This window comes from Manis javanica, chromosome 1 (genome assembly GCF_040802235.1).
Source record: "Manis javanica isolate MJ-LG chromosome 1, MJ_LKY, whole genome shotgun sequence".
NCBI lineage: Eukaryota > Metazoa > Chordata > Mammalia > Pholidota > Manidae > Manis > Manis javanica.
The window spans coordinates 520,500-664,678 of NC_133156.1; the positions used below are offsets into that span (position 1 = coordinate 520,500).

Here is a 144,179-nt window from a genome sequence, read left to right on the forward strand (position 1 = left end):
GTCCTTGTCTTTGATCTTTGCCATTTTAATTATTATGTGTCTTGTTGTTGCCCTCCTTGGATCCCTTGTCATGGGAGTTCTGTGTTCTTCTGTAGTCTGAGAGGCCACTTCCTCCCCTAGTTTGGGGACGTTTTCAGCAATTATTTCTTCAAAGACACTTTCTATTCCTTTTTCTCTCTCTTCTTCTTCTGGTACCCCTATAATGCGGATATTGTTCTGTTTCAATTGGTCACACAGTTCTCTTAAAATTCTTTCATTCCTGGAGATCCTTTTATCTCTCTCTACATCAGCTTCTCTGCATTTATGTTCTCTGTTTTCTAGTCCATGAATAGCCTCTTGCATCTCGTCCATTCCTTTTTGAAGTCCTTCCAGAGCTTGTTTTATTTCTGTATTCTCCCTCCTTAATTCTTGCATATTTATCTGCAAGTCCATCAACATGGTTATGACTTTTGTTTTGAATTCTTTTTCAGGAAGACTGCTTAAATCTATCTCCCCAGGTTCCTTCTCAGGGGAAGATGTACAAGATGTCAAAGCTGTCTGGGTTATTCTTGTCTGGATCAAATTTTTTTACCTTTTCATGTTGATAGGTGCAGTGGAGTGCTATTGACTATCAGCTGGGAGGTCAAGACTTTCCACTTGGCTCCTGGCCTTTCTTTACTGGGACAACTGCGACCCCCTAGTGGCTTGTGTTGGGCAATTGCGTGTAGACTGGGTCTCTGTGTCTTGCCCGGCCGGTATGGAGGAAGCTCCCTTGCTGTGGGTGTGGCCATCCTCAGGCTGCTGCTCTGTTATTGTGGGGCCCTGGTACGGTAATGGACGGGGGCCTGCTTGGCTGTTTACCTCCCTGAGGGGTCTCAGAGCTGTTGCCCAGGGGGTTAGTGCCCCCAGAGTTCCCTGGAATTTCCAGCTGCTGGACTGTGACCTGGGATGCTTCCATCCAGCTGTGCAGTCCCTGTCCCTTTAAGACTTTCAAAAAGCACTCGTTTTTCTTTACCACAGGGGCACCTCCTTCAGGAACCACTCAAAGATACTGTCCTGTTTCCCTAGTATCCAGAACCCCACACATGCACTGTGTCTGCACTCTGGTGCGTATGGCTAGGGCTGGGTGTTTAGCAGTCCTGGGTTCCCTCTCCCTCCCCGCTCTGACTCCTCTCTTCCTGCCGGGAGCTGGAGTGCGGGGCGCTCAGGTCCCTCCAGGCTGTGGCTTGTATCTTGCCCCTTTCACCAGGTGCTGGGTTCTCGCAGGTGTGGATGTAGTCTGGCTTTTGTCCTGTGTCTTCTGGTCTCTCTTTTAGTATTAGTTGCATTTGTTGTATTTTCAAAAATATACATGTTTTTGGGAGGAGATTCCCACTATCCTACTCATGCTGCCAACTTGGCTCCACCTAAAGCTCTATTTTCAAATGGAATTTGGGGAGAACCCAGTATATAAAACAGATAAAAAGTTGCTTTGGTGGAAAGAGAAAGGCAGGGACCTAGGACCCCACTCTTCTGCCTCCCCTCTAAGCCAGCTTGGTGACCCCTAAGATGTCTTCAACCTGCATCCTGAGGCATAGTCTGAAATATCACTGATCTTAACCAATGCCCTTATTTTGTAGCTCAATAAACTAACACCTGTAAAGGCTGAGTCTATTGCCCAGTGGCAAAAAAACTCATAGCATTCCAAGTCTGGACAGAACTTAAGTGGTTGTCCCGAAAACTATTTTCCTGACACTTCTTATTTATAGCCCAGGTCAGAATATAATACATGAAAAAAGTCAATGATAAGACCTCATTGGTCCATAAGACAAAGGCTGAGGGGTTGAGAGGTGACAGGATGGAGACAGGTAAGAAAATCATGACAAGGGTGATCACACACATTTGTTGACTATTCCTGCATTCCTCGGTGGGCAGTAAGCCATCAGCCTGCCCCAGGCCCTGTGCTGTGGACAGTGTGGGGATGCAAGTCCCTGCCCTCCAGGAGCCCACAGTCTCCTGGGGCAGATGATAAGGACAACTGCCATGTCAGAGACAAAGCCAGGGGAGTCCCCAGAGAAAAAGAGACAAAGAGCTTTGCAGTTCACATTCCAAGTATCAGTACACATTAAGAGAGCTGAATGCAAACCTCCTGGTCTCCTGGAGCACTACTAATTCCTTCTTAGTGCAGCTGACCCTTGAACAACATGGGTTTGAATTGTGTGGGTCCACTTACATGCAGATGTTTCTCAATAAACATATTGAAACATTTTTTGGAGATTAGCCACAATTTGAAAAAATATCTTCTTTCCTCTAGCTTACCTGTAAGAATCCAGTATATAATATGCATAACATATGCAATAGGTGTTAATCAGCTGTTTAGATTAACAGTAAGGTTTCCTATCAACAGACGGCTATTAATAGTTAAGTTTTGAGGAAGCCAAAGCTGTATGTGGATTTTTGATGGCACAGGGGCTGGTGCCCCTGATCCCCCTGCTCTTCAAGGGTCAGCTGCACAACAGTGCAGGCCATCACAGGTGCTTCACTGCAGGACAGGCGATAGATGATTCGGATGGACTGCACTGTTGATTAGGAGGTGAAGTACAATGTACCATGCACAGGGGTTGGAAAACAAGCCCAGAGTCTTGTTACTCGCTATGACTGTGGTCTCTGCCCCTCACTAGGTATATTGGGAGAAGCTACTCCATTCATTTAGGCCTGTTTTCCAATGTGTAAAGGAAATGATAATAGCAGTTACTTCACAAGAATGCTGTGAAGATTAAATGAGATAATAAAAATAAAGTACTTAGCAGAGTGACTACTACCTAGCACAGGCTTGATACATGTTAGGTACTATGTTTGTTGTCGACATTATTATTTCAGCCAGAATCTGCCTCTGGTGGTTTCTGCCCATGCATTTGTTCTGACCTGACCTTCCAGAGCCTCGGAAAACAAATTTTCCACCTCTTCTCCATGACAGCCCTTCCAGGATTTGAATACATCCTTCACTTACCCTCATCATCTTCCATTCTTTTTTATATTGATCACCCCCACTTTTTTCAAGCATTTCTAATATAACAAGACTTTTCAAGCTGTACATCCCTTTAACTATCCTCTCTATGGAGATGTCACCTAAGAATTTATCTGACAATTTGGGGAATCTTGGCATGTTCAACTTATGCCATTCAGAGTATGAAATGCAAGTTCTTTGATTTGTTCTGATCTTACCTCTGCTAGATATCAAGGGGATGAAATGGAGGGAGTGCTCTTTCCAGGACACCAGGGCTTGTTTAATAAACCTTCTTCATAGACCCCTTCCTTTAACAATGTTGAATGGTCCCTCTTCTTTCTGATGGTTGTGGTGTCCACACAAGCAGGATGATGAGAGCTGCTTGAAAGAATCTCAGAGAAAAAGGAAATCTGACTTTGAAGATAAAGCTTTTCATCCTTTGAAAGACATGTTCCTATATGTCTGCCTCCTGTTCTCTCAGGTGTCTTGCCTGATCCAGTGCCTAGTTTTGAGGCAGTTCTAACAATACTTTAATGCCTTTTGACACAATGATAATTATTAAATAAATAAGACCACAATAATGAATCACATCCATTAAGCACTTACAATGTGCCAGACACAGTTCTAAATGCTTAATTATATATTTTTAAATCTTACACCTATTCTGTGCTGTAGGTGCTATTATATCTGAATATTGAAGACCAGAGAACTGAGCCTCAGAGAGGTTAAATAAACCATTAAACACACAATTAGTTATTTGTTTCCAGGCACTCATGATAATCATCATAATGATCGCCTAGAGCCTCTTCATGACCCTTAAGGCATTTTCCAAATCTTCCCAGCAACATAAAGGCATATACAACGTACTCAGAATGTTAAACATCTCTTTAGGATTTAATAATTATTTGAAATTATTTGAAATGGTGTTTCATTCTAATCCTTTGAAAATCATAATTGACATATGGTAGATGGAACTATATGAACTAGTTTACTTAATTGAGCACTTTTACTCCAAGTAATTTTATTCAAATGGCTAGTCAACATTGCACTTCCTCCTACAATAAGTACATAGGGAAGACAGGTTCTAATCCCAGCTAATTCTCTAGCCAATCATACAGTCATAGGCCACTCCTCTCCTCTCTGGACTTCAGTTTCCCTGTCTATACAATGAGGGGTTTGATCTGATCTCCAACATCTTTGCTTCAGGTGTCAGTAAACTATGGCCCATGGGTGAAATTCAACTGCCACTTGATTTTGTTTGGCTCATGAGTTAAGAACTGATTTTACACTCTTAAATTATTGGAAAAAATGAAAGGAATATTTCATGACTTGTAAAAATTATGATATTCAAATTTCTGTGTCCATAATAAATTTCAGTGTGACAAAGCCGAGCTCAATCATTTACTATTATCTATGGCTGCTTTCACACTATGACAAGAGTTGAATAGATACAACAGAAACAATAGTCACAGCTGGCCCTTCACAGAAAAAAATTGCCACCTCTAGTACAGATGTGGAGTAGGTGGGCACTAATAGACTTTAGATAAATCAGACGCTTGGAAAACATCTAACCAGCTTTAGGAGGTTGATGTCAGGGAGTGAAACCTTGTATACTCTCATGCAAATGTTCTATTAAGACAGAAAGCTATACCAGAATGCCCCCCATTTGGCAGGGTAAGACATTTATTTGGGGCTACTAACAGTGTCAGCCACAATGTCTAAATTTTTTTCCCTCTTTGGGGAAATCTGGGAACACCACCCTAAATTTGATGTGGCAATCTAACACATTGATGAAGAAAACAGGTTTTATGTTTGGATCATGGTTTGAATCCTTGCTTGGTGTGTGATCTCAGGAGAGTGTCCAAAGGTCCCTGAATCATAACTCCTCAAGATAAAGTGGGATAGATACTCACCCACTCATTTATGCAAATAAACATTCAGTGCCTACTATGCACATTCATCTCTCAGTGTTCATGGAATTAAGTAGGATGATGTATATAAAGCATTTAACAGAAAGTCTGACTTAGGATAAGTACTTAGCAAATGTTCAGTATAAGGCTAGTGATGACTGTTGACTATTTCATTTTTCATTTGTAAATGATAGCGATAATTCTCAAAAGTTCATTTACATGAAGTTATATAATACATATTAAGTGGCACTTTTGCCAGTTTTATTATTTGTGTTATTATGAGCAACGCTTCTGAAGCTATGTTTCACCAGAACACTTAAGAGCACCAATGTTCTGTAATTCCAGGCCAAGAGACAACAAGTTAAGTAAGGCTCCCTTAACAAATGATGAAAATGAGTCCATAAATGCAACTTCTCTTCCATGTTTCACCACTTTCACTCCCTCCCTACTTCCCATGAACTAACAGATGATTCCTAACCATTAAAGTACACCAGAATTTTATAAGGATCTCTTTTTATTTTTTAATGGCACAAAAAGGAAAATATATGTACATAGTGAAAAAGAAAAAAATATTACAGAAGGGTATAAAATAAAAAGCAAATACCTGCTCTCTCCAATCTCATACCTTTTAAATAACTGTTTTAAATCTTCTCTGTGGTTGGTGAATCTACTGGCTTCCTCCATACATGTACATAATATATCTATGTCTCTTTTTTTTGGTTCATCAACTTTAATCCCATTTGAGACTCTCCATTAGAAAGATGATGAATCATTTCATACTACTCCTCATATCGAATCCTCAATGTTTGTCAGTTATGCTATTATTTGGAATTATTCTAATTAGCACCTTTATAATTTTAATACATTAAACCTTGACTTTTTTATTTACTAGCATTAGAGCTTTGTGAAAAATACAGATGTTCAGTTTCCTTTCCCAGGCTACTAAATGACAATTCTTAGGGATGGCTATTTTTTATAATTCATTTGATTTTTATACTTGATTTATATGTGAATCCCACATTTCTCCCCTTTTTTTAAAATAAAATGCTGAAGTGGTAGGTAGATGCAAGATAAAGGTAGAAAACATAATTTAGTGCTGTAAGAGGGCAAATGTAGATCATCAGGTGTGTGCCTATAGACTAAGTATTAATCCAGCTAGACAAGGGCAACAAAACATCCACGGATGCAGGAGATTTCTCTCAAAACAGGGGGGGTGAGGTTCTAAGCCTCACCTCTGTTGATCCCCAATTTCTCACCTGGTGGCCCCCCTGCGACTGTGCCTGTCTTAGGTTGTTCCTCCCTTGAGGAGTCTTACCTGTCCATGGCTATTTTGCAAGAGTTCCCTAAGCTATTCTGATGTGTTCTTCTGGTTAAGGTCTTCTATCCCCAAGTGCCTGTGGTGCACCAGTCAGCTCATTTGTGGTAGAGCATTTTTCACAGCCACTCATTCATCAGTCACAGGTTAGACAGTGTGAAATGCCACAGAGGCACTGAAGAAGCAGATAGGAACATAGTGACCTAACAGCTCAAAGAGCTCACTCATCACAAAGCCCCATTTTAGATGAGAAACAGAGTTACTCTGTGAAGAGCAGCATCTGGTCCAGCTCTGTGGGGATAGTGGAAGGAGTATGAGTTTGGGATACTTGAGTTGTTACACTGAATAACTTGAAAAGAAGCATTTTGTGGATTAATTTCATTTTTATTCAATAAAATTGAACATTTAAAAATATTTAAAAACTACTAAAGAAGAGAGTAATGAACACAGTACTTGGGGGCATATTATAAATAGGCAAAATGGCTCAAAGAGAGTGTGAAAATAAAACAATAGTTTAATCTTTAATAGAATGTAACTGGTTATGAGACAATATTACATAATTCATAGCACAGATAAAGCAGGTAAAAATGTACTAATTATCAAATATTACCACCATCAAATATTTTTAATAAAAAGCATAGAAAATTAGACAACTGTTTAATTAAATCTTATTCAGTGAGCATACTCAGGAAAACAGTGAGTTGAATTTTCCAGTTAACCAGCAGACAAATTGTTAATGCTGTATTTTCCCTGCTTAGTCAAGAGCATTCTTCTGTATCGCCAGAGTACATTTTCTCGCATTACAGAGAAACCAAGTCTAGTAAGTATAACATCCTCATTTCTTTGTGATTAAGGACATTGTAGAGACTCAGGATGACCATTCCAGCATGAAATCTTACACAGGAGGGAAGAGGTCAGCTATTAGATATGAACTGATCCCAAGCCCCTAATTTGCGGCTTGTTTTTTCACAGACATGAGCTTGTTTTATCATCCTTTGCCCATTCCTTCTCGGTGGAGCAGGAGTTTGGTTAGAAGGTCCCATCAGTTTGATTAGATGTAATGGAGGTTTGGCTCCAATACCCTTGTAGGCAGACATTCTGGTGATGAAGTTGAGTGGCATTTATGTTTAAATAAACTCTGCCTTTTCCTTTGGGCCCCATTGTTTGATATGGGGACAGTCAGTACGAAATGCCCAGGAGCCTGTTACAGATCTTTCAAGCAATAAAATTTGACTGCAGGAGATAATTTTCATTTCAGTCTCTCAATATTTCATGAACGAGATGTTCTTTTTAAAGTCTCTAAAAATTACAAGAAATCTCCCAACTGTGCATTAGCTTTTAACCAGTGGTGGATTGGTTGTGCACTTAGGTGGTATAACAGCTTCGAATGCTTACTGGGAATGAGAAGCTAAATCTGAGTTAATCTGTACTAACAGCTTGCTAGAACTGTTGTACAAATCAGTAGACCTCTGTGAAATTCTGTAAACTGTGGCTGTGGGAAAATTTAATCTCAAAAGATACTTCCAATTTGAGCTTCTCTTTTCAACCAATGAAAATCATCCACTGGCATTTGTTGCCTACTGATCTCATATATCCTCTGCCTTATTAGCATTCTTGCTTGAGGAAAGTCTCTGGCTGTTATTCATTCACTCAACAAATATGTGTTGGCCATCTACTCTGTGCCAGATGTAACTCTAGGTACTAGGTTCTAGGGCACATCAGTGAGCAGAACAGAAAAGGCCTCTGCTCTGGCGGAGCTGACATACCAAAGGGAGGAGAGAATGAATGAACAAGATCATCTTAAATGGTAATGAATGCTCTGGAGAAGCTCAAACAGGGCACTGAGAAGGAGCTGACTGGCCTAGGGACTTAGGGGGACTTCGTTGGGTTCCCCTAGAAGCAGGTCTTAGACAAAGATTCAAGTAAAAGTGGTCTCTTTGGGTACCATTCCAAAAAACAATAGCAGAGACTCAGGAAAGTTAGATAGGGAAGGGATGGCACAATCAAGACACTTACCCAGGCAGGCTGCGGGAACTGATCCCTTAGGGGACCTCTAGACATTGGTGTAGGACACGCCTCAGGGTTATCCCACCCAGGGGAGAGGATTCTGAAGGATTTATCAACTTACTCCCCATCTGTGATTTTCTGAGTGCTGCTCTGGGTATATTAACTCCCCAACACATCTGGCTTGCTCAGCACGTGGTGAAGTAATAGGTATTTGCAGTTAGTATAGAAATAGAAGTATACAAAGGGGAATAGAAATGAGCAGGGTACCAACAGCATCTATCACAGGGTGAGCATTGGATCTTTACATAAGGGTCAAGAAAGACCTCTCTGAAGAAACCACCTTTTAGCTGAGATCCAAAAGACGGCAAAGGGCCAGCCAGGAAAAGCACACTTCCATACAGCATAGCTGGGACAAAGGCTCTGAGTGGGGCTGAGCTTGTTTAGAAAATGCAAACAAAAAGTCATAGAGCTTTAGAGGCACTGGGTTGGGCATGGGGGTATTTCTAAGTCTGAAGTTGTTTGTGATTACATCCCTTAACAAGAGAACTAGATCAAGTCAATGAGAAATTAAGAGGCTTGGACAATGCCATAGGGATGCACTTTAGATGCTATGCTACAGATTTACTTCTTATTTGTTTACTGTCTGTCTTTTCCACTAAAATGTAAGCTTCATAAGAGAAGGAACTTGTTTTATTCACTATTACAGTAGCACACTAGAGATTCTCACAAGCATTTGTTGAACGATGAGCACGCAAGCGAGAGAAGACCTTCAGAAGCCTTAGTTCTGGCCTTCTTGGCCGCTGCTTCATTGACTGACTTTGTAAAGTCCATTTTCCTAATCTTTCTCAGCTTCTTTATCTGGCAAACAGACATATAATTTTTACATTATAAAGGCATAAACTGAAATGAGGCCATAGATATGAAAGTACTGCCCACTAAGGAATATATCATACAAATGCAAGGTTTCCTTTCTAAGTTGAAGCCTTCCTGAATTTGACTGAACTTTACCAGAAGAGGAGGAAAGTTTCATTTTCAATAAAGAAACTTTGTGGGTATTGCAGTTGATCGAGCCTCACTGGGTAGAGAAGACCTGGTCTGTAGTCTAGGAAAGGGCACAGGCCTTGGATGATCAGAATCCAGCCTCTTCCACAAACTTGCTGGTGACTTTGGGGTCCCCAGGAGCTTGCCCCTGATGGACTTCAGATTCTTCCTATCTCAAAAAGGTAGAGAGTGGAGTTGGTAAAGGAGACAGTTCCCTCCTCAGGTTTCCATTTTGCTCCATATCTGGGCAGCAATAATCCTGGCCAACATTTCTTGATCACTCAGTCTGTACCAAGCACCTGACATATACAGAATTGCTTTTTCTCCCCAACTTCCTAAGCTCCATTATTCAGACAAGACTACATCAGGTAACTGAGTCCAAGGTAGCAAAATTAATGGCTGTGAGTAGCAGAGCCAGCACTTCATTGCAGGCAGAGCTGGTGTCTGAGCAATCACTCTTATTCTCTGTGCTGACTTTGTGCACAAAGTGATCACCAAGTTAAGATGGAAGGGAGATACAACCTTCTCTCCAGTAAGATAGAAAGTCCTATGACTCTGTAACATGATTAAACTGATTTATCCAGGCAGCCTGTTCTAACTTCTTTCCCCTCCTCTCTGCACAGGGTTTCATGGACACTGACTTAAACAAATTCAAGGAGAGTGGAGCAAACGTGACAGGTTTCCAGTTGGTGAATTACACAGACACCATCCCAGCCAAGATCATGCAGCAGTGGAAGAACAGTGATGCCCGAGACCACACCAGGGTGGACTGGAAGAGACCAAAGGTAAGGGGATGGGAAGCAGGCAGCAAAGGACCAGCCTGGCTTCTTTGCCTGCCCCAGGTTTCTGAGAAGGGTTATCCTTTAGAAAGGGACAGGTTCCGAGAGGAACAAACTAAGGAAAATGTATCCATAAAGATTGAGAGTATCCTACAAAGGTCAAGTAATTCAAAGTGATGATACTTTTAACAAGATCAATGTTCTGCTTTCCTCTCACATAAACAAAATTCAGAAGTCAGCAATCAAAGGCTTATAATGGCTCCACAATCATCAAACACTCAGGCTTCTTCTGTCTTCTTGTTCTGCTATCTTCAGCATATAGCTGCTACATTATAGCCCAAAATGGCTCCTGAAGCTTCAACTATTGCCTTAAGATTCTACATACCAGGAAGGTAAAAGGAAAAATAAAAAACACAACTGAAACCTCTACTGTAGGCAGGCACACCATGATACACAACTGCAGGGGGATGCTACTCACACTCATTTATTTGTGGTTTGATCTTGAATTATGCACAGAGATTGTCCTTATTCTGGTCCGTCATGTACCCAGGTAAGAATCTGGGAAATCTAAGCAATGTCTAGCACATCTATGCCTCAGAGGGTCAGCTCCCAATTATGAGGCAGGTTATCTGCCTCTCACTTCCCAGGAATACAGCTCTAAACTCTGCAGCCGAAATCTATTTTGTTTGCTGTTTGACAATGTTTTTTGAATAAGGATAGCAGGTAATTTCTCTTCCCCATGTCAAATCCAACAGTTTGGCAATGGCTGTGTGGAACAATGAGTTGAGAAGGATTCTGAGGCCAAATTTGTTTATCTGGGGCAAATTGAATCCTTGGCAAGTTTCTCTGGGCAGTTGGTCAGTTTCTTTTTGTGAATGGCAAACCATGAAACTGAGATGCTTCTCATCCTGATTTTGCTGAACTGATTTAGCCATCCAAAAATGAAGACTTATTTCACCATGAGCTTAAGCAAACAAAATCACAAATGTAACTGAAAGCAATGATCGAATCACAAAGCAGTTAATTAATATGTGAATACCCTACCCAACTTCCAAAAGACTGGAGATTTAAAAAATAACATGTAACATACATTGTTTTACTAAGTGAGGAAATACAACTTAAAAACTAGAAAAATTATTATACATTCATTGTATAACTCTCTATTGTGAACTTAGAATATGAAGAAAACAAGCTAGACATTAGGCATAACATGAGTTCCAAAGCCAGGAAATATTTTCCTGTTTTATTATTCTGGTTATGTTTCATCAACATCTCAGCTACCTTCTAGGCAAGAGGGGAAAGGTTAAGAGTTATCATGAATAAGCACAAGAGGAAAGTCTACAGACTATAAACCTGCCACTTGGGCAAGCCATACATGGAAATAAGAGCTTACCCTTCATGGGTTGTTTTCTTTTACTGTCACAAGGGATGGGAGGATAAACAACTCCTCTTGGCTCCTGAGTGGTGACTGTAACATAAGAGAAAAATGCACTGTTTTTCCATGGACTGTATCAAAGCTGTGGATGTACTGTATTTAATATATGCATTCTATTTCTAATTAAACCAACATTTTTAAGTTACAAGATTGCACACAAAATCTAGAATTCTGGCTTCTCTTTGAAAGTCACAACTGGCAGCATTCAACTCACAGTTCAGAAGGGCAGTACTAGCCAACAAGGTGGAACAGCAGCCCCACGTAGGGGGCAAGCACTGCCCAGTTCACCGCTGCACCCCTACACCCACTCCCAGTCCCTGGCCCCCTGCCAGAATTCTGATCACCTGGAGCACATTCCCAGACACAGCTCCTACCTGCCTGTCACCTCTCTCTGACACCTGTCTCCATCCCTCCCACAAGTACACCTCTGCGCTTACCTACGATAGGGCGAAGGTAATGGCTGAGGCTTTCCAGTGCCTGCGGAGGCAGAGAATTGATATATTCCGCTGGGGGAATGCTGGGGACTGCCTGGTTAACCCAGCTGTACCCTGGGGCCAGAGGATCGACATCCAGAGAGCTCTGTAGCAGGTGAGGCCAGCAATGGCTGCCTGTCCTAGGGTAGCCTTGTAGGGGATTTCGACGTCAGTTTTGGTGTGATACAGCTATTGAAAAGAAAAGGTAGATCATGCTTCAGGTTTGGACAATCACTGCATTGTGTTTGTGGCTCTGTGTATATAAGTGTTCATGTAGGAATTAAGGCAACAAAAGAAAAACAAAAATACCCAAATTGTATGGTCTAGTAATTTCTAATAGCATGAAAGCTCCATTTCCTGCTTAGAGACTATGCTAAAAAAGGGAAGCTTTTCTGTATTTGGAAAGGGGACTTGAGATGCACAGGGATGAAACTGAACCATTTCAGCAGCCTCCTGGAGACTCCCCGCTTTCCCTGATTTTCTGGATTTCTTCATCACCTTTGCTCCTTGCACGTTTCATGTGGGAACCCTGAAAATTCCTAAGTACTTCTGATCCTATTTTCTTGCTTCTCAGCATTGCAATCAATTTTGTTTGCACTTAAGAACAGTCAAGGGCAGGGACAGAAAATGGCCATGCTCACTCCAATCAATTGTCTATGCAAAATATTCTTTGCCTGAATCCAGATTCAACAGAAAAGAATATAAATATTCAATTAGCGATATGTCTGCTGTGGAAGCAGGATGAGGCAGTGGTACACGTGGGCCATGTATTTAGCATCCCTGGGTTAGAAGATTCTGGGGGCTTGCCTTCTGCTTTATCACTCTCAAAACTCCTAGAAATCTCCTGAAGTCCCCAGAAGTCTCTAGAAGGGCCTTGAGCCCAGGCTATGAGTAGCAAACTGGCTGATGGGTAGCACCCTATGATGCCTCTGGTGCCTCCTGATGGGGAGCCTGTATTTCCAAAGGGGCTGGGGAAAGAGGGCAGTGCTCACCATCAAGCAATGTCCACGTATCAGGAGCACTGGCAAGGCAATACCCTGGTATTTCAGTGCAGATGCCCCGCAGGACCTGCCCTCCCCGTGCAATGGAACTGCCAAGATAAGACCAGCTTTACTTTTAAGACTACATCCTAGGGGAGGACAGGAGCATTTCTGAATGAGGGAGAAATGCAGAGTGAAATGTACAACTATTTCCCACATGTCTCACAACCACATGTGCAAAGCTCTAGCAATTTTCACAACCTGAAGAGACGAGAAGGAACATCACCAGCTGTCCTCAGCTAGATGAACTGCCTTTACACGGAGACTACGTAGTTGTGTCCTTTGAAATGAAGCTAAGTGGCAGCCCTGTGACCACAGGAGGAACATGCGATGGGGTCCTCCAGCAGCCCTTCCTGCCTTTCTCGTCTCTATGTAAGGCAGCCCCAATCACTAGGCAGCAAGAGCAGACACCAGACAGTTTGGCAATGATTGCCAGAGAGGTAACCCCCACCCGCCTTCCGGCTCATTGTAAATGCTCTTCCACACTCTGCAGTTGAGACAGATTTTGTTTGTAATGTGAGACTGGTTTCAAAAGGTCCCAGAGACTTGCCCTCAGCTTCACAACCCTCCCAACTCCCTGTTTTCTCCCATCTAAATGATGTCTGGGGAGCAATATTCTGATGCCAACGTGACAGTGATGAAGCCTGGAAGGCAAAGTGGACGGCAGGAAGGGCTCTGAACCAGGAGGCAGGAGAGCTGGCATTCCAAGTCAGGCTGGGCTCCTTGCTGTCTGGGTGACGTGGAAATACCCGTATCTCCCGCTCACTCCCCTTCATTACCGGTGACAATGAGGAGACTGGAGAGACAGCAACTGGTTTCAACTGCCTTTAAGACTAATTCTAGGCATCTATTTTTTTTCAATAGACTAACTCCCATCTTTCCGGTGGTAATGTATGCTCTTCATTTTCTTCTGCCTTCAGTGGGGTTTGCAAAGAAGCATTGCCTTAGTCAAAAGAATAGGACCTTTGTATTGTTTTGGAGTGAAGACATGTGTACATGCCTCTCAGGCAGCCAGGCAGCTTCGCACTGAGAGCCTACTGCACGCCCTGGCCTGGGGCCACGCACTGGGGACAATGAGAGCACAAGAGACCTGCCCTCAGTAAGCTCTCTTCAGTCTTTTTTGGCAGGGGTTGCGGGGCCAAATAGCCAGTGAATATAAACAGAAAACATCTGATCCTAAGATCCGTTGTTCAAACTGATTCCTTTTCAAATCTTTAAGGACCTAGAACCACAAGAATTTATTACTTAAAGATTACTAACTTCCATTTTCCTTTACTTTATCAATGAAGCAGCTGACCCAGAGTGGGCGGTCCTTCATCAAGGGTCACACAGCAGTTTAGCAGCACACTCTGAACCAGATTCCATGGCTCCTCTTGTCTCAGACATGTCCTATGGTCCAAGAGGTCTTTGCTTGCACACTGAGCTCTGGGGCCTTCCACACACAACCATGGCCACTGTCCAGCCATTTCACCATTCAGACCTATCTCAAAAGAGCCGCACCCCTCTTGGGCAACTGTGTGATCACAAGAGGCCAGGTGAATCCCAAAGACATTCAGTCCTTGGACCTGGCATGGGGCACTCAGCTCTCTGCTGCCCTAATAACACTGGCCTTTGGGTCACAGATGGGGAGAGGACCTGTGGTTCAGCTTGTGTTAGACCTGGCGTGTCTGTGAGTTAGGCGTAGAGGAATAAGCCTATTACTCTAAAAATAAAGGTGATACCAGCTATGATAGATTACTGACTTACTATGTACAATGTTCTGAATATGCTTTATATGTCTGATCTCATAGAATTCTCAATATAACACTCGGAGGTAGCTAGCTTTATTAACTGCTTTATAAATAGGGAAACTGAGCTTCAGATGTATTAAAATTTTTCTCAAAATTATAGTTAGTAGTGAAACTGGGACTCCAACCCACATCTACTTGCTGCCTCACTATGTACACATAACTGCTCTGCTCTGAAGCCTGGAAGGGCCAACCCAGCAGAAGAAAAACAGAGCCAGGGTCCAGCCAGCAAGAGCACATGGCCTTGGCTAATACCCACACACCCCACGCCCCGCCCCTCACTGCAGTGTAATTTCCCCAGCAGCAGAGTGAAGGTAATCATGCCGCCTGCCTGACCTCCAGGGGACTGTTCAGAATACTAATGAGCCCGGGAAGCCTTCAGTGCTCCAGGAAGCTACTGACTGGCAGGGAAGATCCAGCTCCCCAAGTCAGGCTCTTAGCATTTGGGGGTCAGAGGCCCTTTGAGAATATGATTTTAAAAAAAAAAGCTTTGAACTCATTTTCCCAGAAAAATGTATACATGTACTTACATGTATTTTTGTATAACCAGGAGTTGAGGGGACCATAGACACTTCTGGAAGCCCATCCTGGGTCCTGAGGTGAAGGACGCCTGCCCTAAATGATGACCAGCCCTTTTAGTCTTTGCGTCTGCAGTTTGTTGACCAGTGATCTAGCATACCCAAGTGCAGGTGTACCTAGAAGTTTGCTAGGGGAGGTCTGAGGTGAGGCGAGCAGTTGGGGTGTAGGACACAATCTCTGTCTTTTGGCACTCCAGACCTAGTTTTGAAGGGAAGATAAACTCTGAGATATAATACCTATAAAGGTGTGGCTTGAGGATTCAATGACATAGCCAGACACTCGGCACTATGTATGGTCAGAGCAGTGTGCTGTGACATCAACAAGGCTTTCTCTAGGAGAGTAACTGGGCCTTTAAACAGAGTGATCATATAACTTATCACCCAAATTGGGACATTTAAGAATGAAAGGTAGCACTATTATTAATTATCCCAAAAGAAGAGATGTAGACTGGAACTGTCCCACACAAACTGTGATGGATGGTTGCAAGCCTTAAAGGAACGGTGAAGTGAAATTGAACAAAGAGTAAATCGGTTCGTGGAGGGTCGTGGTGGGGTGTAAATGATGCCCAGGAGTCTAGAGGATATAAGCAAGAGCTGAAGGCAGCACTCCTGTTAGGAGTTCAGAAGAGAAGAGCTCAGTCCTCACCATGGCTCTGCTAAGCACTACCTGGGGACTCATGGACTAATCGGTCAAGTTTTCTAGCATCAATTCATTAACTCCCAAGTGGACATAATCCTCTTAGCAAAGTCTCCACTGGTTGTCACAACCCCCATTCTCCCCCCAAAAAATTGTTTAAGGGATAATGCATAAGTTTCTTTGAACCTCAGGGCAACTGCATGAGATAACCACAACCAAGATTATTCGTCCCACTGTTCTGGTGGTAAAGTGGTTGGCATAACCAGAATGTGGTCCACAGGGACCTAGTCCACAGGCTCTGACTTCCCAACATCCAGTGAGCACTGAGGAGGAGAGGCTCAGAGAACAGATCACAGCCACACAGAGGTTACAGAAGCCCTGGGTCCAGAGCAGCAACACTGCCTCCCCAGGGATGGGGGCGGAGGAGTCCTAAGGATGAGAGAAACACTAACCAGCACACTCATGGCATCAGAGAGGAAAAGAAAAGTTATGCTTCAGCATCTCATGGGCGGCAGACTCTGAGGTGGCACCCAATAGCATTTACAGGAAACCCACGGTTAATTCTCCATCTTTCACAGAGGGGCTGGCAGGCACCAGGTTGGCAGCGGGAGTTCCAGAAGGCAGGAACTAAGGGGAAGCTCCAGGCCTCCACCAGTGTGACCTCAGTCACCCTGGGATGGGAGAGTGGGCAGATGAGCTTCAGAGGCTCAGCCCTGGGAGATAGGAGAGCATTTTCCAGATTTGCCCAAAGTGTATATTTTTGAGAAGCTTCATCCTCTGACTATGAGTCCAAACTGTCCACATAAATGGTTTGGAGCTGAGCCATTCTCTTGACCTTCCTTTGCTCTGATGTCATGGAAGGCTGGTTCTGGGAGGCTCCTTTCCTATGCTTTCACTCATTTCAGTGTGTGTAAGCCTTGGCTTCTCCAACTAGACAATAAGAGCCTTCAGCTGCCCCAGGCCTCCCATGACTCTGTGAATCCTGAATCAGGAGCCATAAGCTCTGAGTCTCATAATGCTATTCATCAAATGGGCAAGGTAACATCTGCTCTTGCTACTCACTTTTTTTAAATGAACACCAGATAAGCAGCTTCTGGTGATGACACTGTGACATCTCAAGAGATCCTCTCATCACTAGAACTTTGCTGATGATTAATTTTATGGAAGCTGAAAAGGCATGTAAAGGTGACAGGGACAAAACCCTCATTTCTGCTGATGGAATCTCCTGCTCTGAGACAATATACCAGACCCAAAGCTTCAATGTTAAGGCTTATTTTTCATCCCTCTTACCCACTCTACACAACGCTGTGGTTGTAATCATTGCCATCATCATCATCATTTAAATAATATATACTTTACATCCAATGTTTACATCCCAGTGTGCTAAGCATTTCACTTCTTTAAGGAGGAAAACAAGAAACAGGCTCCATGACTTGCTCACATCACATAATTAGGAATTAGCAGAGCATGGCCCAGGTAATGTCCCCCTGTGTGTGGGGGGGGGTAGCACAGCAGGCGCGTAGAACACACTGCTTCGCACATTTCTGTGTTGCCCACATAGAGCCAAGCACAAGAGCATTGTCTGCTGTTTGAGAGGCCATTCGGTACCCTAAGTAAAGATACCAGAATATATCAGAAGCTCTGAATTTAAGCCTTCCTGATACTTAAATGGTGTTGTCCTGAGCAAATAACTTTATCTCCCAGAGGTTTGGTTTATCCCATGTAACTGAAGATAATAATGTCTAAACGACATACCCTAGGGGTTTCCTGTGAGTAGAGAAGAAGTAACAAGAATGAAATAAACACTTGGATGATGGTGGTGGTATTCAAAACACTATTGATAATAATTAATCTGGCCTTTCTTGAATCTTACCATGGGGCAAGCATTTATCGTAAAATATCTCATTTAATCCTTAAAACAACCTTAAGACATAATTAATTCTAATTGGTTCTATTAAGCAAATGATAAAACTGAGTCATAGAGACCTTACATAATTTTCCAGACTAATATGCCATAGTAATCATCGGTATGACACTAATGCCCATTTGGCTCATCAGTGACACTTCCTTCTGGGCTGCTCAGCCCACCATCCAGTCATCTGCACATGTGTCTACTCCAGCCCATTTTTCCAGATGAGCCACTTGAAGCAGTATTCAGCCTCTCTGTCTTCTTGAACCTGAATGAATGGGAGAACCAAAGATGGGCAAGAGACAACAGAGGTGCGAGGAAAGTGCAGCAGCCAGCAGGCTGGCGCGCGGCCTCCTCCTCCTCCCACTTGTAGGAGGAGCACACTCTGTTTTCTCTCTGTAAAGCAGAGCCGGCCTAGACTTCTTCAGAGTGAGGATTTCTGCAGATTTATCTGAGAGTGAAGGGCTTTGTTGAATAATTTGTGCCACGTTCTGGGACTGTCATTTTCTTCCCACTGAGAGTTCAAACCAGAAAGTGAAGAGAGGGTCAGCTTGTAGCAGTCTCTCTCTCCATCTCTGTCTCTTCCTCTGTCTCTCCATCTCTCCCCCTCTCCTCTCTCCCTGTATGTCTCTCCCTCAGTCTCTCCATCTCTGTGTGTCTCTCTCTGTCTCTCCATCTGTCTCTCCCCCACTCTGTGTCTCTCTCCCTCCATCTCTCTCTGTCTCTCCATTTCTGTCTGTCCCCCACTCTGTGTCTGTCTCTCTCCATCTATCTCTCTCTGTCTCTCCACCTCTCCCCAACCCCCTTCTGTGTCTCTCCCAATCTCCCTGTCTCTCTGTCTCCCTCTCTCTGTCTTTCTGTCTCTCAAATACACATATACTCATTGCAGCTATTCTGATACCTTTTGAAGACAGAGTTGTTGATCACTGTCAGAAAAAGATAGAATTCTGCAAGGCTTCTTGTTAAGCAATTTGACAGGGGTGAAGAAGTAAACAGCACCAGGTTACAGGGCCTGGTTCATATTGGTTACAGGCAGAGACTCACCTCACTGGCCTCAGACCACACTGAGCTGAGGACACACAGTAGGCTACCAATAGAGAATGAGGTTTCTTATACTTGAGCAGATATAAAGCCAGACTCATCCTTAATCTGAAGGTAGATGTGCGTGAGATGTATTACTCACACAAAGAGAAGTAGGCTTGGCACTAAAGGCCTTGGATCCCCCATGTTGACCATCTGACCTTGCCTTTGAACTTGAAGACCTGAGGCCATGAAAGTTTGATTTGACTCATTTGTGGAAGCCAATACAGCATGGTTGGGGTTCCAGTACAAATTGTTTTAACCAATCGTGAGCTGTTTAAAACCCTACATGTTCTGGTTTTAATGTAAGGGGTTCTCCTCAGATGCTTTAAAGTCTGCACAGCACTTTGACGTTTGCTGTGTCTGATATGGCAGATGGGGCAGGAATTTTGGAAACTGGAGGCTTAAGCAATGAATTTTACACAGTCACTTGGTTGCTCAGGGAGAGGATGGGGTCAAATTCATGTCTCCAGAGTACAGGTCTTTACATTCCCAGGTATTTTATACTCTGGCCTCACCAAGGAAGTAAGAAACCATATTCAAGCACAGCGCAAGGCATCATAAGGCCAACCCCTAGTCCTGGGTCAGGTCCTGGTTCGGGCCCTGTGTCGGGCCCTGGCTAACAGGAGCTGGCACAGCAGCCCTTGTCCTTTCCAGGCCTCCTTCCAAGGAGTGGTGCTACTCATGGTGGTGCTCATGATGGGGGATCACTGATTAGGGATGATACTGAGATTTACTAGGATCTACTTTGCTGCATTGTTTCTGTTTACCTAAGGCAATGGGTAGGAGAGATTTTCAGGATGAATTTCAGTTTAGTGGGAAAGAGAACTGTGCTCAAGGGATGACTGCTTTGGGCAACAATGTAGAGAGTTTGGTATTCACTCCATTCCAAGACCTCATCCCATGTAACATTCTTAGGTGCTGGATTATAACTTCAGTAGGAAAAGAAAACAAACAAACAACTATGAAGTACAATGTCTGAGTTCATTATTCAACACTTGGCTTTGCCTTCCAGGTACGGTTTGAAGGCTTGACAGGAAACGTGCAGTTTAATGAGAAAGGCCGTCCGACCAACTACACCCTCCATGTGATTGAAATGAAGCATGATGGCATCCGAAAGGTAAAGGACACCTTTTCTTCCATTCCATGGGGAGGAGAGGGCTGAGAGGAGGCTCAGGCCAGCATTAAAGGTATTGTGAGCCCACCTTTCCTGGACTGTATCTCTTTGAAGAGACACAGGCACTGAGAATTTTAGACTTACCTCTGCCACTAACCAGCTGGGACGTTGAGCAAATCAGTTCTTTTCTCTGAATATCAATTCACTCGCTCATCTGCAAAATGCAAATCTCTACCTTTGTTCCAGGTGCTTGTGAAGATCCATGGGATGGGAAAATACTTAGAAAATATCACGTAATAGATGTGTATAAAATGTTACTGTTCACAGAGTCCTGAGGGATCTGAAGAACTTCAGAATAGTGACTGTTGATGAAGTCAACCATCTTCTAACCCACACTTGTTTATATCCACTCCCTTTTCCATACAGAAGTAGGAATGAAAAGTATACTAATATACAATATATACACATATTAAAATGTTTAGAATAACATTCAAATCTTTGGGAAAACATTCAGAATTCTAAAAGACCCTATGTTCTCTGGCCTGTCAATTTCTCTGACCTTGACCCTTGACACTCATTTCTTTCCTCTGCCCACTACAGTCCTTCCCTGGCCTCTCTTGTTATACCTCATAGCAGCCTCTATTTTTCTATCCATGGCCTTCATCACAGCCTTCTCTCAAAGAGAAGACCAAATGATCTAATGTGTGTACTTCTAATTACTGGCCTGATATGCTCAAAGTTGAGTCTTAATCTCTCAAAGTTAATGCTCTCTATGCCTGTGCTGTCAAATAGAGTTGGCATGCATAGCTATTTAAATTTAATGTTTTAATTAGTTAAAATTTAAAAGTCAGTCCCTCAGCTGCACTAGTCAAGTGTTAAGTGCTCAATAGCCACATGTGGCTACTGGCTACCATACTAGACAGCACAGATGTAGACCATTTCACCACAGAAAGTTCTATGGACAGCTCTGCTTACGCTCTATCTTCAACTCCCTTAATCCCATATCCTTATCTGGAGCTCTGCCCTCTACTTCAAAGTCGACCTCAACTCACCCCAATTCACTAAGGCTCTATTCATTTTCTATTACTGCTGTAACAAATGACCTCAACCAGTGGCTTAAAACGCCACCACCTTCTCATCTGTAACTTTGTTCTGTGTGGCAGAAGTGACTCTGGTCTCACTGGGCTAAAATCAGGGTACTGTGGATTCTGGAGGCTCCAGGGGAGAATCTGTTTCTTTGCCTTTTCCAACTCCTTCTAGAGACCACCAGATCCTTTGGCTCACACTACCCTTCCTTATTTTCAAACCCAGCAATGGCCCAGAACCCATTTCCCACGCCCTACTGGGCACACTTCAGGAGTCAGTTACGGTAGGACGACAACCTGTCGTCACTCTCAGTGGGCACCATCTCTGGCTAGGAATACAGCCGCTGGAAGCACAGCCACTTCTCAGCAAACCCTTGGCATTGTGATTGCAGCAGGTCATCCTCCCTGGGGACAAAATCTACTGCAAGTGGTGCTCATCCAGGAAGAGTCCGAGTCCTAGTTAATTTCTTTTATCCCCAGTTCTCCCAACTCCTGCACTAGAGAAGACATCTGCTAAGTTACTTGCCCTTAGGATCCTCAGTTCCTGCGCCTATGAAGTGGGGACATAGCACATATACAGCAGCTGCTGATCCTTGGTCAGTGAATGTTGCCTCTGGCATTGGCTAGTCACAGGTATGGTAAATGTCAAGGAGGTGGCATGTGACTGAGATGGCTTGTTTCTTCCTTTCAAAGCATTTTGTTCTTTAAGGTAGCTTTGAGGTAAATCAGCCTTAGGGGCACAGCTCCCCTTTGCTAGTAAGCTCAGGCATGGTGGCCCAGTAGGCTGCCTAAGTTCGCACAGTGAGCCATGGCTGATGGGGGCCTAATTTTGGGTCCTGACTCCCCAGTCACACTCATGTTCCTGCAGCTGCTGCTATAGCTGTGGGCATCAGAGTGACACAGTCATTTTCAGTGAGTGAGGGGATGGGGTGCTTGGAGAATTTTGCTGCCCTAGAGGGGACACCAGTCACACGGCTCAATCCCCAAGCTGTCCCCCTTTCCAGTGCTGAGAAGTGAGGCATCACCCCCGCCCTGTGGGTGGAATTGAATGTAGTTCTTCTGTGGGAGGCCTTGGCCAGGCAGGCCGGTTACTGCCACATAGAAAATTGCTGACCAGAGACCCGGGCTCTCCCTCAGATCCTCTGAACAATGGTCTTTTATGCTCAGGGTAAAAAACCCTGCTATTTCCTGGAGGAACAAATTGACATTTCTATATTATATATGGCAGTATCAAAATTTACTCAAAATTAAAATTGGATGTTGATCTCATTCTTTTCCCTCTAGGGGAAGGGGTGGTAATAAAGCCAGATTCTTTTCTTCACCTGAGCAGTAGGCTGGATATACTGGGGACATTGTGGTGACATAAGTAAGAACAGAAGTTAGGCTGCTACCCCAGCCCTCCCATTGCCCAGCTGGGGGTCCTCAGCTTCTCTCTTAGTCTCTCTGGTCTTTGAAATGAGGAGGTGCTGGGCTACAGAACCCCTCAGTCCTCACTGAGTGCCACTGCCCATGATGGTGCACCTGCCAGCCTCCCTCGCGTCATCCCTCTCCTGGCTGGGCTGCAGCTTCCTCAAGTGGAGGTGGGTTAGGGGCCTTCACCAGATGACTGACTGGCCTTTGGTGTGACTGTCTCCAGGTACTCATCATGGAACCAGGATCCCAGCCCTGTGAGCTGACCATAGGCCTTACCCACTGACTATCGGGAGCCTCCACAACTCCTCAAGACTTGCACTTGTCCCCAGGAACAGAGGCACGGTAGCAAGATCAGTGATCAAACTTCAGCAAACAGAATTAACCTTGTTAAAAATACGGATTCCTGGGTCTCAGCAGCTGGACTGCCTGTTTTTAGAGAACAGAGATGAGGCTGAGGAGTCTGCAGAGCTGAAAAACCTCTTCCCTCGGTGGTGGAGTTCATGGTGCTCTAAGTGGTTTGGTGAGAAACACTGGCAGAGTTGTTATGAGCTTGGACTTTGGAGGCAGACAGGCCATGATTTACATTTCTACTTTATGCTTTACCAGGCACAAGACCTTGAACAAGTGATTTAGCTTCTCTGGGCATTAGTCACATCCTCTCCGAAAGAGGGACAATGCCTCTTACCTCACAGGGTTGCTGCCAGCATTAAATGAAACAATGCCTCCTGCCCCCACTGATGGTAGCAGGGAATTCAGAAAAGTAGTGCCTAGCATGCAGTGGATATTCTGCAGGTGTTTTGTTTCTTTCTTAAAATGCCCTTCTTTAGACCTCAGGGATTTTTATGTCAGCCTCGAGTTTGAGTAAGCCAGGCTGTGCAAGCCAAGAGAATGGATAAATCAGCAAACAGAAAGGACAGAGTAACCTTAAAATCCACAAGCAAATCATCATTCTTTATTTTTCAGATTCCAAGGCTATTTTTTAAGTTACCTTCCAATGACTAAATCCTTTCTCAGAATGTGGGCACTGTACAACACAGAGAAGACAAGTAGAGATTCTACAGCATATTACTGCACTGATGGTCTGTGACTCTTGTGGGGTAGGTGGTGAGGACTTGATGATGGGGGTAGTCTAGTAACCATAATGTTGCTCATGGAACTGTTTCGTACTGACACCAAAATAAAAAGAAACACACAGTACCTTGGATCTGATTTCCCTTTACCCTGATGCTGTCAAGTTTATCATTGCCCACCTCACAGAAATCACACCCCAACTGCGGAACAGCTTCTGAAGTAGGAAACTGCTCCTCTCACCATACGCATTCTGTCTCTAGGAAAGAGACACCTCTGTGATGTCATGGAATCTCCACTCAACAGTGCTGCTCTTTCAAATCCAATCCCAGAGGGCGGGCACTACCCAGCCATGGGGAACAGTGTCATCTTAGCAAACATTAGTGGTTTTGGCCTTTATATATATATATATATATATATATATATATATATATATATATATATATATATATATATATATATATGAAATGATTTCACTCATCTGTGGAGTATAAGAACAAAGAAAAAACTGAAGGTGCAAAACAGCAGCAGATTCACAGAAACCAAGAATAGACTAACAGTTACCAAAGGGAAAGGGACTGGGGTGGATGGCATGGAATGGAGGGATAAATGATTGGGGGAAAAAGGGGATATAATGATTACCAAGTATAATGTGTGTGTCGGGCATGGGGAAGGCTATACAACACAGCGAAGCAAATAGTGTCTCCACAGCATCTTAATACAATAACAGACACTGACTGCAATGGTGTATATGGGGGGAATTTGGTGATGGGGGAGTCTAGTAAACTTAATTTTCTGCATGTAATATTGATTAATTATAACAATGTAAATAAATAATTTAATGAATAACTAAAAAGAATGCAGTAGCCCACTTTAAAAAAGACATGCGAAGCCCTATGTTTATCACAGAACTATTCACAACAGCCAAACTAAGAGCCAATCTGTAGATGAATGGAAAAAGAAGATGTAGTATATATATATATATACAATGGAATTTTATTCAGCCTTAAGAAGAAAACAAATCCTACCATTTGCAAATAACATGGATGGAGCTAGACGGTATTATGCTCAGTGAAATAAGCTGGGTGGAGAAAGACATAGTACCTCATGATTTCACACATATGTGGAGTTTAAGAGCAAAGAAAAACTGAAAGAACAAAACAGCAGCAGAATCACAAAACACAAGAATGGACTAACAGTTACCAAAGGGAAAGGGACTGGGGAGGATGGGTGGGAGTGGAGGGAAAGGCGGCATTATGAGTAACACGGATAATGCGTGGGTTGGCATGGGGATGCCTGTACAACAGAGAGAAGTAGTGATTTGACAGCATCTTACTATGCTGATGGACACTGAGAGCAAAGGGCAATTTGGGGAAACTTGGTGATGATGTGAGTCTAGTAAACTTAACTTTCCGCATGTAATTATCAGTTAATGATAGCAACACAAATAACCAGATACCTTAATAGATAAATTAAAAGAATGCAGTAGCCCACTTTTAGAAAGAAATGTGCAGACCAATGTTAATCACACCACTATTCACAACAGCCAAGCAAAGAGCATATCTGTGGATGAATGGACAAAGAACATGTAGTATATATAGACAATGGAATATTATTCAGCTGTAAGAAGAAAACAAACCCTACCATTTACAACAACAAGATGGAGGTAGAGGGTATTATGTTCTGTGAAATAAGCCACCTACAGAAAGACAAGTATCATATGATTACACCCATCTGTGGAATATAAGAACAAAGAAAAAACAGAAGGAGCAAAACAGCAACAGACTCACAGAACCGAAGAATGGACTAACAGTTACCAGAGGGGAAAGGACTGGGGAGTATGGTTTGGACTGGAGGCACAACAGGGGGGAAAAAGAGGGGGCATTATTGTTAGCATGCATAATGTGGGGGGTGGCACGGTGATGGCTGTACAACACAGAGAAGAAAACCAGTGATTCCATAGAATCATAATATGCTGATGGACAGTGACTGCAATGGGGTCGATGGGGGTAACTTCATGATGGGGGAGTCTAGTAAACTTAATGTTCTGCATGGAATTGTAGATTAACGATAACTAAATTTAAAAAAGAACAAAGAAAAAATTGAAGGAACACAAGAGAAGCAGACTTAGAGGACCCAAGCATGGACTAACAGTTACCAAACGGTAAGGGACTGGGGTGGATGGGTGGGAATGAAGGCATAAGGGGTGGTGTAGATGAAGTGGGAATTATGATTACTGTGTATAATATGGGAGGTGGGCATAGGTAGGGCTGTGCAACCAGGGAAGACAAGTGGTGCTTCTATAGCATCTTACTAAGCTGGTGGACAGTGACTGCAATGGGGTACCTGGGGGGGAACTTGGTGATGGGAGGAGTCTAGTAAACATAATGTTACTCATGTAACTGTGGAATAATGATACCAAAACAAATAAGTAAATAAACAAACGCAGCAGCCCAGTTTGAAAAAGACATGCACCCCTCTGTTTATCACAGCAGTATTCACAATTGTGAAGGTAATTGTCCATCAGTAGATGAACAGATTAAGGAGATGTGGTACATATACACAATGGACTCAAAAGAAACCCACAGTACATTGGATGTGGTTTCCATTTTCCCTTATGCTGTCAAGGTATTCATTGCCCACCTCACCAAATTAACACACCTGGCTAGGGTACCAGGCTCTGAAATGGGAACCTCCTCCTCTCATCTAGGAAAGAGGCACCACTGTGACATCATGGAATCTTCAGGCAACAGTGCTGCTCTTTCAAAGTCCACCTCCAGCGAGCGGGCAGTTCCCAGCCATTGGAAGCTTCATAATTTTGTAAACAGTAGTGGTTCTGGCCTACACATATATATGAAATGATTTCACTCTTATGTGGAGTATAAGAGCAAAGAAAAGCTGAAGGAGCAAAACAGCAGAAGACTCAGAACACAAGAATGGACTGACAGTTACCAAAGGGAGGGTGACTGCTGTGGATGGGTGGTAATGGATGGATATGGGATGTGGGGAATAAAGGTAGCATTATGATTAGCAATAAAAATGTTGGTGGGCACGCAGAGGGCTGTACAACAGAGAGGAGAGAAGTAGTGATTCCAAAGTATCTCACTATGATGATGGACAGTGACTGTAATGAGGTATCTGGGGGGAACTTGGTGATGCGGGGAGTCTAGTAAACACAATGTTACTCATGTAATTGTTGGCTAATGAAACCAAATATAAACAAATAATTAATATATGAATATATGAAAACTAACGCTGGAGCCCAGTTTAAAAAAGACATATGCAAACCTACATTTATCACAGCACTCTTCACAAAAGCGGAGCTAATTGTCCATCAGTAGATGAATGGATAAAGAAGATGTGGTCCATATACACAATGGAATATTACTCAGCCTTTAGAAGAAAACAAATCCCACCATCTGCAACATGGATGGAGCTAGATGTTATTATGCACAGTGAAATAAGCCAGATGATGAAAGACAAGTATCAAATGATTTCACGAATCTGTGGAGGACAAGAACAAACCAAAAACTGAAGGAGCAAAACAGCAGCAGACTCACCGAACCCAAGAATGGACGAACAGATACCCTAAGGAAAGGGAACGTGGCAGATGGGTGGGAATGGACAAATAATGGATGTGTGGAAGAAAGAGGGCATTATGATTAGCACACGGGGAGCTCTGTACAACACAGAGATGATAAGCAGTGATTCCACAGCATTCTACCACACTCATGGACAGTAACTGCAAGTGGGGTATGTCGGGGGAACTTGGTGATGTAGGGAGTCTAGTAAACATGATGTTCCACATGTATCTGAAGATTAATGATACCCAAATAAAAAAAAAGAACCAAGAAAAAACCGAAGGAGCAAAACCGCTACAGACCCACAGAACTGAATGAAGAATGGACTAACAGTTACCAAGGTGAAAGGGACTGGGGAGAATTGTTGGGAATGGAGGGATAAAGGGGGGGGAAAGAGGGGCATTATGTTTACTAAGTATATTGTAGGGGGGCACAGAGAGGGCTGTAGAACACATAGAAGACGAGTAGTGATGCAACAGTGTCTCTCTATGCTGAAGGACAATGACTACAATGGGCTATGTGGGGTGAACTTTGCTATGGGTGTAGTCTAGTAAACATAATATTCGTCATGTCACTGTAGCTTAATGGTAACAACATGAACAACATAAATGAATTAATCTAGAAATAAATGAAAAGAATGCAGCAGCCCTGTTTCAAGAAGGCATGTGCAACCCTATGTATATCACAGCACTACTCACAATAGTGAAGGTAAGTGTCCATCAGTAGTTGAATGGATAAAGAAGGTGTGCCACAAATACACAGTGGATGGAATACAATTCAGCCATTAGAAGAAAACAAATCCTACCATTTGCAACAACATGTATTGAGCTATAGGGAATTATGCTCAGTGAAATAATCCAGGTGAAGAAAGACAAGTATCAAAATGTTTCACTCATCTGTAGAGTATAATAGAAAGAAAAACAAAAGGAGAAAAACAGAAGCAGACTCACAGATCCCAGGAATGAACTAACAGTTACCAAAGGGAAAGGGACTGGAGAGGATGGGTGGGAGTGGAGGGAAAGGGGGCATTATGAGTAACACGGATAATGCGTGGGTTAGCATGGCAATGCCTGTACAACATAGAGAAGAGAAGTAGTGATTTGACAGCATCTTACTATGCTGATTCACACTGTGTGCAACGGGATACTTGGGGAAACTTGGTGATGAGGTGAGTCTAGTAAACTTAATTTTCCACACGTAATTGTCAATTAATGATAACAACACAAATAAACAGATACCTTAATAAATAAATAAAAAGAATGCAGGAGCCCACTTTAAAAAAGACAAGTGCAGACCTATGTTAATCACAGCACTATTGACAACAGCCAAGCTAAGATCCTATCTGTAGAAGAATGGACAAAGAAGATGTAGTATGTACATACAGTGTAATATTATTCAGCTGTAAGGAGAAAACAAATCCTACCATTTAGAGCATGAAGATGTAGGTAGAGGGTATTATGCTCAGTGAAATAAGCCAGGTAGAGAAAGACATGTATCATGATTACACTCATCTGCAGAATATAAGAACAAAGAAAATACAGAATAAGCAAAACAGCAGCAGACCCACAGAACCGAAGAATGAACTAACAGTTACCAAAGGGGAAGGGACTGCAAAGTATGGTTTGGACTGAAAGCACAACATGGGCGAAAAAGAGGGGGCATTATTGTTAGCATGCATAATGTGGGGGGTGGCACGGGGAAGGCTGTACAACACAGAGAAGAAAAGCAGTGAGTCCATAGCATCTTACTATGCTGATGGACAGTGACTGCAATGTGGTTTGTGGGGGTAACTTCGTGATGGGGGTGTCTAGTAAACTTAAAGTTCTGTATGCAATTGTAGATTACTGATACCTAAATTAAAAAAGAACAAAGAAAAAACTGAAGGACCTAAACAGAAGCAGACTCAGAGGACCCAAGAATGAACTAACAGTTACCAAAAGGTAAGGGACTGGGGCAGATGGGTGGGAATGAAGGCATAAGGGGTGGCATAGATGAAGTGGGCATGATGATGAGTGTGAATAATATGGGGGGGTGGGCCCGGGGAGGGCTGTTCAGCCAGAGAAGACAACTGTTGATTCTATGGTGTCTTACTAAGGTGGGGGGACAGTGACTGCATTGGGTTATCTGGGGGGTACTTGGTGATGGGAGGAGTCTAGTAAACATAATGTTACTCATATAATTGTAGATTACTGACACCAAAATAAATAAATAAATAAATGAATGAATGTTCTAGCCCAGTTTGAAAAAGACTTATGCATCCCGCTGTTTATCACAGCAGTATTCACAATTGCAACGGTGATTGTCCGTCAGTAGATGAACTGATACAGGAGATGTGGTACATATACACAATGGAATCAAAAGAAACCCACAGTACCGTGGATGTGGTTTCCATTTTCCATTTTGCTGTCAAGGTATTCATCGCCCACCTCAACAAAATCACACACCTGCCTAGGGCACCAAGCTCTGAAATGGGAACCTGCTCCTCTCATCATACACATTCTGTCTCTAGGAAAGAGGCACCACTGTGACATCATGGAATCTTCAGGCAACAGTGCTGCTCTTTCAATGTCCACCTCCAGCGAGTGGGCAGCTCCCAGCCATTGGAAGCTTCATAATTTTGTAAACAGTAGTGGTTCTGGCCTACACATATATACGAAATGAATTTACTCTTCTGTGGAGTATAAGAACAAAGAAAATCTGAAGGAGCAAAACAGCAGAAGACTCAGAACACAAGAATGGACTTACAGTTATGAAAGGGAGAGTGACTGCTGTGGATGGGTGGTAATGGATGGATATTGGGTGTGGGGAATGAAGGGGGCATTATGATTAGTAATAAAAATATTGGTGGGCACGGGGAGTACAGTACAGCAGAGAGCACATAAGTAGTGATTCTACAGTATCTCACTATGATGATGGACAGTGACTGTAATGCGGTATCTGGGGGAACTTGGTGATGGGGGAAGTCTAGTAAACACAATGTTACTCACGTAATTGTAGGCTACTGAAACCAGATGTAAATAAATAATAAATATATGAATATATGAATATATAAATAACTAATGCTGGAGCCCAGTTTAAAAAAGACATATGCAAACCAACATTTATCACAGCACTCTTCACAAAAGCTGAGCTAATTGTCCATCAGTAGATGGATGGATAAAGAAGATGTGGTCCATACACACAATGGAATATTACACAGCCTTAAGAAGAAAACAAATCCTACCATTTGCAACAACATGGATGGAGCTAGATGTTATTATGCACAGTGAAATAAGCCAGATGGTGAAAGACAAGTATGTAATGATTTTACGACTCTGTGGGGGACAAGAAAAAAAGCAAAACATGAAGGAGCAAAACAGAAGCAGACTCACTAAACCCAAAAATGGACTAACAGTTACCAAAGGGAAAGGGACTGGACTGGATATTTGGGAAAGTAGGGCTAAGGGGAGAGGGAAAAAAAGCTCGCATGATGATTAGGATGTACAATGTGGGATGGTTTAACAGGGAGCACTGTACAACACAGAGAAGACAAGTAGTGATGCTACAGTATCTTTCTATGCTCATGGACAGTGAGTGCAATGGGGTATCTTGGGGAATCCTCGTGAAGGGGGAGTCTAGTGAACATAATGTTACTCATGTAATTGTATATTAATGAGAAAGATACATAGAAAGATAGAAAGATAGATAAAGAGGTAAATAGATAATAAGTGAATGAATGAATAAATAAATGCATACATGCATTCATACATAAAGAAGGAGGGAGGGAGAAAGGAAGGAAGAAATATCCAAATCATCAAGTCCCCCCACATACCCCAATAAAGTCACTGCCCATCAGCATAGCAAATGCTATAGTATCACTACTTCACGTCTCTATACTATACTGATTTCCGTGTGGGACCTCTCCCCTACATTATTATGTGAGCTAATCGTACTGCCCCCTTTCCACCCTTCTCCTTCACTTCCCAGAAAGCCTTACCAGTCCATTACACTTTGGTAAATTGGTGATAGGGGGAGTCTAGTAAATATAATATTACTGATTTAATTGTATATTAATGACAGAAAGATAGATAGATGGATAGAAAGATATACAGACAGTCAGATAGAAAGACAGAAAAATGAATGAATGAATACATGAATAAATAAATAAATAAAACAGGAAAGGAAGGAAGGAAGGTGGGAATGGAGGGAGGGAGGGAGGGAAGAAATCAGCAGCCAAGTTTAAAAATGACATGTGCACCCCTATGTTTATCACAGTACGATTCACAGTAACCAATAGACAATTACATGAGCTACATTATGGTTACTACATGCCCAAGATCAAGTCCCCCCACAGATCCCATTATAATCACTGTTCATCAGCATAGAAAGATGCTATAGAATAACTACTTGAACTCTCTGTACTATACTGACGTCCCAGTGGGAACTCCCCACACATTACGTGAGCTAATCGAAATGCCCCCTGTCCACCCTTCTCCCTCCCTTACCAACCAGCCTTCCTAGTCCCTTACCTTGTCGTAAATTGGTGATGGGTGGATTCTAGTAAACATAATGCTACTCATGTAGTTGCAGATTAATAAAAAATAAATAAAAAATAAATAAGTAAGGACATAAATGTATACATACATAAAAAACAAATAGAATGCAGCAGCCCAGTTTATAAAAGACATGTGCACCCCTATGTTTATCACAGCACTATTCAAATAGGTAAGCTAAGTGTCCATCAGAAGATGAACAGTGAAATACTATTCAGCCATAGGAAACAAACATATCCTACCATTGACAACAACATGGCTGGAGCTAGAGGGAATTATGCTCAGTGAAATAACCCAGGCACAGAAAGACAAGTATCAAATGATGTCACTAACCTCTGGAGGAGAACCAAGGGAAACTGAATGAGCAAAACAGCACCAGATTCACAGAACCCAAGAATGGACTAACAGTTGCCAAAGGCAAAGGGACTGGACTGGATACTTGGGAAAGGAGGGATAAGGAGAGAGGGAAATAAAGTGCACAGTAAGATTAACATGTACAATGTGAGGGGGGTCACAGGGAGGGCTGTACAACACAGAGAAGACAAGTAATGATGCTACAGTATCTTACTATGTTCATGGACAGTGAGTACAAAAGGGGTATCTTGGGGCATCTTCGTGAAGGGGGAGTCTAGTGAACATACTGTTACCCATGTAATTGTATATTAATGACAGAAAGGTAGATAGATAGAAAGATACATAGATAGAAATACAGACAGACATATAGATAGATAGAAAATAAATGAATGAATGAATCTATGAATAAATAAATATATACAGACATACAGAAAAATGGAAAGAAATGAAGAGAAAGCAGCAGCCCAGTTTAAAAATGACATGTGCACCCCTATGTTTATCACAGTATTATTCAAAATAAGCAATCTACAATTATATGAGCTACATCACGGTCACTACACACCCCGGAGCAACTCGCCTCCACACACACCATTACAGTCACTGTCCATCAGCATAGAAAGTTGCTACAGAATCACTACATGAACTCTCTGTACTATACTGACTTGCTCATGGGACCTACCCACACATTATGTGAGTTAATCATACTGCACCCTTTCCACCCTTCTTCCTTCCTTCCCAACCAGCCTTCCTAGTCCCTTACCCTTGGGTAAATTGGTTATGGGGGTAGTCTAGTAAACATAATTTTACTCATATAGCTGTAGTCTTATGATAAATAAATAAAGAACAAGTAAATACATGAATGAATACATAAACACATATACATAAAATATCAATAATAGAATGCAGCAGCCCAGTATATAAAAGACAAGTGCACCCCTATGTTTATCACACCTCTATTCAAAATAGCCAAGCTAAATGTATATCAGAAGATGAACAGTGCAATAGCATTCTTCCAGATGAAGAAAACAAATCCAACCATTTGCAAAAACAAGGAAGTAGCTAGAGGGTATTATACTCAGTGAAATAAGCCAGGCAGAGAAATACAAGTACAAATGATTTCACTAACCTCTGGGGAAGGAGAACCAAGACAAACTAATGAGCAAAACAGCACCAGATTCACAGAACCCAAGAATGGACTAACAGTTACCAAAGGGAAAGGGACTGGGGTGGATAGTTGGGAACAGAGGGATTAGGAGAGAGGGAAAGAAGGTGAACATTATGATTAGCATGGATAATGTGGGAAGGGGGTCACAGGGAGGGCTGTACAACAAAGAGAAACAGGTAGTGATTGTACAGTGTCTTACTATACTCACGGACAGTGACTGGAATGGGGTATTGGGGGCATCTTCATGATGGGGAGTCTAGTACACATAATGATACTCATGTAATTGCATATTAATGACAGAAAAATAGATAGGCAGATAAATGGATAGACAGATAAATGAATGAATGCACGAATAAATAAATAAATAAATACAGAAGGAAATAAAGAAAGAGAGAGAGAGAGAGAGAAAGAAAGAAAGAAAGAAAGAAAGAAAGAAAGAAAGAAAAGAAATCAGCAGCCCAGTTTAAAAAAGACACATGCACCCCTCTGTTTATCACAGCACTATTCACAATAGCCAATCTACAATTACATGGGCTACATTATGGTGACTACACGCCCCACATCAAGTCCACCTCACATACCCCGATACAGTCACTCTCCATCAGCATAGCAAGATTCTATAGAATCACTACTTGAACTCACTGTACTATACTGTCTTCCCTGTGGGACATCCCCACACATTATGTGAGCTATTTGTAATGCCACCTTCCACCCTTCTCCCTCCGTTCTCAACCAGTCTTCTTAGTCCCTTAGCCTTTGGTAAATTGGTGATGGGGGGAGTCTAGTACACATAATGTTATTCATGTAGTTGTAGACTAATGATAAATAAAGAATAAATAAGTACATAAATGAATACATGCACACATACATAAATACATAAAAAATAAATAACAGAATGCAGCAGCCCCGTATATAAAACACATATGCACCCCTATGTTTATCACAGCACTATTCAAAATAGCCAAGCTAAGTGTCCATCAGAAGATGAACAGAGCAATATTACTCTGCTAGATGAAGAAAACAAATCTTAACATATGTAACAACATGGATGGAGCTACAGGGTATTATGCTCAGTGAAATAAGCCAGGTGGAGAAAGACAAGTATCAAGTGATTTCACTAACCTCTGGAGAAGTAGAACCAAGACAAACTAAATGAGCAAAACAGCACCAGATTCACAGGACCAAGTTCTCATCCCAAGAAGGAAAGCATCCTAACTATATATAGTGATGGATGTTAACTAAACTTACTGCTGTAATCATTTCACAATGTATAACACATATATCAAATCATTATGTAGTACACCTAAAACTAACACAATGCAATCTGTCAATATATCTCAATTATAAAGCTATTCATTTTAGAATCATCTAACAGCACATAAAAACTTACAATTGTAGGCGCGCCGCTCCAGCGGTGGGCAAGAGCAGGACCGAGGGTGCCCCTGGGTGGAGCAAGGCGGCGGCGAGGGGCTGGCGCGCCGGGCGCGGGGAGCTGTCAGCGGCCGCTCTCGCAAGGCCTCCCCGCTGGCTGTACCCTTTCCACCGTATGAAGGCCTTCAGGGAACTTCGGCGGCAGCAGCTGCGGTGGTGGGGGGGACTTGATCTGGGGCGTGTAGTCACCATAATGTAGGTCATATAATTGTAGATTGGTTACTGTGAATAGTACTGTGATAAACAGTGGTGCACATGTCTTTTATAAAATGGGCTACTGCTTTCTTTCTTTCCTTCTTTCTGTATTTATTCATGCTTTCATTAATTCATTTATCTATGTATGTATTTATTCATGTATTCATTAATTCATCTGTCTGTCTATGTATGTATCTATCTGTGTATCTACTTATCTGTCTATATTTCTCTCATTAATATACAATCAGATGGTGGCGGCGGCGGCAGCAGCGAGTGTTTCGCCGCTTCCTTGGGAGGAAGGAGCGTTCGTCTGGGCGAGGACGGGCAGGAGGCCTACCCTCGAGCGCCTCCCGAGCCTGTGCCCGCGCCCGCGCCTGCCTCGCTAATCCTGACAGCCCCAGCCGCCCGCACCCGCTGGTTCCCGGCCCGGAGGTTCCCCAAGGAGGCCCCGGAGGCGGACCCAGGCGGCGGCGGTTCGGCAGCCAAGCGGCCTCAGGGTACCGAGGCTGGGAGTGAGAGAGTGCGCACGCGCCGGCCGAGGGCCGGCTGGGCCGCCACGCAGGCGACTTGGGAAAATGACACGGTGTCACTGCGGCGCACTGCCTGATGGGGGAGGACAGGGAAGTCCTGCGGACGGACCAGGAGATCTCAGCAGCTTGGAGGAACCGGTGGAACGCCCGCCGCAGGCTGACGCTGCTGCACAGATCGCCTCTCCGATCTGTTTTTTTGGGGGTGGGGTCTCATCGTTATCTAGTAAGGAATACGCGGGTTTTTTTTCAATATCATTAATCAACAATTACATGAGCAACATTATGGTTAGTACAATCCCCAGATCATCAATACCCACCCACATACCCCATTACAGTGACTGTCGATCAGCGTATACTATAGAATCACTACTTCACTTCTCTGTACTTCACTGACTTCCCCGTGGAACTCCTCCCACGTTATGTGAGCTAATCGTAATGCCCCCTTTCCACCCTTCTCCATCCATTCCCAGCCAGCCTTCCTAGTCCGTTACTCTTTGGTAAATTGGTGATGGGTGGAGTCTAGTCAACATAATGTTACTCATCTGATTGTATATTAATGAGAGAAATATAGACAGATAAGTAGATACACAGATAGATACATACAGACAGATGAATTAATGAATACATGAATACATACATAGATAAATGAATTAATGAAAGCATGAATAAATACAGAAAGAAAGAAAGAAAGAAAGAAAGAAAGAAAGAAAGAAAGAAAGAAAGAAAGAAAGAAAGAAAGAAAGAAGTAGCCCATTTTATAAAAGACATGGGCACCACTGTTTATCACAGCACTATTCACAGTAACCAATCTACAATTATATGACCTACATTATGGTGACTACACGCCCCAGATCAAGTGCCCCCCACATAGTCCATTGCAGTCACTGTCCATCAGCGTAGCAAGATGCTATAGAATCACTACTTGAACTCTCTGTACTATACTGACTTGACCGTGGGACCTCCCCGCACATTATGTGAGCTAATCGTAATGCCACCTTTCCACCCTTCTCCCTCCCTTCCCAACCAGCCTTCCTAGTCCCTTACCCATTGGTAAATTGGTGATGGGGGGAGTCTAGTACACATAATATTATTCATGTAGTTGTAGACTAATGATAAATAAATAAAGAATAAGTATCACATAAATGAATATATGCACACATACATACATTAAAAATAAATAACAGAATGCAGCAGCCCCGTATATAAAACACATGTGCACCCCTGTTTATCACAGCACTATTCAAAATAGCCAAGCGAAGTGTACATCAGAAGATGAATAGAGCAATATTATTCTGCCAGATGAAGAAAAAAAATCCTAACATTTGCAACAACATGGATGGAGCTAGAGGGTATTATGCTCAGTGAAATAAGCCAGGCGGAGACAGACAAGTATCAAATGATTTCACTAACCTCTGGAGAAGTAGAATCAAGACAAACTAAATGAGCAAAACAGCACCAGATTCACAGGACCAAGTTCTCATCCCAAGGAAAGCATCCTACTACATATAGTGATGGATGTTAACTAAACTTACTGCTGTAATCATTTCACAATGTATAACAAGTACATCAAATCATTATGTAGTACACCTAAAACTAACACAATGCAATCTGTCAATATATCTCAATTATAAAGCTATTCATTTTAGAATCATCTAACAGCTCATAAAAACTTACAATTGCAGGCTCGCTGCTCCAGCGGTGGGCACGGGCGGGGCCGAGGGTGCCACTAGATGGAGCAAGGCGGCAGCGAGGGGCGGGCGCGCAGGGCGCGGGGAGTTGTCAGCGGCCACTCTCGCAGGGCCGCCCAGCTGGCTGTACCCTTTCCACTGTATGAAGGCCTTCAGGGAACTTCGGTGGCGGCGCGCGGTTCGCGGCTTCCTGGGGAGGGAGGAGCGTTCGTCTGGGCGAGGACTGGCAGGAGGCCTACCCTCGAGCGCCTCCCGTGCCCGCGCCCGGGCCCGCCTCGCTCACCCCGGCAGCTCCAGCGGCCCGCACCCGCTGGTCCCCGGCCCAGAGGTTCCCCGAGGTCGCCCGGGAGGCAGGTCCTGGCGGCAGCGGCTCGGCAGCCAAGCGGCCTCAGGGTACCAAGGGGGAGAGTGAGCGCGCTCGAGGGCTCGCAGGCAGGGCTGGCAGGGACGCTGCGCAGGCGCCTTGGGAAAATGACCCCGGGGTCACCCCGGCGCGCTGCCTGATGGGGGAGGCTGAGGAAGACCTGCGGGCTATAAGCCTTATGGGAGGGGTGGTGCGTGCGTGCCGCACAGGCGGAAGCGAGCGCCAATTTCCGCTCGGCTGATTGGAGCATTTCAGTTGCAACAGGCGTCTGCCAAAAGCTGCAGGAGCGTTAGCCGTGTCGTCGCAGGGTCGCTGTTGGGAGACCCTGGAGGCGCTGCGCAGTTCAGAGAAAGGTCGCCTCCGCTACGACCGCGACTGGATGCTGCGGGGCGAGGATATTTTAGAAGAAGTTACATCTCCTCCCAAGCTATTTTCTTACTGTGGATGGGTGTTAGATAATGTCTTAGCCCATCAGCAAGAGAACCCACTTCCCTTAAAAACTTCAACAGCCTATAGATTACTTCAGACCTAGACCAGCCTCCATTTGTTTCCTCATCTCCTGTCACAAGCCCTGGCTTCTCACCAGCCTCCTCAACAGCAAATGGAACCAAGAGCAAACGTGAGTCCCAGCACGCAGAATCTATTCTATGGTACTTCAGTTCCCCCTGGGGGTCCCAGTGGAAGGCTGCATCTGGATGTATGGGCTGGTTTACAGAATGAAAGGAGTGGAGAGGCTGAGGCACTAGCAGGAGGAGGAGAAGAAGGCGCCAGACCTCTCTGAGAGGGCTTCTGAAGAACTGAAGCGGTTTGATGAGCGAATGGAGCTGAAGCGTCAAGAAGTCCAGTACCTACGGGAATGGATGGACATTAAAAGCTGAGCATCGCCACAGAGCAAAGATTCTCAACCTGAAGCTTCAGGAAGCAGAGCAACTGCGCCTGAAGCAAGTGGAACAGGAGCGGCTGCGGATGAAAGGCCAGATCCACCTGCGGAGACGGTATGCCCTGTAGGAGGAGGTGCTGCACCTCAGCCAGCAGCTGGACGCCTCAGAGCAGCACAGAGACCTGAAGGCTGACCTTTCTCCCTTACACACCCGAGGCAGCCAGCTGTGTGGCCTCATCTCGGGGATCATCTGGGCCACTTGTGACATGAGGGGACTTCAGAGGGACTCTCAGTCTTTGAAATGGAGAACCTTAAAAACAAAACTTTTCTGATTCAAAACGAGTGCCTGCTTATTATAGAGAATGGCAAACATCACTTGTCATCTCCTAATCTAGTTAGCCACTGTGACATTTTCTGTTTCTTCCCTGTGAGATTCCCCACCCCAAACTGGACTCATCTACGTAGAGTTTCATATTGTAACTTAAAAAGTACATGTTTCTTCTGATTGCAAAATACTTTAATTCATTCGGTAATATTTATAGTACTGCTTATAGTACAAATGGAAACTTTACAGAAATGTGAATTGCTTTTCATTGAGCACATAAGTACTGTAATCATTAAAAGTATTTTGATGTTTTTAAGGTACTGTTAAGAAATGCAGGTATTGCCTTCACACATAGTAGATATGAAATAAATATGATTAACAGATGAAATTTGATACTTCCAACATACACCCATACTAAAATTTATTGAAAAAAATAATGCCTGTTGAATATTTAAGTTTCTTTATTCTCACTACCATGCATAACACAGCAGCTTATATGTCTTATCCATATTTCTGATTATGAGATAAATTCCTAGAAGTGAATTAGTCAACGAATTTTAAGTTTCTTGATTCACATCCAAAACTTATACCAATTCACACTTGTATAAATTGTATGTTCTCACCCTTAGTTCATATGTCTACCAGAATTCATGATTTAAAAAACCAATTTATATGACCTATAAATTATTAAGAACTTTAAGCATTTATCATATCTGAGGAAGAAATTTATTTTTATAGCCTGTTGTTCCCTTTGAATTCTCTCCATGGCTTTTGCTTACCTTTCTTTTTGTAAAATTTCAGACCTATACAGAAGTAGAACAGCCCATTGGGCCTCATGCACCCATTCCCCAGCTTCAGCAAGACTCAACACGGGGCAGTCTTGTTTCATCTATACTTACACCTGCGCCCCTCATGTTGGTTTATCTGGAAAATACTTCGGTATGTACCTCTGGAAGAGGTTTGTACCTCTAAAAGTATGACCCTCGTATGTACCTCTAAAAGATGAAACTCTCTGTTAACATAACCAGATACTAATCTTATACCTAAAAACCTAAAAAGTTTCCTTAATATGACCAGATATCCAGTCATTGTTCAAATTTCTGTAATTGTTTCAAAATTTTTTAACAATTGGTTAGAAAATTAACATCCACACAGGGTTCAGCGTTTTGGTTTCCTTTATGTATGTCTTCCTCTTCCCATATAAAAGATAGCTTACTAGAGGTACTATTCTAGACTTTGATTTTTTTTTTCGATTTAGAGTTTTTTTTAAGCAGTTTGTCCATGTGCTTTCAGGCTGCCACCCTCTGCCCCTATTTTTTTTTATTTAAGTGTCATTGATATACAATCTTTTTTTTCTTATTTTTTATTTTATTGTTTTGGTATCATTAATCTGCAATTACATGAAGACCATTATGTTTACTAGGCTCCGCCCTTCACCAAGTTACCCCCCCACAAACCCCATTACAGTCACTGTACATAAGCGTAGCAAGATGCTGTAGAAACACCACTTACTTGTCTTCTCTGTGTTGCACAGCCCTCCCTGTGCCCGCCCACCCACGTTATATATGCTAATCTTAATGCCCTCTTATTTTTCTCCGCCCTTATCCCTCCCTGCCTCCCCATCCTCCCTAGTCCCTTTCCCTCTGGTAGGTGTTCGTCCTTTGTTGGGTTCTGTGATTCTGCTGCTGTCCTGTTCCTTCAGTTTTTCTTTGTTCTTATACTCCACATATGAGTGAAGTCATTTGGTACTTGTCTTTCTCTGCCTGGCTTATTTCACTGAGCATAATAACCTCTAGCTCCATCCATGTTGTTGTAAATGGTAGGATTTTTTCCTTTTGTTATGGCTGAATAATATGGCACTGTTCATCTTCTCATGGGCACTTAGCTTGGCTATTGTGAATAGTTCTGTGAAATACGGGCGCGCATGTCTTTTTTAAACTGCGCTGCTGCATTCATTCATTTCTTTATTTATTTAACATTACTCTCCAGGTACATGGGTAACATTATGTTTACTAGACTCCCCCCTTCACCAATTTACGAAAGGGTAATGGACTAGGAAGGCTGGCTGGGAATGGCAGCTGGGAATGGCAGGAGAAGGGTAGAAAGGGTTCATTACAACTAGCTCACATTATGTGGGAGGGGTTCCACGGGGAAGTCAGTGTAGTACAGAGAAGTCAGGTAGTGATTCTACATTATCTTACTAAGCTGATGGCCAGTGATTGTAATGGGGTATGTGGTAGCGGGGAGACTTGATGATCTGAGGAGTCTACCAACCATAATGTTGCTCATATAATTGTTGATTAATGATACTGAAAAAAATCCCACGTTTTCCTGACTAGATAACGATGAGACCCAGGAAAATAAAAGATTGGAGAGGCTAGGGTTGCAGCAGCGTGAGCTCCCGGCGGGTGTCTCGCCCATCCTGCGCTCTACCGGTCGGTCCGCAGGTCTTCCCCGGCCTCCCCCATCCGGAAGCGTGCCGCGATGACAACGGGGTCATTTTCCCAACGCGCCTGCGTGGCGTCCCTGTGGGCCCTCGGCCTGCGCTCGCCCTCGCGCGCACTCGCTCACTCCCGCCTTCAGTACCCTGAGGCCGCTTGGCTGCTGAGGCGCTGCCGCCGGGTCCCTCCTCCGGGACGACCTCCAGGAACCTCCGGGCTGGGAACCAGCGGGTGTGGGCTGCTGGGGCTGCCGGAATGAGCGAGGCGGGCGCAGGCGAGAGCTCGGAAGGCGCACGAGGGTAGGCTTCCTGCCCGTCCTCGCCCAGACGAACGCTACTCCCTCCCCAGGAAGCTGCGAATCGCCCGCCGCCGCCGCCGAAGTTCCCTGAAGGCCTTCGCATGGTGGAAAGCGTACCCCCAACGGGGCGGCCCTGCGAGAGCGGATGCTGACATCTACCCGTGCCCGGTGCTCCCTTCCCTCGGCGCCGCCTTGCTCCGCCCCGGGGCGCCCTTGGCCCCGCCCATGCCCACCGCCTGTGCGGCGCTCCTGTAACTGTAAGTTTTTAAGTGCTGCTAGATGATTCTAAAAGGAATAGTTTCATAATTGAGATATATTGACAGATTGCATTGTGTTTTAGGTGTTCTACATAATGATCTGATATATGTGTTATACATTGTGAAATGATTACAGCAGTAAGTTTAGTTAACATCCATCACTACATATAGTTAGGATGCTTTCCTTCCTGGGATGAGAACTTTTAATATCTACACTCGCAGCATTTAAATATACAAATGCAACATCGTTAACTATATTCACCATGCTGTATATTACATCCCAAGACTTGCGCATCTGGTACCTGGAAGTTTGTAACTTCTGACCTTCACCCATCGTGCCTACCCACCTAACCCCTCCTCACGCCCGCCTTCTCTGGTATTCACCAATGTGTTCTGTATATGTATGAATTATCCCTTTTTTGTTCTGTTTTGTTTTAGATTCCAAGTGTAAGTGATATCATACAGTATTTGACTTAGTTCACTTAGGGTGCATCCATGTTGTTACTAATGGAATAATTTCCATTTATTGGTAACTTAATAATATATCACATTGTGCATATATATACAATATTTTCTTTGTCCATTCATCCATCAGTGGACACTTAGATTGTTTCCATGTCCTGGCTATTGGAAGCAATGCTGCAGTGAGCAGAGAAGATATTTTAAGGTTGTGATTTCACCTCCTTTGGATAAATACTCAGAAGTGGAATTGCTGAATCATGTGGTAGTTCCATTTTTTATTTTTTATTAAAGCTCCATACTGATTTAGATAGCAGCAGGACCAATTTACATTCTAACAGTGCAGTGAAAGGGAACCCTTCTCTCCACATTCTAGCCAACACGTGGTATTACTTGCCTTTCTGATAATAGACATTCTAACAGGTATGAGGTGATACCTCATTGTGGTTTTGATTGGCATTTCCTTGAGGATTAGTGATATGTAGCATCATGTGCTCCTTGGCAATATGTATGTGTCCTTTGGAAAAATATCCATTTACATCCCTGCCCATTTAGTAATTGGGTTATTTGGTGGGTTTTCTCCCCTACTGAATTGCATTAATTCTTCCTATATTTTAGATATTAATCCCTTATCAGATATGTGGTTTGAAAATATTTTCTCTCAATCTATAGATTGTCTTTTTATTTTGTTGATTGCTTCCTTTGCTGTACAGAACCCTTTTAATTTGATAGAGTCCTACTATTTCTTTTTACTTTTGTTGCCTTCTTTCACTCTTGGTGTCAAGTTCAAAAAACCATCAACAAGTCCATTGTCAGTGAGCTTCCCCTCTTGTTTTCTTCAAGGAAGTTCATGACTTTAGGCCTTAATGTTTCTGTCTTTGATCCATTTTGAGTTGCTTTTTGTGTATGGTGTAAGATAATCATCCAGTTTTGTTATTTTGCTGTGCAGTTTTCCCAACCATTTGTTCAAAAGACTGTCCTTTCCCACTGTATATTCGTGGCTCCTTTGTTGTAAGTTAATTAACCCTGTATGACAGGGTTTATCTCTGAGCTCGCTATTCTGTTCCATGGATCTCGGTGTCTGTACTGTACTGCTTGGATTATTTTAGCTTTATTGATAGAGTTTGAAATCAGGGAGCTTGATGCCCCCAGCTTTGCTGGTCTTTCTCAAGATTGCTTTGGCTATTCAGACTTTCGTGGTTCCATACACATTTTAGGTTTGTGCTAGTTCCATGAAAAATGCCACAGGGGTTTTGGTAAGGGGTTACACTGAATCTGTGGATTGCTTTGTGTAGTATGTGGTGATAATCGTTTCAGTCTAAGAACACAGACTCTTTCCATTTCTTTACCTATTCTTCAGCTTCTTTCATCAGTGTCTTACAGTTCTCAGCATATAGATTTTTTCACCTCGTTGGTTAGATTTATTCATAGGTATTTTATTATTTTCAATGCAGTTATAAATGGGAGTAGTTTCTTAATATCTCTTTCTGATAGTCCACTGTTAGTGTGTAGAAACACAGCTGAGTTTTGTATATTGATTTTACATTCTCAATATTGACTACATTCAGTTAGTTGTAACAGCTTTTTGAGTCTTCAGTGTTTTATGTGTATGTCATATACATATAATGATGGTTTTGCTTCTTTTGTTCTGATTTGGTTGCCTTTTGTTTCTTTTTCTTGCCTAATTGCTCTGGGTAGGACTTCCACTACTTTGGTGAATAAAAATGCAGGAGTGGCCCCCTATTCTTGTTCCTGATCTTAGAGGAAAAGCTTTCAGTTTTTCACATTGTTGATGATGTTAGCTGTTGTCTTACCACATATGACTTCTATAATGTTGAGGTATAATCCCTCCATATGTACATTGTTGAGAGTTTTTGTCGTGAATACATGTTGAAGGATTTCTCAAATACTTTTTCTATATCTCTTGAGATGATCATTTGATTTTTTTTTTGTTTTTTTCATGGTTTTCAAAATCTTTTATTAAGGTTCTATTGATATACACTCTTATGAAGGTTTCACATGAAAAACAATGTGGTTACTACAGTTACCCATATTATCAAGTCTCCACCCATACCCCAATGCAGTCACTGTCCATCAGTGCAGCAAGGTGTCACAGATCACTATTTACCTTCTCTGTGCTACAGTGTTATCCCCATGATACCCCACCACATTTATACTAAGCATAATACCCCTCCATCCCCTTCTCCTTCCCTCCCTCCCCACCAGCTCACCCACACCCCTCTCCTCTGGTAACCACTAGTGTCTTCCCCGTGTCTCTGACTCTGCTGCTATTTTGTTCCTTCAGTTTTGCTTTGTGGTTATACTCCAGAAATGAGGGAAATCATTTGGCCCTTCTCTTTCTGCACCTAGCTTATTTCAATGAGTATAATAACCTCCAGCACCATACATGTTGTTGCAAATGGTAGGATTTGTTTTCTTCTTATGGCTGAATAATATTCCATTGTGTATATGTACCACATCTTCTTTACCCATTCACCTACTAATGGACCCTTGGCTTGGCTAATGTGAATAGTGCTGTGATAAACATAATGGTGCATGTGTGTTTTTCAAACTGGACTGCTACATTCTTTTTATTTTATTTTATTTTATTTTACTTTTATTTATTTAGTTTTATTTTGGTATCATTATTCCACAATTACATGGAGAACATTATGTTTAGTAGGCTTCCCCCTTCACAAAGTCCCCCCCACAAACCCCATGACAGTAACTGTCCGTGAGCATAGTAAGTTGCTATAGAATCTCTACTTGTCTTCTCTGTGTTGCACATCCCTCCCCGTGCCCCCTCCACATTATACATGCTAATCATAATGCCCCCTTTATTTTTCCCCTTCCTTATCCATCCGTTCCCACCCATCCTCTGCAGTCCTTTTCCCTTTTGTAACTGTTAGTCCACTCCTGGTTTCTGTGATTCTGCTGCTGCTCTGTTTCTTCAGTTTTCTTTGTTCTTATTCTCCACATATGAGTGAAATCATTTGATCCTTGTCTTTCTCTGCCCAGCTTATTTCACTGAGCATAACACCCTCTAGCTCCTTCCATGTTGTTTGCAAATGATAGGATTGGTTTTCTTATGGCTGAATAATATTCCATTGTGTATATGTACCACATCTTCTTTATTAATCGGTCTACTGATGGGACAATTTGCTTGGCTATTGTGAATAGTGCTGTGATAAACATAGGGGTGCACCTGTCTCCATAAAACTGTGCCACTGCATTCTATCTTTATCTATCTATCTATCTATCTATCTATCTATCTATCTATCTATCTATCTATTGTCTATCATCTATTTTTCTATCTAATCATCTATTTATCACCCATATCTTTCTATCAATGATCTATTTATTTATAATTAATCTACAATTAAATGAGTAACATTATGTTTACTTGAGTCACCCCATCACCATGGTCCCCCCAGATACCCGATTCCCATCACTGTCCTTCAGCGTAGTAAGATACTGTAGAATCACTACTTGTCTTCTCTGTGTTGTACAGGGATTTCCGTGCCACCCTCCCATATTATATATGCGAATTCTAATGTGCCCATTGGTCCACCCACCCTGATCCCTCCATTCCCACCCATCCACGACAGTCTCTTTCCCATTGGTAACTTTTAGTCCATTCTTGTGTTTTGTGAGACTGTGGCTGTTTTCTCCTTCAGGTTTTTCTTTGTTCTGATACTCCAATTAGTGACATCATTATATATATGGTGAAGAATATTCCGTGTTCAAACAAAAAAAAGGATTTGTTTTCTTCATCTGGCTGAATAATATTCCACTGCTCACCTTCTGATGGACACTTAGTTGGCTATTGTGAATAGTGCTGTGATAGACATAGGGGTGCACATGTCTTTTATAAACTGGGCAGCTGCCTTCTATTATTTATCTATCTATCTATTTATCTATTAATTTATTTATCATCGATATACAATTACATGGATAACATTATGTTTACTAGACTCCCCCTATCACCAATTTACCAAAGGGTAAGGGACTATGAAGGCTGGCTGGGAAAGGAAGGAGAAGGGTAGAAATGGAGCATTAAGATTAGCTCACGTAATGTTGAGGGGAGGTCCCACGGGCAAGTCAGTATAGTACAGAGAAGTCACGTAGTGATACTATAGCATCTTACTCTGCTGATGGACAGTGACTGTAATGGGGTATGTGGGGGGGGACTTGATCTGGGCCGTATAGTAAACATAACATAGCTCACATAATTGTAGATTGCTTATTGTGAATAGTGCAGTGATAAAGATAGTGTTGTACGTGTCTTTTTTAAACTTGGCTGCTGCTTTCTTTGTTTCTTGCGTTTCTTTCTTTCTTCTTTATTTCATGTATGTATTTTATTTATTAATGTATTCATTCATTTATCTGCCTTTCTGTCTATCTATAATTCTGTCTTTGTATGTATGTATTTATTTATTCATGCACTCATTCATTTATCTGTCTATCTTTCTATCTTTCTGTCATTAATATACAATTACATGAGTAACATTACAGTTACTAGACTCCCACCATCATGAAGATGCCCCCAGATACCCCATTGCACTCTCTGTCCATGAGCATAAGATACTGTAGAATCACTAATTGTCTTCTCTGTGTTGTACAGCCCTCCCTGTGATACCCCTCCCACATTATACATGCTAATATTAATGCACGCTTTCTTTCCATCTCCCCTTATCCCTCCATTTCACACTATCCACCCCAGTCCCTTTCCCTTTGGTAACTGTTAGTCCATTCTTAAATTCTGTGAATCTGGTGCTGTATTGCTCATTCAGTTTCTCTTGGTTCTCCTTCCCCAGAGGTTAGTGAAATTATTTGATACTTGTGTTTCTCCGCCTGGCTTATTTCACTGTGCATAATACCCCCTAGCTCCATCCATGTTGTTGCAAATGATAGGATTTCTTTTCTTCATATGGCCTAATAATATTCCACTGCTCATCTTCTGATGGACACTTAGCTTGGCTATTGTGAATGGTGCTGTGATAGACATAGGGGTGCACATGTCTTCTTTAAACTGGGCTGCTGCATTCTATCATTTATTTATTTGTTTATCATTTATCTGCAATTACATGGGTAACATTATGTTTACTAGACACCCCCATCACCAATTTTTGAAAGGTAAGCGTCTAGGAAGGCTGGTTTGGAAGGGAAGGAGAAGGGTGGAAAGGGGGCATTAAGATTAGCTCACATAATGTGGGAGGGGTTCCACAGGAATTCAGTGTAGTACAGAGAAGTCAAGTAGTGATTCTATAGTATGGTACTATGCTGATGGACAGTGACTCTAATGGGGTATGTGGTAGGGGGGAACTTGATGATCTGGGGAGTCTACTAACCATAATATTGCTCATATAATTGTTGATTACTGATAATGAAAAAAAAAACCCTGCGTATTTCTGACTAGATAACTGTGAGACCCAGGAAAAACAAAAAGATCGGAGAGGCGAGGGTTGCAGCAGGGTGAGCTCCCTACGGTCCGTCAGCAGGGCTTCCCCAGCCTCTCCCATCAGGCAGCGCGCCGCGGTGACCCGGGTGTCTTTTTCCCAAGGCGCCTGCGCAGCGGCCCCGGCGGCCCCCGGTACCCTGAGGCTGCTTGGTTGCGGAGCTGCCGACGCCGTGCCCCGCCTCCGGGGCGACCTTGAGGAACCTCCAGGCTGGGGACCAGCGGGTGCGGGCGCGAGCTCTGGAAGCGCTCGAGGGTAGGCCTCCGGCCTGGCCTCGCTCAGATGAACATTCCTCCCTCCCCAGGAAGCGGCGACCCACATCGACCCCCGCTGGCCGCCGCCGCCGCCGCCGCAGAAGTTCCCTGAAGGCCTTCACCTGGCGGAAGGGTGCAGCCAGCGGGGCAGCCCTGCTAACGCGGCCGCTGACAGCTCCCCGCGCCCGGCGCGCGCACCCCTCGCCACCGCTTGCCTCCGCCCCGGGGCTCCCTCGGCCCCGCCCGTGCCCAAAGCCCAAGATGCGGGCCTGCAATTGTACGTTTTTTTTTTCTTGCATAAGGTTTTTACTCTGCATGTTTGTGAGATTCATTCATCTTGAATTGCTGATTCAGCCCTTTCTATTGATGAGTAGTAATTCATTGTATGAATAAACCACAGATTTTTTTAAAAGTCTGTTTTTAGTTTTCCTACTATGAATAAAGTCCATTTTCATTTGCGTAAAAGCCTGTAAGTGGAATTTCTGGGCCATAAGGTCAGAATGTTTTTAAGTTTATCCAAATTGCCGGATATTTTTCCCAAAATGGTATACCATTTCACATGCCCACCAGTTTGATTAACAGTTGATGTCTGGCAGTGTCAGTTTTTTTAATTTTAATCATTCTAACGTAATTGTGATGTCACAATGTTATTTTAATTTGCTTTTATTTCATGACTAATGTTGCTGAATGTTTTTCCATGGACTCATTGGCCATTTGTATCTCTTCTTTTATGAAAAACGTCTCTTCACTTTTCTGCATTTCTTAATTCAATTTACAATTTTTTTATATTTTGGTATCATTAATCTACAATTACATGAAGGACATTATGTTTACTAGGCTCCCCGCTTCACCAAGATACCCACACACACCCCTTCACAGTCACTGTCCATCAGCATAGTAAGATGCTGTAAAATCACTCTTTGTCTTCTCTGTGATGTACAGCCCTCTCTGTGACCCCCCTCCCACATTGTACATGCTAATCATAATGCACGCTTTCTTTCCCTCTCCCCTTATCCCTCCAGTCCCAACTATCCACACCAGTCCCTTTCCCTTTCATAAGTGTTAGTCCATCCTTGCCTTCTATGAATCTGGTGCTGTTTTGCTAGTTCGGTTTCTCTTGGTTCTCCTTCTGAGAGGTTAGTGAAATCATTTGATACTTGTCTTTCTCCACCTGGCTTATTTCACTGTGCATATTACCCTCTAGCTCCATCCATGTTGTTGTAAATGGTAGGATTTTTTTCTTTGGTTTTGGCTGAATAATATTGCACTGTTCATCTTCTGATGGACACTTAGCTAGGCTATTGTAAATAGTGCTGTGTTAAACAAAGGGGTTCACATGTCTTTTTTAAACTGGACTGTTGTATTTTATAATTTATTTTTTATGTATTTATGTATTCATTTATGTACTTACTTATTTATTCTTTAGTCATCTATCGTTAGTCTACAACTACATGAGCAACATTATGTTTACTAGACTGCCCCCATCACCAACTTACCAAAGGTAAGGGACTAGGAAGGCTGGTTGGGAAGGGAGGAAGAAGGGTGTACAGGGGGCATTACGATTAGCTCACATAATGTGTGGGGAGGTCCCACAGGGAAGACAGTATGGTACAGAGAGTTCAAGTAGTGAATCTATAGCATCTTGCTACGCTGATGGACAGTGACTGTATCGGGGTATGTGGGGTGGACATGATCTGGGGTGTGTAGTAACTATAATGTAGCCCATATAATTATAGATTGCTTATTATGAATAGTGCTGTGGAAAACATAGGGGTGCACATGTCTTTTATCAACTGGGCTGGTGCTTTATTTCTTACCTTCTTTCTTCCTTACTTTCTTTTATTATGTATGTATGTATGTATGTATGTATGTATTTATTTATGAATGTATTTATTTAATCATTTTTTAGTAATTTATTATTTCTCTGTGTATGTATGTATTTATTTACTTATTCATTCATTCATTCATTGTCTATCTAGCTATCTATATCTATCTGTGTGTCTATCATTCTGTCTATGTAACTTTCTGTCTTCCTTTATATGTATGTATTTATTTACTTATTTATTCGTGCATTCATTCATTCATTTATCTGTCTTTCCCTCTATCTGCCTGTCTGTCTATCTTTCTGTCATTAATATAGAATTACATGAGTAACATTATGTTTACTAGACTCCCCCATTACGAAGATGCCCGCACACACCCCATTGCAGTCACTGTCCATGAGAATAGTAAGACAGTGTACAATCACTGCTTGTTTCTCTGTGTTGTACATCCCTCCCTGTGATCCCCTTCCCACATTATACATGCTCATCGTAAAGCACACTTTCTTTCCCTTGTCCCTTACCCCTCCATTCCCAACTATCCACCCCAGTCCCTTTCCCTTTGGTAACTGTCCATTCTTGGTTTCTGTGAATATGGTGCTGTTTTTCTAATTTAGTTCCTCTTGGCTCTCCTTCTACATCAATTAGTGAAATCATTTGGTACTTGTCTTTCTCCGCCTGGCTTATTTCACTGAGCATAATACCCTCTAGCTCCATCCATGTTGGTGTGCATGGTAGGATATGTTTTCTTCATCTGGCAGAATAATATTGCACTGTTCATCTTGTGATGGACACTTAGCTTGGCTGTTGTCAATAGTGCTGTGATAGACATAGGGGTGCACATGTCTTTTATAAAGTGGGCTGCTGCATTGTATTATTTATTTATGCATGTATGTATATATGTATGTATTTACTTATTTGTTATGTATTTATTTAGCATTATTCTATTACTACATGAGTAACATTATGTTTACTAGACTCCCCCCATCATGAAGATTGCCCCAGATATCCCATAGCAGTCACTGTCCATGAGCAAAATAAGACACTGTACAATCACTACTTCACCTCTCTGTGTGGTACAGCCCTCACTGTGAACCCGCTCCCACATTATCTGTGCTAATCGTAATGCATGCTTTCTTTCCCTTGTCCCCTTATCCCTCCATTCCCAACTATCCACCCCAGTCCCTTTCTCTTTGGTAACTGTTAGTCCATTCTTGGTTTCTGTGAATCTGGTGCTGTTTTGCTCATTCAGTTTCTCTTCATTCTCTTTCCACAGAGGTTAGTGATATCATCTGATACTCGTCTTTCTGTGCCTGGCTTATTTTAGTGTGCATAATACCCTCTAGCTCCATCCATGTTGTTGTAAATGGTAGTGTTTTTTCTTTTCTTATGGCTGAATAATATTGTACTGTTCATCTGATGGACACTTAGCTTGGCTATTGTGAATAGTGCTGTCATAAACATAGGGGTGCATGTGTCTTTTTAAAACTGGGATGCTGCACACTTTTATTCATTAATCAATCAATCTATCTGTTTATCTATTTATCTATTTATTTATCATTTATCTACAATTACATGGGTAACATTATCTTTACTAGACTCCCCCCATCACCAATTTACCAAAGGTTGAGGGAGTGGGAAGGCTGGTTGTGAAGGGAGGGAGAAGGATGGACAGGGGGCATTATGATTAGCTCACGTAATGTGTGGGGATGTCCCACGGAGAAGTCAGTATAGTATGGATAGTTCAAGTAGTGATTCTATAGCATCTTGCTGTGCTGATGGACAGTGACTGTAATGGGGTATGTGGGAGGGGGCTTGATCTGGGGCGTGTAGTAACCATGACGTGGATCATATAATTGTATATTTGTTATTGTGAATAGTGCTGTGATAAACATAGGGGTGCACGTGTCTTTTTAAAACTGGGCTGTTGCCTTCTTTCCTTCCTTCCTTTCTGCATGTATGTATGTATGTATGTATGTATATATGTATTCATTCATTCATTTAATATCTAACTATCTACCTACCTACCTACCTAGCTGTCTATCTTTCTGTCATTAATGTACAGTTAGACGAGTAACATTATGTTTACTTTTCTGCCCCCATCATGAAGATACCTACACCCAGATACCCAATTTTACTCACTGTCCATGAGCATAGTAAGATGCTGTGGAATCACTACTGTCTTCTCTGTGTTGTGCAGCCCTCTATGTGCCTCTCCTCCTACATTATATATGCTAATTCTAATGTGCCCATTGTTCCTTCTTCCCTAATACCTCCATCCCTGCCCATCCACCCCAGTCTTTTTCCCTTTGGCAACCTTTAGTCCATTCTTGGTTTCTGTGAGACTGCTAATGTTTTCTCCTTCAGTTTTTTCTTTGTTCTGATACTCCAATCATGAGTTAAATCATTATATATATGGTGAATAATATTCCCTGTTCATCTTGTGATGCAGCTCCCCACGGTTGGGCAGTGCCCGCCATGGGGTGGAGTTTGCAAGAGCAGCACTGTTGCCTGGAAATTCCATGACGTCACAGTGGTGCCTCTGTCCTAGAGAAAGAATGGGTATGCTTAGAGGAGCAGCTGTGATTCTGGTGAGGTGGACACTGACCAACTTGACAGCATCAGGTAAAATGGAATCCAGACCCAAGGTACTGTGTGTTTCTTTTTATTTTGGTGTCAGTACTAAACAGTTCCATGAGCAACTTTATGGTTATTAGACTACCCCCATTACCAAGTCCCCACCGCATAGCCCATAAGAGTCAATGTTCATCAGCCCAGGAATATGCTGTAGAAGCACTACTGATCTTCACTGTGTTATACTGCCTTGCCCATGCCTTCTGCCTGCCCACATTATGTGTGCTATTGTAATGCCCCATTTTCCCTCTCTTCTCTCCTTTCCAACCCATCGTCCTCAGTCACATTCCCTTTCGTAACCGTGAGTCCATTCTTGGGTTCGGTGAGGCTACTACTGTCTTGTTCCTTCACTCTTTTTCTTTTTTCTGATACTCCATAGGTGAGTGAAATAATTTGACACTTTTTGTGTTCTGCGTGGCTTATTTCACTGAGCATAATACCCTCTAGCTCCATCCATGTTGTTGTAAATGGTAGGATTGGTTTTCTTCATCTGGCTGAATAATATTCCGCTGTTCATCTACTGATGGACACTTACCTTGGCTATTGTGTATAGTGCTGTGATAAACATAGGGGTGCACATGCTATTCTAAACTGGTCTGCTGCATTCTATTATTTATTTTTTATGTATGTATGTATGTATTCATGTATGTACTTACTTGCTTATTGTTTATTTATCATTAGTCTACAACTACATGAGTAACATTATGTTTACTTGACTCCCCCCATCACTGATTTTCCATAGGTATGGGACTAGGAAGGCTGGGTTGGAAGGGAGGGAGAAGGGTTTACAGGCGGCATTATGATCAGCTCATATTATGTGTGTGGAGATCCCATGGGAAAGTCAGTATAGTACAGAGAGTTTAACTAGTGATTCTGTAGCATCTTGCTAAGCTGATGGACAGTGACTGTAATGTAGTATGTTGGGTGGACGTTATCTGGGGTATGTAGTAACCATAATGTAGCTCATATCACTGTAGATTGGCTATTGTGAATAGTGGTGTTGTAAACATAGGCGTACATGTGTTTTTTTTAAACTGGGCTGGTGCTTTCCTTCTTTCTTTCGTTCTTTTATTTCATTCTTTCTCTCATATATGTATTTATTCATGTATTCATTCATCTGTCTTTCTACCTACGTATCTGTCTATATTTATCTATTGATCTATCATTCTGTCTATCTTTCTGTCTTCCTTAAATGTATGTATGTATTTATTTATGCATTCATTCATTAATCTCTTCCCATCTATCTAACTATATGTCTGTCTGTCTATCTGTCATTAATATACATTTACATGAGTAACATTATGTTTACTAGACTCCCCCCATCACGAAGATGCCCCACAGATACCCCATTGCAGTCACTGTTCATGAGCATTCTAAGATACTGTAGAATCACTACTTGTCTTCTCTGTGTTGTACAGCCCTCCCTGTGACCCCGCTCCCACATTATACATGTTAATCGCGATGCACGCTTTCTTTCCCTCTCCCATTATCCCTCCATTCTCAACTATCCACCCCACTCCCTTTCGCTTTGGTAACTGTTAGTGTCTTCTTGGGTTCTGTGAATCTAGTGCTCTTTTGTTCATGCAGTTTCTCTTAGTTTTCCTTTTCCAGACGTTAGTGAAATCATTTCATACTTGTCTTTCTCTGCTGGGTTTATTTCACTGTGCATAATGCCCTCTAGTTCCATCCATTTTGTTGCAAATGATAGGATTTATTTTCTTCATATGGCCTAATAACATTCCACTGCTCATCTTCTGATGGACAGATAGCTTGGCTATTGTGAATAGTGCTGTGATAGACATAGGGGTGCACATGTCTTTTTTAAACTGGGCTGTTGCATTCTATCATTTATTTATTTACTTGTCATTCATCTCCAATTACATAGGTAACATTATGTTTACTAGACTGCCCCCATCACCAATTTTCCAAAGGTAAGCATCTAGGAAGGCTGGTTGAGAAGGGAAGGAGGAGGGTGGAAAGGGGACATTAAGATTAGCTCCCATAATGTGGGAGGGGTTCCACGTGGAAGTCAGTGTAGTGCAGAGAAGTCAAGTAGTGATTCTATAGAATCGTACTATGCTGATGGATAGTGACTCTAATAGGGTATGTGGTACGGAGGGAACTTGATGATCTGGGGAGTCTACTAACTATAATACTGTTCATATAATTGTTTATTCATGATAGTGAAAAAAACCCTGCGTATTCCTGACTAGATAGATAACGATGAAACCCAGGCAAAAAAAAAAAAGGGAGGGGAGGGTTGCAGCAGGGTGCGCTTGTGGCGGGCGTCCCGCTGGTCCCTGCAAGCTGCTGAGCTCTCTCGGTTGGTCCGCAGGGGTTCCCCGGCCTCCCCCATCAGGCAGCGCGCCGCGGTGACCCCGGGGTCATTTTCCCAAGGCGCCTGCGCGGCGGCCCTGGCGGCTTCGGCGGCTCCCGGTACCCTGAGGCCGCTTGGCTGCTGAGCTGCTTCCGCCAGGGCCCGCTGCCGCCGCCGGGGCCCACCTCCGAGGCGACCTCGAGGAACTTCCGGGCTGGGGACCAGCGAGTGCTGGCGCGGGTTTGGAAGGTACTCGAGTGTAGGCCTCCTGCCTGGCCTCGCTCAGACGAACGCTCCTCCCTCCCCAGGAAGCAGCGAACCGCCTTCACCGCCCCGCGCCGCCCCGCTGCCCAAGGACCCTGAAGGCCTTCACCTGGCGGAAGGGTGCAGCCAGCGAGGCGGCCCTGTGAGAGCGGCCGCTGACAGCTCCCCGCATCTGGCGCGCCCTCCCCTCGCCACCGCCTGGCTCCGCCCCAGGGAGCCCTCGGCCCCGCCCATGCCCAACGCCCCTGCCCACCGCCGACTGGCGCGCCTGCAATTGTAAGTTGTTTTTTTTTTTTTGCATAGGGTTTTCTACACAGCATGTCTGTGAGATTCAATCATCCTGTATTGGTGATTCAGTCCTTTCTATTGATGAGTAGTACTTCTTTGTATGAATAAAACACAGATTTTTTAAAAAGTCTCTCTTTAGTTTTGCCTACTATGAATAAAGTCTCTGAGAAGGTTTGTATATAGGTCTTTTTGTAAGCATAAGCACCCATTTTCATTTGAGTAAAATCCTGCAAGTGGAATTGCTGGGCCATAAGCTCAGTATGTCTTTAAGTTTATCCAAACTGCCAGATCTTTTTCCCAAATTGGTATACCATTTTACATGCCCACCAGTTTGATCAACAGTTGAGGTCTGGCAGTGTCAGTTTTTTTTTATTTTCATCATTCTAACATAATTGTGATGTCACAATGTTATTTTAATTTGCTTTTATTTGATGACTAATTTCGCTGAATGTTTTTCCATGGACTCATTGGCCATTTGTATCTCTTCTTTTATGAAACTTCTCTTCACTTTTCTTCATTTCTTAATTCAATTTACAATTTTTTTATATTTTGGTATCATTCATCTACAATTACATGAAGGACATTATGTTTACTAGGCTCCCCCCTTCACCAAGATCTCCCCACATACCCCTTCATAGACACTGTCCATCAGCATAGTAAGATGCTGTAAAATCACTACTTGTCCTCTCTGTGATGAACAGGCCTCTCTGTGACCCCCCTCCCACATTATACATGCTAATCGTAATGCACGCTTTCTTTCCCTCTCGCCTTATCCCTCCAGTCCCAACTATCCACACCAGTCCCTTTCCCTTTGGTAACTGTTAGTCCATCCTTGGCTTCTATGAATCTGGTGCTGTTTTGCTCACTCAGTTTCCCTTGGTTGTCCCTCTGAGAGGATAGTGAAATCATTTGATATTTGTCTTGCTGTGCCTGGGTTGTTTCTCTGTGCATATTACTCTCTAGCTCCATCCATGTTGTTGTAAATGGTAGGATTTTTTCTTTGGTTTTGGCTGAATAATATTGCACTGTTCATCTTCTGATGGACGCTTAGCTTGGGTATTGTAAATAATGTTAAACATAGTGTGCACATGTCTTTTTTAAACTGGGCTGCTGCATTTTTTTATTTATTTTTTGTGTATGTATGTATGTATTCATTTATCTACTTACTTATTTATTCTTTATTCATTTATCATGAGTCTACAACTACATTAGTAACATTATGTTTAGTAGACTCCCTCCATCACCAATTTACCAAAGGTTCAGTGACTAGGAAGGCTGGTTGTGAAGGGAGGGAGAAGTGTGGAAAGGGGGTGTTACGATTAGCTCACGTACTGTCGGGGGTGGGGGCGTAGGTCCCACGGGGAAGTAAGTATAGTACAGAGAAGTCGAGTAGTGATACTACAGCATCTTACTATGCTGATAGACAGTGAGTGTAATGAGGTATGTGGGGGGAACTTGATGATCTGGGCAGTCTAGTAACCATACTCTTGCTCATATAATTGTAGATTGGTTATAGTGAATAGTGCTATGATAAACACAGGGGTGCAGATGTCTTTTAAAAACTGGTCTGCTCCACTGTATTATTTATTTTTTATGTATGTATGTATGTATTCACTTATGTACTTATTTATTCTTTATCATTAGTCTACAACTACATGAGTAACATTATGTTTATTAGACTCCACCCATCACCAATTTACCAAATGTAAGGGACTAGGACAGCTGGTTGGGAAGGGAGGGAGAAGGGTGTACAGGGGGCATTACGATTAGCTCAACTAATGTGTGGGGAGGTCCCACGGGAAAGACAGTATAGTACAGAGAGTTCAAGTAGTGATTCTCTAGCATCTTGCTATGCTGATGGACAGTGACTGTATTGGGGTATGTGGGGTGGACATGATCTGGGGCGTGTAGTAACTATAATGCAGCCCATATAATTGTAGATTGCTTATTATGAATAGTGCTCTGGTAAACATAGGGGAGCACATGTCTTTTTTCAACTGGGCTGGTGCTTTCTTTCTTACCTTCTTTTTTCCTTACTTTCTTACATTATTTATTCATTTATTTATTTATTAGTGTATTTATTTATTTGATCATTTAATAATTTTTTAGTTATTTATTATTTCTGTGTGAATATTTACTTATTCATTCGTTCATTCATTCATTATGTATCTATTTATCTATCTGTGTGTCTATCATTCTATGTAACTTTCTGTCTTCCTTTATATGTATTCATTTACTTATTTATTCATGCATTCATTCATTTATCTGTCTTTCCATCTATCTGCCTGTCTATCTTTCTGTCATTAATATACAATTACATGAGTAACATTATGTTTACTCGACTCCCCCATTACGAAGATGCCTGCACACACCCCATTGCAGTCACTGTCCATGGGAATAGTAGGACACTATACAATCACTACTTGTTTCTCTGTGTTGTACAGCCCTCCCTGTGACCCGCTTCCCACATTATACATGCTATTCATAAAACACACTTTCTTTCCCTTGTCACCTTATCCCTCCATTCCCAACTATCCACCCCAGTCCTTTTCCCTTTGGTAACTGTTAGTCCATTCTTGGGTTCTGTGAATCTCGTGCTGTTTTGCTCATTCAGCTTCTCTTGGTTCTACTTCTGCAGAGGTTAGTGAAATCATTTGATACTTGTCTTTCCCTTCCTGGCTTATTTCACTGAGCGTAATACCCTCTAGCTCCACCCATGTTGTTGTCAATGGTAGGAATTTTTTCTTTCATATGGCTGAATAATATTTCCTGTTTATCTTCTGATCGACACTTACCTTGGCTATTGTAAATAGTGCTGCATTAAACATAGGGGTGTACATTTCTTTTATAAATTGGGATGCTGCTTTCAATTATTTATTTTTTATGTGTGTATGTATGTATGTATTCATTTATGTACCTATTTATCAGTAGTCTACAACTACATGAGTAACATTATGTTTACTAGACTCCCCCCATCACCAATTTACCAAAGGTAAAGGACTAGGAAGGCTGGTTGGGAAGAGAGGGAGAAGAGTGGACAGGTAGCATTATGATTAACTCACATAATGTGGGGGGATGTCCCACGGGGATGTCATTATAGTACAGAGAGTTCAAGTAGTGATTCTGTGGTATCTTGCTACGGTGATGAACAGTGACTGTAATGCGGTATGTGATGTGGAGTTGATCTGGGATGCGTAGTAACCATAATGTCGCTCATATAATTGTAGATTAGTCATTGTGAATAGTGCTGTGATAAACAAAGGGGTGCATGTGTTTTTTGAAACTGGGTTACAGCTTTATTTATTTCTTTATGTATATATGTATTTATGTATATGTATGTTTATTTATTCATGTATTCATTTATTATCTATGTATATCTATCTTTCTATTTACCTATCTTTCTGTCAGTAATATACAATTACATGAGTAACATTATGTTTACTAGACTCCCCCCATCACGAAGATGCCCCCACATACCCCATTGTAGTCACTGTCCATGAGCATAGTAAGACACTGTATAATCAATACTTGTTTCTCTGTGTTGTTCAGCCCTCCCTGTGACCCCCTTCCACAATATACGTGCTAATCATAATGCATACCTTCTATCCCTGTCCCCTTATCCCTCTATTCCCAACTATCCACCCCAGTCCCTTTCCCTTTGGTAACTGTTCGTCCATTCTTGGTTGATGTGAATCTGGTGCTGTTTTCTCATTTAGTTTCTCTTGGTTCTCATTCCTCAGAAGTTAGTGAAATCATTTGATACTGATACTTGTCTTCCTTCGCCTGGCTCATTTCACTGTGTATATTACCCTCTAGCTCCTACCATGTTGTAAAATAACTTCCAGAAAGATTGTCAAGGAAGGAGAGAGAACATTATTTTTGTACTGATGAAAGTGACCTAGGTGGGAGAAAACATGGTAGAAAATCTGGCAGAAAGGGAAGACTGTCTTTGAGGAGAAGGGAGGAAATGGGATTTTGGGCACAGACAGGTGGGGAGTGGGGAGGGTGGTGGGGTGAGTGCGACTTAGGTAGGAAGAGGAAGAATTTATCTCTGGTAGGAAGCAAGAAGGTAGAGTATGTGGGGGAAGACTCTAGAAGGTTGACAATGTGGTGGTGGGAGCCAAGAATTTCTGATTGCTTCAAATTTCTTGGACAAGTAGGAAAAACGGTCATGAGTTTGAGTGTAGAGGAGGTATTGAAGGATCGAGATGAGAAGATGTAAAATACAGTTGATTCTCATTATTTTTGGATTTCATATCTGTAAATGCACCTATATGCTAAAATTAATTTGTAACTCCCAAACCAAATCAGTGCTTTCTTGGTCATTTGCAGACATGTACATGCTTACAGCTGCAAAAAAATCTAACTCGCCAACGTGCATATTGCCAGCTGAGACTGAGCAAGATGATACTCTGACTTTTTGTTTCCATTCTGATTCTATAAACAAGTCTTTTTCATTGTCTATTTAATGCCACATCTTTTTAGAATTTTTGTGCTTTGATTGGTGATTTTGCATTTAAAATACGCACCCCCCCCACCCATCCAAGCATAGTGCTAAAGTGTGTTGTATGTTGTTCCTCAGTGCAAGAAGGCTGTGGCATGCCCTATGGATAAAATGTGTGTTAGAGAAGCTCCATTCAGGCATGAGTTGCAGTGTTGTTGCCTAGTGAGTTCAATGCTAATGAATCAATAATATATGTTAAATAAAATTTCTTTAAACAGAAACACACACATAAAACTAGACTGTATGTTAATTTGTTTACAAAAATGTGGCCAAGAGCTCAAAGGAAACTAACTCTGTATTTCCCCTAGAGCGCTGGTTTAGTATTCACCAACTCCCTGTGTGTGATCACTTCACAGAACACGACTGCAGCAAATAAGAATCAACTGCAGTTGCCTAGAAGAACAGGAGAGTGAATGAACAAGGGAAGTACAATGCAATTGTTGGGCAAATCATAAAATAATGGTCCACCTGACTTTTAAGATCATAAATTTAAAGTAGAATCAACTAGTGTGATTGGGGTTTTGCTCCAGCTACATTACATGAGCAGATATCGGTATGAAGTATGTAAAAAGTTGGCTTTGTCTTGTTTAAGACAGATTCTTACTTCAATGTTGTAAAAATACTCTTATCTAGAGGTTTTAAGTTTTACTTCACATAGTTGAGTTTTTTAAACACCTAGAATCAATGTTATGTATGATGTGAGACAGGGTCTATGATGGACTGCCTTTGCCTAGAGATGAGTAATGCCACCTCTATCCCTTAGGTTTCTATACAGGTGTGTCTTTTCACGAGCTCTCCTTGGTCGCACTGAGCAATGTTTCTGTACTTATATCCAATTAAAGAGTCTTTTAATTACTACAGACTTGTAATATGATAAGATTTGAGAGCTGTTAGGTCAAGTCATATTTTTTACAATATTATAAGTTTTGAGATCTGGTAGGTCAAGTCATATTTCTTCTAGTTAGATATTTTTGTTTTTTTTTGTTTTCTACATACATTTTGGAATAAATTATCAAATCCTTCTAAAAATATACCAGCTTGGATTTTGACAAGCATTACAAATAATGTATAGGTAAATTGGTTGAGATTGATATCTTTAAAATATTTAAAAATCTAAAATATAATAATACTGATATCTTTACAACACTATTCTATGTTTCAATTTATTTGACTCATCTTTAATGTCTTTGACATTTTAAAATGCACTCTTGAGGTCTTGTAGTTTGTAAAATTATTCTTACTTTTTTTGAATTGACTTTAAATTGGTTTCATTTAAAAGTACAACTTCTACCTTGTGTTATAGAAATTATATTTAGAAATGAAATTGATTCTTGCATATTAATTTTGTATCTCAAACTTGGTAAAGTGTATTGTTGACTATCTTACTTTATAGATTATTTTGGGTTTTCTTTAAAGACAGTGTGGCACCACAGCTTTATAATCCCAATTCCAAACCCTGGAGTTCAAAGATTATCTGTGCTTTAACTTGAAAATTCTCCCTCTGCTCCCAGATGTAGACACCTTTGCAACTGACTAGAGGGACCCTTTTTGTCGTCTCACTGTTAGTATTGCACTAAGTGCTCTTACCCTCCATGCGGCCCTTGGCTTGTCATTTTAATGGCTCACTGGGCAGCTGTTGTAAAGGGAGTCTTTCCAAAAACACCAAGATCAGAGCTTGAATTCAAGATAAGCTCAAAGAAAAATGAATAATGTGAGGCTTTTAGCTCTTACTGAATGTCACCCTTTTTAAGGTTGAAAGTCAAAGCTTTGAAAAGTAGGCACCTTGTGAAATGACAAAGTTGTATCAACTCTACTTTGGTTTCTTTGGAGGGGTAGAGGAACTGATAGCTAGATATTTAAAGCCACTGGGCTACTTTCAATTTTAAAAGTCTATATCTAATGGTCTAATATTAAAATGGCAGAAATTTTTTTATGCACTTCCCTTTCTGCCATGAGTTTTCATGGATGGCTCAGGCTGGCCAACCATGTACATGTGTCTCTCATCTTCACTTTGAGGAGTTCTGCCACAGTGATAGGAGAGGAAATCTGAGCACTCATGGAGGCTGTTATCCTGCCAGGGGTCTCTGGGGTAGAAAGAACGAGAATGCCTTCCTGCGCCTCTACACACTGAGGGAGTAGAGAGAGGGGGAGTACCCGTGATTTGGAGACAGCACTGCCTTTCTGGCCGCAAGTCTTTCCTGGACACAGCAGGAACTGACCCAATTTGTGATTCTCTGATTTTCCACTGAGCTTTTCTGGATTTTCCCTTTTCTTCATACAGAGACCATCTCTTTAGATTCCTAGGAAGCGGGCTGTTTGGTGGAAGAAAACTGAGTAACGTCCCCCTTTAAAGAGCATTTTAAGCAACTAATATTTGTAGTGCTGTCATTTTCTTCATTAAAAATGGACTTTGTCTAATATTAGGAAAAAGAATTCTAATGATTTTCAAATATTCCCTATCATTATCCAATAAATACATTATCTGATTTCCAGTAACTCATCCATTAGCATTAGGTGAGATTTCATAGATAGATAAACCAGTGCTCACAGAAGGCCAGGGTCCTTTCTTTGAACTCCTAAAGCACTGGGTCGTCAGGTCCCTTTACCAGCCCTGATCCGACCTGCATCATCTCCAGACTCTCAACTGTGGTTCCTCTTTCCTGCATCATGATCTGGTAACTCTCTCAAGGAATTGAAAAGGGCAATTACAAGGCTTGCCTCTTTTGTGTCTGATCTCTCCATGGATTGCTGTCCTTCATGGCTTGATATCAGAGTCTTGAAAACCATTGCTGCATATAACTTGTCCCTTTATTTGGTTGTTTCAAAGGGATGGTGAAACTGGTCTCCGTTACTCCAACTTGACTGGAACTGTGTAAATCCTACTTCCCATAGGATTTTAACCAGACCCAGAAACTCCTGACAGTATATTCAACATGTCTACGATGTAATTTAAACTTACCTAATATACAAAGAACAGGGAAAATCTGAACAACTCATAAGGAAAGAGATACTCAACAGCTTTCTCCCTTATTCTGAATATCGGTAATCTAAATCCAACAAAAGTTATAGCAGCTATAATAACTATGTTCCATGCAGTGTAGGACTGAATGTGCTTGAAACAAATGGAAAGACAGTAGTTCTCAGAAAATAAAGAGAAGCTGTAAAAATTAACAAGATGGACATCTTACAATGAAAAATAAAGTAACGATGACAAAGGAAGGAATCTATGAACTTGAGCAAAGCAACGCAAATTATCCAATTTGAAAAACAACAGAGAAAAAAATATCAAAAGAGTCTCAGAGACCTGTAGAACAGAACAAAAAGGGAAAACATTAATGCCATTTGAGACCTAGGACAGGAGACTATGATTGGTGCAGAATAAATATTTGAAGAAATAATGGCTGAAAACTGCCCAAATTTGGTAAAAGACAAATTTACAGACTCAGGAAGCTCAGAGAACCCCTGACTGGATAAACTCAGAGAAAACCATGCTGAGATGTATCTTAATCAAACTACTGAAGACAAATATTTTTTTTTAAATCTTGAAAGCTACCAGAGGAAAAAAAATGACATATAACATTTGAATGACTGTGGACTTCTCATGAGGCCAGAAGGCAGTGCACAACATTTTTAAAGCAGTATAAGAAAAGAAAATGTCAACCCAGAGTTACTCAGTAAGAATACCTTTGATGAATGAAGAAATAATAACAACAGTCTCAGATGAATGAAAACTAAGAGAATTAGTCAGAAGCAGGCCTTTATAAAAGAAATGTTCAAGGAAGTACTGTAGGAAGTAAGGAAAATATATCACAGGGAATTGAGAATTCAGTCATGAAGGAAGAGCAACATAAATGGTAAATAGGTAAATATGACAGATTATTTTCTCCTCTAAAGTTCTTTGAAATATAACGATGGAGAGCCAAAATTATAAAATTGGTAGTTTTTAATGTATGCAGATGTGTAATATATATGACAACTACTAATACAACATAAAAGGGGCAAGATGAAGTTTCTACATTTCCCTTGAAGAGGTACAATAGTAATTTTAATAGATTAAAACATGACATATGTATTTGGTAATGCCTAGAACAACCATCAAATACTACACAAAAACCAAAAGCAAACAAGAGACATTAAAATGGAATATGAATATATTTTTAAATATTTCAAAAGAATACACAAAAGTGGAAAATAAAAAATGGAGGGGACAAAAAGAAAACAAATAAAATAATGACTGAGGAAAATACCACCTCATCAATAATTATATTAAATATAAACGTTCTAAGCACACCAAGTAAATGTCAGTGATCATTAAATTGGACAAAAAAATAAGACCTAAGTATATGCTGTCTAGAAACCCACTTCAAATATCCTGATATAGATAGGTTAAAAGTAAAAAGGAAGGAAAAATACACACCATGTGAACACTTGTCAAAGAAAGCTGACTGTCTCTATTAATATTAGACCAAGTAGACTTTAGAACAAGGAAAATTACCAAGGACAAAGAGGCTCATTATGTAATGATATGAGGGCCAATGCACGAAGACATACAATGTTTAATGTATGCACACACAGGAACAAAAAATAAAAGTGGTATTACAATATAACTGGAGAACTGCAAGGAGAAATCAATCCACAATTATAGTTGGAGGCTTTCAATTTCCTCTTTCAATAATAAAATGAGTAGACAAAAAAAATCAACAAGACCATAGTAATCCTGAACAATGTACCTCTCCATCCATCAAAGAACAGAAGAACACATATTCCTTCTGAGGGCACGTAGATCATTTACCAAGACAGACCATATACTGGTCATAAAAGAACCTTACCCATTTAAAAGTATTGAAATCATGTAAAGTATATCCTCTGACCATAATGGAATTGAATTAGAAATCAGTAACAGAAAAATATTCTTAGGAATTAGATTAAAAACTGCTAAATAATCCAAAGGCTAAAGAGCAAGTTTCAAACAGAATTAGAAAACATTTTGAACTGAGTGAAAATGAAAATACAATGTATCAAAATTGGTGGGATAAAGCTAAAGCAATGTTTAGAAGGAAATATGTCATTAAATGCATCTATTAGAAAGAAGCGAGGCTTCACATTAATACTATGATTCTACCTTAGGGAACTAGAAGAAAGAAGAGCAAAAGAAGCCAAAGTAATCCGAAGGAAGTAAATAAAGAAGAGCAGAAATCCATAAAACTGAAAACAGAAAAACAACACAGAAGTCAGTAAAGCAAGAAATTGGCTCTTTGAAAAGGTCAATAAAATTGATAAACCTCTATACAAATTGACCAAGAAAATAAGAAAGGAGAAACAAATTACAACATCAGGAATAAAAAAAGACATGATTACAGACCCAACAATGAACTCTAGGCATATACATTCGATGACTTGGATGGAATGGAATAATTCCTCCTTACACCTAAACTACAAAACTCCCTGAAGAAGAAATAGATAACATGAATAGTTCTATACTCATAACGAAATTGAATTTATAGTTAACTGAACAGGTCCATACAGACAGAGAAAAATAGGTAACACTAACTTACTGATACAGGGCTCCTTACTTTGTGCCTCTGCTGTGGAATAGACTGGTCCCCAAAGCTGAGACCTTCATTTTATTTGATACAGGGTGTTGAGTAGTGGGTTGTGAGCAAAAGTCTTGAAGTAGGAGAATTAAATGATAAATGGTTCTTAAGGTCTTAATCTCTTTCAGTCAAGGAGATTTCGGCAAATATGTTTTGGAAGAGATATCTACTTAACAACAGACAACCTCGCTAGACAGGAATACTAATAACTAGGGAAGATGTGGACTAAAATGTAGTGTTAAAGATTTCATCTAGGCAGGCAGTTTTCAAAAAATGAACATAAGGGATAAATCTAAGAATTGGTATAGTTTACATAGAACCACGTGCTTATTATTTTTTCCAGGTAAGGCATTTTTCTCCGTAAGACACATAATATATAGCTATGCTTTTTACATAAAAAGCAATACATATTACACATTGCTAAAACATTTTTAAAAAGCTGCCTAGTTCAATACCCTGTCCCCAATCTGTCCTGGACAGTTAAACATGCCTTTGACAAATTGCATTTTCCACAATAGTTTTTTTGGACATTAAAATGAATGAATTATCTAAGCAGAAAATGAAAACCCTGAACAAGTATTACTTCTGTTCAATCAAGTACAATATTTAAGTATACAATTGGGCTGCTTCTCTTTATGTGCTTTGACATGCAAATATTCTTGCCCCATACAATAATTCAAATTACCCCAAAGAAAATAACTAATTTGAGACTGAATAAAATGAACCTGGTGATATCAGGAACAAACAGATTTTGGTCAAGCAGTCTTGGTAAAATCCATCTTTATGTGTCATTTTGAGAGTAAGCCTTTAGGTCAGCACTGAGTTCATGCTTGTGCCGAGGGCTGAAACAGTTGGCCAATGAGGACAGTCCTGCCATGATCTCACTTTCTCTAACTGTTGCCCCCCCTGTTAGAATATTTCTTCAGAGGTGTCCAGAACAGCTTGTTGGTAACACTGAGGCAGTTTCAAGGGGCAACTTTTTCCAAGGACCAAATAATCTTCAAAATATTCAAAAGAAAAACAGAATGGTCTAAGCTCTTGCTATTCCGTGTGTGGTCTGAAGATCATTAGCACTGCCAGATCCTCAGAGTGTGCTGGAAATGCAGAACCTCAGGCTGCCCCCCTGACCAATTCCATCCGAATTTCATGTCAGTTTATTAACACCTCCAGGTGATTGGTATTGAAATTTGAGACATTGTGTTTCAAGCTCTTTGAATAGGTTTTCATCAGAGGTGAGTTGTGGGATGAAAGGGTTATTACATATTTTCAGGGGTAAGTGTTGATTCTTTAGACAGAGATTTTGGCACTGCAGTTATATATAGAATTGAACATCACATGGGGAAAACACAGAAAATAAAATGCTTCTGAGAAGTCAGCCTCTGCCAGTAATGTTGCTCAGAGAACTAACCTCTACTGTGGCACAGCAGAGTTCCTGGAGGCCTGTGGGATGCTTATCAAGTTCAAAGGCAAAGGTTTTGGTATTAGGCAGGTGGTGTTAATGCTTTCTTCATATACACAAATCCACCTGTTGTTAAAAGTAAGCATTTATGAATTAATAACCATCTTTAAGGGGACACTCTTCAGCACTTTATCAGACCAAGATCTGTGAACACTGGCTTTTTAATCACACAAAAACATCTCCACACAGAGTAAAAAGGTTCACTTTGTAATCCATGACCTTAAGAGACGATAGCTGAGTGGCACACCATGACCCAAATTCTGTCGTTTTCCAATGTCTAGAGTGCAATCCCGGTCCAAACCTCTGGACACACACAGAACCCTGCAGGGGTCACTCTGCAGGATGAGATAACCCTTCCCAAGGCAGGCTCTGGCAGTCAGAAACCCTCTAACTTCACTTCAAGATTAATTTTCCAGCTACATCTTCCTACTTTTTGTTCTCAAAGATCTTTGTGGGGATGACAAACAGGTCTGGATGATCTAGATGAGGCTGGCCAAGCGGCTTCACATGCCGATGGAGCACCAGCCAGGCTTGGAGAGCAGAGGGAGCCTCTCCCACGCTTCTTCTCTGGGTCTCCTCTCTGTAACAGCTACTTGCATGACCTTTAGCTGATTCATCAATGTGATTCAACTTAGAAATGACTAAAGAGATATTCAAATGTCAAAACAATAATGGTGGTTTAACCATCTGCTTTTATTGATCGCACACCCTGTCATTTTAGGACTCCTGTCACGCTCTGCTTGGATATTTAAAATGTTCTTTATTGAATCCTCAAAGCTTCTGAAATGAAACTCCAGCAATTAATTATCATAGAATCTCCAGGCCCCAGTGTCCTCACATTAGAGACCGTAAGAAACAGTAGGAGGAACATTGGCTCTAAAGCAAGACAGACCAGAGTGACTCTTCACTGAGCCGTCTGGGTAAGTTACCTGAGCCTCACTGAGCCTCAGTTCCTCACTGCAAGACGGGGAAAAGAGCATCTATTGTTTATTTTTCTGGGGCCAACTCGAGATATCACAAACTTTTCCCAGTTAAAAATCTCTTATGGGTATTTTCTCAGTATTTTGGACAGATTCTCCCTCTCCAGAGTTCTCTTTTTTCCCAGAATACTGGAAGCTGCAGGAAAAGCTACGTGTCCTCAAAGCAGCAAATGAGGAGCTTTGCGTCCTCACGCCTCCTGCCGGTGCCCTGGGTCTGTTGGCCCTTCGGCTGCGTACTGGCTCATGCTTCTGCGGGCCATGGGCCTTGTTTGCTATTACCCTTGTTCGTGAGGCCTGAGGATTCTGTGTTCACCTCAGCACAACCTAAGGTTTCCTTCCCATTGATCAGGCCTCTTAACACACCCACACCACACTTCTGGGTCTGGCAATGCTCAGTGCTTTCCCTGCACCACCCTATTTAAAACTTCAATTCCCTCCCACTTAAGCAGTACTCACTGAATTTCCTCTCACCCTCCTCACCTATGTTTCTTCAGAGCATTCTCCTTTTTTATCATACAAAATAAAATAAATGTACTCATTTATTGCGTTGTGTTACCCCTCCCGCCCTCACATACACACCCTATAATGTAAACTCCATGACGGCAGGTGTTTGGGCTGTTCTGTTCACTCTGTCTCCCTCATGCTTAGAACAGTGCCTGGCACCCATAAGTGCTCTTCTGATGTTTCAGCGTGTGTCAGATGAATGAGCACTTATGGGGTCAGACTGCTGCCTTAGGACCCAGGTTCCCATAGCCACACTCGGGCAGAAAGGAAGCTCAATCTGCGAGAAAAACAAAACACAGGGACCACCCCTTCATTCTACCCAGGAATCACAACCATTCTACTGACTACCACCAAACGGAAGACTCAGCCATAAAACACATGCACCCATCTAGACTTGGAACTCTGCGTGAATAACCATTGTCACCCACCCCACTGTGACATGCTGCCCCACCCATCCTATGTCAATAGCAGAGTCCTGACCCTTTGGAAGGTTCTGACACTCTACTGGTTGGTTCCAGTGGGGAAAGATTGGACTTCAGAAGCTGAGCGACTAAGGTAGAATCAGGAAGCCATATCAGGAGGGGAACAGAGTTTACTGAAGAATTGGAGAAAAAGAGGAAACTAAGGTACAGAATGAACCAAATTATCTACTTCTGCCTGGGTTTTTCTGAGCTGAGCCCTATTTAATACTAAATATCTAAATATCTGAAGATCCTTACAGAGTCCCAGCTAGAGGTCAGAAAGATTACTTTTCAGGGCAGTTATGCACCTACATTCATGCCCATGGGGCCTTAAGGAAAGCAGCTGGGCACGGAGCAAAAAGGGACTTCAGAGGAATGGATGATCTTTATCGATTCTAATTACCTGGAGCAAAGTTTGAAAGGGTTCTTGTTCTAGAGAACCATCTCCGCATGTACCCACTAGAAGGACACACACTGAATTTTCCAGCATTATCCCTGTATCCTCACTGTATCCTTACCTGACATACAGTCAGATCAGGGACAGAAGAATCAAAGGGCTGGGTTTTGTCATGGCCAGAACCTGGGGGGTTGGAGGGAGGAAATCGGTTGACTTGACTTTGTCCCTATCCCTTGGGACTCTTGGATAGTTACTCTGTGTTTCATAAATGGACACATTTCCCCACCTCATCCAATACATTTCTGCTTGTATTTTAGGGAATCTACAATGGAAGAACCCGAGGAGGATCAGCTAGATCACGAGTAAGTATTATGATTATGCAAAGCCACATCCAAGGACCAAGGTGTGAAGCAGGTCTGCTCTTCGTGATATCCCTCATCTTCCCCCTCCTCCATCCTACACTCCTGTCTATCCAACCCCCTGCTGACACCACCCCAAGCACTCCATGTCCTCCTGAAGTGACAACTATTGTAAGTCCTGCATCCATTCAGCCCTTCCAAGGAAGGACTTACTTTGCAAGTTCATCCCTCATTCCTACTCAAAACAAAAGACCGCTCCCACACACTTTATTCCCAGTTAAGCATTTCAAAGAGAAATCAATTGACACACAACAAAAAGAAAAAGGTATTGAGACCTTCCCATTTGCCAGATACCATTTCTAAAGCACTGAGATGTTACCATTATTACATTCAAATTCACTTCAAAAAAGATGTTTGTATTCTTGAAAGTGAATGCCTGGATCATATGTGTGTGTACTCGGTGCAGTAACTCCCATGGTACATTCTCAAGCTTTGTAGCAGGCAATGGAGAAGCTCTTAGATGTGAGGAGGGAGGGAAAAACAGAAGCCCCATCTGCTGGTGGAGAGCTCTTGCGGCTTAAGGCAGGAACCAACTCTAAGTGATGTACCAGGTGCCTGGATGAAAATACTCAGTGGAAGTGTATTTCATGAGCAGATTTTGTGCACCATTTGCTGAGAAACCATTCTCTCCAATACAAGAGGCTATTAAGGAAGCAAACTTCTTCCAGAAGCAGGGAGGAGGTGTACTATTATATTGAGCACTTTGATCAAGAAAGCCTGGGAAAATCCTCTCTGGCTGCCTGAGTTGAGAATTACTGAAACAAATAGTAGGACATGATTAAGAAATACAATTTCCTATGAACAAGGAAAAGGTGTGCTCCCAGAAAAAGCCAGGTTGTTGAATTACATGTCTCCTAGATACCCCTTCTGGCCCGAAGATCCCTGACCCTGAGATAACTGGCCCTTGTTCCTTTCGTGGACTGAATCTATAGGTCAGAGGAGGTGGAGATCTTAAGACTAACTCAGACAAAGAGGAACATTGATAGTTTGAACAGAGACCTTGAACGAGATCTCCAAAGAATAGATGAAGCAAATCAGGAACTTCTTCTCAAAATCCACCAGAAAGAAGATGAAATACAGAGGTGAGTGCTGGGGTTTCTTGAGGGAAGTTCCCAATCCAAGGGATGGGACAGAGGAGAAAAGACAAACGTCAATTTTCCTACCTGCTCCAGAGACCTATATCTTATGTAGCAGTTTCTTCCTCATTCTTTGGCATTTCCTGTGGTTCAAACCGTGAATTATAGAAAGTTTCAAAGAGATTCTTAAAAGATTGGATGATATTCACCTGAGCTGAAAGAACACTAGGGTGTTTGACTTGGGAATCAGGTCGAACTTTGAGGTGATTTTTTTTCCTGCCTTTGAAGTGATTATGACGGTAAGGACACAGGAAAGATGGGTTTCCATCTTGACAGCCGTATTTACTGACACTGAAGTATCCTTAAAACTGACAGATGTGTTTTTTTCAGTTCTGAAGCGGTCTGTTCCTCACACTATGTGCTTGTGTCATTCAGGCTGGAAAGTGAGATCACTCAGCCCCAGGACCTGACAGATGATGAGGAGTGGGAGCAGCAGAATAGTACCACCATGGAAAGGGAAAGAACGCTGCAAGACCTGGAAGAAGAAATAGCCAGACTTGTAAGCAAAAAGCTGGGAAGAGCCATCTGATAGGCGATATTCCTCAGCTTGTCTCTCATCAGCCATCAGATAAGCTAGTCTCCTCTTTTTTACACGCAAAGAATAGTCAAAAGACATGGTAAAATATGTGTTGAGTAATTTTCATATTGGTAATATTTCACATTGGGAATCCCTGCATGTGGGCATGTCTATCCGGGTGAGCTGGTGTAGATACGTATGTGGAAATCAAAGCACAGGTCCTTTACCTGACAATATGCAGTGAGGTAGAGTTACTGCAGGCAAATAGCACTCGGTGAAAGGAAGAACAATCAGCTGAATAAAGACGGGTGGTAGCAGGGAGCTCCACACCTATGCGCTGCTTCTTTCTCTCAACAGGAAAGGAAAAATGAGACTCTGGTCCATGATACAACAGAACTTCAGAAAAAGGTGGGATGGGGCTCTAGTTTTCCCCAGGTTGCCCGCAGCGGCTCCAGTTGTCAAAGGGACAAGGGAGGGAAAATGATCATAGAGGATCCCACATGTCAGAAAAGTCTGTGCAGGGGGTGGGTTCTACCCCCTGCCCCCCTCTCACGAGGCTGAGCCTCGTACCTGAATGTCATGAAATTCCCTTGCAAGCATGAGTTGAAGGGAGTGGGTGGGCCATTTGGTGATCCCGTGGGTTTTTCATTCTATCACAAGAAAATGGAATCCACTGACACTTTGTCGGAAGGTGAAAGGTTAATTTTATTTTCAACAGAGTTTTCAAATACTTAAATCCCAAGGGCTTCCCTTTCCTTATCCAGACATTCACTCCACCTCAACTCTTGCTCAAAGTACAGTGTATTTCCTATGATTGCCCTACTTTCTGACCCCCGCCTGCAGCCCTCTGTAGCCCGGAATGGCATAGGGTTCAGGGAAGTACTCCTGCTTGGGCAGACTCTAGCTCTGGTGGCCAAGACTAGTGAGAAGAAGACAGAGGTAGAATAAAGATGCTTCCAAGGGCACCAAGTATCCACTAAGGGACCATCTCCTGGCAGCTTTATCAAGGCCATGTTATTGGCTCTACACACCAAACAGTGTTTTTGACTTCTAGAATTTTTTATTTGATGTATTTTTTTTGAAATACGTGTTTATTTAAAATCATAGCTTACAAGGAAATTGCAAAAGGCAACCAAGTGTGAGCAAGGCCATCTACAGGGAGCACTGGAACAGTCAAAGGTAAATGAAAAATCAATCTTGAGAGGGTTTGGGTTACATGAGCAGGAAGCAAGCTTTTACGTGGAAACAACTATCAAAACTGGGATAAATTCTTTGTAGTTTTAGCCCATGTCAGACTTAAGCCTAGGCTACTGAGTACTGAATTCTTTTCTGCCCTTGGCATGGAATTTCACTCTGAAGCCATACATTTTGTTTCTCTCCCTTCAGGAAGAGCAGAACACAACTGCACAATGCATATATAACACTTAAGTCCCTGGTTTATATCCTGGTCCCAGCACTTAGTGAGCTATATGAAGTTGGGTAATTTAATCAGCCCCTTTCAGCCTCAGTTTGAAAACTGAATGAAATGGTATATTTTTAAGAGTAAAACCTTAAAACGTCACCTATTTAACATGATTATTTAAAAGTCTAGCTGAGGCAAATGTATGGATTCATAGAGCAGACCTAGGGTTTGTCAATCTACTGTGTGCTAGGTAATTTACACACTCTATCACTGACCCCCATCCAGAAAAGGTTCATTCAATTTACCACTCAAATATTTAGTGACCTCTACCTGCTGAGTGTAGCATACATTGCTTAGCATTTCTCTAATTGTGTTCCAAAGATAAAAACCTGGGCACAAGCACAATCCCTGAGATCAAAGATGAAAACTGGTGGACTTATTTTTTTATTCAGAAAGCAGGTACAATACTTACTTGATACTTTCTGTAGAATTCCATCTTTCCCTTGCCTTATTTCTCTTTAGCGTCTGAAGCTCACACTTTCGCCCATACTATGTCTGTGGGCCATGATGCAGAGATGGACACACTGAAAATAGAAATAGAAAGCGAAAAATAGAGAATTACTTCCCTATTTCGTGTCAGCCAAATTAGTACTGATGGCCACACACACACACAAAAACAGGAAGTCCAAAGCCACTAAAACAGCTTCCTTGGCCACGCCTGTCCAGGAAATGTATCTGGAAAGGAAGAAATGTGGAGCCTGCGTGTGCTTCAGGATAAACTTGAGGCTCAGGCTAGAAAGGCTTAGGAAGGCCCTTGACTAGCCTTGCCAAATAACTGAATTTGCTTCCTTCTGCTCAAAACAAGTTTTCTTGACAGTAGCCCTCCAGAGACCATGGTGAGGCTTTAAGTCTGGTAATTCTGTGTCACCTCAGCTGAGCCGAAAGACTATAGGTAGTTCCAGGCATTGTCAGAACAATGGCCATTATTTTCCTGGAAGCTATTAGCCCACCTCCAAAGAACTCTAAAGCATCACTGACCCTTTAAATTACACCCATTTGCCTACATGTGTTGTAGATTTCTCAAGTGATTTCTCTAATTCTATAAAATCCATAGCATCTCTTCCTTCTGTTGTTCTTACATCTTGGAAATCAGCTCATCAGTTTAATGGTAGGCCTGCTGCGCCTCTTTGTGTCTCAGACCACCGTCCTGAAAATACAGCCCTTAGCACATTTGGCTCTCTGGCCCTGGATATAATTGACTGAAGAGGAAAGGAACTGTTAGAAGTCTTCAGATGTGAAACAATGGTACCTAGATCAAAGTGGGAACAGTAGAGCTAAAAGTGGAAGGAAGGAAAAACTTAGGCTTGTCTGCTCTAACTAGGGAATATGCCCCGAGCACATCTATTCCTCTGCTACTATTACCCTCTGCAAGACACCATAAGCCCTTGCCTGGATGCCAAATTAGCCTCTTAGTCTTCCTGCTTCTGCTCTTACCCGTAATCTACTTTTCACACATAGAAAAGACTTATTCTTTAAAAACACAAATCAAATTATGTCCTTACTACTTCGAGTTCACACCTGGATTCTCACTGCAATTAAAATAAAGAACCAAACTCTAGAAGCTACAAGGCCTTCCACATAATCTCATCCATGTCAACCTTTCCCCACCTCATCTCCTCCTTCCCAGGTGTTTCCCCACGCTCCAGCCACATAACTTCCACATACACTACATATGTGCTCTTTCACACTCTTGGCTCTTGCTGCAACCCTGCATGGGCCATATTTCTTCCAGATCTCCATTTGGCTACTATTTACCATTTGGATTTCAACCCAGCATCATCCCATCAGACAGGACTTCACCCATGATCGCTCTCATGCCACCGCTAGCACTACATTTCTCTGTATTTCTTTCATAGCATTTATCATTGTCATGTTGACTTATGTGTTAATGTCCCCAACTATAATGCAGCTCTGTGAGGCAGAGACTCTGCCTGTCAATCCTGTTCACCACTGTAGACTTTCTGCTCTCATGGCCCTCTGCCCATCACTCCAACACAGTGACCAATATAGAATAGGCTTCCATCAAACAAGGGAGGAAAAGAAGGAAGGACTACGGGGAGCAAAAAAGGAGTGAGCGGTAAGTATATAAAAGGAAAAGGACGACTGAGGTTTTTCAAGATTGATGTTTTTCCTAAGAGGAATGGCTAACAAGGAAGGAAGCTAAGAATTGTAGTTTAAGCATGAGTGGAGCCCTCATGAATGCTAAGGCCTTGGGAGTGTAGAAAGGTAGGTTCACCTTAAGGATGCTGCATGGTTTGACTCTCCTCCATTAAAAAGACATCTGATATCATACCTGATGCTCTTCAGCCACCTGTAAGATGACCTTTGAGACAGCATTTCAGAATGGAAGCCTGCTTGCACCTTGAGTTACCCATCTCCTTCCCTTTCTATAGGTTAAGTTACAAGAGCTGGAAGCTTCCTGTGCTGACCGAGAGAAGGAACTGGCTAAGGTGATGGTAGTAATTTCAGTATTTCTTCCCCCAGAGGAAGGAAAAGTTGATGTTCAGTTAGAGGACACAATGCATTCTGCAAATGATTGACTTACATATAATAAGGTTCCAGATGCAGAACCATTATCGGGTTGAGGAGGGGATGAAGGAAAGGAAGGTAAATGCAGTCTCCAAGGTTTCCTTCTCTTCAATAATTTTTATAGGATATGTTCCATATCTGTATCTTCAACAAATTAGTATCTATTCTCTCAACTGTCCCAAAATAAACTTCCCTGCAAAATAAAGCTTATCTAGCATCAGAAAATAAATGAGTTCATACATACAGCAAAAACATATTTAGGACAATTAGAAAACTACATTTAGGGTCTGGGATTTAGGAGGAAGCAAGTATACTCGGGTTCTTAGAGAAATTTCCTGAAAGAAATTTAAGACTGAATTTTGGTTTGCCAGGTAATGGAAGACTATGCTTTGGTGGCCCAGCTCTGCAAAGATCAGGTCTTCTGCATTAAGGTACAGTTTCTTGGTAATGGGACAGAGAAGGGTTTGTAAGGTACAGGATAATATGAAACCAGGCTTTTCAAAGAACACTTTCTAGAACAATATTAACTCTTCAAAGTGGCATGACAAAGGGTCTTTGGGTCCCTGACAACCCGGCACCAATATCATTCTGTTACAGCCCTGGTCTCCTGACCTCTGTGCTCTTAAATTCATAACGAGCACTTTTCCTTTCATGACACCAATTACCCAGGGACCTGCCTGGGAAGGTAGGAAGTGCAGCAAGTGATCAGGAGTGGTGGTGGGTGTCGGGGCTGGAAAAGGAGACCAAGCATTCATGTTACCACGTAATAATACATGCTTCTTATGATTAGAAAAAGTATAAGGCTTCTAATTAGTAACTGTGGTTTCTTTTATTTCTCTTGGAAGAAGTACCAGGAAACTTCAAAGAACATTGAAGAAGAGGTAGAGACGCGGCTCCTTGAGAGAGAAGTGTGAGTTTTGGGAAAAAAAAGGAACTTCTTGGTTTTAGTGGTAACTCCATCTCAGCCTGGGTCAGAGCAAACATTCCTCTGACCAGTTCCTACTCGGGACTGAGTGAGCCCGAACCCCACATCTCTCTCCCTTCTGTTAGTGATTGCTTGGCTCCCACTAAACCGCACCAACTTTAAAATGCAGGTCCTCCTTCCATCCTTCTTAAAAAACCACAGAAACACATCTCCCTTCATGCTTTTATCACATTTTCAATTATTCAGGTTTATATTAAGGGCAGGAACATCTGATTTTAAAAGGGCTGGTAGTCAGGCACTCTGATGAGTAGTACATTCTTACTTTCACAGAAAAGCCCTTTAAACTAATACCACCCTTCATTTTCCCAAAAACATAGAGGCTCAGCCATATAAGATAGGCATGAAACTAACCTCTAGATACACAAAGGCTATCATATTACCAAACCCAAACTGTACACTATATTAACTACTAAACTAGGACCATTAAAGGTTAGACATGGTAAGACAAAAGCCCCTGCCCCTCCTTTCTGAGTTTGTCTAGACCTGACATGGTGAGAAAACAAAGTAAAAAATCTCACTCCCATTTCTTGGCCCCTTTTTAGAAGTTAAATCTTAACTTACTCAAGAAGTACTTACATTTATTAAATATTTTGGATCTTGGGATCAAGGTAAACAGAACCAAACTTCATACCGCCTCTAAATAGCCTTGGTATGCATTGTGGCCTGGGAGGGCCACAGGGTACCAGGACTTGGAATTCTGAAGGATACCTTCAAGTTTCCCGAGAGCCTTCTTGAACATTAAGTATGGCTTCACTGCTAAGATGAGTTTCTACAACAGAGCTGCCCAATAAAACTTTGTGCCATCCAATAAGGAGCCAAGGGCCACCTACTGAGTACCTGAAACATGGTTAGTGTGACTGAGGAAATGATTTATTTTTATTTTTATTAACTTATTGTTTATAGCTACATGCAGCCACTGGCTTCCATAGTGGACAGCACAGCTTTAGAATATGAAACTTTTTAAATAATCACTATGTAGTATGAATATTTGAGTGAACTTTATTCAATCCCTATCTTGGTTCACTTCCCCCTAGATCAAAAGTCTTGAGCATGAACTCGGCAAGAAAAGAACATAACAGTCAAAATAATAAGGTGAGCCTTCCACCCTGTGTCCTCTGAGGGCCACTGCCTGTCAGAGTTTCCAAAACACTATAAGCCAGGAAACATACACAAAGCTTCCCATGTGCATTTTCCAAGAACAGTACTAGATATAATTTCAAAGCATTCCAACCTGAAACAAAGAAGACAACTGTCTTCCCTCTCTTACAGCCAAGTAAATATGAGGCATGTCTTCGTAGAAACTAGTCTAAGACCTAAGAAGGTTCAGAATGCAAGTAAGATGGAACATTAACTGCGGCTATGCTCTACAGAGAAGAGGCTAATATATGACACATACACCACACCGCCCTCCTAATGCAATCACAGAACTCTTTCCATATGATCCCGACATGTTCCCGAATCTTTCAAAACACACAGCACCAGGGTTATCTGTCACTATCTGATCACAGTCGCCCCATGAGTTAACATAAGAAGTCATCACTTCTTTATGACACAGCTCCAAATCCATTCATGTTTAACATCGTGATGTCACCAGCACATATGCAAAGGTCAGAAGGACATAGAATTGGGTGCAGAGCATCACGGCTCTTTCCCTGTTTGGCATTTTGTGGCAGCAAGTTCACAGGGCTAAAAGATAAACTTTTATTTAACTTTATTTTTGTAATGAATATTGGTTTAAGAGGCAAGGTTGACATTCCCCAGAAATTTATTGGCATGAAATATATGATCTTGATAATCTCACCAAAAAAAAAAGTCTTCTTTTCCTAAAAAGCAAACATCAATAATACACCATTGTTCCTGGGGTCATCCAGATGTTTGGGTATATGTCAGACATGCCCACAGTGACCATGACTCCGATTGTCCTGAGCAAGTTATTCTGGCCCCTCTCTTGCATATTCCACTCAGCAAAAAAATATTAACTGGACCCTGAAATTAAATGGACTCCCTCTCTCTAGGATGAGGCTCAGCATACTTTCTGACATGTCCCGTCATCTATCCCCAATGGTTCATCAAAGTGTTCATCTGACTACACATCAGAGGAAAAACAGAGTGTCTTCATCAAGATTATGAGAGTCCCATGATGGTCCCGTGCCCTGAGTTTGAGCCGTCTTTACAGAGACGCTCCCTGGGCACTGATTAGAGGGCACTTCACCTCATCTGGCTCAAGTTATAGAACCAAATTTGTAAAACAAAGTTTCTCATGATTCCAGTTCTATGAGCCTTATTTACACAATTTTAAAATCTTAATTCCTCTTTTTATCTCCCAAGGAAGTTAAAAGGAAAATGAAATAACAAAGAAAATATTTTGTAAAAGAAATGCCACAGAAATTCAGGATGTATTTTCATCTTTGCATTTTTATACTTCTAAAACTTACCTCAGAATGTATTTGTGTGGTTTCCATAGCTTGTTCATTCCTCTAAGGGTTTCTGGCTGAGCTGAAGGTTAAGCGAAGAGTTATGAGAGCCCAGAATGTGGATTCGCAGAGGTCCCGCCTGGCCCTGCCACTAACTAGCTGTATAACCTTGGGCAACATACTTTACGTTTCTATGCCTTCCTCTACTCCTATCAGTATATAAGAAGGTGATACAAAATCATATATAAATATGTAACTGTGTATATATATATATATACACACACACATATATATATGCATATGTATATATAAATACTGCACACACACATATATGCATATATATGTATATGCATGGGCTTTGAAATTTTCATGTTTATGCTTATGAAAAAAATTTGTATGGTATCTAAACATAACATATAACTAATAGCTCACTGAATATTACTTGACAGAGATGACAGCTTCAAAAAATTGCTTATTTATCAATTGCCTTTCTTCTTCTCCCAGGACAAGTCTCTCCAAAAGAAGGGAATATGGCTCTGTAAAAGGCAAGTAAATATCTTTGAGGACTTCTTGAAAACTGGGAGATCTACTAGCCATCCTGCAGACGACAAGGAGAACCTTTTATACACACACACACACACACACACACACACACACACACACACACTCTCACTCTCTCTCTCACACACACACACAGAGTCAACAAACTAGTGTCATCAGTGACCACATGTCTCAGTTTAAATGCTATGACTTCTTGCCGAAAGGCAATTACTAATCTCATTTTCCAGTATTAGCACCCAACAGCCCAGTAAGTAATCAGAAACGGGAATCTTATCACCTAAAAGAGATGTGGCAAATCTCATATTTACTCCCTCTTCCCTTAACAGTCTGAAATAATTTGATGTATGTGGATCCCCAGTAGAGTCAGTAGATTAGAAATGGGGTTCATAAGCATAGTGATTGGGTTTTCACACTATTGTATGAGACACGCCTCCCTCAAACCTTGTTACAATGTCAGCTCTTTACCCCCGACATGAAAAATATATACATACATAGGGAGAGAACTTCTAAATGCAAGTATACTGCTGCCTAATAACAGATAAAAGAGGAAATGATTGTGAAAGAGATAAAGCACCTAACAGTATCCAGCACATCATAATTGCTCAAAAATATTTGTTAACCTGAGTAAGAACTCAACATTCAAACAACTGAGTGCATATTAGTTCTGAAGGAATCACCGGGACAGCAAAAATTTGTATTCATGTAGCCTTGTATTTTCAAGTAAAGGTCAAATTATGTTCAATATAATCTGTTTAAGAAGGCACACAGAAACAGATTCAAAGTGGTATAAAATATGATTTAGAAAGAGTTCCATCAAAATGATTAACATAAAATTATTGGTGTTTAAAGGTAATTTCCAAATGTCTAGAATATTGGCTTAAGGGGGATGTCCCTTCATACAAGGTAAATGAAGTACTACATATTTTGATATCCCCACATACAGTGTTCCTGGAACACCTAGTAGAATTCTTCCTAGAACTCCTAGGGACTGCCTTCACCTATACTTTTAACACCCGTGCCAAGCATGGAATTGCCCATATGGACTCCCAAGGACTGTCTGCCTTAATGAGAGTTGGTGATCTGGAGGAGAATGTACAAGTTTAGTTCAGGAAACTACAAATACCTTCCCTCTTGTTTTACTCGACCACTCTGTGGGGCACTGGTATGCTGGTTGTTAACTCAAGAGATTAAAAAGTTGGTTATTCCTAAGATTTTCCCTGGGAATGTCACCCAGAACCTCCTTATGAATATTGTATCCAGCTTCAAGGAGATTTGCAGGAAGGAGGAAGGAGGTTTGTAAAGGGCCTCTGATTCTAATTCTAAGATACTTCACCAGAATGGATCCTGGATCCTGGCTCTAAGATCAACTCTAGAGAAAGACTTCAGAGAACTGGTGGGGAAGGGGTTCTCTGTGACCAGTGAGGGCAGGTGGTAATGAATTTGTCCTGGAGCTGCAGGCAGCCCAGAACAGCTGGATAAGGTTAATGTAGGAAGGAAACAGTGGCGGTTTGCCCATACAAATCATAGTAAAACAGCAAGGGAAAAAAAATTCATCATTTATAGGGAAATTTAGAGAAATGTATTAAGAAATATTAAAAGTATCATGAATGAAAGAAGAAAAATACCATGATCATGGATAGGAAGCCTTAATATCAGAAATACATCAGTTGTCTCCAGTTGATAAATAGTCAATTAAATTCCAATCAAACTCCCCAAAAGATTTTTCATGGAATTGAATGAAATGATTCTAAAATATACTATATTTGGAGGAGTAAAGGGTCAGACATAACCTCGAAATTTTAAAGAAAAGCAAGAGATGGGGAATACTATGAAGCTGTAATAATTATGATAGTGTGCTATTGGGACCAGACTAGGAAAACTGAACAATGAAACAGAACAAAAAAAGAGCTTAGAAACAGTGCACATTTAGACCTTTGATATGTAACACTAATTATATGTCTTAGGGGAAAGGAAGAATTGTTGAAAAATATGGTAGGAAAAACATTACCCAAATAAGACAAAAAATGATATCAGATCACTAACATTGAGCATATATAAAAAGCAGGCCCAATGTGTTAAAGCCTTCAATGTCCACAAAACGAAACAAAGGGGATCTTTAGATTGCAGCATGAGTTATCTACTACCACTCAACAAATTACCCCAAAACTTCCTAGTTTCAAATAATAAACATTTATCATCCCATAGTTTCTATGAGTCAGGAATCTTTGAGTCATTTAGCCTGGTAGTTCCAGCTCAAGGTCTGGTATGAGGCTACAGACAAGATGTTGGCCAAAGTTACAGTCATTAGAAGGCTTGGCTGGGGCTAGAGGATCTATTTTCACACTAGCTTTTTTGCTGGATTTTGGCAAGAGGTCTCAGTTCCTCAGCACATGCACATCTCCACAGGGCTGGTTGGGTATCCTCCCAATATGACAGAAGGTGTTCTCTTGAGAGTAAGGAAGAAGCTGCTGTGTCTTCAGCACCTAGTCTGGGAAGTCATACACTGGCACCTCCACAATACTGTATTCTTTAGAAATGAGCCGTTAAGTCCAGTCCACATCCCAATGAAGGGAAATCTCATAATGAGAGGAGTATCAAAGAATTTGTGAACATATTTTTAAAATGCTACAAACCCTCAATGAAGATAGAAGTATCTTTCAGGCCTTGGTATAGGGCATGGATTTCTAGCATGACATGAAAGGATTAGTTCTAATTAAAGGAAAGGTTGATAAACTAGACTTTATTGAAAATTATTAACTTTTGCTCTTCAACACTTAGAGCAAGTGAAAGTTAGAAAGTAGAGGGAAGTTATTAAAAGTACACATGGAAAAGGATTCATATCAAGAACACAGAAAGAACTTTTACCATTTAGTAAGAAAAGATCAAACAACCTAGCAGATAAATGGGCAAAAGGAACCCATCAGACCAATAAACCTATGCACAGATATTCAGCATCACTGTTCATCTGGGAAATACAAATCAAGACCATAATGAGGTATTACTTTACAATCATTTCATTAGTGAAACTTTAAAAATCTGACGGTAAGTGTTGGAGAGGGTGTAGATCCATAGAAATGCATACTCTGCTAGTGGGGTATAAATTGGTGTGACTAAGTCACAAGATAATTTCAGATAATGATAAATACTAAAAGAAAATAAAACACAGCAATGGAAGACAGTAACTAGCAAGCCTGCACAAGGGAAGGACCACATTTACAAGGGGTTGCTGGGAACGGAGACAAGATTTAGTGGGAGACATTTGAGTACCAAGAAGGAACCAGGTGTGCACTGAGGTATGACTTACTATTTTGTTCCTGGTTTTCCAACATCTGGCTAAAAGTTTCTTGGCTTTCTCTTCTCAGGATTTTTCAGGTTCTCTTTTTCATCACCCTATTTTTCATCACACTGCTGGGCTACTTGCTTTTCCACATAAGCGTTATAAATCCAGACCTCCTAATCGACATACTACCCAAGATACTGAACAGGAGCACCTTGTGGAGGCTAAGAAGCTTCCTCTCTGCATCTCTCACACTTCGGACTGAGGACTTGTTGCCCCACTAATCTCCAAAAAGCATCCTTGGGAAAAGAAGGCAAGTGGTACCTGACTGTGTACACTAGGAGATGGTGGAACTTGTAGAGGGAAGATGTTTTCTCCAGTTTTTCCCTTGAGGTTTGCCTACTGATTACCTTTCCTCCCATGTTGTGTTTCCAAGATCGACCTTGCCCAGTAAACAGCTCTGTCAATAGATTTCAGCAGCTATAGGATAAGCTAAATAGTATGAAATAGTAAACAAAGTAGACCATTTTCAGAATAATGCCATAGATGCTAAGCAAAGTTAGAGACCATCATTACTCCTAGATAAACTTAAAAATGTAAGACACCGGATCTCTGCAATGCAGATGGCTCTTTACTGATAATTAGAACTCTATAGCTGCCAGTGACCTTAACTTAAGCTAACATACAAATTACAGCAAAATTAAAAAAAATATGTTGCCTTATGGAACTAAAAATCTGAGGTTTCAGGCATGGATGAATCCAGAAGTTTCACCAGTGTCCTCAGGGCTTCATCTCTCTCCATTTCTCTGAATGGGCATTGCTCCTTTAAGTGGCAATATTCTGAAAATAACTTAAATCTTATACTACCCGATTAGCAACTTCAGTACAATCAGTCTTTTCCAATAGCTACAGCAGGAAATACCAAAGAATCTGTATTGGCCGAGGTCAAATGCCTATCCCTGTCCCATAATCAGCTGATCATGTGTCACCAAAGTCATCCTTTAATGAAAGGCTTATAGGCATCTTGTACCACAGATAAATATTACGAACAGAAGTAACCAAATGGAAAAAAAATTAAGCAACTTTCTTAATCTGGTAAATTGCCTAGAATGAGTAAACTCTTTCTTAACCCCAGGCCTCAGAGAAAACAAAATCCTCTTCTCCTGGCAATTACTAGAGTAATGTGCAAATATGCATCGTCTGACAATACAAGTCATGGAGTTTTCACCTGGCACCCTAAATGGAAACACCCCCCCACCATCTCAAGGAACAGCATTGCATGCGTGGCTTATTCCCACACTGGGTGGCAGTGGCATCTGGCACTTTCTGCCCAGTATGTGCAGCCTTAATAGGTGTTTCCCTAAACCAGACTTTGTTCTTGGCACAAGGGGAGGATAAGGTATGGCCAGCTCCCATTTACCATTGTCCTGACACATGACAGAGCTGAGCAAGAAATCCACTCCTCTGCACTCATGAATTTGAGACTTAGAATCATGAAAGTAAAAGTATTTTCACACATTGTAATTTCAGAGTCACTTAAGAAAACTTAAAAAAAAATTTCCTTTCATGCATATTTCATTATTCATCACCATGTTTGCTCTGCTGTAGCTAAGTGACAGAGCCCCAACTTCTGTGGGATGCAGCGAAAGCAGTCTTAAGAGGAAAGTATATAGCAATCCAGGCATACTTAAGAAGGAAGAACAATCCCAAATGAATAGTCTAATGTCACAATTATCAAAACTGGAAAAAGAAGAACAAATGAGGCCTAAGGTCACCAGACGGAGGGACATAATAAAAGATCAGAGAAGAAATAAACAAAGTTCAGAAGAAAATCAATGAAACCAAGAGCTGGTTTTTCGAGAAAATAAACAAAATAGATAAGCCTCTAGCCAGACTTATTAAGAGAAAAAGAGAGACAACACACATCAACAGAATCAGAAACAAGAAAGTAAAAATCACGACAGACCCCACAGAAATACAAAGAAATATTAGAGAATACCATGAAAATCTATATGCTAACAAGCTGGAAAACCTAGGAGAAATGGACAACTTCCTAGAAAAATACAACCTCCCAAGACTGACCCAGAAAGAAACAGAAAATCTAAACAGACCAATTACCAGCAACAAAATTGAATCGGTAATCAAAAAACTACCCAAGAACAAAACCCCCGGGCCAGATGGATTTACCTCAGAATTTTATCAGACATACACAGAAGACATAATACCCATTGTCCTTAAAGTTTTCCAAAAAACAGAAGTGGAGGGAATACTCCCAAACTCATTCCATCAAGCCAACATCACCCTAATAGCAAAACCAGGCAAAGACCCCACCAAAAAAGAAAACTGCAGACCAATATCCCTGATGAATGTAGATGCAAAAAAACTCAACAAAATATTAGCAAACCGAATTAAAAAATACATCAAGAGGATCATACACCGTGACCAAGTGGGAGTCACCCCAGTGATGCAAGGATGGTACAACATTCGAAAATCCATCAACATCATCCACCACATAAACAAAAAGAAAGACAAAACCACATGATCATCTCCATAGATGCTGAAAAAGCATTCGATTAAATTCAACATCCAGTCATGATAAAAACTCTGAACAAAATTGGCATAGAGGGCAAGTACCTCAACATAATAAAGGCCATAAATGATAAACCCACACCTACCATCATACTGAACAGCGAGAGGCTGAAAGCTTTTCCTCCGAGATCGGGAACAAGACAGGGATGCCCACTCACCTCCCTGCTAATTGAACATAGTACTGGAGGTCTAAGCCACAGCTATCAGACAAAACAAACAAATGCAAGGAATCCAGATTGGTAAAGAAGAAGTCAAACTGTCACTATTTGCAGATGACATGATATTGTACACAAAAAACCCTAAAGACGCCACTGCAAAACTATTAGAACTAATATCGGAATTCAGCGAAGTTGCAAGATAAAAAATTAACACACAGAAATCTGTAGCTTTCCTATACTCTAACAATAAACTAATAGAAAGAGGAATCAGGAAAACAATTCCATTCACAATAGCATCAAAAAAAAAATAAAATACCTAGGAATAAACCTAACCAAGGAAGTGAAAGACCTATACCCTGAAAACTATACGACACTCTTAAGAGAAATTGAAGAGGACACTAACCAATGGAAACTCATCCCATGCTCTTGGTTAGGAAGAATTAATATCATCAAAATGGCCATCCTGCCAAAAGCTATATACAGATTTAATGCAATCCCTATCAAATTACAAACAACATTCTTCAACGAACTGGAACAAATAGTTCAAAATTTCATGTGGAAACACCAAAGACCCCAATAGCCAAAGCAATCCTGAGAAGAATCAAGGGGGGGGGGGGATCTAGCTCCCCAACTTCAAGCTCTACTACAAAGCCACAGGAATCAAGACAATTTGGTACTGGCACAAGAACAGAGCCACAGACCAGTGGAACAGAATAGAGATGACAATAACCCAAACATACATGGTCAATTAATATACAATAAAGGAGCCATGGACATACAATGGGGAAAGGACAGTCTCTTCAACAGATGGTGCTGGCAAAACTGGCCAGCTACATGTAAGAGAATGAAACTGGATCACTGTCTAACCCCATAGACAAAAGTAAATTTGAAATGGATCAAAGACCTGAATGTAAGTCATAAAACCAGAGAACTCTTAGAAAAAAACATAGGTATAAATCTCTTCAACATAAACACGAGCTACTTCTTCATGAACATACCTCCCTGGGCAAGGGAAACAAAAGCAAAAATGAACAAGTGGGACTAAATCAAGCTGAAAAGCTTCTGTACAGCAAAGGACACCATCAATAGAGCAAAAAGGTACCCTACAGTATGGGAGAATATATTCATAAATGAGATCTGACAAAGGATTGACATCCAAAATATATAAAGAGCTCACACATCTCAACAAACAAAAAGCAAATAATCCAATTAAAAAATGGGCAGAGGAGCTGAACAGACAGTTCTCCAAAGAAGAAATTCAGATAGCCAATGGACACATGATAAGATGCTCCACATTGCTAGTCATAAGAGAAATGCAAATTAAAACCACAATGAGATATCACCTCACACCAGTAAGGATCACCAGCATCGAAAAGACAAACAACAAATGTTGGCGAGGTTGTGGAGAAAGGGGAACCCTCCTACACTGCTGGTGGGAATGTAAATTTGTTCAACCATTGTGGAAAGCAGTATGGAGGTTCCTCAGAATGCTCAAAATAGAAATACCATTTGACCCAGCAATTCCACTTCTAGGAATTTACCCTAAGAATGCATCACTCCAGTTTGAAAAAGACAGATGCACCCCTTTGTTTATCGTTGCACTATTTACAATAGCCAGATATGGAAGTAACCTAAATGTCCATCAGTAGATGAATGGATAAAGAAGATGTGGTACATATACACAATGGAATGTTACTCAGCCATAAGCAAAAAACAGATCCTATCATTCGCAACAACATGGATGGAGCTACAGGGTATTATGCTCAGTGAAATAAGCCAGGCAGAGAAAGACAAGTACCAAATGATTTCACTCATGTGTGGAGTAGAACAACAAAGGAAAACTGAAGGAACAATACAGCAGCAGAATCACAGAACCCAAGAATGGACTAACAGTTACCACAGGGAAAAAAGGGACTGGGGAGGATGGGTGGGAAGGGAGGGATAAGGGCGGGGAAAAAGAGAGAGGGCACTAAGATTAGCATGTATAGTGTGTGTGGGGGGCACGGGGAGGGATGTGCAACACAGAGAAGACAAGTAGTGATTTTACAGCATCTCACTATGGAGATGGACAGTGACTGTGAAGGGGTATGTGGGGGGGACTTGGTGAAGGAGGGAGCCTAGTAAACATAATGTTCTTCATGTAATTGTCACCAAAATAAAAAAAAAAGATACAAACTTAGAATCATATATTGAAGCGTATACACATTTAGAGTTTTTTATATCTTCCTGGTAAATTGAAATTTTTATTATTATGAAACTTCTTTTTATCTCTAGTAATATTTCTTGTTTTAAAGTTTTATCTGATGTTCACTCTCTTCTGCTTGGGGTTTGAAAAGAGTACTTTTTAAAATCTTTTTATTTTCAACCTCTTTATTTTCATATGTGAGATATGTTTCTTAGACTCAGAATGGAATTCTTGGTGGTTTTTAATCCCATCTGCTCTGACCAAATTTTCCAATTTATAAAGCACTGTACTCCATTTACATTTATTACAATTATCTAGATGCAAGGAGATTTTTAAGATTGTGGAAACATTTATCAGAAGGGGAAAGGAAAAACTAAAAAGACTGAAAATAGAAGGAAGGAAAGGGAAATGATGACTGGTGGGGTAAGTTCTAGAGGTGGCGGACAGCATGATATCGAGAGTCCCGAGCACAGAACGAGGGGCGGTGTTGCAGAGGACACCGGGGGGACAGGCACAGACCTCTGCTTGGTGGTGGTGTGAAGCTGTGTGGGAAGTTGCAGGATGCTCACAATTATCCAGTACACAAGAGTCTTTGCTTCAGAGCCAAATACTAGGCTTCTAAAGGTCAGAGTTTGGTAGTTCTTGGCCTGCTGTCTTGTGGGCTGGGGTGCAAGGACAAAACAAGCCTAAGCACAGGAACGCCCAGCCGAGTGTGTTTGCTTTACCACGATGACTGAGTTGTTTAGGAAAAATACAGGGTGCAAAGCCTAGAGTTTAGATATCCTCGAGAAGAAACTGAGCAAGGTATATGCTAATCCCTGGACAGTTTAAACAAACATCGTGCACTGGAAATGTTTCACAGATCTGATCTTCCTGAGTCCTGGTGGCTTGAGGACAGGCAGGCATCACGTGTCTGGCTTCAAGCTCTTCATGAGACCATACTTAAGCCAAACTGGGAATGATGAAATCCTTCCTTCTCACGCATCCAATTGGCATTTATGGACACACGACTGTAGAGATAAGAAATGGCTCTGGCATATGTGTGTGTGGAAACCCATACTCAACAATGGCTAATGCTTGGCCTGACCACAGACTGTACAAAGGCAAACCACCTGAGAAGCAAAGGAATATATGGTGAAAATAAAATAAAATGCCCACTTAATGTGTAGGCAGTTTAATTTTTATGGTTAAGTACAGGAAAAAGAATGTAAATAAGCCTTCCTACATATTTCTCAAACCCCCTAGTCTCTATGTTGTCACCATACTTCTATGGCCATATTTAGGTTATACCTTTTTAGTAATCTGATTTTTCAGAAATGGTAAAATACATGCATCCAGAGCAAAAGAGTGCCTCCCCACTACATATTTTCAGAATGTTTACTACCTCTCTTCATTCTTCTATTACTTTTAGCACCAAAGTCAAATTATCTTTTAATTAATTCTGAGACATTAAGCTAATCATCAGACTAATCAATTACATGGGAGGAAGAAATGTAAAATTAGGGAAAATAATTCACAGAGATGGAAAGAAGGGGAAAATATGCTGGTCAAAGTTATTTATTCTGGGAAAGTTTTTTCTCCCTCTACACATGACCTAAAAGTACATCTTAGTTCTGAGTCTTTGAAAAGAATTCTGAGTTTTAAATCAATGGAAGTTTTTTTTTGCAAATTAGCTGAGCTTTTACTCAGCAAGGTTTCCTGGCTATTATGGACAAGTTCACAATACCTTATGGAAACAGGCGTACAGACAGAGGGGCCACATCTGTTCAGCATTCCTGTCCTTACTCCAGGAATTCTGGATGCACCAGCAACCTTGAGAAAGCCATTTGTAAATGTCTTACTAACTTATCTTCAGTCCCTGTAAAAACAAGTCCCTAAGCAAGTAGCAATTCTCACATCACCCAAAGTCTTGTCATTTGACAAGAGCAAGGGAATTAATGGCAAACCACCACCGAGTGGATCCATCATCAGGTACCACAGTTCAGATCACTCCTGGGTGATTTCTCCAAAGTGTTTGTGAACTGAGGTTTAGAGTTCTACCTGCATGTTAGGTTTTAACCATAAAAAGGATCTTTCATGCACTGAGAGCACCTGGCTGGGCCTTGGAGCTGTTCCTGAGCTCTGTTTCTAGCCCCACGGTGCTAGTGAGCCCTGCCACTTGGAAAACCACAGTATGCAGACCTGTCCGTCAGAACGGTGGAGGGAAATGGACCAAATCAATTTTCAGCAATCACACTTCTATACAAAGAATGAATAAAATGTCTGGCGGGGTGGAAGATGGGAGGTCTGGAGGCTCTGGGAGAGTAGAAGGTGATCTCTGAGGGACAGTCTGGGGTGATCTATTTTGTTATTAAAGGTGAAATTACTAACCCTCTTCCAGGAAATGAGTCAAGATTTAGAAGAAAAGGTAGAAGTTTTATGGTGAGTTGGAGCATGGGAGAGGTTAATGAACTGGTGGGCAACGTGAAGAGAAGTTCCAGGCACACGTTAAGGAAGTGACTCTCACAGGACCAAGGAGCCCCAACCAGCACAAGCTCGCCCAGGAGAAATTTTATGGTTCAAGTATTACTCAATACTTGATGTGTCAGAACATAGTGTACCCTTGATTTGAGAAGGGTCAATTTCATTTATCCCCTGCCTGTGTTTCCAGAAGCCACGTGGATGGCCCCCTACGTCCTGTCCAGAGTCCCATTTCCCATTCTTCAGCCACACTGGGCCAGTACACAAATCTAGACTTACTTTCTGTGCATATGTTCTTGAGGATGACATTTCCTCTCTTGAAACACCCTTTGATCCCTTTTAATGCTTATTAAATGCCAAGCCCTTTACAAAGATTTCCCTGATCCTTCTAATTTGTATATAATCTCATCCTCCTTCAGAGGAGGACCTATAGCATTCTCTACTTACAATGAAAATTAATCTTTCATTATTTATTCGGGTTATCTTGCCCTAATCTTTACCTGTTTCCAATAGATTGTTAAACTTTGTGAGTATATGATACTTATTTAAATTCTCATTGGGTCCTCACATGTACCCAACACAACTCTTGCACACAGAATGTGTACAATACATACCTGTTAAAAGAAAATTGGATCAACATTTGTTGAATGATACTGAATTGATGCTATGAAAATGGCTCCCATATATGCGAGCTCATTTACTGAAAAATGGGACCAAGGTTCCATACAGCATGGGGTTCTGGGGGCTGGAATAGAAGTGGGGGTGAGGAGGATTTGATGCCAGGGCTGAAGACTATGGCGCTAATGGCATTCACAAGACAGCATGTCAGGGAGGCCAGTGTTGAGAATGAAACAGTCCAAAAGGAGCATCAACTGAAGCAGCAGCAACCAGGTTTCCCAAGAGAAAATAAGCTGGCCGGGCAGAGGACCGGCTAGGAAGTACGGCTGAAGAATCTTCTCACAGATACTGGAGTGAAAAAGATTGGAATCTGGTTGAAGAATTAAGTGCAGTTAGTTCTTTATGAGACTCTCCTCCTGTATTGTTTTATCCAGTGAGATTTCCAGCCTGTGGTTGCCATTATCGTAGTTCAGATACCATCACTATAACGTGGAAGAAGTTCCTACCAGCTACTCTGCAGTGCGTCATCCTAACAACTCAGAATCCGTTCTTCTCAACCTTCCTTTCACAGTAAGCCTTCAGGGTGCTCTTGCAATGCCTTGTTGTGACCAAATTCTGCTACAGCTCTGCAAGCAGGTGAGGTGAGCGGCCTTGTCTAACCCTGATTACACTGAGAGGGCAGGACACACCACAGACACCTCCGCCTGTCAGTGACAGAGCCTGGACTTAATCTCCTAGAATCGGATTGTCAGGTTGTGGCTCTTCCGACTTTGGCTTTTTGAGGGTTTGGGATCTAGTGATTATCATGAGGCACAGTGAAAAGGGTTCTGAAAGTAAACACATCCAAGTCCCACTTTGTTCACTGATAAAATTTACGGCTTAATGTGAGTCTCTCTTGGCTTCAGCCAGCTTGCTTTTGAAATGGGATAGTAATGCCAAGTCGCCCGGTGTGTAAAATTTTGAAGGTGGTGAACTTGACACAATAGGTTCTTGAGGCTCTTTTCTTAAATCAGTTACGTTAATATTTCTTGAGCACTTGTTTATGAGGGACTCAGGACTGAACAAGACAGGGCTGCTCCCTGTAAGTGCCCACACTCTGTGCTTTGGACTGTTTATCCCATCACACCGATCTGCCCTGAGGCATCAGTACCTTCCAGGGCTCTAGCAAGTCTCTGCCATCTAGATAAGTATTGATGGTGAAATCAGACATTTGTCCCATAACTCTCCAAGTGTTTATGCAAAATGAAGACAATAAAACACACTACTCAATGAGGGTGTACCAAGGATGAAATGAAATGGGAATTTAGAAGGGATTTATAAATTGTGAAAAGCTGTGGAAATGTAAATGGTGTGACCATTTATTCTGCATATGCAGAAAGCCTCTGAGCCCCTGTCTGAGGAAGACCAAGGGGGAAATGGGCAGGATGAAGTTCGTCATTGGCCTGGCACTTTTCAGGCGTGTCTGCCCTCTAGCGGCTGTGGTCCATGGCTGCTTCATGGGAGGGGTGCCTGGAGAAGAACGGAGCAGGCCTGTCTGGGAGGGTAAAGAAGGGTTCGGCAGGGAACTCAGCCTTGTCCTCACTGTCCTCCTCTGTAGGAGACATTGCCCACATCCCTTTGACCTATCTTCAGGTATAGTGGAAGGCACAAGCTTTGGGGGTGAACAGACCTGCCCCTGTCATTTACCACCAACCTGAGCCAATTTACCTAATTTCCCTTAGCTTTAGCCCCCCGTTTGCATGGGAAGAATACCCAATTTGAGCTTTTTGTAAAGGTACAATGAAATAATTTATATAGAATAGTCTGCACAGTACCTGGCACATTTTAAGCACTTTAAAAAAGGCTTTTATTGCCTTCACACTTTATTCATATTTCTGGGTTCATACTGGCAGGTTACTTGGGGCTGGGAATATATATTTAGCCCTTAAATCATCTTAGATACTTCCCCAATAAGCAAATGTTCCCTTTCTATCCTTTTCAAAGGGAAAATTGTTAGCCTGGAATTGTAAATTCTATAAATACAAGGTTAGATAATCTGCCTACCTAACCCTGTTCTGATTTCCCTCTTCAGATTTGTGGGACTATTTGCTGCTCTCACTGGGGACTGCCTGCTGCCCAGCAGGGCTTCTGATGGAACAGTTTATGAGCCTCTGACGTAAAAGATTGTCTTACTAATGAGGCACATTCCCAGGATGGGCAGATCTTCTTCACAAGCTGAACACAAGTGAAGCTCACTGGGTAACCCCTCCTCCTGCTTTCCCTCTGGTCCACCCTGCACATCCCTGACCAAAAGGCTGTGTGGCCAGTCACATCACCCTGTCTGTGCTTTGTTGGGAAGACATCAATTTGAGGAGGAAGACATAATCTGGTATTCCCAAGATGGATTCTGTTTACTGCTATCATAATCTTTCAGGCATTTGAAAGGATAGGTCCTTAAATATCACAGAGGGAACAAATCGGATGACTCCAGGAAAAGTTGCTCAGCCTCCAAGAGGGGAGCTGGCCTCTGCTGGTACTGGTTCACGGGACCAACTGTGCCTCTCTGAACTTGGCATCTGAAGGAGGTAAAGGTCAGCTATCTGGGAGAAACTGTTCCAAGCTGAAGGAACAAACACGTGGATGGCGTGTTTGAGAAACATCAGGGAAGCTGGTCTGACTAAAAAAGAGCAAGCAAGGGAGGATCTGAGGTCTGAGAGAGAAGACGGCTTTATAAGGACTCCGGCTTTTTCTCTGAGTGAGATGGAGAACAAGGGTTGGCTGGAAGAGTGACCTAACATGTCGTTTGGTTTCTGTATTAAAAAAAGGCTACAGAAAGGCAGGCGCAGAAGCAGGGAGAACAGTTAGGAATTTTTGCAGTTGTCCAAGTAAGAGATGCCCGTATCATGGACAAAGTAGATCCTGGACATAATGTGACATTAAGACCTAAAGATCTTCTGAATTGGCTGTGTGGTGTTGGAGAAAGACAGGAGTCACAGATGAGTCCAAGCATTTTCGCCTGAGCAACTAGGAGGATCAAGGTGCTATTACTAAGATGGGAAGACAGCAAGAAGGGCTGGTTTTGGATGGACAGCCAGGAGTTGGATTTTGGACATGTGAAACTTGAGATGACTAGCAGACAGCCAAGAGATATCAATTCAAGATTTGGTTACATGACCTGGAGATTAGGGGAAAATGTCAGGCTTGAGATATAGATTTAAAGGAATTCAGTATACAGACAGTATTTAAAACCAAGACAGATGAGATCACCAAGGAGATGAGTACAGATAGAGAAGAAGTCCAAGCACTAAGTCTTGAGGCACTCCAATGTTTAGAGGTCATGGAGGTGAGGAAGAAGCACTGAAGGAGATTAAGAGGAGCAGGCAATAAGGTAGTAATCAAACTGGGGAGCCAAGGGAATAAAGTATTACAAATAGGGAGTGATCAATGTTCCAAACGTTAGTGATTGGTCAATTGGAATTGACTAGTTTGGCAACATGGGGGTCACTGTCGACCTTGAAAAGGAATTTTGACAGTGTCCTATATCCAGATTATAAAATCAGTATTATAGCTTGTTAGTTTGTTTACATTTCTTTATATAGCACTTAGGTGGTATACTAGTTCCTCTTAGGCAGAGGAAGCGTGATGTCTCATTCACTCTGGGTCCTGACGTAGAGTAAGGAGCTCAATGAATATATGTGGAATGAACACGCAAATGCATGAAAAAGAGCAATTTCAGTATTGGCCTAGGATGTCCACTGTAAGTCTGCACTGCCTCAGAATTACTGGATCAGAAAGAGATCTGCCACCAGATGGGACTGGACTTGAATCACAGGATACAGATGACTATCCTATTCTTAATGACACTGTCATTCTGTCTCATTTTTTGCATAGCATTGTCATCATCATCATCATCCAATAAACACATTCTGTTCATCCTTCCCTCATAGTCCATCTTAGAGTGGTCATTCAACTTTAATTTACCAACTTCTCATATACCTCATTATTATAAACTCCGTAATACAATATGCATATTGCTGTAGTATTGATCGTCTTTATGTTCAGAATTTCAAGGGCCTTTGGTGGCATCTTCCTGCTATATATTGTACTTAATATCATTTCTTTGGCTTTGAAGAATGCCTGTAATTTAATAATTCAAGTGAAGATGTTTATCGAGTGGGGTTGTGTGCCAGATAGACAATTCTCTTTGGAGATACAATGGTGAGCAAGTTAGACATGATCATGGCCCTGAAGGAGCCTGCAGTCTAATGGAGTTATGTGGCAGAGACATCAAACAATCAATTACAACAAAGGGTGATAAGTGGCATGAGAAGGGAAGTGCTGTCCGTTTCATACATATCTTCTATCCTTGGTCTTCCTTTATATACTTTATGTGTGTTCCTGGGTGATTGCATTCACCCTCTTGGACTCAACGAATGACTCCCAAATCCAGAGCTCCAGCTCAGATCTTTCTAAATATGTCCAACCAATGTTTATTGGGTCTTTCCACTTGGGAGTCTCAGAATCACCTTCAAACTCAACATATCAAAAACAGAATCAAGCACCTCCGTTAACCCTCCTATGCATACATACCAACACCTTAGCTGTTTTTCTCTTTCTGAGCCACCGTAATCTACAGTGCCATAGAGTCAACTGCCCACTTAGACACCAGAGCATTCACCTTGGCTTCCGGTTCTACCTCGTCCCACTTTAGCAATCTGTTACTAGTTCTAGTCATTCTTTCTTCTAAATATCTCTTGCCTCTCCTCAGTTGTCTCCATTTCTATGACCATTACATAACATCTGTGAACATTTGCTGGACCTTTGTTATGTACCAGGTTCTCTACTAAGTGCTTTCAATGTGTTTCCTTATTTATTCCTCATACCACTGGGTAAGCTTCAGTGAACGCTAGAGCTATTCTCACTTTTACAGACAGGAAAATGAGGTGTACATAGGTTAAGCACTTTGCAGGGATCACCTAGGTGGTAGGTGAAGGAGCCTTGTAGCATAAACCAGTGTCACGAACCACTAAACCCTTAGTTTAAGCAACTTCACCATCTCTGACTCCGGATTTCTATGACAGCCTCCAACCATGACTTTTTCAAAGCTTCACCACAGACATGAGTGAAATGATATTTCCACTTGAAGTCATTTAACTTATCTACCTGTCACCCTTAGGATAAATACCAAAGCCCCTAATAGAGCTTTTGCCCTTGTTTTTCGTGATCTGGCCTCTGAGTATGTCTTAGGCTTTCCCGTCCCCCTTCCCCCATTCCCCGTCCAGCCCACGGCTCTAAAGCACTTTCTGCAGTTCCGCAGACATGCTTCCTCTCACCCCCGGGTCTCATGTCTCCTCTGTCTGGGAAATCTTACTCTATGACTGATCTGCTTCTGTCACATATCCCACTTCTTAGCAAGAAAGGTCCAGAAGGAAGTATTATTTTACCTATTCTGCTTTTTATTTGTTCCTGTTAAAAATCAGTAGGATGGGAAAAAAATCAATAGGACGTATTGACACAAATGATGGGACTAAACATGAGAACCTCCTCCTTTTTAGTGACTCTGTCCTGATGACAGTCACAATTATGTGACAAAGGACATGTGCAGATCTGTGGAGTGCACTGTGTTGAGGGGAGTGGACAGGGGGCTTGAGTGCTTATTGCTGAATATTCCTGAAGCCTCCTGCCCCCGACTCTCCCCAGATTTAGAGGAAGGAGATGCCTTGAAGCCTGGGGTCGGTGTATCAAGCTTGCATGATTAGTACCATATTTCCCTTTCTGAGCTATTTAGGATCAAAAAGAAAAAAATGTTAGAAAAAAATCGATGTCAAGTATAAGACTGGAAACAAAGCATAGTTGGAACAAATTAGAACCAAATTTCCATCATCAGGGTTCAATAATCAAAGAAAACAACTTTTCTCCTCTTGGGAACTATATTTTCCTCAAGTTTTGGGAATACTAAGGGGAATGCTCAGACCATTTGGCCCATGCAAGACTACGACAAGGTCCTGCTACACCTCTGATGGCCCTGCAGCCACTTACCTGCCTTCAAACTACACCTCATCTCATTTCTTCATGGGGCACCATGTCTTTAGGGGCAGAAGGTGATAGCAGCATTTCCTGGGGATCTTGCAAAGACACCAAACCTCCCCTGGTAAATTTGCAGCAAACCTCTCATTCCTTAGGGTGAAAGGGGGCAGCATCAAGGATCTTTTAAGGAATGGAGGCCGTTTGCAAAACTTCACCACATAGACTGTTTAGAATAGTGATTCTTCTTTTCCAGCTTTCTTATGTTCTCTTGGTGTTTATATTCTAAGTGTACCTACTTGCATACTATTGTGTATCTGAATACTCTTCTAAAACGTTTTTCATTTCTTCTGACAGGAATGAAGACCTGGTTTCTGAGTTGGAGCATCTCAGAGGAAAGGCGCTGACACAATATTAAGTGGTCTTAGGGGCCTTCTCTGATTGTCCCTTTTGATGCCCAGCAAAGCCACTCTCTGTCTTTCACATCATCTCGTCATTTTTTTAAATTTGTATTAAGGAATAATATGCTGAGGTATAATGAGATATTACTATTTCTCTCTCTTCCAATTAGAATGTACATTCATGAAGGTGGGGACCTAGAATAATGCTTGGCTCATAATAGTTGCTCAATAAGTATCTGTTGAAGAATGGGGTGGAGGCTTATTCAGACTGAGAAGCACAGAAGCGGGTGGCAGGCAGGGATAGGAGTCCCAGCACCACAGTAGTAGATTCAAATGCTTCTGGAACGATTGATGACTGGGTCACCTCTTCCCCTAGTCCCATTAAGCACCCAACCCAGGTCAGTGAGCTGGCCAATCAGCATCCTTCTCTCACAGGGCATCAAAAGCTGTTCAGAGGACCTGAAAGCACTCAGTCTGTTTCAGCTGTGGATGCAGAAGTCTGGATGGATAAAAGCTGCTATCAAGTTTTTTATGTAAGATGCTAATTGTTAAATCTGCCTTTGTATTCCCCCTCCTTCACTTTTCTAAGGCTTCTGGAAAGGAAAGAAAATTTTAAGTACATGCAGATGGGATGAAGAGGACAGGCAAAGATTTAGGTCTTTTGGAAGTGAAGTCGATTTTTTAAGTGTTAAATAAATGAGTGAGATTCCCAGTTTAAAAGCATGGAGTTCAAGGACAATTAAGCAAATAAAAGTCTCACTTTTGAACTCAGAACGTGACAGCTGATTGATTTAATGGATTTTCAGCTCAACCAAACTGCCTTTTAGGAAACAGCTAATGCTGTCTTTCTCATGACAACTGTTCTTGTTTTTTTTCCACCTCAGGTCATCCATAAGCCCCCGAGTTTCTTTATATTTCAGCCTGAATGTAGATCATTCTCAAATTTCTTTCTGTATCCAACCTCCTATTCAGAATTTCTTCCATAAGCATGGTTTGAGCTGAACCACTGATTTTTACTTGTAATATCTCATTAAGCTAAGCAACTTCCCTACCTCTTCAAAGTCTGCTTTCTAGTAGTGGGAATACTGGACGGCGCCAGGTCACCACAGAGGCCAAGGGTGCAGAAGGAGCTCCAGGCAGCTCCTGCCTGCTCACAGCGTGGGCCGCAGCGGCCCTGCCCGGCACTGCATGTGGACTGAAGGGCGGCTGCTGCCTAAGCAGGTGTGTTTGAGTGTCTGAATGAGGCTGTTCTGTGCGAACTTCAGAATAGCCTTTGTACCAAAGTTTTAAACCAGTTGCCCGGATGCCTTCCCCAGCAATGTTGTATTCTCACTAGGAGGTGGTGAGCTCCCGGGAGCCACTGAGGAACACAGAAGGAAACCTGGGGAAGTTGAGGCGCAACCCTTGAGTTCTGGTACACTAGGAAGCTGTGATGGCGTCATGGGCCAGGAAAAAGGACAGCTGTGTGTGTCTAGCTGTTGTTTTGGATTTGGAGAAAGCTCCATGGTAGACATCTTGTATGCACTTTCTGAAAAAGATAACATTTCCCCAGAGCATTTTGTTTACATATTTACAATACTGCTGGAAATGTTCATAGTCATAGTCTTGGGGAGATTGAAGAATATGTTAAAATTCTGTAGCTTGCCAATCTAATAAGGGCTAAGGGAAGAAAAGAGGTTATTTCTGAATGCTTGTAACTCTTGCATTCCATATTTCACATATGGATGTTAACCATATTGTGGTTAGGCAAACCATATTTGATTTTTATTAATGCTTTGTTTTTTCCCCTTGAGGAAATATAACTCTTGTACCTCAAAGATTAACGTATCCTCACAATGTTCTGGAGATGGACAAGCAATATTCACCCAGCTCCCCTCCCACTACCCACTTTACTCCCGTCTCCTCAAGCAAATAGAGCTTTCAGTGCATATTATCATCAACAAGAAAAGTGGGAGCCTGGGAATTTTTGGAGAGACAAACCTGGGACTAGAGCTGGAGAAATGACATCATGTTCCTAGTGCCTCCAGATGACAACAGTGCAATCTTAGAAAAAGTTAACATCTTAGGGCCACAATTTCCTCACCTACAAAATTGAATAGGCCAGGTAATTTGTATGGTCTCTTCAAGTTCAAATTCTCAGGTTCGTGTACAGAAGGCAGCAGAGAGCCACACAGAATGCAGGTAGACTCTTTTTTTTTCTCAGAGAGATAATATGCACACTGCGACTCATAATAAAGAATATTCACCAGGTAGACAATTTGTCTCTACAGTGACCATAGCTTCCACAGGGAAAGGGAGAAAAAGAGGAGAGAGACTAAACAAGAAAAAGAGTTTGCAATTAAAAATAAAACAGATAAGGGAAGTTTATGCTGAATTAAAAACTTACATGCATCAAAAACACCAGTTGGTGTATGCAGAGGAGGTGAACAGGCGCAAGAGGATAAATGACTTTTAAAAAGGAGACACTATTTACATAAACCCCAACGCAATCTACACAGTATTTTATTTAAAGCATTCCATAATCCAGATCTTAGCAAATGAGAATTACTGGATGGACAAGTTTATTCTGCTATCTTTAAAACCTTTTAAATTTTGTAACTCCATTTTTAATGGGAAAATTTCTAAAATGCACATTTCCTTGTTTTATGAGACAGAGTAGACTCCACACAATATGTAATCTCAATATAACTAATTCTTGGGAGTATGAGTATCGTTCATCATTCAGTTTGGGCTCTGCTTGCTCACCGTGCTCATTTTGTAGATACTGACTGAGATGCAGACATAAACTGTAGTAGATTGTGGGCTAAGGAAGTGTAGACACACTTGTGGTCCCAAAATACATTTTTTGGTTATTACTGCTTTGGAAACGCCCTGGTATCAGTTGGCATCATACTCATTTGCCCTCTCATCATAAAGGTGGCCTGAGGCTATGACAGCTAAGTGAATTCCTGAGGGGTTTAGCCTAGCTGCGCCTCTCAGGACATGACTCACCTAGGCAAGGCCATCTTTCTAATGAACGCTGTCGGGCCCTATCACTGGCAAGCACGTTAGTACACTATCACCTCCTGGACCGCGGCTCCTTGTCAGCCCAGGCCACCCCTTCTCTCTGTGTTACTGGTCGTGCCTCTCTGCAGTCCCTTCTGCCAGGGCGTTTGCTGTGAGGTACAATCCTGCGCTAACATAACGGACAAGCAAGGGCCTCTTTTCCTCTGGCCAGCCAATCAACTGATTGCATTGAGTTAATGTCATCTTCAGTGACTGGATTTAAAAATTGGGTTTAATGAGAGTTGGATGTTCAACAGTGGGTGATTTTAGCTTAAGAGACAATTTAATGATTAATGAAACACACCAATATATCAGCCATTACTACAGTTATCCAAATACACTGAATTTTTTGGCCATGACACACATCCCCTGACCTCCTATAAATACACCAAGTGTTTCTCTATTCCACGAGTTCCTATTCCTTGAACAGGCAAGGCCCGGAAGGCATGACAATGGTGGAAAGAAGGAAAGCAGGGATATTCTACTCCTTATAGTGCAGCCTGACATCCAGAGAAGGTGTTAGTTTATTAAAGAAAAAATAACAAGCTTGAAGCCACACAACTGGTAACAAATAGATTTTGGATTATTTTGATAACATTTTAGGTATATATTTGCCAAAAAAAGGCAATGACTTAAAACCAAGAGAAACATCATAATTATGATAACAAGTTCAAGACAGTTATCTGTCAGAGTTCATAATCTCTTCCCTTGCTTCCTGTCATTTACCACAGTCAGGGAAATATTTCATGTTGTTGCATGCATGCATGATATTGGAATTTTTTTCAAATTTACTATGTGTTTAAAGCTTTCTATCAGTTTTTATATTTTATGTGCACATTGCCTATCTGTGACACATTCAAAATTTACTGTCTTGCCACTTCCTTTTTTCCAGTTCTGACTGATACATTTACTTTGTGCACAGTGCTACATCAAAATCTATTCACACATATTTTATACTATGACTGGCTTTTCAGGCACAGCATTCTCTGTACAGAAAAACTCAAATTTGCATTTATAGTATGACAAAGAAGGGGTAAGATTTTATTGATCAGTAAATCTGTTGCTTTTATATTTACTGATGTCAATATATTTTTCTTTACTCCTATGGTTTTCGCCTATTGCCAAGACTTGTTGGAATACTGCTGCATCTATAGATTATGATTTTTCTTTTGGTTCTAATAAATGGTATATGGCATTTCTATGAGGAAAATATTTCTCCCACAAGAGCAGAACAAAATCACTTGCTGTACCTAAGCATGATAAACAAAGTACTTAATTTCCTCCCAAGTTCTTTGTGAAGTCTAGAGGTATCTTCTAGTTAGGTGTATCTTCTAAGTGCCAGTTCAGCTTGTACAGAGACGAATGCCTCTACGTTTGCTGAACATTAATTTAGCATGTTAGGGCTGATCACCCATGAGACACATCCCTACTTCACCAGCCATGTAGTTCCGATCTCCTTCTGGCACATCTTATAGAACTGATACTTGTCATACACATGTGTGGGGTTTCCCAAACCCACACAGTGCTCCTCCTCATATTTTATTATCAGAGTTCCCACCACTGTTTTCCCCCAAACCAGATATCTCGTTACAGGGTGATTACTGCTGTTACTTTATAGCAGTTCAAGTAAACCCATGTGTGAAATATCATCTAACAAAGTAAAGAGGATCCTTTATACAGGAAATTTTTGTCCCAGTGTCACTGGAGCTCTTAAGCAGCTAAAATGGATGATGATGGCTTTCATTTAGGGTTTTAAAAAAAACAAGCTCCCAGTTTAAATTCACTTTCATTGATAAAATTTCTGTTGTTTCTTTAAAACCATTTTTATTTCTGGTTCAAATTCAGGCACACTCAGAAAGGAAAAAAGTGGTTTGCTTTGATGATGTTAGTATAACAGTGCACAAATATCCTGTTTATTTATGACATGAAATTTAAAACACCATCTAATTCTGAAAGAGATTTGAGGTGGTCCATGGAGGTACTGACTTTGCTCTCATCTAAGCACCTTAAAATGTGATTTATGCTGGTTTTGTCCCATACATCTGCCACTTCTTGACATCTGGTGGTTAATGTCTGCAAGTGAAACACAACTTCTACATAAAGTATAAAACATCCTCTCATCTGGGAGTTCCTGGCAAGCACTGAAAAAACTGCAAGATGAAACAAGCTGAAATTGTACACTAGGCACAGAAACTATACACTAGGCTATTTTAAAGACGAACGCAGATTGAAAGATAAAATAACTTTTTAAAAGGCATTTCTGGGGGGCGGAGCCAGGATGGCGGCATGAGTAGAGCAGTGGAAATCTCCTCCCAAAAACACATACATCTATGAAAATATAACAAAGAAAACTCTTCCTAAAATAGAGACCAGAGGACACAGGACAACATCCAGACCACATCCACACCTGCAAGAACACAGCGCCTTGCGAAGGGGGAGAGGAAGGCCACCAACCAACAAGAAGGAAAGCTCTTCCAGCTGTCACTTGGACCAGCTCTGCAAACTATCTCTATCACCATGAAAAGGCAAAACTACAGGCAGACAAAGATCACAGAGACAACACCTGAGAAGGAGACAGACCTAACCAGTCCCCCTGAAAAAGAATTCAAAATAAAAATCATGAACATGCTGACAGAGATGCAGAGAAAAATGCAAGAGCAATGGGATGAGATGCAGAGAAAAATGCAAGAGCAATGGGATGAAGTCCGGAAGGAGATCACAGATGTCAGGAAGGAGATCACAGAAGTGAAACAATCCCTGGAAGGATTTATAAGCAGAATGGATAAGATGCAAGAGGCCATTGAAGGAATAGAAGCCAGAGAACAGGAACGTGTAGAAGCTGACATAGAGAGAGAGAAGAGGATCTCCAGGAACGAAACAACACTAAGAGAACTATGTGACCAATCCAAAAGGAATAATATTCGTATTATAGGGGTACCAGAAGAAGTAGAAAGAGGAAAAGGGATAGAAAGTCTCTTTGAAGAAATAATTGCTGAAAACTTCCCCAAACTGGGGGAGGAAGTAATCAAACAGACCATGGAATTACACAGAACCCCTAACAGAAAGGATCCAAGCAGGACAACACCAAAGACACATAGTAATTAAAATGGCAAGGATCAAGGACAAGGAAAGAGTTTTAAAGGCAGCTAGAGAGAAACAGGTCACCTATAAAGGAAAACCCATCAGGCTAACATCAGACTTCTCAACAGAAACCCTACAGGCCAGAAGAGAATGGCATGATATATTTAATGCAATGAAACAGAAGGGCCTTGAACCAAGGATACTGTAACCAGCATGACTATCATTTAAATATGATGGCGGGATTAAACAATTCCCAGACAAGCAAAAGCTGAGGGAATTTGCTTCCCACAAACCACCTCTACAGGGCATCCTACAGGGACTGCTCTAGATGGGAGCACTCCTAAAAAGAGCACAGAACAAAACACACAACATATGAAGAATGGAGGAGGAGGAATAAGAAGGGAGAGAAGAAAAGAATCTCCAGACAGTGTATATAACAGCTCAATAAGCAAGCTAAGTTAGGCAGTAAGATACTAAAGAAGCTAACCTTGAACCTTTGGTAACCACGAATCTAAAGACTGCAATGGCAATAAGTACATCTCTCTCCATAGTCACCCTAAATGTAAATGGACTTAATGCACCAATCAAAAGACACAGAGTAATAGAATGGATAAAAAAGCAAGACCCATCTATATGCTGCTTACAAGAAACTCACCTTAAACCCAAAGACAAGCACAGACTAAAAGTCAAGGGATGGAAAAACATATTTCAGGCAAACAACAGTGAGAAGAAAGCAGGGGTTGCAGTACTAATATCAGACAAATAGACTTCAAAACAAAGAAAGTAACAAGAGATAAAGAAGGACACTACATAATGATAAAGGGCTCAGTCCAACAAGAGGATATAACCATTCTAAATATATATGCACCCAACAAAGGAGCACCAGCATATGTGAAACAAATACTAACAGAACTAAAGAGGGAAATAGACTGCAATGCATTCATTTTAGGAGACTTCAACACACCACTCACCCCAAAGGATAGATCCACTAGACAGAAAGTAAGTAAGGACACACAGGCACTGAACAACACACTAGAACAGATGGACGTAATAGACATCTATAGAACACTACATCCAAAAGCAACAGGATATACATTCTTCTCAAGTGCACATGGAACATTCTCCAGAATAGACCACATACTAGCTCACAAAAAGAGCCTCAGTAAATTCCAAAATACTGAAATTCTACCAACCAATTTTTCAGACCACAAAGGTATAAAAGTAGAAATAAATTCTACAAAGAAAACAAAAAGGCTCACAAACACATGGAGGCTTAACAACATGCTACTAAATAATCAATGGATCAATGAACAAATCAAAATAGAGATCAAGGAATATATAGAAACAAATGACAACAACAACACAAAGCCCCAACTTCTGTGGGACGCAGCGAAAGCAGTCTTAAGAGGAAAGTATATAGCAATGCTGGCATACTTAAAGAAGGAAGAACAATCCCAAATGAATAGTCTAACATCACAATTATCGAAACTGGAAAAAGAAGAACAAATGAGGCCTAAAGTCAGCAGAAGGAGGGACATAATAAAGATCAGAGAAGATTGAGAAGAACAAAACAATAGCAAAAATCAACGAAACCAAGAGCTGGTTCTTTGAGAAAATAAACAAAATAGATAAGCCTCAAGCCAAACTTATTAATAGAAAAAGAGAATCAACACAAATCAACATAATCAGAAATGAGAATGGAAAAATCATGACAGACTCCACAGAAATACAAAGAATTATTAAACACTACTATGAAAATCTATATGCCAACAAGCTGGAAAACCTAGAAGAAATGGACAACTTCCTAGAAAAATACAACCTCCCAAGACTGACCAAGGAAGAAACACAAAAGTTAAACAAACCAATTACGAGCAAAGAAATTGAAACGGTAATCAAAAAACTACCCAAGAACAAAACCCTGGGGCAGGACGGATTTACCTCGGAATTTTATCAGACACACAGAGAAGACATAATACCCATTCTCCTTAAAGTGTTCCAAAAAATAGAAGAAGAGGGAATACTCCCAAACTCATTCTCTGAAGCCAACATCACCCTAATACCAAAACCAGGCAATGACCCCACCAAAAAAGAAAATTACAGACCAATATCCCTGATGAATGCAGATGCAAAAATACTCAATAAAATATCAGCAAACAGAATTCAACAGTATATCAAAAGGATCATACACCATGACCAAGTGGGATTCATCCCAGGGATGCAAGGATGGTACAACATTCGAAAATCCATCAACATCATCCACCACATCAACAAAAAGAAAGACAATAACCACATGATCATCTCCATAGATGCTGTAAAAGCATTTGACAAAATTCAACATCCATTCATGATAAAAACTCTCAGCAAAATGGGAATAGAGGGTAAGTACCTCAACATAATAAAGACCATATATGATAAACCCACAGCCAGCATTATACTGAACAGTGAGAAGCTGAAAGCATTTCCTCTGAGACTGGGAACCAGACAGGGATGCCCACTCTCCCCACTGTTATTTAACATAGTACTGGAGGTCCTAGCCATAGCAATCAGACAAAACAAAGAAATACAAGGAATCCAGATTGGTAAAGAAAAAAGTTAAAACTGTCAGTATTTGCAGATGATATGATACTGTACATAAAAAACCCTAAAGACTCCACTCCAAAACTACTAGATCTGATATCGGAATACAGCAAAGTTGCAGGATACAAAATTAACACACAGAAATCTGTAGCTTTCCTATACACTAACAACGAATCAATAGAAAGAGAAATCAGGAAAACAATTCCATTCACCATTGCATCAAAAAGAATAAAATACCTAGGAATAAACCTAACCAAAGAAGTGAAAGACTTATACTCTGAAAACTACAAGTCACTCTTAAAGAGAAATTAAAGGGAACACTAATAAATGGAAACTCATCCCATGCTCATGGCTAGGAAGAATTAATATCATCAAAATGGCCATCCTGCCCAAAGCAACAAACAGATTTGATGCAATCCCTCTCAAATTACCAGCAACATTCTTCAATGAATTGGAACAAATAATTCAAAAATTCATATGGAAACACCAAAGACCCCAAATAGCCAAAGCAATCCTGAAAAAGAATAGTAAAGTAGGGGGGATCTCACTCCCCAACTTCAAGCTCTACTACAAAGCCATAGTAATCAAGACCATTTGGTACTGGCACAAGAACAGAGCCACAGACCAGTGGAACCGATTAGAGACTCCAGACATTAACCCAAATATATATGGTCAATTAATATTTGATAAAGGAGCCATGGACATACAATGGCAAAATGCAGTCTCTTCAACAGATGGTGCTGGCAAAACTGGACAGCTACATGTAGGAGAATGAAACTGGACCATTGTCTAACCCCACGTACAAAGGTAAACTCAAAATGGATCAAAGACCTGAATGTAAGTCATGAAACCATTAAACTCTTGGAAAAAAACATAGGCAAAAACCTCTTAGACATAAACATGAGTGACTCTTCTTGAACATATCTCCCCGGACAAGGAAAACAACAGCGAAAATGAACAACTGGGACTATATTAAGCTGAAAAGCTTCTGTACAGCAAAAGACACCATCAATAGAACAAAAAGGAACCCTACAGTATGGGAGAATATATTTGAAAATGACAGATCCAATAAAGGCTTGACGTCCAGAATATATAAAGAGCTCACACGCCTCAACAAACAAAAAACAAATAACCCAATTAAAAAATGGGCAGAGGAACTGAACAGTTCTCTAAAAAAGAAATACAGATGGCCAAGAGACACATGAAAAGATGCTCCACATCGCTAATTATCAGAGAAATGCAAATTAAAACTACAATGAGGTATCACCTCACACCAGTAAGGATAGCTGCCATCCAAAAGACAAACAACAACAAATGTTGGCGAGGCTGTGGAGAAAGGGGAACCCTCCTACACTGCTGGTGGGAATGTAAATTAGTTCAACCATTGTGGAAAGCAGTATGGAGGTTCATCAAAATGCTCAAAACAGACCTACCATTTGACCCAGGAATTCCACTCCTAGGAATTTACCCTAAGAATGCAGGAGCCCAGTTTGAGAAAGACAGATGCACCCCTATGTTTATCGCAGCACTATTTACAATAGCCAAGAATTGGAAGCAACCTAAGTGTCCATCAGTAGATGAATGGATAAAGAAGAAGTGGTATATATACACAATGGAGTATCATTCAGCCATAAGAAAACATATCCTACCATTTGCAAAAACATGGATGGAGCTAGAGGGTATTATGCTCGGTGATATAAGCCAGGTGGAGAAAGACAAGTATCAAATGATTTCACTCATATGTGGAGTATAACAACAAAGAAAAACTGAAGGAACAAAACAGTAGCAGAATCACAGAACCCAAGAATGAACTAACAGTTACCAAAGGGAAGGGGACTGGGGAGGATGGGTGGGAAGGGAGGGATAAGGGTGGGGAAAAAGAAAGGGGGCATTACGATTAGCATTTGTACTGTGGTGGGGGCGGCATAGGGAGGACTGTGCAAAAATATAAGACAAGTAGTGATTGTACACCATCTTACTATGCTGATGGACAGTGACTGTAATGCGGTGGAGGGGGGCCTTGTTGAAGGGGGATACCTGGTAACCATAATGTTTTTCATGTAATTGTAGATTAATGACAACAAAATTTTTAAAAAGTGTAAAAGGGAGGCAGAAGAGGAGGTCAGGGAGCTCTGTGACTTGAGGAGAACTTGTGCAGCCTTCTTTAGTGGTATTGGGAAAGGGCCATAAGCTAAGGAATGCAGGTAGCTTCTAGAAGCTGGAAAAGCTAAGAAAATGGATTGTCTCTTAACGTTTCCAGAAAGAAGGACAGTCTGTTGACACCTTAATTTTTTCTGAGTAAGACTTGTGTTGGACTTCTGACCTATAGAACTGTAAGATAATAAATTTATGTTGATGTAAGTCAAAAAAAAAAACATTGCATGAAGAACATCCAACATCAACATCCTCTGGAAGAGTCATTCCAGACGATGATCATCAAAAAACTTCAACAAAGATCCTGGCGCTGTTGCAGTTGTAGCTTCATTCATCCCACCAGTTCCTGGACTTGCCATGGAAATGAAGAAAGAAATATCTAAGCTGGCCTGTGCATACAGTAAAACAACAAATTTGACTGGATCTATATTGTCAGAACTCAACCAAGAATTAGGAGAAGTGCAAGTTGCAGTGCTCCAAAATCGTGTGACTGTAGACTATCTATTGTTAAAAGAACATATGGGATGTGAACAGTTTACAGGAATGTGTTGTTTTAATTTGTCAGATTTTTCTCAAACTATTTAAATTCAGTTAGACAATATCCATCATATTACCGATAAGTTTTCACAAATGCCTAGGGTACCTAACTCGTATTCTTGGTTTCACTGGATAAGGCTGGTAATTGTAGGTCTGCTTTTGTTATGTAGCTGAATTCCTATTATGTTAATTTGTGTACACAATTTAATTAGTAGTTTAAAACCTATACATGCTTAGGTTACTCTACAAGAAGATATGTCAAAGAAATAATCAATCTTCCCATGTTTTCTTTCGTCTGCTACTTGTATGCCTTTTCTTCTTCCTTCCTAATTACAACCCTTTAGTAGAATTGTGCCTCATATAGAAAATTACTGAGTATCATAATTCTTTCAAGTGGTAAAGATACCTCAAGACAAATGATGGGCATAGAAGCCACAGGGTATAAATCTGCAAAGAAGTAAAAAGCTAACCTTTTCAAACAATATTACTTCTCTCTCACTTACCAACTTTACATTTCCCTGTATGGCCCTGGAAGATGGCTGGTTAGCCAAAGACGGGTAAAATTCCTCAAGGGAGGAACAACCTAAGACAGGCACAGTCGCAGGGGGGCCATCAGGTGAGAAATTGGGGGCTTAGAACCTCACCCCCTGTTTTGAGAGAAATCTGCATCCGTGGATGTTTTGTTTCCCTTGTCTAGCTTGTATTAATACTTATTCTATAGGCACAGACCTGATCATCTACATTTGCCCTCTTACAGCACTAAATTATGTTTTATACCTTTATCTTGCATCTACCTACCACTTTAGCATTTTACTAAAAAAAATACGGGAGAAATGTGGGATTCACATATAAATCAAGTATAAAAATCAAATGGATAATCATATCTGACTTGATTGTTCATAGTTCATGATGCGTGATCAAAACCAAAAGTTTCTCTGATATGACTGCCCTTGCACTGTTCACCATGTAAGAACTTATTCACTATGTAAGAACTTGTTCACCATGTAAGAACTTGTTCATTATGCTTCAGAAGATTGGAGACTGTTGAAGAATTAGGCTTGGGGTTGATTAATGATTGTGCATTAAGTCCCCTGTACAGAATTTTATTGTTATTAAGAACCATTTGATCAATAAATATGAAAGATGCCCCCTCAAAAAAACATTGCAATTAATTTGGGGTGAACCATAAGTGTCTTTCATATTACTAATTAACTAACTGAACCAACCACTGTTAGTGAGCTTCTACTATGTGGCCAGCAGAGCAACCACACAGATCTATTCCCAGCCTTCCAGAAGCTTGCAGGCAGGCAGGCTGGCAGATGGACACCAAACACACAGTCCAATAACTAACTGTTAAGAGTTATGGCACATCATGACAAGAGCTGTGAAGGAAATATGCTAGAAAAGCCTGCAGCAGCAAGGGAGATGGTAAGAGCCCTAGAACATTCTTAATACCAACAGATCCCTGGGAAGTCCAGATTCCTAAGAAGAATGCTCTGGGGGCAGTCTCCTGAAGTGAGGTGCCAGTTACCACGCTTTTAAAGTTCAGTTGTCACCATTGGTTTGTCTAAGGACATTGTTTCCACAAGTCTGGGAAAGCTAGATATGGATTTTTATACTGGGGACCAGACAGGGTGACATTTGGCAACTTTCAGGGAGGTGATGGACTTGGGGGCAGTGCTCTTTGCCTTAGATGTATGATGTGGGAGGTGGGAACGTAGGCCTGAGGGGCATTAGAGGTACCTCCTTTCTCTTCCTGTTTTTCTTCCCTAGTGAGCGTGTATGCACTTTGCAAACTTGACCAGGAGTCAGTTAACAGGTGAGAACTGCTCTACAGATCAGTATTAGTGCCCGAGGAGCCAACCAGAAGCCCTGTCCATTTCATGCCTGCCCTTCCAGGCCCTTAGAGGAGGAGGTGTCTGCAGTATTTTGTTGGGATGGGGTGGGTGGAGACGTTGTCTCCTTCATATTGGACTGGAAGCCAGGGGTTCCCTACACAACTCCTTCCGCCTGGCTTTGCCTGTACTAGGAGTGAGGGGAGCTTATGCCAAAATCTGCTCATGTGCTCATCCCTGCCACCAGCCCTCCTGTAGCTTCCATGTCCACAGTCTGTGCATGTTTCCTTCCTGGGGGCCTCAGCACAGCTGAGAGGCAGATGGAAGAAAGGTGTAAAATTATTGTAGGGAGGGGGAGGGACTTTCACAACAGCAACAATGTTTCAGTAATGTTGGCACAGCACTCAACCACCCACAAGTACATTCACACCTGGTATCTGTCTGGCTCTCAGAGGCGGGCGCTGATCTCCAGCCTTAGATTCTGCCTCCCATTTCTTTTACAGACACATGCCCTTTGAGACATCTAGGCCTTTTCTAGACCATGGTCCCTGAGGAATGCTGAACTCTTTCCGCATGTCAATTCCAATTTCTGCAAGCCCTCACCATTTCTGTGAAACTTCTATCAAACACACTTATGAAAGAGTCGGGGCAGGCAGGGGCTGCAGAGAACATCTAGTCCAACTTAGTCACTAGCCCAAAGAAAAGGGACTGAGCGAAGGCCACACAGCCTGTCAGGAACCCAGCAGGGCTCACACACCTGAGGGCAGACACCCACATGTACACTGCCCCCATGCCCCCAATGCCTTACATAGCTGCACACTTCGCCCTCCTGGGGCTTCTCACACAGTGCACAGTGGGGCGCACAGTGGGTGCTCTAAGTCGGGTGTTTGGGAGTGTAACCTGTCAACCTTATTTTACCCTTACTGAGGGGAATGGGGTGGGAGGAGCTCGCCATTCTCAGGGATCCTGTAGGGGATTCTTTCACAAAATAAAGACTCTAGTATGAACAATGGTTTTGCACACAGGAGGTGACTCAGTCCTGGGACTGAGGAACTGGCACACACGCGGCTTGCCCTAGCAGGAGGCACCTGTAAACACAGCACCTGGCCTTCCAAACCCTGATCCCACGACCCCTCTGAACGCTGCTCAGCCCCCACCCCACCCCTCTCCCCCTCCTCCTCCACCCCTCCGGACAGTTCTCCAAAGGTGGGCTGAGGTCTTGTCTGTTTGCTAAAGAGTAAGTTAAGAATCTTAACTTCTTAACGACCTGGGTGTTAAAATGCAATCTTACCTTTAAGAGGGGATCCTTCCTGCCTTTTACTATATTGTTCCTGGCTGGGCTCACTTGCCATACTAATTGCTCAGGTTATACATTACTTGATTAGGGACTGGAGGAGGAAAAGCAGCATCTGAGCAAAGTTAAACAGAAACGGGGGCCTTTTAGCAGGCTCAAGTAAATATCACAATAGCCTCATTTAATTGACACAATGAAGACAATGGGCTGTGCTGAGGTATTTTCTTATGGGGGGGGGGGGATATCCGTTCAAACATTCCAGGTCAGGTTACTCCTGGCTTTTTAGTTTTAACTAATCTTCACTGAAGAATGCTTATACTCCCACTTTGATATTCTACTTTGCAGCAGAGACTCTGACTTTGCTCAAGTGTTTAATACGGAGTTCCGGCGGGGGTCTTTTTCCAGGTGCCCCCACCCTACTCTGACTACCCATGGTCACTGTCTCAGAATCTCTGTGGCTAGTCACAAATTACTCAGCTGCAGATTACGAACCGAAAAGACAGAAAGATATTAATTTCTAAATACAAGAAAATGCACTGTCACTCCCAGACAAAAGTAAAGAAACCTCATTCCCAAATAAAAAATACAGGAGGTACGTCATGAAGAAAATTTTAATTCTAAAGGCGCTGCCTCCGGGCGGCCTCTCGCCCACCGCCCTGTCCCGCGACTCACACTTGAACTTCAGCTCGGCAGGCCCTCGCCCTCGAGGCCCCCGCCGAGAAAATCCACACACGGCACAATGCCCACCGGCCTCACCGTCCGCGAGGCTAGGCCCCTCCGCCGGCGGCCCCGGGCCGGGCGGACGCGTGCCACGGGGCGGAGAGCAGCCGCCCTCACCACCCGGGCCCGGAGGGAGGAGCAGCGGCTGTGGCGGGCCCCTCTCCCCCGCCACGGCGAAGCCGGCCGCTTGGACATCTGCCCCAGGCGCACCCGCTGCGCTCCCTCCCTTCACGGGCGGCCCCTCCGGCGGAGCACGCCTACTCGCGGCCCACGGCCGGGCCCCGGGAGACCCCCACCCGCGCCGGCCGCTTCCCGGCCCCGCGGGTCACAGGCGGTCCGCCGAGCCACTTGCTCGGCCGCCCATTCACGGGCTCCACCGAGACCTCAGGTGCAGGCAGGGGTCCCCGCGCTCCAACCGGGTCCGGCCGCGCCCCGAGGCCACATACCTTCCAGCCCGCCGAGCCGTCGCCATCGGCTTCACCCCTGAAGCGTGGCCCACTGTGGACGCTCCGCGGCAGCGAAGCCGCTTCTCAGCCGAGCTCTCGATGGCCTTGTCGATGCGGTCGGCAGGGGATAGGCTGCCCCACGCGCTGCGGCAGGACAAGCGGCTCTTTCCGAGGCCGAAGGCAGGCCCGCAGCGGCGTCGGGGTTCCTGGTCGAGCCACGCGACGGCGCCAGGCTGGAGTTGGCAGAGCAGGACTGGCTGAAGTCCGGCTGCGACAGCGGCTCGAAATCTGGGTCGATCTCCACCACGTGGGGTGCTTCGGCCACAGTGACAGCCGCACGCCGCACACCGCAGGAGAGCCGGGAGGCGCCGAGAGTCCAGCGGGCGCGAGGCGATCCGAGGCTAGGGGCAAGGTCAGTACAGCCACCGCAGGCGAGGCGGGAGGATGGCGCGGCCGAGCACGGAGCGCGTCCATCAACATCTGGTCTCCGCGGGCCCACTGCGCGGACGGGACGGCTCAGGCCGCTTTTCCCCGGGCCAGCGGACCGAAGCACGAAGGGGACGGTGAGAACTGCTTCTCCCGGCGGCGCTCGGGATGCTACTGACTGATAAATACGGCGGCAGCAGCGCCTGCAGCTACTACGCAGCCGCTGGACTTACGCGATCTGCGCGCGCGCCCAATAGCTGTCTGCTCCGCAGCGCCCCGCGCTCATTGGCCGCGAGGACCATCAGTCGGGGGCGAGTAGCCCCCGGAACAAGACAGAGATTCCCACCTTCCCCATTGTTATTCAATATAGTTCTGTAGGTCCTAACCACGGCAATCAGACAAAACAAAGAAATATAAGGCTTCCAGATAGGTAAAGCAGAGGTCAAACTGTCACTATTTGCAGATGACATGATAATATACATAAAAAACCCTAAAGACTCCACTCCAAAACTACTAGAATCTGAATTCAGCAAAGTTGCAGGATACAAAATACACCGAAATCTGTTGCATTACTATACACTAACGATGAACTAGCAGAAAGAGAAATCAGGAAAATAATTCCATTCACAATTGCATCAAAAAGAATAAAATACCTAGAATAAACCTAACCAAGGAAGTGAAAAATCCTATACCCTGAAAACTACAAGACACCCTTAAGAGAAATTAAAGAGGACACTAACAAATGGAAACTCATCCCATGCTCTTGGTTAGGAAGAATTAATACTGTCAAAATGGCCATCCTGCCCAAAGCAATCTACAGATTGAATGCAATCCCTACCAAATTACCAACAGCATTCTTCAATGAACTGGAACATATAGTTCTAAAATTCATGGAACTGCCAAAGACCTGGAATAGCCAAAGCAATCCTGAGAAGGAAGAATAAAGTGGGGGGGGGGATCTCGCTCCCCAACTTCAAGCTCTACTACAAAGCCACAGTAATCAAGACAATTTGGTACTGGCAGAAGAACAGAGCCACAGACCAGTGGAACAGAATAGAGCCTCCAAACATTAACCCAAACATACATGGTCAATTAATATACGATAAGGGAGCCATGGACATACAATGGGGAAATGACAGTCTCTTCAACAGCTGGTGTTGGCAAAACTGGACAGCTACATGTAAGAGAATGAAACTGAATCATTGTCTAACCCCATACACAAAAGTAAGTTCAAAATGGATCAAAGACCTGATTGTAAGTCATGAAACCATAAAACTCTTAGAAAAAAACATAGGCAAAAATCTCTTGGACATAAACATGAGTGACTTCTTCCTGAACACATCTCCCTGGGCAAGGGAAACAAAAGCAAAAATGAACAGGTGGGACTATATCAAGCTGAAAAGCTTCTGTACAGCAAAGGACATCATCAACAGAACAAAAAGGTACCCTACAGTATGGGAGAATATATTCACAAATGACATCCAATAACGGACTGACATCCAAATTATATAAAGAGCTCATGCACCTCAACAAACAAAAAGCAAATAATCCAATTAAAAAATGGGCAGAGGATATGAACAGACACATCTCCAAAGAAGAAATTCAGATGGCCAACAGGCACATCAAAAGATGTTCCACAGCACTAATCATCAGACAAATGCAAATTAAAACCACAATGAGATATCACCTCACACCAACAAGGATGGCCAGCATCAAAAAGACTAAGAACAACAAACGCTGGTGAGGATGCTGAGAAAGGGGAACCCTCCTACACTGCTGGTGGGAATGTAAGCTAGTTCAACCATTGAGGAAAGCAATATGGAGGTTCCTCAAAAAACTAAAAATAGAAATACCATTTGACCCGGGATTCCCACTCCTTGGAATTTACCCAAAGAATGCAACTTCTCAGATTCAAAAAGACACATATGCACCCCTATGTTTATCACAGCAATTTTTACAATAGCCAAGACATGGAAGCAACCTAAGTGTCCATCAGTAGATGAATGGATAAAGAAGTGGAGTACTTTGAAATTTTGTCATTATATTATTATGTTTCATCTGTCATTGAAAGCATTAAATACATATGAATAGATTCCTAGGCTTTTCCCACATATACTGAATACCCAGCTTTTGTAGGAAGTTTTGCTAGTGATGCACATACAGGTGATCCAGAACAAGCCTGGAGAAGAAGGAGCAGGCTCACTCCCACCCCTACATTTCTACCAGGGCTTGACATCAGTTCTGGTTGGGGAGGGTAAGATTAGGAGTAAGGACAGGCTTGTTACGAGCGCCCTCTCACCAGCCACACAGGACTGACCTAGTACTCCACTTCCTTCAGAATAACATAGGCAAAATAGGAAACTGAATTGAGTCTTGTGAGACAGCAGGATATGATGTGTAAAATTAGTACTATTAATGAGTATCTAAAAATGCCTTTAATGCAGTAGTTGTTAGCACAAGTTGCACAGTAAAATTGCTTGAGGGGATATTAAGGATCTTTATATCCAAGGCTACACACAATGTTTTTGGGCAGCTGCATCCAGGGACGTCTCTCCCTGTACACTAGGTGAAACCTCAACCTGGACAGGAGAAGTTCTTGACTCTGAATGAGAAAGAATTCTCAAACACGTCAGACAAGTGTAGGTAAGGAAGGAATTCATTAAAGCAAGAGTAGTAGTGAATGGCAGCAGCTACAAAGGCAGCATAGAGCAAGGAAGAACAGAGGGAGGAAAGGGAAGCTCACTGAACTCCTGCTCAGTGTAGGTCAAATCCCTTGCCAACTCCTAAAGCCAGGGTCACCTGGAATCCAGTGTCCACTTGAATGTGCATGGCATGGAACTAAGCCCCTACCACCTCAGGATTTGGGGGAGCTGCAGAGCACTGGTTGGAGTGAGATTACATTCTAAGAACTTCCACTTCCCTACTGGTCTGAAATAAAACAGGGAGAGAGAAAGGATTGTGTTAAGACTAGGAAGCTGAATGAAATAGCAAAGTGACAAAGACATTTACCTCCAGAGGTGGGAGTCAGTAAGTTCCTGTCTTTATCACAGAGAAGAGTTCAGAGACAGGTGCAATCAGCTTATGCAACAAGAAAGTTTGTCTTATATAAGAAAGTATACACTCAGGAGTGCAGGTGAATTCAAAGAGGAGGTGCAGGTGAATTCAAAGGGTTTAGGGTTTGGGATTTTATAGGGCCTTTTGGGTAAGGGTCAGCATAAGGCATGATGTATACAGGTGATTCATAATTCCTTTGAAGTTTTGTCTTAAGAGTAGGGTTCTTTAGGTGAGTGTGTTGGTCCAGATCCCGGCATTCTTTATCCACATAGGTTCATTTACACGTCAGAGATCTATCTCCTGTCCTTGATACAAAGTTACTTAATTAAGAGGCTGGAAGAAGAGGTAGAACAGCATATAGATTAAGTTAAAGAATAAATTAGGCCTTTTTTGCTGGCTAAACAGATTCTACAACAGCATGACCCTTATCCCAGGTTCCTGCCCTGCCTCACCCAAACCAGCTAAATCAGAATCCCTGAGCGAGACACCAGCAGTTCTGAAGGTCCCCTGAAGACTGCAATGAGCAGCCACAGTTGAGAACCACCTGCATGTCAACCTTAAGGACTGTAACATCTACCCTCAAGTTTTGGAAATAGTAGCAAAAATGACATACCATGTAACAGTCCACAGTGTGAACTGGCCATTCGAGGAATATATATATTTTAAAAAGAACAATGACCAAAAGGACAAACTGGCTAGCATGCTTGGAGAGTGACATCACAGATGGTTCTGTGGATCCAGGAATTATCACAGAATTTGAGAACTTGAAGGGATGCTTTGGTTTCAATATTGTAAGTGGCTATTTCTATAAATAAGGAAAACAAATGAAGCTACAGCAAGTCAGTGAGTGTCACAGGCAGGATGAGGGCCAGGGACTTGCCTGTGGGCCCAATTCACAGCAGCCTGGCCCTCATTTGGGAGCTCATGGAGCTCACAGATTCCTTGGACCCAGAATGGCTGTATTCAATTCCCCTGATTAAACTAACACCCAGATATAAACTAACACATTTCATTCACATCTCTAGTTTATTTTCCAGTTAAAAGTATTTATGCCTTCGTTAATGATGAACACTCTCTATCCTTTGTTTTTAATTCATTCCAAACAAGTTATCAGGGGACTGGATTATATCCCAATTAGTCCTTGTAATCTTCCATCACAACTCAGAAGTGATTTCCCCTTTTTCTGATCTCTTATGGAGTATATATCTCTTAATCTCTTGATTATCATTATCTACTCCCCCATATTACTATCTGCTGCCCATATGTATATGTCTTTTCTTCAAATAAACTGTTAGTACCTCAAACTCTCACACAAAGTTGATACTTCATATAGGCTTCCAGATTTTCTGGATTCTACCTTAACAGTCAATTCATTTTATATTCCTCTTTTCATATTTCATTACAACGCTAGGGAAGACAAAGACTACATTTACATAACAAACAAAACTTGAGCTCTAAATATGGCTTTGCCTTCAGAACTAACCAGGGCCTTTCAGCATCTTTTAAAGTAGAGATTCCAGGGATGTTCTCATTATTAAGCTATTGTCAGTGATAAGTCATAAGGTATCTCTGTTATCCTACTTATTCACTTGCCACCCAAAATATTTTTACCTGATAAGAGTAAAAAAATAATTTTACCCTTATTGGTAAAATTTTCGTATCACCATGACATTGATTATAGTGAAGCACTGTCTCAGAAATTTGTTTCTACTGTAGTTTGATGCACTGTTCTGGAGGGTTATGGAAAAAGTGACTATTTTTTCCAAGTGAAAAGTCATAATTGGCTAATAGGAGACTAGAATGCTGGGACTTATGGCTGCCATATTTAAGATTTTCCTCCCCATTTGTCTGTCAAAATTTGGCTTAAAAAAAGGAATTATTGAATACAACTTCTCTGACTCAAAAAGACATATGCACCACTATGCTTATGCAGCACTATTTACAATAGCCAAGATATGGAAGCAACCTAAGTGTCCATCAGTAGATGAATGGATAAAGAAGATGTGGTACATATATACAATGGAACACTATTAAGCCATAAGAAGAAACAAATCCTACCATTTGCCAACAACATGGATGGAGCTGGAGGATATTACACTCAGTGAAATAAGCCAGGCGGAGAAAGACAAGTGCCAAATGATTTCCCTCATTTGTGGAGTATAAAAACGAAGCAAAACTGAAGGAACAAAATGGCAGCAGACTCACAGACTCCAAGAAGGGACTAGTGATTACCAAAGGGGAGGGGTGTGGGAGGGTGGGGAGGGAGGGAGGGAGATGGGGATTGATGGGGATTATGTTTAGTACACATGGTGTGGGGGGGTCACGGGAAAACAGTGCAGCACAGAGAAGGCAAATAGTGAATCTGTGGCATCTTATTACACTGACAGTGACTGCATTGGGGTATGGGTGGGGACTTGATAATATGGGTAAATGTAGTAACCACATTGTTTTTCATGTGAAGCCTTCATAAGAGTGTATATCAATAATACCTTAATAAAAAATAAATAAAACAATTAGAGAGATAAGAATAAATCAATAAATATCTGAAAATATTTTCTAAATTAAAAGGAATTATATCCTTAATTTTAGATTTCAAAAATTATCCAAGTTTAGAGTTCTATTTAAATCTTCAATTTCATAACTCCAAATTACCTGAGTGGATATGAGTTCTTTTGAAAAAAATATTAAGTCATTATATTAATATATCTATTACATACTATTTTATGTATGTACTAACTGTGAAAAGTAAAAATGAGCTACCATGTTCATTTACATGCAAGCAGTGGAGTGCTGTTAAAGCTTTAACAACTAGCTTTCCAAATAAAAGTCCTGACTTGTAGAATCTGCCAATTTCTGTGATATAAATAATCCTATTATATCTTATTTCAAACTACCAAATGGCATCACTAAACTTGAGTTGGGAAGAGATGTGCAGAATTGTTCCATCTCCACTGTATCACAGCACATTTCCATCTAAAAAATTTCCCTACATCTTACTTATAAGACACATTCATTATGTGATTATCACATCAGTAACATTTGAGAGATTCTTTTGGTTATCTGGGGTCATTTTTATTTTTATAAGATTTTTGGAATTGCCTTTTCTATTTATATAAAAAATGCCATTGGTATTTTGATAGGGATTGCAATGAATCTGCAGATTGCTTTTGGAAGTATTGACATTTTAACAATATTAAGTCTTTCAATTCATGAACATGGATGTCTTTCCATTTGCAACTTTTTCCATTTCCTTCTTCAGTGTGTTGTAGCTTTCAGGGTATAAGTCTTTCACCTAATTAGTTAAGTTTATTCCTAGGTATTTTATTATTTTAGATGCCATTATAAATGGGATTTTTTCCTAATTTTTTTTTAGACAATTTACTATTAGTGTACAGAAACATGACTAATATTTGTTGATTTCATATGCTGCAACTTTACTGAGGTTATTAGTTCTAACAATTTTCTGAGTTTTCTACTGATGTCATCTGCAAACAAGGATAATTTTACTTCTTCATTCCAATTTTGATGACATTTCTTTATCTTAACTAATTACTCTGCTAGGTTTTCCAGTACTGCTTGAATAAAAGTGGTGAGAGTGGGCATCCTTTCCTCATTCTTGATCTAAGAGGAAAATATTTCATGTGGAACCACAAAGGATTCCAAATAGCCATAACAATCTTGAGAAAGAACAAAGTTGGAGGCATCATATTTCCTGATTTCAAAACATATTACAAAGCTACAATAATTAAAACAGTATAATACTAACATAAACATAGACAGACCAATAGAACAGAAAACACATCCAGAAATATATCCACATATCTATGGTCAACAGATATTCAACAGGGGTGCCAAGAATACATAATGGGGAAGGGATAGTCTTTTCAAAAACTGGTACTGGGAAAATTGGATATCAATGTGCAAAAGAATGAAACTGGACCTTTATCTTACACCATATACAACCAACTTGAACTGGATTAAAGATTTAAACATAAGACCTGAAATTATAAACCTTTTAGAAAAAACCATAAATTAAAATATTTGGTCTTGGCAATGATTTCATGGATTTGACAGCAAAAGCACAGGCAACAAAAACACAAATACACAAGTAGAACTACACCAAAGGAAGCAATAGAGTAAAAAGGCAGCCTATGAAATGGGAAGAAATATTTACAAACCACCTATCTGATAAAGGGTTAATTTCCAAACTATATAATAAACTCTTTCAACCCAATAGCAAAATAACCAATAACCCAATTAAAATGGGCTAAGGACTTGAGCAGACATTTCTCTAAAGGTGTACAAATGGCCAAAAGGTATATGCAAAGATGCTCCACATCACTAATCATCAGGGAAATGCACATGAAACTGCTATGAGTTATAACCTCATACCTCTTAGGATGACAATCAAGAAAACAAAAGACAACAAATGTTGGTGAGAATGTGGGCACTCCTCTATACTGTTGCAGGAATACAAAATGATGCAGTTGCTATGGAAAACAATACAGGTATTCCTCAAAAAATGAAAAATAGAACTATCATATGATCCTGAAAACTCACTTCTGGGTGTTTATCCAAAAGAATTAAATTCAGAATCTCAAAGAACTATTAGCATTCTCACATTCACTGCAGCACTATTCACAACAGCCAAGATACGGTAACAACCTATGTCCATTGACAGATGAATGATAAAGAATATGATATACACACACTTACACACGCACACACACTCACAATGGAATATTATTCAGCCTCAAACAAGGAGGAAATACTTTAATATGCAACAACACAGATGAACCTTTAGGAGATTATGCTAGGTGAAATAAGCCAGTCACAGAAGGACAAAATACTGCATGATTCCATTTATACACAGTGCCTCTAACATAGTCAAATTCATAGGAACAGAGACTAACACAGTGGTTGCCAGGCTGTAGGGAGAGGGGGAGAAAGGGAGTTGCTAATCAGTGGGTATAAAGTTTCAGTTATGCAAAATGAGTAAGTTCTAGAGATCTGCTGTACAACACTGTATCTGTTGTTAACAATACCGTATTACAAAACTTAGAAGTCTGTTAAGGGCGTAGATCTCATGTTAAATGTTCTGACCACACAATAATAATCAAATAGAAAGAAAAGAGATTTTAAAGTCACATCTCCTTGTTCTGGCTCCATATTTAACAAATCATGGAAACTTATTTCTTAGTCTCTTAAAGACTGTCTTTCCCTTTCTTTCTAAGAGGACATTGTGAAGATTACATAAAATTAGTTCATCCTTTAAAAGTACTGTAAGCAATTGGTCAAGAATGATGACAGGCTCAGGAATGGACTGGTAGAAGTCCAAATCTGGTTAAAACAAATACTATTCTTTTAACCTCACTCGTAGGACTACAGATGGATATTTGGACTGGAGGACCTGCCTAGTTCTCCTCTGGTGACAAGAATGGAGCCCTTTAGGGAAATCAGACATCACAAAGGTTATTTCAAGTATTCCTTCTTTACTTCCCCTTGCCCAGTCACATATTTAAAAAACTGTTTCTTGAATTTCTGTTTAAAAAATTAAATATATGTAGAATGATATGGGTTTGAATATGATTTGATGCCCAAGAAATGAGGAAAATATTCCTCTTTTGCTCTGCGTGAAAATATCAGTATCTCAGATTCAAAAGGACCATAACATTTTCTCTCTTGGGTACAACTTTCCTCATTGCCAAGAGACAGAAACAATCCAAAACAGCTTAAATAAAAAATAGTATTTACTGGCTCACACCACTGGGAAATACATTTTGTAACTTCAGGTACAGCTTGATGAAGGTGTTCAAAAATGCCATCAAGTCCTTCTCTCCCTCTCTTTTAAACTCATTCCTCTCTTCATTTCTCAGCTCAATTTGCCTCTGCTACTCTTCACCTAAGTGGAAGCAGGCTCTCTGACTGTAAAATGATGGTCAGGGCAGCCTGATAGCCCTTTTCCACAATAATCTCAGAAAAGGAGACATCTTCTCTCCCCTTTTTCACTCCCAGCATGTGAATCGGTCCCAGAATTAGCCCTGTTGGGTCAGACACCCACCCACCCCCACTGTGGGAAATAACTGTATCCATAGTCTGAGTCATGTGTCCACACTGACCAGACAATAGGAGAGTAAGAACCTACTAGAGCCACACAGGATAGGGAAGAGGCAGCTTCCCCTATGAAACAAGAGCAAGGATAACGAAAAAGCAAGGCATGATGTGTAGCAGTTACCTAGCCCAGGTACTAAACAGCAACCTAGGGGGTCATCTAGTCCACTCTTAAACACATTCAGAGCTAGGGAACTCTTGTTATATGCTGCTGATACTACTACCATACTACTATCAATATTAATCATTTATTGAGTCTGTGGAAGCTGACAGGCACTGGGTGAAAACAGCCCTATACCAGGAACTATACCTGGCACCCTCAAGCTATCTTGCCCAAAGCCAGCAGCTCCCACTACCACATGCTTCAGCAAGATGGGACCTCTGGGCAGAGCCTGTTTCTCACACAGCTTACTTCCAAAAGGAGTATCTACACAAAACAAATGGATGTCAGACCCAACTTCAATATTCACATCCTAGTGGCAAGGGGGGCTGAGATCCAGAATTTCAATTTGTGCATTAGTTAGGCAGACAGAATAAAGATGGACACCAGAAATGACAACCACTTGTCTTTCTAAGATCTATATACAGTCTTCTTAAGCACTTAAACTTTCAAACATCAACACATAGTTCCTCTTAAAATAATGCAAACTGAAGAAATCAAAACTCAGTCACCCTATTGCCAAAAGGAAATAATCCAAGAGTCTCTCGTTGCATCCAGCTCCAAATTCAGGAATACCAGGCCAAATCCATTTCTCACCCAGTTTTTTCATGACCCTATTTGGTATTCTGAAGTCTCTGGACTAAATTTGTAATGTTCACCACCTCGACACATCCTGTATATACTAGAGGAATGGAACAAATAAAAGTAAATTGCAGATATTATCATTATCAAGATACAAGATACGAGGAAATACATGATACAAGAAGGAAATATGCTATACACCATCATCCTCATTTTGGCAACTGGTTGCTAACAACCAGGTTTGTCACTCTTCTGTACTAACTCATTCATGTTGCCTTTGCCACTAGCCAGGCCTCAACTTATCTGAGTTCTCTGCCTAGAAAATGGCTCCAAACTTTATTCTTGAGTCATCTACATCCTTGGTAGTTCTTTCTGTATGAGGTGCTGTAGTTCTTTTTGCAAAAACTGGGGTTTTTCTCTATGTCTGTTACCTAAGTAGATAAACTCATAATCCAAACTCCCTATAGACACAGAGTAACAAAGTGGAACAGAATCCAAATTATTCTACATCCAGCCTACATCATATGGAATGAGAAGATCTGATTGAAGGCAAATGTTGAAGTCACTGAAGGAAGATGTTCTACCAGTGGTTATCGGGGCCTGTTTCTGGTTTTGCATTCATCTGGTTTTTGTGAAGTTCTCCAGTCATCTCTCTTCCTTATGTAAGTGATGAACAAACTATTTATCTACTAAAGCATCTCTTTATCTATTGTGAGACAAAGAAGTCAGTTGTTTTTTTGTAGATTGCCTTTCTGATTATGTAAATTAGTGAAAAACCACGCATATCACAAAACAAAACAGAACACTCTTTTGGTCATTTTTCTACCTTTATTATGCACTTATACTAAATTTTCCAAAAATTTGGGGAGGGAGAAATTACTGTCTGGGAATTTCTTGAAGTCTGGGTCTATTCTACCTTTACCTGTGTTTAAAATGTCAATCAGGAACAATTTGGCCACAGTATAGTTCCTTTTATCAATAAATTGTAAAAAGTATCAATTTTGTAACACCAAACATATCATTAAATGTCATCAAATATATATCAAAAATATAAATTATATACATGCTGGGAGGGACCTTGGAATAAGAAAGAAGGAATGGAAATATAAGTGATACTTTAACCACACTTATTTCTTAATCATTACAACCCTTTTACTAATTTTACTAAGCATAATGAATTTCAAGAGAACACAAAATAGAGGAATATGGCACTAGTTCTAATTTAAAGTTTGACTCTATTTTAGAACTGTATTATCAGGGAAGGCTGTATATCTCATCAATTATTTTCAGAGAAGGGAATATTAGAAAGTAATATATTAGAAATGAAAATGGAAAGGAATGTAGGTTTATAATCCCTCTTCAGAAACCCTTGGACTCATAGGTGCTTCAGAATTCAGACTTTTCAGCAGTGTTCCAAGACAGCATCAGTAACTAATACATTAATATCTCTGCATAGAAATTTATGAATATTTACATAAAGTGTGATGAACACAGACCAACAACAGCCTTATGTGAAGTAAAGTCAAGTTTTTTGGTCAACTGAGTTCAGTTCAGATCAGGTTTTGTAGCCAAATGAGTTAGAAAAAGATTTTCAATTTTCAGGGCTTTTTTACATTCTGGAAATGCAGATAAGAGATTGAGACTCTACAATAAAAGGAGGAACTTTGTTTAAAGAACTCTACATTGTTATTGAGTGATTTTCTGTGGGGTTTTCATACAGAATCTAGGATTATAAAGTGGTATAATTAAATTTCATTACCAAAAACAAAAACCAAAAAACTCTGTTTAAGACCATCTATCCTGTACAAATAATAATAAATAGAAAACTAGAAAATTATAAATTATGTCTATTTACAGCATGTCAAAATCGGTAAAACACCAATGTGGTTTAAGATTTTGACCACTTATAATGCCAAAGAGAGTTATGACTGCAAAAAAGTTTGAAGTTATGTGTGTTTTGGGGATTGGCAAGGGGGGACAGCTGTTAAGTAAATCTTTCCCTCTAATTCTATCCCACAAATTTTAAAAAAGTTTTTATCAGTTGCAGAATAATCAAAAGATTCTAGCGATTCACTGCTTATATTTATAATTTCTTTTACTTATTTCCTTTGCCCCCCCACTGACTCCAGAGGATTATATACTTACCACCTATTCATAGCCCCTTTTGTTTTGAACTAACTAGTAAGTTTCCTACCTTTTTCTCCACTTTGAAGCAATAAGCATGACTATCAGAAAAGTTCCACACAGGAAGTTAAACATCAGTCAATTTCATAAATAACAACAGAAAGATCTAGATAAAATCCCTCACTTAACAATGCTTTCCTTTCAGCATAACTGATTCTTCCACTGGGGAACTTTATAAAATATAAAAGCTCAGTAGTGAAACTTTGGCGCCTGCTTCTAAACTATCTTGTTGAAGTGATGTGGGGTCACTTTGGGCATTTTTCTGAACCTTCTACATGTTGCCAATTCTCAGCACAACACTAAGCTACAAGTGGGGTCTAGCGAAGCTGTCTGGTATTTTCTATGAAAGAAAAATGTTTAAATCCCCAAATTGAAAACGTGGAACATGATTTCTGGAAAGCACATCTGTCAGTGTATGAGAACTTTAAAATATTTAAACCCCTCAGTGGAAATGAGAAATACAGTAGCAAATAAGAGTAAATAGCTAAAGCACAACACATAAGGAGAGGGCTTCTAAAGTCTTTATATTCATCCCGTGGAATGTAATACAGCCATGAAAGCCATCTGCAAAAATTAAAATAACGTGAAAAAATGCTCATCATGTTAAGCCAGAAACAATGGGATCCAAATCTATAACAAAGTGTTGTTTTAGTCAACAAGTTTTCCCTTAGTAGTGGACCATTTCCATGAGCAAATACCTGTTATTAACCTGCTTGAAAAAAAAAATCTGTTAATCCAAACATCCACCTCAAAGTCCTAAATCATTTCTGTTTCCCTTTATAAAATTTTCTTGAAAAATCTGTCTATACTTGCTTTCTCCCCTGAACCTTTTCTAGTCAGGATTGTGCCCTCACCATTCCACCAAAATCCATGACCTCAATGTTGTCAAAGCCACGAATTAATTTTCACTCCACATGTAATGCAACCCACCCGCAGTAACTGATAAAAGGGATCCGAATATTATCTCCGCCTGACCTGCCTTTTTGTCTTGTCTTCTAGAACACTTGTCTCAATCGTCCTATTTTACTGGCCAACCCATCTCACTCTCCTTTGGTGTATTCTCCACTTCCTTGCCATCTAAATATTACCCAGAAAGAAAAGCTCTGTTTGCAGAAAGCTGTAAAATAAACTCAGCAAATGAATTTTTTTTCAATAAACTCAGTAAGAGATTTTTTTCAAATGACCTAGAAATAGTTTCACTTGCAAAAAGGGCAATCTTTCAGCTTCAAAAAAAAAGTGTCAACATAAGTTTATTTTATAATTTTTCCATTAATATTGATTTGGCAATATCCCTTATGAACTCATCTATTCATCAGGATTGGAGAGTGTAATGTGCAGTAAATGATTATTCTCATGATTGTTTTCAGGATTTCTTAGCCCAAGAAAAGGAAAGCTTGAGAAATATTCCTTAACTAAGTATAATTTGGCCACTCGAGTCTATTTGGAGTTGGTAGATATTATAAAATAAATGTTTGAGTCTCCCCAAAAACTCTAAACAAAATGTTGGCAAACCAAATTCAACATATTTAAAGAATAACACATAACCAAGCAATGTTTATCCTAGGAATATAGGGTTGTATTTGAGGATAACAACTCCCTGAGAGAAATGATGAAGATTTAGGTCAGCCACGGAGGAGCGTAAGATAGAGAGATAACTGATGTAGTAAAAAGAGGGGTGGGCAGAATCAAGGGCCTGCGTGACCTGGGAGCCCAGGTATTGTCCTGGCACTGATCTTCATGGCGTTGTGATAACCTCCAGAATGCTGGGGTATTCATAACGTGGCAGGGTGAATGGCAGATTTTAAAGCCAGGGCTAGATCTTGACCAGTGAATGCAGGAAAGGATGGTGGCAAAGGGAACCAAGGACGCTCATGAGAAAGTAAATAGGACAAATGATGTACCTGAGAAAGAACCCAAGCTGATAAGAGAAAGGAGGACATGGGGACTGATCGGCTGGAGGAAAAGGAGGGGAATCAAGGAATTGTCACCACCATGGGAGAGCAAGAGTGGTGGCAAAGAGAGAAATCCAAGAGATGGAAAGGGGAGGCTGTGCTCCTAGTGTGGCATAAATTCCCTTGCCTGACAACATCCATCTCCTCTTCAGTGAGGACCCCATATTTTAGCCTGACATACCATTAGTCACATGAAATCTACACTTCCGAAACTCCAACTTTGGCCAAGTTCTGGCCAGTGAGGTAAAAGCAGAAGGGTTGTGTGGAACTTCTGGAAAGTCTCCTGGATGAGGACGAAGTGATCCCTTCCCCTCTTCCACTGTTTACCTCCTTCCTTCCACATTCAGTGCAGACAACATGGCCACATCACAAGAGGCCGTCTTGGATCATGAGATAGCTTGCTACAGATGGATGAACAAGAAGACAGAAGGCCCTATCTTGTCTCCTGCTTCTGGAATTTTTTATTGTAATTTGGTTTTTATGTTACAGAGATATAAAGCCCTATGTGGTTTAAGTTACTGTTACTTTGGGATTTCATATTACTCCCAGTTTAAACCTAATGCATACAAACAATAGGGTTCCCAGTTTCAGTATTTCTGAAATGAATCATTGTAAAGATGTTCAGGCTATGGCTGTAAAAATTTCAACAAGTGTTAAGTCTAACTTTGACTATTAAAATGCTTTTTAAATTACATTAAAATTTATGCCCCTGAAGCTTTCATCAATTGTCTTAATCCTTCCCTAATAGAGCATGCCAAATAAAATTGGTTTAATTGTTTTCCCTCATGACATCTGAAGGCAGCAGTTGTGGCTCCAAGTCATCTTCTCTACAGGCTGCACATCCTCTGGGTCATCAAACTGTGCAACAAAGCTTTGCATTTCTGAACCGTCGTGGATACTTTCCTCTGAATATTATCCAATACTTCCATTTCTTTAAGAGTGAGGTCTGGACCGGAACATGGGGCACAGTGGGTCAGAGCAGGTTATCTCCTTCACTCAGACATGCTTCTATTACTATGTTACCTTTTTCAGAGACATCACATTTTCCATGCATGTCAAACTGCTTTGATTAGAATGTGCTTTTCCACTCAAGTTGCTGTTAAAGCCACGTCTTCCCCAATCTCTACATGTGTACTCTTGTTATTTTTCAAATGCAGGTATACAGCCTTACATAGCTAGCACTATTAAATTTCATCTTGTTAACACCTGACTCACTGCTTCAGCCCATGGAGACTTCTGGGAATCTAATTCTAGCCCCCACTGAATTCCCCCTATAAGCCTTGCATTATTTACAGTTTGGTAAGCCTGCTCTCAGGTTCTTCATCTAAATCTCTGATCAAGAGGCTGAATGAGGTATCTTTTTCTAGGACGAGGGCATCCCCCAAGCTGCCACTCATCCATCTATTCATCAGGATTGGAGAGTGTAATGTGCAGTAAATGATTATTCTCATGATTGTATTCAGGATTTCTTAGCCCAAGAAAAGGAAAGCTTGAGAAATATTCCTTAACTAAATATAATTTGGCCACTCGAGTCTATTTGGAGTTGGTAGATATTATAAAATAAATGTTTGAGTCTCCCCAAAATAGGGTTGAAGTCCTCACCCCCTATGTGATGGTACGAGGAGGCAGGGCCTTCAGAAAGTAATCAGGTTTTCATGAGATCATGAGGGTCAAGCCTCCATGATGGCGTTTAGTGCCTGTAATTACAGAAGAGAAGTGACATCAGAGCTTCCTCTCTTCACCTTGTGAGAATATAGCAGGAAGGCAGCTGTCTGCAAGCCAGGAAGAGAGTCCTCACCAAGAATCAAATCTCCTGGTACCTTGATATTGGACTTCCCAGCCTCCAGAACTGTGACAAATACATGTGTTATTTAAGCCATCCAGTCTCTGGTATTTTTTATAGCAGCCTGTGCTAACACTGGATTTCCAGCCAGTGTCCTTCCTCAAGGTGATATAGTTCATTACTGTCAAAGCTATGATGTGTGAAGCTCAAGATGGGTTACTTTTCCTATTGGCAATGATGTGTATGTTAAATCAGGATACTGAATCACAAGGCTGAATGCTGACGGAAGTCGCTGGAACATGCGCCTGTGTGGAGGAGGTAGTCACAAATGCCTATCCTATTTTAAGGCCTTACTTTTCAACTATGCTTGTGATCACATGAACGTGCCTGAAATTCTTGCCTCTTCATTTATGAGCCACACAGATTTGGATTCTTATTTCTACTTTGTGTTGCTGCCAAGCCAGAGAATCCAACTTAGCCATGTTTTCAACGGGTGTGGACTTTCAGTTTCATTAAGCTCTGTGAGGAAAATGTTTGACATTTACACAAATCACCATAAGCTTTTAGAAAACTTTTCCCTCTTTCTGGTTGGAGAGAGCAGATGTCCATTTATTCCCCAACTGACATCTTCTTAAAGAAAAACAGTTGCCTTTTCAAAGGCAATTATTCTACCCAAGTCTTGTCTTTTAACATGCTAAGACAGACTTACTTATTTCCCACATTGGTACAACAGGGAAAAAATTTACTTTCCTACACTGAGGGCTTGAACCCAAGTACATTCCAAGTTGGCATATGTGATACTGATGGCACGGTCATGACCTGACCCTCTTCACTGCTCTTTCCAGAATTCAGGCAGAAGGATGAATGGACTGAAACCTAGAAGTCTGATAAGAACACATATTGGTTCTGTGCCCTCAAGTAGTTGAGGTCCTCAGGCAGCCAGAAACCCATCCTCTGGCTGTATCCCTATCCTGAGGCCCTTAGGACAGGTGGAAAAGTGGCTCAGGGAGAGAAAAGGTGGGCAGGAAATTCTCCATTATGGGACTTCCTATGGAGAGCCAATCTGGTACCAACTACGATCCATGCCCAAGGCTATGCCGAGAGACTGAACTATTAGTTGAGGGCTTTCCTTCATGTAACTCTCATGTAATCATATCCAGGTCTCAACTCATGTGCATCCTATGGTCTCCCAATGAAGACAGGGTATGGCTGTGCTTCACACCATGCTTCCCAAAGCAGTCACAGTCACGTTTACAGTTTTTTTTTTTTTGGTATCATTAATCTACAATTACATGAGCAACATTATGGTTACTAGACTCCCCCCATCATCACGTCCCCCTATATACCCCTTTACAGTCACTGTCCATCAGCATGGTAAGATGATGAAGAATCACTGTCTTCTCTGTGTTGTACAGCCCTCCCCGTGCCCCCCCCCCAACATTAATGTTTCCATTTTTAATTCTTGTTAAACTTTTATGTGTCAGGCACACCCATTTACAAATACGATCACATTTAACAAAAGTCCTCTGAGGTACCTATGATAGATGCTTCAGAGGCAGGATGTGAAGGGAAGATTGATTAAACAATTAAGCATTTATTTTTCATTGTTAAAATCCATTTTAAATACCAACCAAAGTAACTGTGGATTCTCACACAACTAGAAGCAGATGAGCCAGGATTTGGACCCAGGCTGCCTGACCCCAAATCCTAGCTTATCTCACTACCTAGGCAGCTTCCACTTGCTCTGAGCAGCACGATCCTTCCATTTCAATTTTGCTCATGGAACCTGAGGGGTCAGAGCAACCTTGAGAAAGAGACAGGCAGCCTAAAATATCTGTCTGGTCCTGCCTAGCACTTCTCTCTGACTCATGTATGCTTGATTCTGAATCTTCTCACAGAATTCAACTACTTCAAGGTCTGTAATTTCTAAGCTTTGTCCCCAACCTGATCTAGGGACTGAGCCTGCTAATGTGGAGACCATGTGCTCCATCTCAAGGGAAATACTATCAAAGTCTTTCTGGTTTGTATGCCATTTGTAATGTGTGGCCACTGACTTGATCACCAACATGCTGGCCACAGGTAAGTGGCCCTACTCCCTTAAAGAATGCCAAAATCAAGGAAATTGGGATCGGTGTACAACATGGGTTGAATGTGCAAATAAAGGTATTGTATTAATCCACATATTTTTTATGGCATATCTGTATCTTGTTCTGAAGAACAAGGAGTTCCTTGTAACCGAACTATAAAGACAGGCTTTAATTACTGCTATTGGACTCCAGGAATAAAAACAGCAAAATCAAATGGCAAAAAAGTAGTAGTTTCGAGAACTCAGCTGAGCCAAAGGGTTCTACCCACCACGGCGACACATTCCCATCCAGTCTAAAAGAAGTCTTCCTGCTTTACAGTGATTTTGCTGTTCCTGTCAAATTTCCTTTGGCCTAGAATTGCATTTATTTTTCATTGTTAAAATCCATTTTAAATACCAACCAAAATAACTGTAGATTCTCAAAAACCTCCCTAATAGATGAATACCAGAAGTTTCATGGAAAGAAATGTTGTTACTGGTTATATTCAAGTGGTTTAAAAATACTAAGTGGGGAATGAGAACAAAAAATTAAGATTACTTTGAATTAGAAACCTACAAAGCAGATCTTACGTAATAAATCAGATATTACAAAATAATTAGCCCATCTTTTCCATGTATTGATTCAAAATATGAATAAAACCAAATTTAAGAGCTTTATTAGTTTGCTAGAGCCACCAAAGTACCACAAACTTAGTGACTTAAACAACAGAACTTTGTCTCGCAAGTCTGGAGGTTGAAGTCTGAATGAAGGCATGGGCAGTCTGGCTCCTGCACATGGCTGTGAGGGAGGGGTCTGCTTCAAGTCTTTCTCTGTGGCTTGTGGACGCCCCACTTCTCCCTACTCCTTCAAACTGTCATTTCTCTTTGCATATCTTCGTATCCAAATTTCCCCCTTTTTTAAGGACACTCATCATACTGAATTAGAGTCCATCCTATTGACTTCACTTATTTAATATTATTTAATATTTAAATAATTATTAATTAATATTTACAGTAAATTATTTAAAATACTTACATTTTTATATCATTATTTCTGTCTCATCTAACATTAGAGACATAATTCCTTTGTGCTTTTAATTTGCTTTACTTCCCCTTTACATGGCTAGATTTATAAGAAATTCATATTTTTTTCTAAGAATTCTTAATCAATTCTGCTGTTTTCAAGAGTATTTCTACATTCATCTTATTACCAATTTCTATATTCATTTTATTATTGATTTCTTCATGATTTTATTAACTTTTACTACTTAAATAATCAAAACTTGCAAAACTATTGTATAAAATTGCAGTATTTCCAGAATCTCTCACTTGGCCTTAGTACATCTCCTTATCAACAGGTGTTTCCAAGGGGTGGAGAGAAGTAGCCCATCGCCACATCAATAGGTAATTACAAGGGCAAGCGAGGGCATGCCTGGACTGGAGAGGTTGGGTGGGGTCCCTTTTTGCAGCTGGGTTGTGAGAGACACAGGTGAGCAGAAGTGGACAACTGCTTGTAGGTAATAAACAAGTCTCCCCACTTTTTCTCCCTTTGACTGATTTTGGTTTCAAAGGTATTTTGTCCTGGGCTGTGAAAATATTTTCACCCCTGAGTTACAACTAAGAATTTACTTCTGATTATAATTTAAGTTATAAGTACATGATTGAAACATGAGCTCAGGAATCAGCCTACCTGGATTCAAATTTTAACTCTGCCACTAATCTCATAGGGCTATTATTAAAATTAGATAAGATATCTGAGCAGTTTCTGGCTCATGATCAATATTAAGTAATTAGTTTCCTGGGTGTAGGAGGAGTGACAGTGATAGTAGTACAAGCTATATAACCTTAGGCATATTATTTAGCCTTCCTAAAGGCTAAGCTTTCATATGTAAAAGTTTTCTCATATGTAGAATCTAGGTAGTAACAGTACTTCATCTTAGAGGATGTTTGTGAAGATGAAGTGAAATAACGCACGTGGATTCATCCCACACGTATTTACCAAGTACCTACTATATGTCAAGCACTATTCTATATTCTTGGGATACATTAAGAAAATAGGCAAAGATTGCTTCTCATATCAAGCTTACATTCTAGCAGGAAAAGACAGAAATGAACAATAAAAATGATGGATGAAGAAATCGTATGGCATGTTAAAAAGTGATGTAGTCTATGTAAAAAAATAAAGTAGGATAAGTGGAATCAGCAGTGACTGGTGGGGAGAGGGGGTGGTGATGTTAAATAGGGCGGTCAGAGAAGGCCTCACTGAAGAGATGGTGAAAGAACAACGCTGGCAGGGCTCAGGTGCTGAAGGTGTAAGTAGTGTGCAGGACAAAATGTTCTGTTGACAACCCTCCGCCACCCTTTCTCGTTCTTGACAACTTCACACCCCCTTGGCAGCTTTAAGAAACATGCAGAATGATCTGGTTAAACCACAGAGATTGGCAACCTACAGCATGCAAGCCCTTGCCTGCTTCTGCATGGCCCACATGCTGAGCATGGTTTTCACAATAAACATTTCCAATCAATTTAATGATGGGGAGCACTAACTTTGTGTACTAAGTTAAACAATATTCCAAAAAGAATAATTTTATTCCCCTTAGTAGCTTGTATTACACTTGAATTTCATCAATAAAAATTTTTGTGGAAATGTGTTTCCCTTCTTGTTCTTGGAGTATCTATGTGGTATTTTTTATTTTGCCTCTTGGCTTACAAAGCCTAAAATATTTATGATGCAGTCTTTTACAGAAAAAAATCGTTTGACTCCTCAGTTAAAGCAGTAGGCTGCCCCAACTGCTATAACCATAGTTCAATTTATAACACTCCTTATCACTGCAAGAACAATCCCGTGCAGGGACAGGACAAAGAGACGAAGTGTAAAGAACGTGCCAGCACTGATTGATTTACGCTCAGCAGCAAACAGGCCTCTGGGAAGAACAAGCAGCAGCACTGCCCCCGCAGTTCCCCACAGAAGACTTAACATACATCCTGACACTTAGATCCTTGCTTTGACTCCCCCTGCAATCTTGCACTCACCACCTTCTGGGCAGTCCCTCAGCGGTCCGCTCAGCAGGGTGGTTTACTTCCAGGCCTTCAGAAGGTCTGCTTGTGCCCCTACTTGCATGACCATACATGTAATACAGTTACTCTGGCAGCTGGGCAGTCAGTCTTTCCTTGACAGGACTAATACTAGTAAGTTTACACTGATCTCTGCAAGTCAGATTAACTTGCTAAGACCCAAATTATATAATAAGCCACATTACTGAGCTTCCTTGACATCTTACATATCAATTAGCATTAAAATGACCTGATTTTCACTGTCCTATTTTTCTGAGATACTAATATACCTCTAGTTAATTTCCTCCTCAGTGATATGCTCCAACACATCTACGCTCTTCATGGCACCTTGCATTGAAGTTCAGATAAAAAGAATTTTAATAGCTGAAGACTAGAGGAATACGACTATCCCATGCAGACAGTGTCACATGCACAAATGAACAGAACTATGAGACCATGTGCCATATGCCTGGAGTACAAGTCTACCATTTTCAATTTTTGACTGAAGAATCAGCTATGAACTGGACAATGGCCTATAAGATGAGGCTGAAAATTATGAAGCTTCAGTATTATCCTAAAGAATTTGGGTTTTCTTGGGATTGCTACGGGAAAACACTGAAAGATTTAATTGGGTTTATCTTTAAAAAATCACTTGACAACTGAATGGAAAATTGATTGCACAAGGGAACAGAGGTTAGAGCAGAGGCAAAGACACCAGTTAAAGTCCACAGTGTATTAAAGTGGTCCTGACTAGAAATAGAAATGGTGTAACCTATAGCTGCAGTAGGGAAGGAGATGGATTAAAGATAAAACTCTGTGTATCAAAGAACATTAGCAAGAAAGTAAAAAGGCAAACTACAGAAAGAAACAAAGTATTTTCAAATTTTATATCCGATAGTTAGAATATCCAGAATATATAAGGAACTTGTACAACTCAACCACAAAAAGATAAACAACCCAATTAAAAAATGGACAAATCTGGGTAGACATTTCTCCAAAGAAAATGCACAAATGGCAAACAAGCACATGAAAAGATGCTCAGTATCATTAATCACTAGGGAAATTCAAATCCAAACCACAATGTGACACTACTGCATATGACCAAAATGTCTGTAATCCTTTTTTAAAAAATCAGAAAATGACAAATGTTGGTGAGGATATGGAGAAATCAGAACCCTTATACATTGCTGGTGGGAATGTAAAATGGTGCAGCCACTACAGAAAATGTAGGGGTTCCTCAAGAAATTAAAAATAGAATTACCATATAACCCAGCGTATATACCCCAAAGAATTGAAAACAGGGACTTAAACAGATACCTGTGCACCAATGTTACTGCAGCATTATTTGTCCAACCTCATGTAGAAACATCAGCATTGGGTGACTGAAATTTTTTCACACTCTGAACATGTCCACTTAGGAGCACAAAAGCACCACAGGTATTGGTCTGAGGGTTATTACAAAAAATTTTAACAAGTAAGTGAATGAATTCAAGTAAATGAATTCAAACACAGAATTCATGAATAACAAGGACCAACTGTACATACAATGGAGTATCATCCAGCCACGAAAAGGAATAACCTTCTGATACATGCTACAATGAAGATGATGCTTGGAAATATGATACAAAGTAAATTATGACAATACCAAAGGACACATACTGAATGATTTCATGTATCTGGAATTTCTGTAATGGGCAAATTTATAAATACAGAAAGCAGAATATAAGGATTACTTATATAAGCAATTACTAGGATGTAGGTTATGGGGAGATGGAGAATTATTGTTTAATAAGTACAGTGTCTACTTGGGCTGATAAAAAAAGTTTTAGAAATAGTGGTTATACATTTTAAACCTAATACCACTGAACTATTTAAATAGTTAAAATGGCAAATTTGGGGTATATACATATTACTAACAAAACTTTAAAAGCTACATTAAGAAAGATACAGTAACCAGTTACCTGGGGCTGGGACAGGTCACAGAGGGGAGGGAATGCAAACATATCTTTAGCTCTCAGTGGAAGTAAGCAATGATATTCAAATGGTACTCTTTTAGTACCAACATTATAATTGTTATTCTCTTATCTGACTTCAGAGCTCATTACTCTAAGACTATGACGACACTACAATAAATAGGCCCTCCTGAATATCATCGTGAGAGGAGGCCCTAACCATGTCTGAATCATGGAAAAGACGCAACAGTTGACAGTGAATGCTTTACACAAGGGAAGAGGGACACAGATTAAGGTGGAAAATCTGAAGTACTTTATGGCCTGCCTAGTGAATTGTTAATAAAGCTGAGTAAGCAACTCACCTCTATTAACTAGTCCTGTGAGCTCCTGCTTTTCCACACGATTACCTCCAGAAAATTCTCTTCACTTTTATAGTGATTCAGTCCCCTGCATGGTTTCTAACTCATTTCTGTTATTTTCTCAAGAGGAAAAAGAAAACCAATACAGAGTGGCTGGAAGACATCCAACTTTATTTAAAATGTATCGATGGCAATAAATTTCATCTTTGTTATTCTCCTTGTTCCAAGACACTGAGTTTCCAAAAGCTTTGCAGAAAAGAAACAGATGGCGGAGAGAAACATAAGGTAACAGTTCCCTCAGGGGAGAAGCTCTAGAGCCTTGTGGACCATTCAAGGGCATGCTTGGAATGCAACCAGGCCAAATAATCACTGTGTGAGTAATGATAAAGATTAACAAATAAGCAGAGGCAAGCAGACTTTTGACTATTGTTCATGTAACATGCATATTTAAAAACAGACTCAGGCAGGAGTCTTCAAAGAAAACAATCGTGTTTGCTAACTGAATGGCCTGCTAACAGCCTTGTGATCTCAGATGGGTGTGCTGATTATTAATTTTACATTCACAAAGGTAGACAGCAGGATATCCTGGGGGAGAAGATCAGAAACATGATGTGTTTTGCATCTCATTGTTTTTCCTTCTTTCATATATGCCAGGAAATAAATACTTTGCCATTAGCTGATGAACCCTTTTAATACTGTATCATATGACAGAAAAAGTGATTATATTTTGGTATTGAAATAGAAATCCTTAGTTTTTAACCCTTTGGATTAAAAAAAAGCAATCCAAGGAAAGTTAAATTGAGGATTCCTCATTAGATATCAGGTGTCAACTCCCATAGGCCAGTCTCTCATGACACACCTTCTCTCACAGGCAGCTTCTAATGGTGCACTGAATATTAGCCTAACTCAGTGGCTAGAGGTGAGATGGGTAACTCGTGCCAGGTTTGAGACCTCCCAGGTTCTCCCAGAGGAATTTCCTGGTGTGATCTTGTGATCTCCAAATCCATTTCAGCTCTAGAATTATTGAAATGAAGCTCAATATGTAAAATGGATGAAAGCACAGAGTTCTGGTTGAAGTGGACTTCCACCCAGTGGGCCCCTTTCCCCTACCAGCCCACTTCTTCATCCTGCACCACTCCAGCAACATTCCACAGGAGCTTCAGAGAAGCCAGCTTGAAACAACCATTCTCAAGCTTTCTGAAGATGCAGGTCAGGTCACCACAACTGCTCTTCCGGTCCACGGCAGTGACCACTGGAGCTGAGGTGGGCATGCAGCGCAGAGCAGGTAGTCTGAGGCTTTTCCTAACCAACTTAAATAAAATTGTTCCATGCATCCCCGTACTTGCCTCATTCTGTTTTCTCAGCTCACCTTTCTCTCCAGCCATTACTGTGGCCATTAGCTTCATGCAAATATAACTCCCCAACTCTGCTGCACAGCTCTTGCTGTCCGTCTCTGGTCTTCTCTCCTGTTCTTACCTATAAGAGCCCACTCAGTCATCCTGGCATATGTCCAAACCTGGAACCAAGTGGCAGAACCCTTGACCTATGCAGAATAGGAGCTATGAGTAAATACTGCCATCTGTGACCTGGTGGACAATTCTAAGGCACATTCAATAATGTTCCTCAGAGATCCCCATAGGGATTGGGTTCCGATGCCTGCAGAGTAACAAACTTTAAGAAGGGATTTTCCTCCTTTATTGTTTCATTCTTCCCTGTTGCCTCAATATTGTACCTTGGAATCTACCCAAGATAAACTACCAACATTTAAGCCCTTGTCTCAGGATTCAACCATGTTAAGATGCTTCTTTAGATGCTTTTTCTTCTTAGCATTTATCATCCCTGATGTGTTTTACATTTATTTATTTGTGTCCCTCATCTAAAACATGAACTGGACAAGAATTGGGACTTTATTTCAATAGTGTATTACCAATACTTTTAATAATCTTTGGAACCAAGTAGGCACTAGTAAATGTTTTTAAAGTTAATCTGTTATAGTTCTGATTCCTTGGTTCCCTGTATGCCTGTGTTCATCATTAGACACATAGACCTTGGCAGGGACGAGAGTTCAGTGTGGAACCAAAACAAGGATAGATGGGATCCCACTTTGTCACCAGGATACATGGTCTTGTGTGGACCAAGAAGCTTTCCTGACAGGAGGCAGCAGCATACAAAGTAACCTTCCACACCTGAGTTCAGACAACCGCCCTACCTCACATTATGTCCATTCAGCTGGTATCAAAAGAGACTGGATACCTGAGGTCAGCTGCACTGAAGCAAACAAGACCAAGCAGAAGGGATCCCTCATAGCAGTAAGAGGCATGGCAGGGGCCAAGTTGGGCCCCCAGCCTCTTGTTGAAAGAGGAGCAGAGCAGGGCTCACCGTGCACGGCCATAATGGAGTTGACTTCCACAGGCATGCGGTAGAAAAAGGGATTTATCTCCCAACAGTGTGTTATTTTAGAATAATTGAGATGTTATATCTGACTGCCTAGAAGAAATAGGAACAAGCAACAAATCAGCAAGTCCAAAGAGATAAGAACTAAAAGAAGGAAATCAAGTGAAAACACATCAGAATCAAAGGGGTGCTGATAGAGATGGTTTATCTGAGCATTTGCGCTAAATGTTGGCTAATGTTGAGTCTCTGCCTTTATCTACATCAGAAGGGTAAAGTAAGTAGGGTAGCCTCCAAGGACAGGTGTGGATCAACTACTATCAAACTGCTTAAATACACAGTGAAGAAAATGATCAGGATCATGGCCTAAGAAGTAAAGCAGATTTGGGGATAAACAGGGCAAATTATTTTTAATTGGACAATGTGTGGTTACTATAATTGCATTAGGTCACTCTTGGTAAAAATGCTTTGAAGGCGTATTTCTGCTAATTGCATCTTAAATCCTCTATTTAGAGAGACTGCCCACTCTAATCACAATGCTGACTCTTCATGATTAGGGGCCTTATCACTTAAAGCGGTGTGTCTCAAAATCGCCTGGAAAAGTTACTAGAAATGCAAACCCCAGGACCTTATCCAATGAACTTCAGAGTGACTAGGGACTCTGATACAGGCCAATCAAGAGAACACTGACTTAATACTAGGATTTTCTGGTACCTGAGCTTTTGAAATTATTTGGCATTTATGAAGGCATACACTGGTAAATAACTCTATTTTCCCATATCCCCCAACTCAACCATCTTTATCATGCAGCTAGAGTAGCATGGTTTTATATTACACTCTCTTCTTGTGGAAAAATCTTACTTTTATTGTGGAACACATCATAGAAGAGCGACCTAATTTCATATCCAGTTTTATCAACTGAGAATGAAATACATGACACTCCAGCTGCCTCAAATATCTCTAGAAAAGATATGGAGAATATACACACACATAAACACACACACACACAAGTTAAAATACATTAAAAGATTTTTCTAGGATTTTATACTTTTAACCCAAGAAATCCCAAAAAGACAAGTATTATTTCTGAGTCCAATTCATTCAACATGGGCAACTAGATGCAAAGATGTCAGCAGGGAATGCAAAATTAAGGAACTCTTTGCAGAAACCTGTCCTTGGGTGTGAAAGGAAAAGGAGCTGGAGCTGAAAGGAGGAGGGAGGGCTACATCACTGTTATACTGAGCAAGACCTGAGGCTCTTGTGCCACTTACAGTCAGGATTTCAAGATGGGGAACACAGGCTGGTTGCTTGGCAACTGCATGTTCTTCCTTCTATACACCCCTGAAGTGGCACATGTTCTTTTGTGATCTCCTTACCTTCTTTTCTCTGTCGACCAGACCAACCATCTGGAAGCTGGTACTCTGCAACAATCCTAATTATAGTATAGTAAGCAAAAGTAACTTCTATAGGGATCCTTTAGTCCAGCAGAATAGAAATCTTTGTTCACATTATGTGAGGACATCTATAATAGAATCCATTCTGTAAATGAATACTGTGTTCAGTTCTTGTCACAATAGTTTAAGAAGAACAGTGGCAAACTGAAAGAGGAAGGTTAGAAGTGCTTAAAAATATGTTAAATATGAGATATGTCTAAGAAAGAAAAGTGTCTATATACATATATATGTATATGCACATTTAAATTTTTAAAAAATTTTGAAACACAGTAATTCAAGAATTCTAAAATGTGTATATTTCCATATTTTAGTATCTGAGATCAAAACTGAACATAATTCAGATTAATTCAGAAGCCTCATTTCTGGTGTTTCATATTAAATCTTGATTATGGTGGGGCAAAGTACCCCCAATTTATTATTTGAGAGAGCCTTGAATATTTTTGGACTTTGCTTTTTCATATATTTTATCATCAACTTATATAAATCATCAAAGAAATTTCAGTGGAATTTTCATTTGAACTGTTTTGAATCTGTAGATGTATTTGAATGAAAACTCTCTTATGTATTGAATCCTCAACATGAACATAGTATTTTTCTTAATTTAGATTTTAGTTCTCTCTCAAAAAAGTACTCTAAATATCTGCACAATGGTCCTGCACACTTTCCATGGGATTTATTTTAGATGAATATTTTTGGCTGGATTAAATTATATCTTTTTAAGAATGGTATTTTTGTTTCTGCCATATAGAAATAATTCTTTGCATATGATATATCTAAAAACCTTCTAAAATCTCTTAAATCTATTAATTTATTTGAAAATTATTATGGATTTTCTTTGTAGACAATCATAACGTCCACAAATAATGAGATTTTTCTTGCTTTCTCTTCAATCCTGATAACCTTATTTCTTTTTTGCACTGGTTGGGAATATAAATTCAAAAGCTAAAACAATGAGCACGTTTGACTCGTTCCTAATTATAAATGAAAAGGTTTTAAAAATCTCAGCAGTAACAATCATGTTATGAAGTATGTTAAATTTTACTCAATGTTTTTATGCCTTATTGAGATGACTATATGATTTTAATATGCTGAGTTACAAGGGAAGGCTTTCTACTTATAAGTCAACACTGCAATTACTGAGATGAACCTGAAATGATGTGCTATTTTACATATGTAGCTAAATTGAATTTGATTTACCAATTCATTTAAGATATGATTGTTTTTCATTTTAATCACTACCGTGTGAGTGAGATTTATCTTCTATTTTCCTCGTGTGGAATTTATAAAAACTTTTTAGCTTCATAAAATATATCATGAGGAAGAACTGGTGCAATTGGGAGGCTTTATTCCTTGAATGTATGGTGTAACTTCACTGTAAAGTCATGTGACTTTGTGACAGACCCTGTATTCTGTGCTTTAGTGACCACTCTTTTGATCCTCACAACATGAGGAAAAAGAGAACCAAAGAGTTAATAAGCAACTAACTGGCCCGAGATCCCCCAGCTATGAAGGGAAATGGGGCCTTAGACCATCTGACCCCTAAAGACAATGCCCCTAACCATTAAATACAGAAGCATTTAAAAATGACCACAGTGGTGGCAATGTACAAAACTATTAAGAGGTGACCCAAACTGACTACTGATTGGAAGGCTCCCATGTTGAGTGACTCACACATAATACAGAATGAGAAACAGACTTTTTATTAGTTAAACCTGGACCCTGGTTACTGAACTAAAACCTGTCAAACGAAATTTGGCTTGCATCAACATACCTTCTGATTTACATTAACATCTGTAGAGTACTGCTTTAGATGTCATAGCCAACAGCTGCAAGCGTCTTCAAAGGCATGGTAGGCAGGGCTGTGTGAGCCTAAGAGGCACGTTTCATGCTGCATAGGCTTCCAAGACATGGGACCTCCCTTAAAAAAAATTGCCCCTTAGAGTTAATTAGATTTCAAAGTGCAGCTGAAGTGGTTTCACTGAAGATTCCCTTCAATATAAATAGCAAATGTAGCTTCTCAGATTTCTTGGAATAGTTCAGCTATGATTGCTGTTGTTTTGACTAGGCATATAAATATTCCACTAATGGGAAAACAAACTAAAACATGCATCAGTCACTTAAGAGACTACAACAGATAGAGCTGTGTCTCTAGTCAAGATAAGGACAGATCCATCCAGACCACAATCAGTTAGTTATGCCCAAAGTTGCTCACATGGGGTCTTAGAGGTTGGGGGTTTAAGTCTTTTGGTTTAGATTATCTATGTAGTTCAGCCCCTTGCACTGCTTCTGCAGCAGTATTAAAGAGCACAACATCTTAGGAGTGAAGGACTTTAGGATCATCTTTCTATTCTCCTCTTACAGATGTGCAAAAGCAAAGGGCAAGGAGTAAAGTCATTTCCATTGTTATGTATTCTCTTTTTGCCCTTTTATATATATATTACATCTTGGGATCAAATGCTGCATAAGTTTATACAAACTAGGCAGAAATCTATGATGAAAACTAAAGTATCCACTGACAAACAACACAGCAATGACAATTATTTTTAATCCATCTGAACTGGCCACCATCTCTCATCATTGCTAAAAGATAATAAAACCTCCTCACCCAGGCACTTGAGTAAATACATACGACAAAAAACAGTGAAGACAAAAACAACTCTTATTCCACTTATTCTTAGAGATACAGCAGTAATAAGTTCAATACTCATGATCTAGCTTGGGAGAATAGCTGAAAACATGTTCTATTAAGGACATTATGTGAGAAAAATAGAGCAAACTGAATGGGAACTATGCATTTAAATGTATTTGGGAATTTATCTTGAAGATCAAATTACATGCACTTTCCTTTTTTCACTAAACATGTAACATTTGGCAAAGTTCCTTTATATACTTTCCTACTTAGCTAGAATTCACTAAATACAGATCCTGTATTCAACTCTGGTTCATGTATTTGTGTCATCATATTGCTAGTAAAGGGCACCCTACTGTTATGGCACTTTGCATACAGTATTTGTGTTCATCCAAACTGACTGAATGATTAAAGTGGGGTCAGGATCAGTTGCTAAGGGTCTCAGTGATGCTGAGTTTTATCAGTGGAACCTGAAAAATCTTAGGTATTGATTCAGTTTTAAAAGCTAAAATAACTCAGAAATATATAGTTAAAATAAACATAGAGGGAGAAGAGACTTCTAGGATGGACATGGCAGGTTAAGTCAGCATCTTTTCTCTTCTCCTTCTGGAAGTCCCATGAAGGCCAACCAGGAGAAAGGGGGAAAAAACAGTTTTTCAGTAAAACTAGGATATAGTTATTACCCATATACTTCAAAATATGTGTGAGGATGTCAAAAGGAGCTCAGTCTGGATAAAATAAAGTAGAAGTTCAGAGAAAAACCATAAAAATGGCTAGATATCTCAGAGCCCAGTAAAATATACTTGATGAAGATAACAGGCCTCATTCTGATGTACAAACCAATATAGATCATCTTTATTAACGGGAGTAGGAACTGGGGTTAGCAGGAATGCTTGAAGAAGTCTCTCTGGACAGAGTCTGACTAAGAAAAGCAAATGATAATAGACCAAACAAAAAGTAACATAGAAGAAACATTTTAGCATAAAGGGATAAAATATTTTAGAATGTGAAGCCTGGAAGGTTACACTACCTTTAAATACACACACACACACATGTGCCAATCTTCAGCAAAGTCTAGACCAACAAAAATACATTTGGATGAGTTATAACAAAAAAATCACGGGCAAAGAACTGAATCAGAATATAAAATAAAATTAATGGGGAAAAACAGAACTTAGGATAGAGAATACTCTAAAAAATATTGGCATGGGGCCAATAAAAATCATGACCAAATATTTCACTATGAATTTAAAATAACTAATAAAATAGTAACTTCAGTGAAGAAATACAGGAATTCAAAGAATAAAGAAGATAAGAGTGAACAGTGTAAAATGGAAATAAAGAGATAAGATTATACATATACAATGACACCGAAAGATGACAGACACAGGTGATCCAAATCATACATAATTAGAGTCCCTAAGAAAGAACTAAACCAGTAACTACAGGTATATATGAAGAAAAATTCTTGAAATAAAACAAAACTAGAAAAATACATAAAGAGTCTATGTATCGGAAAAATTGCCTTTCAACGTTCAACACTGAG

General features: G+C 41.1%; 2 protein-coding genes, 1 long non-coding RNA gene and 1 pseudogene across 8 annotated transcripts; 3 read left to right on the forward strand and 1 right to left on the reverse strand.

Moving 5' to 3' along the window:
- Positions 1-605: 605 nt before the first annotated feature.
- LOC140844092 (uncharacterized) lies at positions 606-37,569 on the reverse strand. Of its 2 annotated transcripts, none has more exons than XR_012122320.1 (5): positions 37,399-37,569; positions 37,102-37,305; positions 11,890-12,114; positions 11,411-11,485; positions 606-9,055 (listed from the first exon to the last, which is right to left on the reverse strand). It is a non-coding gene; the product is annotated as an uncharacterized lncRNA (long non-coding RNA). The 2 variants fall into 2 exon arrangements; XR_012122311.1 differs by lacking the exon at positions 606-9,055 and adding an exon at positions 10,023-10,981.
- LOC140844078 (glutamate receptor 1-like) lies at positions 9,868-23,886 on the forward strand. Of its 2 annotated transcripts, XR_012122265.1 has the most exons (4): positions 9,868-10,023; positions 19,972-20,076; positions 21,639-21,791; positions 22,795-23,886. XR_012122265.1 is itself a non-coding variant. In XM_073215389.1 (3 exons), exons 1-3 carry the CDS (start codon positions 9,868-9,870, stop codon positions 22,852-22,854), a joined length of 321 nt encoding a protein of 106 aa, XP_073071490.1. In that variant the 3' UTR covers positions 22,855-23,886. The 2 variants fall into 2 exon arrangements, 1 of the variants encoding a protein (XP_073071490.1); XM_073215389.1 differs by lacking the exon at positions 21,639-21,791.
- A 3,678-nt stretch (positions 37,570-41,247) lies between the features above and the next one.
- Positions 41,248-87,038, forward strand: LOC140844063 (transmembrane and coiled-coil domain-containing protein 5A-like). Of its 4 annotated transcripts, XM_073215308.1 has the most exons (19): positions 41,248-41,680; positions 47,903-48,129; positions 49,279-49,353; positions 52,125-52,320; positions 54,932-55,163; positions 64,807-64,942; positions 67,454-67,652; positions 68,735-68,842; positions 69,392-69,436; positions 70,426-70,575; positions 71,005-71,128; positions 71,504-71,554; positions 72,254-72,325; positions 75,002-75,058; positions 75,509-75,568; positions 75,983-76,047; positions 77,157-77,214; positions 79,041-79,081; positions 82,460-87,038. In XM_073215308.1, exons 9-19 carry the CDS (start codon positions 69,402-69,404, stop codon positions 82,656-82,658), a joined length of 912 nt encoding a protein of 303 aa, XP_073071409.1. In that variant the 5' UTR covers positions 41,248-41,680; positions 47,903-48,129; positions 49,279-49,353; positions 52,125-52,320; positions 54,932-55,163; positions 64,807-64,942; positions 67,454-67,652; positions 68,735-68,842; positions 69,392-69,401; the 3' UTR covers positions 82,659-87,038. The 4 variants fall into 4 exon arrangements, with proteins under 4 accessions (XP_073071409.1, XP_073071450.1, XP_073071424.1 ...); XM_073215349.1 differs by lacking the exons at positions 41,248-41,680; positions 47,903-48,129; positions 49,279-49,353; ... (2 more) ...; positions 64,807-64,942; positions 77,157-77,214 and having other exon boundaries at positions 66,758-67,652; XM_073215323.1 differs by lacking the exons at positions 41,248-41,680; positions 47,903-48,129; positions 49,279-49,353; ... (2 more) ...; positions 64,807-64,942; positions 72,254-72,325 and having other exon boundaries at positions 66,758-67,652.
- LOC140844794 (small nucleolar RNA U13) lies at positions 79,475-79,570 on the forward strand (annotated as a pseudogene).
- Positions 87,039-144,179: the final 57,141 nt, after the last annotated feature.

Coding starts and splice junctions, on each gene's coding strand:
- LOC140844078 (XM_073215389.1), top strand. CDS start 9,868: ATGGACACTGACTTAAACAAATTCAAGGAGAGTGGAGCAAACGTGACA. Junction 10,024..19,971: donor TGGACTGGAAGAGACCAAAG/GTAAGGGGATGG, acceptor TTTGCCTTCCAG/GTACGGTTTGAAGGCTTGAC. Junction 20,077..22,794: donor AGCATGATGGCATCCGAAAG/GTAAAGGACACC, acceptor GACTGTCTCCAG/GTACTCATCATGGAACCAGG.
- LOC140844063 (XM_073215308.1), top strand. CDS start 69,402: ATGGAAGAACCCGAGGAGGATCAGCTAGATCACGA. Junction 77,215..79,040: donor ATAACAGTCAAAATAATAAG/GTGAGCCTTCCA, acceptor TTCTTCTCCCAG/GACAAGTCTCTCCAAAAGAA. Junction 79,082..82,459: donor GGAATATGGCTCTGTAAAAG/GCAAGTAAATAT, acceptor TTCTCTTCTCAG/GATTTTTCAGGTTCTCTTTT.